At 36.4% G+C, this 119,186-nt stretch overlaps 12 protein-coding genes and 2 non-coding genes across 28 annotated transcripts; 4 read left to right on the forward strand and 10 right to left on the reverse strand.

Moving 5' to 3' along the window:
- Nucleotides 1-644: 644 nt before the first annotated feature.
- LOC149005784 (metal tolerance protein 9-like) lies at nt 645-3,622 on the reverse strand. The gene is made up of 6 exons (XM_089168162.1): nt 3,420-3,622; nt 3,203-3,324; nt 2,885-3,130; nt 2,042-2,122; nt 1,563-1,793; nt 645-1,487 (listed from the first exon to the last, which is right to left on the reverse strand). The coding sequence occupies exons 1-6, from the start codon at nt 3,589-3,591 to the stop codon at nt 1,143-1,145; spliced, it is 1,197 nt and encodes a 398-aa protein (XP_089024288.1). The 5' UTR covers nt 3,592-3,622; the 3' UTR covers nt 645-1,142.
- A 10,878-nt stretch (nt 3,623-14,500) lies between these two features.
- On the reverse strand, nt 14,501-14,574 carry TRNAV-CAC (transfer RNA valine (anticodon CAC)). Its single transcript has one exon. It is a non-coding gene; the product is annotated as a tRNA-Val (tRNA).
- A 4,652-nt stretch (nt 14,575-19,226) lies between these two features.
- LOC149005786 (ras-related protein RABB1b-like) lies at nt 19,227-24,958 on the reverse strand. Its single transcript, XM_089169199.1, has 6 exons — nt 24,824-24,958; nt 24,535-24,674; nt 20,869-20,951; nt 20,564-20,768; nt 20,356-20,424; nt 19,227-19,789 (listed from the first exon to the last, which is right to left on the reverse strand). The coding sequence occupies exons 1-6, from the start codon at nt 24,867-24,869 to the stop codon at nt 19,697-19,699; spliced, it is 636 nt and encodes a 211-aa protein (XP_089025325.1). The 5' UTR covers nt 24,870-24,958; the 3' UTR covers nt 19,227-19,696.
- A 1,448-nt stretch (nt 24,959-26,406) lies between these two features.
- On the reverse strand, nt 26,407-35,776 carry LOC149005787 (copper-transporting ATPase RAN1-like). Its single transcript, XM_089168256.1, has 9 exons — nt 35,350-35,776; nt 31,646-32,260; nt 31,112-31,541; nt 30,613-30,938; nt 28,792-28,850; nt 28,374-28,716; nt 28,046-28,246; nt 27,675-27,932; nt 26,407-27,424 (listed from the first exon to the last, which is right to left on the reverse strand). Exons 1-9 carry the CDS (start codon nt 35,668-35,670, stop codon nt 26,948-26,950), a joined length of 3,030 nt encoding a protein of 1,009 aa, XP_089024382.1. The 5' UTR covers nt 35,671-35,776; the 3' UTR covers nt 26,407-26,947.
- Nucleotides 35,777-41,457: 5,681 nt separating this feature from the next.
- On the forward strand, nt 41,458-47,107 carry LOC149005788 (thioredoxin O2, mitochondrial-like). 3 transcript variants are annotated; one of them, XM_089169470.1, is made up of 7 exons: nt 41,458-41,738; nt 41,825-41,890; nt 41,976-42,026; nt 42,198-42,277; nt 42,878-42,922; nt 46,203-46,297; nt 46,887-47,107. In XM_089169470.1, exons 1-7 carry the CDS (start codon nt 41,513-41,515, stop codon nt 46,894-46,896), a joined length of 573 nt encoding a protein of 190 aa, XP_089025596.1. In that variant the 5' UTR covers nt 41,458-41,512; the 3' UTR covers nt 46,897-47,107. The 3 variants fall into 3 exon arrangements, with proteins under 3 accessions (XP_089025596.1, XP_089025599.1, XP_089025597.1); XM_089169473.1 differs by lacking the exon at nt 42,878-42,922; XM_089169471.1 differs by lacking the exon at nt 46,887-47,107 and having other exon boundaries at nt 46,203-46,301.
- Nucleotides 47,108-47,540: 433 nt separating this feature from the next.
- On the reverse strand, nt 47,541-47,613 carry TRNAE-CUC (transfer RNA glutamic acid (anticodon CUC)). Its single transcript has one exon. It is a non-coding gene; the product is annotated as a tRNA-Glu (tRNA).
- A 562-nt stretch (nt 47,614-48,175) lies between these two features.
- Nucleotides 48,176-61,027, reverse strand: LOC149005790 (GHMP kinase family protein). The gene is made up of 10 exons (XM_089168408.1): nt 60,676-61,027; nt 60,390-60,540; nt 57,188-57,285; nt 56,840-56,952; nt 56,697-56,749; nt 52,763-53,149; nt 51,555-51,659; nt 51,203-51,430; nt 50,257-50,379; nt 48,176-48,881 (listed from the first exon to the last, which is right to left on the reverse strand). The coding sequence occupies exons 1-10, from the start codon at nt 60,681-60,683 to the stop codon at nt 48,615-48,617; spliced, it is 1,533 nt and encodes a 510-aa protein (XP_089024534.1). The 5' UTR covers nt 60,684-61,027; the 3' UTR covers nt 48,176-48,614.
- Nucleotides 61,028-68,776: 7,749 nt separating this feature from the next.
- On the reverse strand, nt 68,777-71,866 carry LOC149005791 (protein RGF1 INDUCIBLE TRANSCRIPTION FACTOR 1-like). Its single transcript, XM_089168875.1, has 4 exons — nt 71,305-71,866; nt 69,845-69,919; nt 69,582-69,722; nt 68,777-69,348 (listed from the first exon to the last, which is right to left on the reverse strand). The coding sequence occupies exons 1-4, from the start codon at nt 71,503-71,505 to the stop codon at nt 69,022-69,024; spliced, it is 744 nt and encodes a 247-aa protein (XP_089025001.1). The 5' UTR covers nt 71,506-71,866; the 3' UTR covers nt 68,777-69,021.
- A 5,028-nt stretch (nt 71,867-76,894) lies between these two features.
- LOC149005792 (germin-like protein subfamily 1 member 7) lies at nt 76,895-78,080 on the reverse strand. The gene is made up of 2 exons (XM_089168766.1): nt 77,903-78,080; nt 76,895-77,638 (listed from the first exon to the last, which is right to left on the reverse strand). Exons 1-2 carry the CDS (start codon nt 78,039-78,041, stop codon nt 77,091-77,093), a joined length of 687 nt encoding a protein of 228 aa, XP_089024892.1. The 5' UTR covers nt 78,042-78,080; the 3' UTR covers nt 76,895-77,090.
- A 2,174-nt stretch (nt 78,081-80,254) lies between these two features.
- Nucleotides 80,255-87,974, forward strand: EIF4A-III (eukaryotic initiation factor 4A-III). Of its 3 annotated transcripts, none has more exons than XM_089168760.1 (9): nt 80,255-80,384; nt 80,778-81,169; nt 84,147-84,387; nt 84,487-84,567; nt 84,908-85,015; nt 85,159-85,278; nt 85,803-85,970; nt 86,501-86,587; nt 87,452-87,974. In XM_089168760.1, exons 2-9 carry the CDS (start codon nt 80,844-80,846, stop codon nt 87,563-87,565), a joined length of 1,245 nt encoding a protein of 414 aa, XP_089024886.1. In that variant the 5' UTR covers nt 80,255-80,384; nt 80,778-80,843; the 3' UTR covers nt 87,566-87,974. The 3 variants fall into 3 exon arrangements, with proteins under 3 accessions (XP_089024886.1, XP_089024885.1, XP_089024887.1); XM_089168759.1 differs by having other exon boundaries at nt 80,801-81,169; XM_089168761.1 differs by having other exon boundaries at nt 80,255-80,372; nt 80,801-81,169.
- A 1,596-nt stretch (nt 87,975-89,570) lies between these two features.
- LOC149005794 (glutamyl-tRNA(Gln) amidotransferase subunit C) lies at nt 89,571-94,110 on the reverse strand. 4 transcript variants are annotated; one of them, XM_089168770.1, is made up of 8 exons: nt 94,030-94,110; nt 93,656-93,847; nt 92,399-92,569; nt 92,273-92,313; nt 91,435-91,490; nt 90,497-90,548; nt 90,304-90,383; nt 89,571-90,082 (listed from the first exon to the last, which is right to left on the reverse strand). In XM_089168770.1, exons 3-7 carry the CDS (start codon nt 92,561-92,563, stop codon nt 90,308-90,310), a joined length of 390 nt encoding a protein of 129 aa, XP_089024896.1. In that variant the 5' UTR covers nt 92,564-92,569; nt 93,656-93,847; nt 94,030-94,110; the 3' UTR covers nt 89,571-90,082; nt 90,304-90,307. The 4 variants fall into 4 exon arrangements, with proteins under 4 accessions (XP_089024896.1, XP_089024897.1, XP_089024894.1 ...); XM_089168771.1 differs by having other exon boundaries at nt 89,571-90,383; nt 92,399-92,566; XM_089168768.1 differs by having other exon boundaries at nt 89,571-90,383.
- LOC149005795 (eukaryotic initiation factor 4A-3-like) lies at nt 94,084-102,424 on the forward strand. Of its 4 annotated transcripts, none has more exons than XM_089168762.1 (10): nt 94,084-94,171; nt 94,449-94,784; nt 94,877-95,225; nt 97,447-97,687; nt 97,782-97,862; nt 98,632-98,739; nt 98,865-98,984; nt 99,522-99,689; nt 100,271-100,357; nt 101,237-102,424. In XM_089168762.1, the coding sequence occupies exons 3-10, from the start codon at nt 94,921-94,923 to the stop codon at nt 101,348-101,350; spliced, it is 1,224 nt and encodes a 407-aa protein (XP_089024888.1). In that variant the 5' UTR covers nt 94,084-94,171; nt 94,449-94,784; nt 94,877-94,920; the 3' UTR covers nt 101,351-102,424. The 4 variants fall into 4 exon arrangements, with proteins under 4 accessions (XP_089024888.1, XP_089024890.1, XP_089024891.1 ...); XM_089168764.1 differs by having other exon boundaries at nt 94,086-94,171; nt 94,485-94,784; XM_089168765.1 differs by having other exon boundaries at nt 94,091-94,171; nt 94,482-94,784.
- Nucleotides 102,425-104,981: 2,557 nt separating this feature from the next.
- LOC149005796 (uncharacterized) lies at nt 104,982-106,055 on the forward strand. The gene has a single exon (XM_089135992.1). The coding sequence runs from the start codon at nt 104,982-104,984 to the stop codon at nt 106,053-106,055; it is 1,074 nt and encodes a 357-aa protein (XP_088992118.1).
- A 908-nt stretch (nt 106,056-106,963) lies between these two features.
- LOC149005797 (xylose isomerase family protein) lies at nt 106,964-115,636 on the reverse strand. 5 transcript variants are annotated; one of them, XM_089168097.1, is made up of 22 exons: nt 115,436-115,636; nt 115,173-115,243; nt 114,584-114,677; nt 114,378-114,491; nt 114,135-114,209; nt 113,893-114,022; nt 113,704-113,795; nt 113,359-113,409; nt 112,548-112,624; nt 112,405-112,459; nt 112,226-112,327; nt 111,950-112,001; nt 111,660-111,705; nt 111,501-111,556; nt 110,809-110,860; nt 108,711-108,790; nt 108,540-108,610; nt 108,403-108,443; nt 108,175-108,274; nt 107,998-108,069; nt 107,831-107,908; nt 106,964-107,198 (listed from the first exon to the last, which is right to left on the reverse strand). In XM_089168097.1, the coding sequence occupies exons 3-22, from the start codon at nt 114,641-114,643 to the stop codon at nt 107,163-107,165; spliced, it is 1,440 nt and encodes a 479-aa protein (XP_089024223.1). In that variant the 5' UTR covers nt 114,644-114,677; nt 115,173-115,243; nt 115,436-115,636; the 3' UTR covers nt 106,964-107,162. The 5 variants fall into 5 exon arrangements, with proteins under 5 accessions (XP_089024223.1, XP_089024221.1, XP_089024224.1 ...); XM_089168095.1 differs by having other exon boundaries at nt 115,173-115,248; XM_089168098.1 differs by having other exon boundaries at nt 115,111-115,248.
- Nucleotides 115,637-119,186: the final 3,550 nt, after the last annotated feature.

Here is a 119,186-nt window from a genome sequence, read left to right on the forward strand (position 1 = left end):
ACGTCTGACTCCATGAGTTATTCCTGTTTTATGGAACGAAATCTTGATTAAAAAATTATAATTTTTTTTAATTTTCTTATGTTTAGGTTGGCTTTCACATTTTCACGGTTTTCATTACTTAGGGTTTGGGTTACAATCTTCTAAACCCAAATCGACGGTCAGTTCTAGTCTGGTTTGTGTATGAAAATATAAGCTGGAACAGTAAATAAGGCTATATACGGTGATGAATTTATTTTTCGTTTTTTCTCACGTTTTTTAAGTTTGGGCAGAAGATTAGGAATCTAACCCAATTTGCGGGTAGGAACCCTAGATAGATTATCATTTAATTTGATAATATTTCCTAGTTTAAGGAAATTGAGTTGTATCATTTTTTTTCATGAAATCCTCTCGCATGCAGACATTTACTAGCACTATAAAGCTTTTCTTGTTCTACAGTTCACTATCCTGGGTTCAGAGGAACCTGCATATATATATATATATATATATATATATATATATATATATATATATATATATATATATATATATATATATATATATATATATATATATATATATTTATTTATTTATTTTATAACTGGTCATAAGAAATATGATCCCAATATCGGCCATTGTATGGGTGCCTTTCACCTGGAAGATAAATCAGTCAGATTTAGTAGGTAAGCAAATTACTCCCTCTCCTGTAAACCAGCCGTATGGTTCACACCAATGTCTTTTAGTAGAGAAGAAACTGAAGATGGTTGGGAGCAATTCTTGAGATGAAAGTGCCTGATTTGTCTTTAGGTTAATTGACATAATTTCTGTTCTTGAGTACTTAATTGTGGCTTATTTTCTTTTACTTTAAGTAATGCAACTTGTCATAAATGGAGTGCTTTCCAGATTTCACATCATTCATGTAATTGAAGATCCCTGACATGAAGAACCATTTGATATGCAGTCAAAGATCTCCACAAACCATTACATACGTTGAGTACAGAACTATTTAATCTCTATAAAGAGAAACTTAACAAAGGGTCTGTACAGCACAAATCATGTAAGAGGCCCTCTGATGATGTAATCAACTTGTGATTCACCTGGTTGAGATTTCTCTTCTTAAAATCTCAAAACAGTGAGACCCACTAAATGTGTAAGCAATGGCATTATCATACCATGGTTTTGTGTTCTGGCTTGTGAGAATATTCAAAATCTATATGAACAAAAGCTCGTTCGATCTCCGGAAGTTGCTCGAGCTTCTCTTGCAGTGTCTCACCTATGTTATGTGCTTGACTTAGAGGCATGTCTGCTGGAAGAACTATGTCTACCTCTACAAAGTAATGAGAACCGAATGTATAGGCCCTAACTGTGTCTATGTGCTTGATCTCTTCATGATGGTTCCATATCAAAAATGTTAGTTTTGACAAGTATTCTGGAGGTGCTGTTCTACCGATTAATGACCAGACATTCTCCCTCACTGTCTTTGCCCATGTACCAATTGTGTATAATGCTATCTGCATTTCAATGTATCAAATGTCATTAGCCTCAAAAACAATCACATTATAAGCCACCAAGTTAAACTAACTTACAAGTATAGCTCCAACTGGATCAATCCACCAATAGTATCGAGTAGCAAGAACAGCTGCTACTAGACCTGTTGAGTTGGTGATGACATCAAAGAAATGATCTTGAGCATAGGCTTGAACAATTTCATTCTTAAATCTTCGGCAGAGCATCATCAAGCCAAATTTTACTATTGTAACAGAAACCATTATCCCTATCATCCATTTTTCCTTTGCCCGGTCCAATTCCGTGTGAGACTGCAACAATCAGTGAAAGATTAGTCAAGCAATAAACTAACCCATACATATAAACTACTGTTGTGGAAACAAGTTTGAGATGGCAAGCATTAATGGTGCTCATGGGTAGCTCATGGTGATTTCAGATTAACTGCTCTATAATACCCTCTGATTTTTTGGGGAGGACCTTCTGTTTGGTCTTCAAGCAAAATCACTAGAAAGCATTATATATGTTGGATTTTGAAGAGTTATGCTCAAAATCTGAATACCTGTGAAACAAGGTCCCGACCAGATTCAAACAATATTTGGAACCCAAGAGTCGCCATTACTGAGGCAAAAACAATGATTCCCTGTAACATGAAGAAACATAAAAATAATCACGAATACAGTAAATCACAGAGATCAATAAACCAGTTGATTTTTGTTACCATATTAAAACATTATTGAGAGCTTCTTTTTTCCCCAAACTATACAGAGCATGTTAAGATTCAATTCAGGATGAGAGTTGTTGAGTTCTGTGAAGAACCCAATCATGATTCAATCTCTATTTTTAAAAGAACTTGTAGGAACCCACCTAGTTCATTTTCAAAGGCAAGAACAGATCCGACCTACCCCACACACAGCACCAACCCCCTCTTCCTCCCCCCACCTAACCCTCCAATTTCGAATAGAAAGGAACTACTTCAAGCCCAGAAGGGGTTTCTGCTAAACAGGTCTTTGCATCTGCTAGTCAAGCCTCTACAACAACCTCATCCTTGATACCATTATGGTTATTGTAGGATACCATTAGCCTCCAACAAAGAGCTAGCTAAACTAGCTTAGCACCTTCTGTGTCTATCAGAGACTCACTGACACTCACAACCAATATTGTGAAGCTCCTTATTCTTAATCAAGAAACTGGTTTTCAGAATAGCCTAGAAATAATACTGGATTAAAGGGCTTACCACTGTTACAGACATGGTTGTGAAGTTAGCCTTTGCAACTACTGTTTACCAAGTCTGGTGGGAGAGAAATCTTCTGAAGTGGGTAGGGAAATCTAGGACACTTTGACAAGATTTGGGTTTGAGACTATTTCTTCTGAAATAATTAGACATGCAAAGACAAGGGCTTACCACAGGTTGCATTCGCCTCTTGCCAATCGGATAACCATAATGATTGGGTTTTCTCATAGCATGATCGGTGAACCACAGTATGAAACCTGATAAAAGATCCAGAAGAGAGTCTAATGTGGATGCAATCACAGCTAAGGATCTGCTCTCCACAGATGCATACACCTTCGCTATGAAAAGTACCAAATTTGCTACATTAGATACATATATCGCTATCTTCTCGCTCTTGGCAAGCTCCTTCAGTTCACCCTGTCAAGACCCAGAGTGAGATAAGTTATTTATTTTCTGTGAAAGAGACAAGAAACTCATGCAATCACTAACCTCTGTGAGGCTTCCAGGCACACAGCCCGATTCATTCACTGTTTCCATCTCATTAAAACCTTTCAGAAGTTCCTCCTGCCTCTTGTAATATTTTGCAATCTTTCCATTCTTTCCTTTCTTTCCTGAGAATCAAAGAAATACCCATGAACCATCTCATCAAGTAAAACCCAGATGGGTAAGAAGGAGAAGATGAAGTTGGGAGAGAGAGAGAACTTACGCAGAGACAGAAAGTCCCCAAAACCAAACTTAGAGTGGGTTGGTTTCTCCGGCAAGCGAAACTCCCCAACGTTGAGCCTCCATGACTGCTCACTGCTCTCAGTAGCCTCTCTTTCTGGATACAGAAGCTCCATTCTATAATCGGTGGAATCAACTCCAAGTTCTCCGGCCATTTTCTCTCAAAAACCAGTCACTTTTTCTCTCTTTTTCTTCCCAAAGAAGAAGTAAGAAGCTCCTGTTTATATACAGAAAAGAAAGGCGGTCCCTATCGTTTCAAAACAATATTTTATTTGGCTAGCCTTCCTTCTTTTAGTACTCATCTTTTTAAATCTCTTAAAACAAAATTTTATAATCCATGCGCTGATGCCATGTTCATATATACGATTAGTATATTAAAATTTTCTTCTATATTGAATGTGTTAAAAAAAATTTCATTGATTCGAAATTGCAAATTTTCTTCTTTCAACTTGTTCCCATTTAAAGCTATTGAGAGTTTGGTGGATCTAAGGCTCTAAAGCCCTTCTTTGTTTGGGTAATCAAATTTTCAGAGTTTCAAACAAAAAAAAAAACAAAAATGAATGTATGTTATTTTTTTATAATATCATTTTACATTTACAAGAGAGGATTAATCAAGATGTGATCCTGATCCAACCGACCAATATCAACTGATGTGATCTAAGATTACCGATTGAAATTAGTTTAATCTCTTAGATTTCAAACAAAGCATCTATCTTAACTTGTAAGGTTGATTATTTTTACATTGAATTTAAGTTATAATACAAAAACATTAACTTTTACATGAAAGAAAATTATCGCAAGAAAAATAAATAATGCTGATAAACTTGAACATCCATCTTAATTTCTTTAATTCTTAGAAAAAGAGTCAAATTCATTTGGATCAGCTAATAGTAGGTATTGATATTGTCTACGGTACTAATAAAAATAATATTGTTTACCAAAATATGTAAAATATATATTTTTTAATTTTAGTTTATAGTACCCAAGTATTAAAATTTTTACACATAAGAACAATTTTCATATAAGACATTATCAACATTGAAAAATGTACCCTCAAACAAAAGTGAGCCAGAAAAGAAAATAATTCTACAAGTCAACTATTTTTGGTTAAAAATTATAAAGAAATAAGTGATGCTGACAGATTTGAAAACAAATCTTGCTAAATTTGACAAAATGCACATGAAGTTACATGAAACTCAAAATTAAGCTTCTCTATGTATATTCAAATATGTTAATCTCATTTTTCCTTCATTCATTTTAAAAATATGTTTACCTCTACATCTTATTTATATTTTTTTCATAAACTATTTCAACAGGTCTATTTTTCATTCATCTTATTTCGGAGGATTCTCTTTTCTTCAACAATGAAGGAAAACCTTGTCATTTTTCTTTCATCGATCAATCATGCTTGTATTGTGTTGAAAAATAAATATTCAAAAGAGATACGACTATGAAGGATCATTTCTACTCACATATGTAAAACACGTATTGAAGCTTATTTTGATACATTCACATGTATTTCAACTTGTTCAGACCCCATGTAGAGGTCATATGCTCCCTAGAAGAAACACTTACCAGACTTTTATAGGAATATCCGAACTATATTACCCTTCCTTGTGCATTGAACCATGTTTGTAATACATAGTCAAACAAATACATCCCATCAATCGTATTCATTCAACTCATTTTTTGGATCATTACTTACATAAAAGATTTATATGCACGGGTGGACCATCAGTGTTCGTTGGAAACATTACAAAGAAACGTGTCACAGCACTCTTTGCACCACATCAAACCTTAACCGAAGAATAATTGTAAACATGACTATACATAAAAATTGGGTCCTCGCCTTTAGGAATCAATACAAACATATAGATTATAGATAAGAAACTAGAAATTTCCCACCACCTTCTTCCCCAAAGAGAATTGCAATCTCACATCAGGTAGGGATAGGTTGTCCAGCCTTTGAATAGTTAAGCCAAAGTGAAGGAGGAATAAAAAAACAAAAAAAAACTTTCCCTTTATAGAATTTTAAACTCCCAAACTAACAAAATCCTAATCTTTGGTGCTAGACGAATTAATGGATGCACCTTTCATAATATAAAGTAACACCTTTATCAATATATCAAATACAAACAAGAAAAATATCTAAGTTTTACCTAGATAACGGTTCACATGTCATCATCACTAAATATATTATATTACGGTTATGATATAGCCATGGTTTTTGTGAATAATCACATCCGCATATTGATCACCTACAAAACCAATACGATATTGATATGATTTACATGAATTTTATCATATTGGATCCTTACCCTTGTGAATCAAGTATTAGACGTAGAAGAATATGCTAAAGAGAACTGCAAATCTAACACCTTTATAGGTGGGATAAGTTGTCGTTGAATACCTAAGCCACAGTGTCATAAGATTTTTGGATGCACCTTCCGTAATCTAAATTAACACATTTACTAATTCATTAGATACAAACAAGAAAAGACTTTAACTTCTATCTCGATAATGGTTCATGCATCATCCTAACTAAATATATTTTATTATGTTTATAAAACCATATATTAATCATCTATAAAACCAGTACAATATTGATATTAATTAATCATATTATACAAAATTTTCCCTAATTTTCACTAAAAGAAATATGAGTGTTATTTATTTTATGTTTTTGTCGAAAGAATAGCATTTTATTCAAATAGATCATTAGAAGACCTCCTAGCCCAAAGAAGGAAGATATCAACGAGGAATTTCACAATACTTTGAACAGCTTCAAACGAGAAGATAAATAAAGCAATACCTACCTAATGCTACTTATGATAGCCAGATGATAAGCTTAACGCGTTAGATCCAATAAAAATGATTCTCTGCGCAGTAAATATATATATATATTGAGTGGAATCAAATATTTAATTTTTTTAGTGCATGATTTTGTTCTACCGAAAGGGGAAGAAATTATATTTTTTGTCACTAAAAGTGGAAAAAATGTCGTGATTGTGTTATACCAAAGGGGAAATTACATGCTCATGTACAAAAATAATGGGACTGTTTAATGCTTTCTTTGCCATTGCTTTATGTCTTGTTCATTTTATATTCTTCTCTTTATTATTTGGAGTACAGAATAGGCAAGATATACAAAAAACATTTTGTTTTATTCTTTCACATTCCACTTATAGAAGAAAAATAAAAAATTATAAAACTTTCCCACTTAATCTTTCTTTAGTGATTATTTATTATTCTCTAATTTTAAATGTATCAAATTTATGAAAATTTATTTATTTTTCTTTAGAAGAATATGGATGTGATTTCTGTTATGAAGAATATTTAGAATATTCTCTTATATACAATTTTATTGTAAAAATTAAATTATAATTTTACAAAAGATGGATAGATAAGATAAGATTCCAAATATTGGATTCTTTCTCCTTCATCTTCTCATTTTTGTGGTTTCTTTTGCTTTTTGAATCCAAATCTCAACTGTTTATTTTTTTAAGTAAAAGTTTGTGTGGCCTTCTATGAACGATCTAATGTATGGAATTCTTCCTAAGCTCCTACGATGTCGACATTTCATGAAACTCATTCTATGATGTCGGCATGAGAAACCTCTTTAGAATATATATACCTTTAGAAGATTGCTTTAAGTTAGGTATGAGTAATGCAGTGTCTCATGCTTATACAACCAAAAGAGTAGTATATCAAAAATGAAATTATTATGGCTGGTAAGGAATTCACAACAACGCTATTCTTGCTTGGAAACAAAGAAATTAAATTTATCTTTTTCAAAACTTAAATCTTGAGATCCCAAGGAGGTTGGTCTAAAACTGGTTTGTGGGGGTTGCCAATCGTTACAGAGAAGAACTGCTCCATTTATTTGTATATACATTCTTTTTTTTTTCAATGGTTAAAGGGAAGATGATTCAACATAATAAGATCTATAAAACCTCAAACGATTGATTTAGTTAGTAAGATCAATGTCTTCAAATGATTATATAAAACAACCACTAAATATGTAGTTAAGGTATGTGTAAACTGACTTGAAAGAACTTCAATTCTAAAAAAAGACAAAATAAGATTAATCAGAGAAAAATTTGTCACAAGGGTGTTAATTCATACTTCTTATTGTTTATTATAGTTAATATTAAGGATAATAACTATTTCCTCCCCCTCTGTTGTAGCTTAATTACTACTTTATCTCTTATATATTTTTTTTAAATTACTATACTTATTATTGCCCTCCACCATTAAATGGAAAAAATCCTTTGTTGTGCACAACAATATACATACGCTAAATAACAGGTTGAGATTTAAAGTTTGATTTCAAACTTTAAAATTTTAAAATAGACTTGTAATTTCTTTGCTTTCTCAAGCAATTATTTGACATATATGTACATTGTTGTGTATACAAATGGGCTTTATTAAGCCGAGGGATGGAAACATTAATATGCCTCAAAGAGAGTCAAACCGACAACCTCTTCACTAAGAGTTGTTGGTTTCACCACTAGAACAATTTTGGGTTGGCAATAATCTAAGGTTTTATTCGACTTATTTATATGTTATATTAAATTATATTATTACGTATTTAGAAGGGAAAAAAATTAACCCTAATTTGATAGCTCGTTATTTTTTTATATTTATTTTAGGGTAAATATCATTTACCTCCCCTCTTAGCTGGACAAATTGCACTTACACCCCCTCTTAGTTGGATAATATCACTTATCACCACTTTTACCTAGCAAATATATCACACCTCCCTTCTGTTAACTTTCTCGATTAAATTTAACTTTTACCGTTAAGTATTTTTCTAAAACTCCAAACTACCCTTGGTTAAAAATATTTTTTTATTTTAAACCCTAAATTACTGTAATCACCCTAACAGTTAAAATACTAAATTATCCTCAATTAAAATAGGGTAATTTTCATCTGGACCCCCTTAGGTTTGGTTGAGGTCACTTTTAGTCCCGTTTAAGTTTCTTTTTGCATATGATTCCCCTGTGGTTTAAAGAAATACCTAAATAAGGACAAGCTTAACAGAAACTGTTAGTTTAATAAATTTTGTGACAAAAATACCCTTATGTTTTTGAATTTTTTATTTTATTTTAGTTTTAATCTACTAAAAAATACTACAAAATAAATAATTACCAAACTATTTCTCGCAAAAACAGCAGAGTTTTTATTTCGATAAATGCCTAGATCTCCACAAATGGCTTTCACCGTCGCGGTTGAAGCACTTGACCGGGTCTTGCGCCGATGGTGATGGCTGGACTAAGAGAGGACATCAACCCTTTCCTTCATCGATTGGTTATTCCTCTCCGTTCGTATCTCCTTATTTCCAAAGAGCTTACTGCACTGATATTGAGAGGGCTTACCTTCACGCAGAGGCGAATATTGAGAGGGCACTGGTCACTGAACAAGGTTGGATGGCGAATCAGGAAGAGAGGTCTCGTTACCACTCAGTTCTACTTCGCAAAGTTGGTCGAGGCTATACCTGCTACTTGAATAACCCACGGATGATGCGCGAACACAGAAAGAGAGAGTTTGGCTGTTGAGTTGATTTTCTACTGCTAATCTTGCTCTAAGGGTTTGACGCCGACGCCACACTATATATCAGTGCTATTAATCCTAGAGTTTCTTCACATCACACTTCTTTTTGTCTTTTTGGAGGCTTCTCAAGTACCCTTTCTGTCAAGGTCTCAAAACCAATCTCTCTCTGAACGAGCACAACGAATCAATCTTGAAAAGATTCAACTTCACTAATGGTTTCTCTCATCAAGCACAAATTTCTCTACTCTGCCTCTTGTGATCGTTTTTGGAAAGGGTTGATGTTCCTCTTTTAGTCCAATCAGCTGTGCAGTTTCACATAGACGCCGGTGTCAAGCGCTTCCGACTTCGTCGACGGTGAAAGCCGGTGTAGATTTAGGGGTAAATGAAAACTCTATTGTTTTTGCGAGAAATAGTTTGGTAATTATTTATTTATTTGGTAGTATCTATTTTAACAAGTTAAAACTAATATATGAAAAAAAAATCTAAAAGACACAAGGGTATTTTTGTCACAAAATTTATTAAACTAACAATTTCTGTTAAGTTTGTCTTTATTTAATCATTTCTTAAACCACAGGGGAGCCATATGCCAAAAAAAACTTAAATCGGACTAAAAGTGACTTGAACCAAACCTCAGGGAGTCCAGATGAAAATTACCCATTAAAATAATTATTAAAAACCAAAACACCATAAAAAAAACCTAAATTATCTTTAATTTTTAAAAGCCCAACATACCCTTTTTAAAAAAAAAATTCAAACAATTAAAAAAACACGTACTACTATCAAGTAAAATTAAAAATGCAATTAAAAAAAAAATAAAATGTATGTTGATAAAATTAAACACGTATTACTATTTTGGGTTTTTTTAATTGTTTGATAATTTTTAAAAAAAAAGGAGAGGGTATGATGGGCTTTTAATAATTAAAGATAATTTGGGTTTTAACTATGGTGTTTTGATTTTTAACAATTATTTTAATTGAGGGTAATTTAGTATTTTAACTGTTAGGGTGATTACGATAATTTACGATTTAAAATAAAAAATATTTTTAGCCAAGGGTAGTTTGGGGTTTAAAAAAATATTTAACGGTAAAAATTAAATTTAACCGAGAAAGTTAATAGAAGGGAGGTGTTTGATATATTTGCTAAGTAAGAGGGAAGTGATATTATCCAACTAAGAGGGGGTGTAAGTGCTATTTGTCCAACTAAGAGGGAGGTACGTGATATTAACCCTTTATTTTATAATTTGGTATTATTTTTTAGTTTTTGTTATGTACTTTTCAATTTTATGTTAATAATTTTAGAAAGTTCTTTTCTTAATTGAAAAAAACAATAATTTAAGTTTTTTTTTTTTTTTTTTTTTTAATTCAAATGATAAGAATACAAGTTCAAAATTGGTACTTGATATGGTTTTTTTTTGAATGATGATAGTATTGTGTTTTAACTACTGACTAAATAGACATTAAACATTCAAATATATCGGTCTCTTAACATTGTTAGAATTGAAGAGGACAACAATAATTTCATAAAGAATAGATACTTTTTAGTAATTAAACTATAATAAAAGGGCAATAATAATTATCCCTTAATACTATTTAACATATAATTTTTTGTAGGATTATGCTCTGTATGCTTCTTCTTCCTTTTTTTTTTTTTTTTGTTTGATGGGCAAGATTAGACTTGTTCCCAACGAGCATGATTGTCATATTAGGATTGGCATGCTGTCAAGCATCCTCAAGCCATGCAGCTCTTAGATGATTAAAAGTCTCCCTCCTAGATGACAAAGAAACATCATCTAAATGCCAACCAATTTGACACTCCAAATTTGACATCCTCAAGGAAGGTGTAGGGATCAATAGCCGACAGGGTGCTCTGTGAAATTAAACAAATTTTAAAGATCCTCAAAAATATTAAGTAATTATTAAGGTAATTAATTAAAAAATGAAAATATGTATTAAGGTCAAGAATAAATAAGTATTCTTAAAACTTCTTTTACTAGACTAGACTAGATAAGCGGTTCAAATATTCAGCTAGGAGGGTAATAAGAAATTAATTGGATTGTTATTAGAAATATGGTCACAAAATGGATTAATCCAAATTGGGAAGATCATGTTAGTTCTTTCTTGTGAAAATAAATAATTGTCATAAATTTAAATTAATATAAACTAGTCTAAATTCATCATATACGCCCTGAGAGAATTCATTTTAATCCTAACCGTTGAATAAAAATCCTCGAGATCGAGATTTGAAGAACATCCTGGATCTGAAGAACCGTTCCGCCTTTCTTCTTCTTTTTTTTTTAATAAATAGGGACTCTCTACTCAAACTCAATCACAACTCAATCACTCTCACTCTGTTCACTCAGTTCGCTCATTCACACACTAATGGTTGTTGTCCCTATCACGTATGAGAAAGTGGAGAGAGGCTTTGACAAATTTAGGCACGGATTGAGCTACAATCAATGTTCAATGTGTCTTCAGGTTTTCAGCTCGGAGTCAACTCTTCGCCATCTGGTTCAACTTTTTTAAAAAAAAGTAATGATACTATATACTTTATGATATTATGTAAGCAGAATTGGAAATCAATTCACAAGAACACTAATTAGGTCACCCGAATCACCAAATCACTGACTCTGATACCAATTGTAATATCAAGTGGTGAACAGTCTTCAATCTGAAGATCAGTCTTCGTTGCCATCTGAATAAAAAGCACAGAGCGGCAATCCAGAGAACGTTGCATGTACGCAGCGAGCGCCGGTGACGTCGATGCCGTCGGCTTCAAATCCGTAGGTGCCAGAGCACCGAGGGAGTTTGATCGTAACTACATTCAATCCAGATCTAGGGAATTCAAACCTTAATCAAATGTTCTACAGCAGAATATATGAAAAAAAATATTTTTAAAAATAATGATACTATATACCTTATGAGATTATGAAAGCAGAATTGGAAATCAATTCACAAGAACCCTAATTAGGTCACCAAAATCACCAAATCAATGGCTCTGATACTAATTGTAATCCCAGGTGGTGATCGACCTATGAGATTCTATCAAATGAAACAAGAAGGAGACAAAGAATGATGATGGAGTTCATGAGGCGATCTGCAGAACTGTGTGTGTTCTCCGTGAGCGCCAGCAACACCGTCGGCTCCATGTCCGTAGGCGCCAGAGCACCGAGGGAGTTTGATTGTAACTCCATTCAATCCATATCTTCCGCTCCCTTCAATCTAGATCTAGGGAATTCAAACCCCAATCAAATGTTCTACAGCAGCATATATGAAAAAAAAAATTAAAAAAGTAATGATATTATATACCTTATGAGATTATGAAAGCAGAATTGGAAATCAATTCACAAGAACCCTAATTAGGTTACCCGAATCACTAAATCACTGGCTCTGATACAAATTGTAACTCCATTCAATCCATTTTAGCTTTTTGGCTCTTGCATTAATTTTGAAGTTTTCTTCTTATTAGCCATATTTGATGAGTGGGACTTGCCTTTGTGTTATGTCCATTTGAGGTAATTTACCTTTATGCTATGTTTATGCCTAACGATCTGTAATGGAATTATTATTTTTTAAAAAAAAATTATAATTCATTAGATGAAGCCATGAAATGGCCTTAAATAATACATCCAAGCGTCAAATCATTAGCAAATTGGAAGAAATATTCCAACTTTTGTTGTTAACTAAGAAAGGAACCGATCCCAATTGTCATTTACATCAAATAATTTGACACACAGAAGGCCCCAATATTCAAAAACACAAAAATGATCAAAGTTCCAGGAAAATAACAGAGATAATCCGAGAAGCCAGGAAGTGGCCTTAAATGATACATCCAAGCGTTAATCATTAGCAAATTGCAAGACATAATTCAATTTTGTCATTAACTAAGAAAATGACCCACCCCAAATGCCGATTACATGAAATAAGTAAGACACAGAGAAAGCCCCAATATTCAAAAACACAAAAAATGATCATAGAATTTGTGGCTTGCCAGATGCTCCAACATATGGTACTCCAGTGTACATCTACCATGTTGATATCCACAGAACCCTTAAACTTGTTGTGAATGAAGGATATCCAATCAAAAATTGAAGAGCCATCTAAAGTATTGACTCTTAGGTGAGAAAGTTCACAAACAATTTGTGCACATTTTTAAGTTACCAAGCTAGGAACTTTTGAGTCAAACCAGAATAACATAACTTTTTCAGTAAGCTTCACCCAGCAATGCCTTCCCTACATAATATGGATCAGCAACATAAGAGCAAATCCACCCCCCCCCAAAAAAAAAAAAAAAAAAAGCGGAAAAAAAAAAAAAAAGAGGAACAAATCAAAATATCAGGCCTATTCCATTCCGGCAAAAACAAGTCCTAGCTTGCCATTTTCTAGCTCAACCGAAACCTTCTCTTGTTTCATGATCTCAACAGATTTCTCAATCTTGGTCTTTTTAATGTGCACAACTTCCTTGTTTTTGGTTTTCAGATCAATTGATTCATCCACAGTCTTTTCATTTTCAACAACTTTATGCTCCGCCTGCTTCAATCCATTGGCTTCTCCATTTTGCACTTTGAATTCCTTGTCTGAAACATCATTGCTTTGGACAATCTCACTGGTCCAATCTTTTAGCTTCTCGATAGCCTCTTCATCTGCATAAGTTAACATTAGATGGCATTCATAATACACTTCAAATCTGTAATCAAAACAGAGCAAAAGCACAAGTACAAGATAAGATTTACGTGATTCACCCGAAGATTACTCCAAAGCTGAGCAGAGATGGTTTTTACTATGAATAAGAAGAACAAATACAACCTTTTGCCCTTTTCTATAAATATAAATACTAGTAACACATTCTACTTTCAGAAAAACACTAAAATGACCGTGCATGCAAAAAACACCAAAATCAGCAAAGCAAGATCTCATAAACAATCAATTCGAAGAGTTCAAAATCTTAAACATGACCCATTGCTTACTAGGCAATGGAAACATCAAAAACTAAACAAGGGCAAAGCCAGGATTCAACATCGAGAGGGGCCACAATGATTTTTTTGTAGGTTTAGGGTTTTTTTCTCTTGGGAGAGACGTGGGCTCATTTTGGTAAATTTAATGCTTGAGCCTTGAGGGTGTATGATTGTGGTACTTAAACTTCATAAATACAGAAACCAAAGGATAATGTCTCCAAAAAAAAAAAAAATGTCGAGGCTCTGTATTTTAAGGAAATATCGTACTTATCCATTCACACACACACACACATCACCCTTTTTAAGGAAATATCGTACTTATCCATTCACACACACACACATCACCCTAACCCTATGGGGCCCTTTGTTATTCATGGTCAACGGCGGAGTACAGAGTGCTCTCCGTCGGAGGAGACAATCCAGACTCACAAAAGAGGGGGACAAGAAAAAAAAAAGAAAAAAAAGAAAAAAGAATAAAGAGAAAAAAAATGTCTAGACTCACAAAAGAGGGGGACAAGAAAAAAAAAAAAAAAAAAGAAAAAGAATAAAGAGAAAAAAAATGTCTGAGCCCGGGTTCGAACCGGGGACCTCTAGTGTGTGAGACTAGCGTGATAACCGACTACACCACCCAGACGACATTTGAAAAATCTCTTGAATTTTTCTAAATAAAAGAATAATATACAAAGTTAAATCTATCAAAGATGATCAACAATTAAATCCTTCACTCATTCATCAAAATTTTCCTTTTCCCCCTTTTTCTTGACATCCAAATGTAACCTAGAGTGATGTATGATGATATGAGAGTGATAATGGATCTTGTCCACCCAACAGTCCCAAACTCCCAACCCCGAGTCCTCTCTTCCTCCACACCCTAGAATATAATTCTAATTTCTACAATATTTAAAGCTATTCTATTGCTATATCATGGGAGATTAAAATTTAGCTAAACATGGAGAACCATTATAGGTGCCCACCCAAATGGAAAAAAGCAAAAAGCTAAGAACATGAATTAATGTATAAGAATGGCTTATGTGGATGTGGGACTTATTGGACCTTATAGCTCACCTTATGTTTTCTTTTACAAAAACACTCTCCAGCTGACAGGAATGCAAGAGTTGTCAACTCTTTCCCCAACCCTTATAGTGCTCTAGTAAAGCCAACTTCCTTTGTCTTAGCTTCTTTGTTCTAATGGATTCGTCTTATAGAGAGAGCCTTCTAAAGACATATGTATATAGGACCTTTCCAGCTTCAAATGTCATCCTCAACTAGAAAGAGAAATGCATATATGCTTGTACAGATTACTGAAATTAGAGGGCGAGCCTTGGTGCAACAAGTAAGATCACTTTATTTTAATGAAGTACATGATCATAGGTTTATTGTATTTTTTCCTTTTAGGTACATAAATGAGTCTAAAGACTCAAACAAAAGGAAAAACTACTGAAAAGAAAGTCCTAATCATGAGTTTACTTCAAGGATCTCTTTCAACTCAGGGTGGAAGCTTTGGAAAGAACACTAAAGACCCCATTATACAAGCTTAGGGGACCATAAGTTGACTATCATCATCATGGAAATCATATGAATCCTGAAAAGATAGTTCATTTCCCTTAAATGAGTTTACTTTCTCTCTTCTATGACCATAAGACAATATTGTTTTCCATGCTACTATTGGTGTTGTACGAAAGATTCTTACAACACTCTTGTTTCCCACTTATTAGTGAATTTCTTAGAGCAAGTGCAAAAGCCCCCACTAGATTCCTGTGAGATTCATTACAAAGTGAATAGAAGGGAAAGTAAACTAGTACAAAATTCCTGGCCTACTAATGAATAGAGCTTCATTTGATGTGTAGCCACCAATAGCCTCATATGTAGTTCAAAATTGATGGTCACTCATTATGAGGCTTCCCTTTTCATACCTTAAAGAAAAGAAAGAGGCCATGGAGGTGTGGAACTCATTGGACCTCTTAGATCACCAACCTACAAAACCTGCAACTGACAAGAAAGAACCCTCATAATGTTCTGGGTACTGGGTAGGTCCAACCTTTCTTGTCTTTGTCCTCTCAATAGAAGTGTTTAATGGTTCCTTCAGATTAGTGTTTAGTTACTTCTCTTATCTCTCTTTCTCTCTCTCTCAATCAATTACAAATATCCTTCTGAGTGATAGTATTTAGTGTTTAAGCTGGTTTAAACCAAGGTGATGCTTCGGTGGGCTAAGTGGTTTAGTTTTTGAAATGGGGCGAGTGGTAGTATTTAGTGGGATGGGCTTTAACAAATTTTTTAAGTGGTAGTATTTAGCGGTGCATGGAATCACCAAATCACTAGCTCTAATACCAATTGTAATCTCAGGTGGTGAACAGTCTTCAGCTTGAAGAACAGTCTTCGTCGCCATCTGAATAAAGAGCACAGAGCGGCAATCCAGAGAGCGGTGCATGGAAACACCAAATCATTGGCTTTGATACCAATTGTAATCTCAGGTGGTGAACAGTCTTCAGCCTGAAGAAGAGTCTCCGTCGCCATCTGAATAAAGAGCACAGAGTGGCAATTCAGAGAGCGGTGCATGTACGCCGCGAGCGCCGGCAACGCCGTCGGCTTCAAATCCGTAGGCGCCAGAGCACCGAGGGAGTTTGATCGTAACTCCTTTCAATCTAGTCTTCCTTCCCAGCATTATATGAAGTTTAGCTACCAATTGTTACAGTGATCGATAAGTAAACCATCAATGGAAACCACTAAACTATCGTCAATCACCAAAGTTGTCACAACTCCCTTTTGTAGATAAAAATGCAATGCGATAACATAATTCAGTTACATAGCTTTGTGATGATCCGAAGTTCAAACGTATTGAATCAATGGTCTCGATGCCGTTCATCAATCCACCGCAGTAAACGAATTACTAACCACCTTATCAACCAGTCAATTTAACATTGACCATCCATTGGTCTCCTACACTAAAATTTGCAAAAACAGGTGTAAATATGTTTGTTATACTTTGAATTCCTAAATTTGATCGGCAACATATGATTATTCCTTTCTTTTTTTTCCCGATGAATTGTACTTTTGTGTTTTCTTATTTTTTTGGTGAATTTAACTCATACCGAAAACAATGTAGGTGAAACACCCTAAAACTTTCATTTTTTTTTTATAAAAAGTACAAAACTTTCCCACCTAATCTTTCTTTAGTTGATTATTTATTATTCTCTAATTTTAAATGTATCAAATTTATGAAAATTGATTTTTTTTTTTAGAAGACTATGGATGTGATTTTTGTTATGAAGAATCATCTTTCTATATCAAAGTATATAAAACTTGATACGTTTAAGTATGTAGAATATTCTCTTATCTACAATTTTATTATAAAAATTAAATTATAATTTTACAAAAGATGGATAGATGAGATAAGATTTCAAACATTGGATTCTTTCTCCTTCATCTTCTCATTTTTGTGGTCTCTTTTGCTTTTTGAATCCAAATCTCAACTGTTTCTTTTTTAAGTAAAAGTTTGTGTGGCCTTCTATGAATGATCTAACGTATGGAATTCTTCTTAAGCTCCTATGATGTTGACGTATCTCATGAAACTCATTCTATGATGTCGGCATGGGAAACCTCTTTAGGATATATGCCCTTAGAAAATTGCTTTAAATTAGGTATGAGTAATGCAATGTCTCATGCTTATACGATGAAAGAGTAGTATATCAAAAAATGAAAGAGTTGACCTTATGGCTGTAAAAATATAAGAGGTCGCATTTATTTTCAGAAAATGAAATAATAGTCAAATAATCATATAAAACGACCACTGAAGATGTCGTTGAGATATGTTTAAACTGACTTGAAAAAACCTCAATTCTCAAAAAAAAAAAAAAAAAAAAAAAAGAGACTTGGTTCCGGAGAAAGATTTGTCACAAGGGTGTTAATTCATACTTTTTTCGTTTATTATAGTTAATACTATGCTTTGTAGGAAATGTATAGAAAGTGTAAGAAAGACTTTCATATGGTAGTTATTGACCTAGAAAAAGTTTATGATAGAATTCTTAAAGAAAAGAAGTATTGCAAGTGTAAGAACAGTGGGAAGACAAAGTAATGATTTCCCAATTACAGTTAGGTTACATTAATAATCAACTTTAAGCCCATATCTATTTGCACTTGTAATGGATGAATTAACCAAAGACATTCAGGAAGAGGTCCCTTAGTGTATGTTTTTTGCTGATGAGATAATGTTGATAGATGAAATTCAAGTGGGGATTAATACCAAATTAGGATCATGGAGAGCAGCTTTGGAATCAAAAAGCTTTAAATTAAGTAGAACGAAGATAAAACATCTAGTTTATAACTTTAGTCATGATTGGGCAGACGATGAGGTGTTGATACTTGAAGAGAAGGAAATTCCTTAGAGTAATTGTTTTAGGTACCTAGGTTCAATCACAAATAAAAGATGTGATATAGAAGATGATGTTTCCCAAAAAATTAAAATATGGTGGATGAAGTGGAGAGGTGCACCCGGTGTCTTGTGTGATTGGCGTATTTCATTAAAGCTTAAAGATAAATTTTTATTGGACCGTTGTTCAACTATGATGTACGATGCAAAGTATTGGACTGTTAAAAATAATCATACAAATAAACTTAGTGTAGAAGAAATTAAGGATGCTAAGATGGATGAATGGCAAAACTAGAAAGGATAAGATAAGGAATGATCATATTAGAGTTGGTTTGAGAATTGCTCCCATAATTGATAAGCTTCAAGAAAGTCGTTTAAGGTGGCACAACCACGTTCAACGGAGACCTATAAATGCCCTTGTACGAGAGAGCTAGGAGTAGACCTAAGATAAACTTAAGAGAAGTGGTGAGAAATGATGTACACATTTTATGTCTTTATCTGGCATAGCCTCAAAATAGAAAAGATTAGAAGGCAAGAATCCATTGCGCCCACACTATTTAGTTGAGACAAAACCTATTGTTGTTGTTGTATGTTTTATATACTATTTTGGCAGAACCATGCTATATATGTTAAATCAGGTACAATATTGTTTGGTACCTGATACGATCTTAGTATAAACAAAATAATACAAATTAACTATACCATTTTAATATCATATCAAACACCAATACTATCAAAATACGTATACCTATACCCTTCATTGGGAACTTGGCATTAATTGTGTGGTGCAAACCAATTCAAGGATGGTTGTTTCCTTGAAGAAAGAAACACACGAAGTCCTACAAAAAAATAAATGAAACACACGAAGCCTTGTTCAATTAAGTCAGCCTTATAACGTGACGTGTGGATTCCCCCTGGCGTATCGGGTACTTAAATTTAAACTTTCAAAGGAAGATTAAGAAACTTGTATTGGCTTTTAGAAAACAATTGCAATTTCATACTATAAAACTTTCTTAAATGTGAAGGAAATGCAAACCATCGGCAGTGGTTGTAAAGGATAAGAAACAGAAGGGCAATTCAAGAGAAACAGAAGACGTTGATCTTCTAACTTACTTCTCTTCTTACTAGGATAAGAAACAGAGGGGCAATTCAAGAGAGTGACACCATCCTTGACTACAATCCAATTCATGGACGATATATTTTCAGAGAAAAGAAAAAAAAAAAGAATGTAAAACAGATACTGTAATCAACACTTCTTCAAAGAAAGCCTATACATTTCATGTAACTGAAGACTACATGACTTTGCAAGAAGAGAGAGAGAGTAGATTCTCTTCTCTTTACAGGATAGCCAGAGATCAATTTCACAAAAATAATCAGGAACAAATTCCTATCAGCTGCAACATGCTCCCCTTTGAGAAACAGTTCCATCTCGACCTCCTGCTGGCCCTTGTGGACGTCCATAGCCAATCTTGATGCCAGATGACTATCATCACAACCATAGGATCAGATACCAAGCCTTGTCCTTTCTTTTCTTTTCTTTTTTAATGCAAAAAAAAAAAAAAAAAATGTTTTCTCAAGGGAGGAGAACCTGCCATCCTTGCATTTTGACTGGAGACATTCAGAAGGGTGTATCTGAACCAAACATCTCCTGGTTCCTAACTGGGGTAAAACTTTACCTGATCAAATCCTGAATACATACATTCTTGTTTGGCTGGTAACCTCTGATGATTGACTTAGATGTCCCAAAATGAGCTTTTAATATGGAATACTGGATGGCAGGTTTCACTCCTCCATGGTCCATAGATGCAAATTTAGACATTTACATGTAAAAAGTAATTGTGCATCCTGAGACTTGTTTGCATTCATGCATGTGGTGTTAAGAATGTGTGTGTGTGTGTGTGTGTGTGTGTGTGTGTGTTACATTTTCTCTATTCTGGATGTGCATGTTCCCTACAGAGAGAATCAAGAGTAGTAGAAAATTTTCAAAAATGCAATGCATACCAGGATCAGTCAGAATTCCTAATTTGAAATTAAAGAATATCTTATTACCTCATTTGAAACATCAAACACACCTTCTTGTATCTTCTGAAGTATCTTTGCAGCAGTGCTTATGAAAGTCTGAAAATTTGTTTTCCCTTCATCAGTATTAAAAGATCAGGGCACAGGAGTCAAAATGCAGAAAAGTTTACAATTGTCACAAAAGACTCGACCCACTGAGGCAACAATAACAGGATTGACTAGGGCTCAGGTACATTACCTCCTCAACATTTTGTGCTGTTCTTGCTGATGCCTCTATGAATATAAGCCCATTCTCCTTTGCAAATTCTTCCCCTTCCTCTTTGCTGACGGCCCTCCGATGGGCAAGATCAGACTTGTTCCCAACGAGCATGATGGTCATATTAGGATTGGCATGCTGTCGAGCATCCTCAAGCCAGCTCATTAGATGATTAAAAGTCTCCCTCCTAGATGACAAAGAATCAAAAACACCCTGTTTCAGTTGGAGACATCATCTAAATGCCAACCAATTTGACACTCCAAACAAACCATCACATCTATGCAAACCTGGTTATATCATAAACCAATAGTGCTCCAGCTGCTCCCCTGTAGTAGGATCGAGTGATGGATCTAAAAGATTCCTGACCAGCCTGTGAAAGATCCAGGTTCTTGATTTAGATTTCCATCATATCAGAGAAGTTTCTTGCCCAAACCTAATATACTACTGACATCCAATATGCAGAAGAAACATGCATATTTAATAAAAAGCAGAAACAACAGATCATCACATCCAGCTCCCATAACTTCTGATCATATATGTAGAATAAGAAGGATGAATTTCAAAGCAATATAGTAAAACATTTCTCTCCATGTTAGCCAAAAGCTAATTACAGCATCTTGTAGCCAACCTTTCCACACCAGCTCAAATATCAGTTAGATCTACCATGCAGATGTCCTCCCCATATCCTTCCTCTTAACTGCACTACTTGGAAAGCACGGATGTCTTTGGCATCTCAACAAAGTAATATACCTCATTTCAATTCTTATTCCTCAATAAAATCAACACCAGACCAAATATCCACATTTTAATTCAAAAAAGCACCCAAATTAGCCTTTAAACTTCTTCCTTTCGAGGAGTTTTTTCTTTTCTTTTCTTTTCTTTTCGGTTGGGGGGGGGGGGACTGGCAGAGAAATGTGGGATTAGATGTGTACCATTATTTGTGCATAATATACATGTGTGGCGTTGTTGCTTGAAATTGAGCTTTTGTAGGCAAAGTGGCAGATAAATTATTTCAAGAAGATAATTGTCATGATAGTGGCATTTGCTTAATATGCGTCCAGAAAATCATGGATTACCTAACTAGACAAAAGGCGGCTTTTCTTTAAGATATCCAGCAGAAAATATTCAGGGAGGCTGATTAGAGATTTAAAGAGGGATGCCATTCTCAAATATTGAACAAAAGAAATAATTGGATGCCATGTTTCATGATGAAAAGTGGGATTTTCGTAAGCACACATAAAACAAGAGGCAGATTAGCAACTTTAAAATGGGGATCGATTCAGTTAAGACAGTCCAACAGGGTCAATAGAGCTTTAGGGCCTGTTTGGTTACATGAATCCAGAGATTTCAAATATCTGGATTCATGAATCTAAATTATCCCGTTGTAAAAATTTAGATTCTGATCTGGTTACCTTTACCTAAACGTGTTTGTGATTTTGGGTAATGGGTGAGACTGTATTTCAAAAAGCTTACATTTGCCTTCCAATCCGTCGTCATGTTTTTGGATGCCGTTTCATTCCACAACCAAACATCTAATTTTTATTTACTCCATAGATTTGAATCTATGTTTGATCTCTGATTTTGATCTCCCTCTGTCCCGGCCCTAGAAGACTTTATATGGCCCACTCATCCATTAGAGTTGATTTGAATGATGAATTATCTTTTTTCTAAGAGTTCTGGCGCTGCTGAGCAATATATACAGAATTGACATCCAAAACCTGGTCTCTTGCCTTGTCTCTACTCTCTCCTTCTCTTTTCTTCCTCCCAATAACATTTCAACCAATCAAGCTGCTGTTCAAGAAAAATCTACAACGACAGTAATTTGGATTATCTTCAACCCCAATTATTCTTCTTCTAATCCTCTACAACCCCAATCTCTGACTTCCTATTTGCTTTATTCAAACTTTCAAGAACTAACCATTCCAGCCATCAAAAAGAACTCCTTTTGATCAAACACTCCCCTGTCCTTGTAGGAAACTTGATCCTGATTTTAGCTCCCATCTCTTAAATAAGGGCGAACCAGGATCTGAAAGCTCCTGCCCAGGCAGAGTCCACTCTTGCCCTGGGGGGGGGGGGAGAATTTTCTGACCAGCCCCCATCTCCTACTGAAACCCTAAAATACTCCATTTTTAGTTTTCCCCCCTACAAAGCCTTAATTCACCCAGACCAAACCAACTGTCTGAATCGACTCCAATACTGATTGATTACTCTCCCTCCTCTCCAAACAAAACCATTCGAGTTTGGTAGCATTCTGACCAGCAGAAAACATATATACCCTCATTCATCCCTGTCCAGCAACCTGAACCGTAACTCCAAATTTGCTGGAACTTCAAATCCAGCACTACTCCACCATTAGGGAAACCCTGAACCTTCATTGATTGACTCTCCAACATTCAGTTGAGATAAACGTTCCATCAAACCATTGGTCATACCAATCCTAGCCAATGGTCTTGACCTAAAACCCCCCAAATTGACCAATTTGAGTTGCTTCCTCATTGAAGATCCAGATCATGGGCTCCCAGTTGACCTCCGACTCTCCCAGTTATCTAAGACTACAACAAGGGGGATTTTCATTTCATATTAAACAGGGGATATAACCAAAACATGGTGTGCTTTTACAAGGAAAGCTAGTGCAAAATAGAAGATGAAACAATAATAAGCAGTACTCACAAAAGATGAACATACAAATTAATAAACTCATGAAAGCAATGCTTTAAATATGCTTTGAAAAAACACGATAAAAGCTAGAAATAAGTGTATGGAAAACTACATAATAAAAGAAAGCCCTCGCCAACGCAGAGCTGTTCTAGTGGTTGAAACCAACACCTCTAAGTGAAGAGGTCGTGGGTTCGACTCTCGCTGAGGCATATTAATATCCTTATCTCCTAGCTAAATAAAGCCCCTTTGTACCAAAAAAAGAAAGAAAAAAAGAAAGCCCTCACATGATCAATGGAGTTGCCTCCAAGTAAAAGTCCATTTTCCAACAATATTTAGTTGGTACAAAGATGACTTTGATTGAATATTAAAGCACTCAATGTCATATTTGATAACATATACCTGTTACCAAATGTTTTAGTTTTTAAGTACCTTTGTCAACAACCTTCATCAGTACTTGGAAATTGCATAAAACTGTTACATATAGTGAATTGATATGCTCTCTCCATATAAAACAAGTTCCATATCATATGATTTACTTTAATAGTTACACAGCTCTGACACATAGATGCACACCCATACATGTTACTCAAATAGAATACCTATATCAATATTTTCAATACAATATATCATTAGTTTGAATAGATTCTTTTAATTTAAACACAGTTTCATGAAAAAGGAAAACTAAACCTGTAGAAAAACTGAGAAGAATCCAGTTCCATTCAAACCAATGAATGCCAAGGGAAACAATATATAATTTCTCTCGCAAACATATAAAGATCAGGTTCAAGGATGTCCATGCCTTAACCATAAAGAGAAATTAAATCCACATTTGTAGCCTACAACTTGATATGGGATCAAATTATATTATCATGGTTGATATGCATTAAAGTTTAAAAGAAATCAAAGAAAGTCCAACATACAAAATTGGATTTTAGATCTAACATAATGAAAGAAAGAACAAAAAATCCTAATTCAGAAAAATTAGAATTACCCAAATTAAGGGGGAATGGCCCATTCATTGAAACCAAATTTTCGGCATTTCCTTTCAACCCGTCAGTGATTTTCTTTTGGCCATAATAAAAACAGAAGCATTCAGGTACGCCTAATCTATCAAGTCCAAACACTGAATTACAACACATGGGAGATGCAGCAAATCGAATTCCTCTTAGGAAACTAGTCCTGCAAATAATGATTTCTAGTTTGCTATTCTAGCCTATAACTCATGCTCATCCCAAAGCAACAAACAAGATATGAATGAAACCAGCAACCATCGAAGAGACAGAATAGATACAGACCGTGTCCCAAATCTGAAGCTTGATGGGTCTGTTGTCGATTGTGACCATCCGAGCACCAAACTCGACACCAATTGTGAGATCATGGACAGGCTGGAATCTCTTGTCCGTGAATTGCAACAAGAGGCAAGATTTTCCCACACCTGCAACTCCAAATTAACCGAAGAAAACATCAAGGGTTGTCTCAAAACAGGGCAAGTGCTTCCAATTTGAGTAATGGAGGCTTCATAATAGCAAAAAAAAAAAAAAAGGGAACACAACCGCAAAAGATTACAAGGAAAGAAGTCTTTACCTGTATCTCCAATGATTATGTATTTGAAGAGGTAATCGTAAGACATGTCGATCAAAGAAAGAAATGGAAAACCTGAAAGATCTGAAAGTTAGCGATCCCGGTGAAGATGGTAAGGAAGGTGTAGGGATCACTAGCCGACAGAGAGCTCTGTTAAATTAAACAAACATTAAAGACTCAAAAATATTAAATAATTATTAAGGTAATTAAAAAATGAAAATGTGTATTAATTAAATTAAATAAGTATTCTTAAAACTTCTTTTACTAGACTCGATAAGCGGTTCAAATATTCAGCTAGGAGGGTAATAAGGTCATTTTCCACTAGGAGAAAGAGAAATTAATTGGATTGTTGTTAGAATATCGTCACAAAATCCGCATGGCAAGGGAGTGGGGGAGAATTCCCATTGCAAGATTCCAGTTTTGATTTTTGTTGAGGACCCAACGCATAAAGCATGGTCTCTTACTGATTGGTTTTTCAAATTTCAGTTTGCAGAGAATACATTTTGCATGAAGGAAGAAACAGTATTTTGCAGAATTATCTGGGAATACTTGAATGTTATCTCTATAAATAGAACTTTGATTTATGCCTTCAACAAAGAAAATGATTCTTGAATTGGAGAAAAACTGATGAACTCTTTCATCAATTCCCCTTGTAGGTTTTTCGTTCTGAGGAAAATGAACACGGGAATTGAAAGTGAGAACTGGAGGATTCTAAACTGTGAAATTCGATGAAAATTGTGCAAAGAACCAGTTTAGTTTCCTCCAGTATCTCACCTTCAATTGTTTGTGACAATACCACTCTTTTCTTTATCTCACCTTCTTCTGATTCACCAGGATCAACATGGGAATTGAGCATAAGAATTGGAGGGAACCAAACTGCTTGCGCTCAATACCCATGTTGAAGCTTCTGTAAATCAGTTTTTCACAGATCATTCAGCATAAGAATCGGAGGGAACTAAAATGCTCGCGGATTACAGTGAACAATTTGATTTCCTCCAATCTCTTATGCTGAATGATCTGTAAAGCTGGTTTACCGGAGGCATCAACATGGATATTGAACTTGAGAATTGGAAGGAACCAAACTGCTTGCAGTTTGTAAAGAACAGATTGGAAGTCAGTAATCCATATTTGCAACCCAGGCTCCCTGGTTGATGCAAATGATAAAGCTTAGTAGCCCCAGTATCCAACTCATCTCCTTGCCATCCCAGTAGCAACCATTGTTGATGTTTGTGTTTCCAAACGGGGGTTGTCATCCATGGATAACCAGAGGTTGAGATAATGGTTGCTGTTGCTTTGGCAAGTGATGCCTCAAAGGATTTATTACACTCTGTTTGTTACATAATTCTTAGCGACATGGTTTAGTTGAGAACATTTTGGAGATTGACGACTTACAGAGTACTGCCTAAGATCCCCTGCCCAAGTAAAAGTCATCTGTGATCAGTCTTCGCTAAAGCTTTACAATGAGACTATTTGTGTTTTCTTTTGCTCATCTTGTGGATTTCCAATTCCCCCCTCTCCAAGAGGGCTGTATGGTGCCACAGATCAATGAAAAAAAACTTTTTAACTACTATAATTGCTCAACAGCAGGAATAACTTCAATTCCAGAATTGTCCGTGATGTCCACATCTTTATGCACTGCAACTTGTTCACTGAAACTGCAAAGTGGTCTGCACTTCTTTCCTCATAGCTGAGATAATATCTTAGAGGGCGGTCTCACCGATTACATGAAAGGACAGAGTCTCAATGCCAAACCATCACAAACTGGACAATTTTATATACACCACAAACTATTGAAAGGTTGTAATATCAGTGTTCTTGGATGGAACCTTTTAAACCAGGGTCTGACAGTACTCCAAGGAGACATTAAACTGCTTCACTTTAAATGGCTGTATCACTATCTTTAAAAGGAAAGCCAAATCATGGAACACAGCGTAATTCTTTCATTAAAGTAGTAACTGTTCATGTTATATCATACAGAATGATGGTGCAGGCTCAAACCTAGCCAATGCTAATGTGACAAGATTATAAAAAATGAAGCTCAAAACTTTCCATGACATTCAGATCATTTTCCTTCTCTACAATTTCCTTTCTCCTTTTTCTCCCCCCTTCCTATTGATGCTACTATTTTCATTCTACAGTTATCCCAAGTAAAGTCGTAAGTCTAGGTTTTTTGTATCTTCTCAAAAGCAAAGAAGAACATACAACACTTACAGATGAAAGGGCCATGCATGCCCCAGCTACCCAAGGTGGCAACCTGAACCTCAGTAAAGGGAAGAAAACCCCTGCAGCAGCTGGGATGGCAACCACATTGTATCCCATGGCGAATATATAATTCAATCGAATACGGGAAAAAGTTTTTCTTGAGAGATCAATGGCTGTAATGACATCTTCCAAATTATTCCTCATTAAAACATAATCAGCAGCTTCAATAGCAATATCTGTCCCTGCTCCAATCGCTATCCCAACATCTGCAGCCGCAAGAGCTGGTGAATCATTGATACCATCACCCACCATGGCAACTATGCTTCCATCTTTCTGATATGAATGTATAGCATCAACTTTTCCAGATGGCATCACCTCTGCTCTCACATCTTGAATGCCAACCTACAGCCATGAGTATATATGTTCCCATCTCAGTACAGATCATAGAAGGTGATAATAGGTAAGCAACTATTCATGAAACAAGCAATTCCTTGTCAGAATTTGGTGATTGGAGAAAGAGGACCAGGGTGAAATAAATCAGTGCTTCCGGGAAAGAGAAACAAATAATTCAACACGCAATTATCAAGCGACATGATTTGACTTCATGCTTGACTACTGAAAGTCTGAAACTCTAAACAGAAAGGAAACAAACCTCTTTAGCTACAGACCGTGCTGTCCTCCAATTGTCCCCCGTTACCATGACTGGTTGAACACCCATTTTCTTCAATCCTTCTACAACAACAGCAGCTTCTCTTTTAAGAGGATCTGCTAGTCCTAATATGCCAATTAAAGTAACATCACATGCCACAAGTATCCCTGTCTTTCCACTTTCCTCCAATTCCACTAAAAATTTCTCAGCTTCATCTGGTATGGTAACCCCATTTTCAAGCAATAGATTCCGGTTCCCAACCTGTTCATAAAAGAATACAAATAAGAAAGAAATCGACAAAGCAAAATTCATTTCTCTATGATATCTATGAGTATATCATTGTAATTGGATGAAATATAAAGTCAAAAACTTACCAAAACCCTTTTCCCGTTTATGAAGCACTTGACACCTTTCCCAGGCAAAGCAGAGAAGTCCAAGGCATCAAAAAGCCATCCAGAGGTATTAGACTCTTTGTGTTCATGACTGGAATCTTTAGCAGCAGATGGTTCATCGAAGAAATGGAAATGACGAGCATAATTCACCAATGCTCTTGCCAATGGGTGTTCGCTGCTAGTCTACATTAGTGGACAAAAAGCAGCACCGACAATTGTTAGTAGAATGTTTAGCTGGATTGCATATTGCAATATCATACCAAGTGAAACCGAAATAACAATCTCGAAACCAATGGAGATCTGGACTAACCTCGGCAGAAGCCACCAAAGTTAGGAAGTCTCCACGATTCATTTCTGTAAAAATTTTCACTGTTGTGACCGTCGGTTTTCCCTGTGTAAGGGTACCCGTTTTATCAAACACCACATACTTCACCTTCTGAGCCCTTTCCAGAGCATCTCCTCCTTTAATTAGGACACCGTTATTAGCACCAATGCCTGTTGCAACCATGACAGCAGTTGGTGTTGCTAATCCAAGAGCACAAGGACATGCAATGACTACAACTGATATTGCAAACATAAGGGAAAAAACAAAACAGCTGCTGTTTTCAGGCAGCCACTCCATGGGGTACATCCCAAATGCTCCACAAATATACCTGCATTGGATTAACTTATCAAAATAAGATACAGAATGGAGTATACGGTGAATAACCGAAGCCTATGAAACTTACCATCCCAAGAGTGTCAGCAATGCCATTGTAACCACTGTGGGGACAAAAATGCTTGCAACCTGAAAGCATGGCAGCCGAGTTAGGAACAGGTTCATGATCCCCATCTATCTGTTTGTGTACCAGAGAGCTAAGAAGCCAAATAACACATGGTGTCACTGTGTCAGCTACTCAGGCTTTAATATGAAGCCTGAGACTAAAACCGATCAATGATGCAATCAGTCCTCAAAGCCATATCCAAGGCTGGTAAATAAATTGATCAGTCAGCTTGGCGTTTAATCAGCTTTAGCTAACTTGTCGGTCTAGTCATTTGGGATTGCGTTGGTATTGGTCATTGAACAGACAATCTATCAGGTAGGACAGAGATCCACCCCTTACATTAGAAATGTACAAACTCAAAACTGAAACTGTACAATTTTTATACTTGGTTTAATTTTGGTCTAATTAGGTTAAGCTTGGTCAGGCCTGGGTTTGAGACCCCCTAAGTTAAATGAGTACTTGAGCCAGGAAAAAGAAGAATACAAACATGATGACTAAATTTTAGGAGCATTAACATAACAAATTTAGTTTCTCACAAGCTGAAAGCTAAAACCGAAAGACCACAATCAGATGTTTTTCTTTACTTTCCTTCCTAATCTGGGTGACAAAAAGACTGCAACCTCCTTAAAGTAGGATACACCATTCAGGTCAGTACTACTGTATTTGGGAGACTACATTCAACATGTGACAATGGAACTTTCCTGCTAATGCCCATCCCATGCATTTGATCCACAAGCTATTTCATATCTCTATTGGTTATCTCAGCCTTAAAGTAGGATACACCATTCAGATCAGGAATACAGGAATCTGTAGAAAAAACTACCTACAGAAGAAAAAGGGAGAGGTCTTTCCGGATGACACCATACAGAAGGGCAAAGAAAGAGTAGAAGTAGGAAGGAAGAGGTATTTCCGGATGACAGGGCAGGAACAGTTAGTTTTTCCCCATGGACGAAGGATAATTTTGCAAGTCTGATGTTAGATACATTGGATGTTATCTGGATTAGGTACATGTAGCATTTCATATCCAAATTCAATCATTTACCCTCCCCCCGGGGGGGTGTCCAAGTATCCCCTCATACTTTTTGCACCCTATTGGTAGTCCTGAATCTTCGGTGCTCAAGCTCCATTTAAGATGAAACTTCAGGAGGCTTGAGCAGGGGACTTTGGGTTTCTACTTGTCCCGCAAAAAAAAAATTAAATAAATAAAATTCAGCCCTATAGAGAATTGCTACACAGAAAACACCAAGTACCCATCCAGAAAAAGCAGCTCATAAAAGCAGGCAGTTTCTGCATGGAAACTAAAAGTTTTTCTTTATCATTTGAAGCCCAGGAAAGGCAAGATCCTAGGAGGGAAATCATCAAGAAAAGGGGCTCTCATGACTAAGTCAAAAAAGGGGACAGTTCTACCCGAGTTCAATTCATTAGGAAGAAAATTATTTCATTATTAACACAGTTTCACTGTAAGAGAAACATTTAGATTCTTCATAGTGTACTGGTAAATATCAAAAGTTTGGTCGAACCATCTCCGACGAAGAATGAACACACATATTATAGTTTGTAGGATAGGAAGAAACTAGAAACCAACAAGGGAAAGGGAAGAACAATACTTCATATGTGTGAAATAAATCCTACTCACCATCTGTGCATTGTACAAAATTCAATTGCAGTAGACTCTCCCACCCTACCCCCATAACCTTTTCTTTTATTTTTTAGTAAGCCAATCAGCTATGCAGTTAAAAATTAACTAGCTCATTTATTAGATGGGATTGAACCACAGGTACTTACAAAATCAGCAAACTTTTGAATGGGAGCTTTTGACATCTGTGCTGTCTCAACCAAGGAGATTATCTGGCTCAAAACTGTGTTAGACCCTACTTTAGTGGCTTGTATGTGGAGGGCACCATGAAAATTAATTGTACCACCAATAACCAATGAATTGATCTCCTTCAGAACTGGTTTAGATTCACCAGTTACCATGCTCTCATCAACATAACTTGAACCCCATACAACCACACCATCAGCAGGAACCTTGGAACCGGGAAGAACTTTTAGTATGTCGCCAGGTTGAATTAGCAAAGCATCAATCTCCCTTTCTTGAACACACTTTCCTCCTGCAATGCAAAATTCAATGATCAAACCACAAAATCATTGTGTATCAATATATGCGTACAACAAAGAAAGGATGGTTCATTCTTTTGCCACAGAGAGACTAAAGTGAGGAATTATTGTGTGAGAATTCTGCTAGTACAACTTAAAAGATAGTTATATGTCAGTAAAGGCACACCTGGATCTTTGACAAGCAGGATAGCTGTTGCAGGTGCGAGTTCTACCAATTTCTTGATAGCATCTGATGTTTTTCCCTTAGCAAGAGTCTCCAAATACTTCCCCAGAAGTACAAATGTTATTAGCATTGTACTAGTTTCAAAAAATGTTGGAGACCAGACCCCGGTGATGGCACCATACAGAAGGGCAAAGACAGAGTAGAAGTAAGAGGCTGAAGTTCCCAGCGCAACCAAAACGTCCATGTTTGATGACCCATTCCTTAGTGCTCTGGCAGCTGCTACATAAAAGCGCTTGGCAATAACAAATTGAACAATACTCACCAATAAAAATTGCAACCAATCACTCATAATGAAGGGCCCACATCGCCAAAGCAGTAGAGAATAGAAAACGTGTATGCGGGGACAAACTACCCGTATCAGGAATACAGGAATCTGTAGAAATGTCTTGAGTATCAAAAATAAATTGAAAAGATCAAGAAGAAAAGTAACCACAAAATGACGGTAGTAAGCACAGTAGTTCATTATATCATACTCACACTGAGAAGCAGACTAGAAATGAAAAGTTTGAACATATTTGAAGACTCTGCTGTATGGTTTGAAGTCATTCTCGAATAAGGGCTCTGGACACTAACTTTAAATTTTCCATCGCTCCCTCCTTCAATCACATCAACTATAGATCTGGCACCTATGAGTTCAGGATCAAAGAGAACTTCTAGTTCATTCTGAGTCTTGTTGTAATTAAAATGCCTCACCCCTTTCAAGTCCCTAAGTATGCCATCTAAAAGTAGTAGATCCAACTCAGTAGACAAGCCAGCTACAACCAAGAAAATCTTATCCTGTTCACCACTCTGTACAACTGCAGCCTCAAAACCAGCATCTTCTATCGCATTGACTATATCGTCCTTATTAATTACAGCAGGATCATACTCAACTTCTCCTAATGAAGTAGCCAAGGCAACAGTTGCTCGTTTGATGCCAGGGAGCTTTTTTAAAATACCTTCAACAGAATTTACACAAGCTGCACATGTCATACCTCCTATCCTGAACTGCCCCAACAAAGTTTTCTGTGATTTAGTTCCAAATGTGTTGGAATCTGGTAAAATCTCAGCATCAAAACCAGCATCTTCAATTGCAGTCTTGATATCTTCATCCTGTCCACAACATATGCAGTCATAGGTGAGAACATACTGTCAGAGTTTCAGTAAACTATGAACCTACCAATTCTTAGAAACTCAGCAACAGTCAAGCAAACACAGAGCTAGTCTGCAAGCATAATGGAATCTCAGTATGACTAACTTTACGGCAGGAAGGATAAAGAGGAGGGAATTATACAGACAAGGCTTAATCTAGTGGCTCATCACCTTGGCTCCAAACAAAAGTTCTTACAGACACAGAGGACTCCTCTCCAATACTCAAAAGGTAAGAAAGAAACCATATGTGCTGAATGCAGCAGTTGAAAGTTGAAAAGACAAATAAATAACCCTAAATATCAAGCACTAGTTTCATTCTTCTTACCAAGCAAAAAGTTCTCAGTACAATAAGATGCATGGGAATACAAAGGAATAAACAGGGAGAAGACTTCAAGGCTATAGCCTACGCTATTAGAGAGAGAACAGAAAATCATTGACTTAATCACATGCTTTAGCCTACGCTATTAGAGAGAGAACAGCAAATCATTGACTTAATCACATGCTTTCGCAATGACTATGTAAAGGCATATGAACTACTGGGGAATTGACTGGTAAGAGCCATTACAATAAGACACTGCAAATTCAGGGCATGGTAATGAGAAATGGAAGAATTTGTAAGATTTTTCCATGATAAATCCAATCAGCCAATTAGACCAAAGAAACACGAGTACAGGAATTTACTCATCAATGGAACTCATCACCTGAAGTGACTTGCTGATGTGTAGGCAAAGAGAAAAAATATGAAACGACCAGCAGGAGCAAGTCTTATGAATTGAGAAGGCAAATTCCCCATACCTACTTTTGATTAAAAAGATGCCACAGCACTTTGAAGACATAATGGATGAAGACATTGGAGCAAACCCTCTTTTATTTAAACATTCTCTAGATACACTACGGAAAACATTGCATGAGCATGCCTTGCTAAGTTAGTTGCTCCAGAAGATTATTAGAACAAGGACATGCATCCCTCCCATTGACTTGGTGTTCTATTTACATGAGGTTGAAATAGGAATCTGCATTTAATGTCATTAACACGATTCCCTATGTTTACCCTCAAAAGAGAAAGGAAATGAAAATATACGCAAGGTTTGATAACATTGACCAAACAAGAGGCAAGGATTCCAGTCAAGGAGGTAGAAGTAATGAGAGGACTTGCCATTTTACAGAAGACAGGACCAAGATAGAGAAGAGTAGTGAAATAGGAATAGCAAGGATGGCTGAAAAATAATATTAATAACAATAAAGTAGGTTTTGTTACACGGAGCCTAAATTAACAAGTCTCATTAAATTTCAAGTGAGTTCATACTCTTAATGTAATTATAAGTTCAACTGTAACAAGAAAAAGTAAGGTTCATCTAATGGATATGCATGTATCTGTATTAGAGTAACCCATAATGCCCTATGTGTGTATTGTCATTCGATGGAAATTTTTCCTTTTTATTATCCCCCTACTTCACTAACTATGCAAATTAAACATTTAAATTTTTCCACAAACCAGGATCCCATAAAAAAAATGTAAAGTTCTTTTAGATCAAGATAAATAGACCTAATTAGCATTCCGGTACAAGGAATGCTATAACTTGCGTCTAAAGGTACGAGTCAAAGAGACGGAGAGAGCATCATTTTATTGACACTGGAAGCCAGCCATTCATGTCTTGGGAGGAGTCATCTGAGATGATGGAGGGATGATTCTTAGAGGTTTGCCTGGCTATGCCTAAAGGGATTTCAACCAGGGAATATGTGCTGGCTTTGCAAACTCGCCTGGACATCACTTTTTTTTTCAATGGACTTACGAATAGAAGAAGATTACTTAATCTCCAGTGATTTATACCTCACTTTCTGCACAAATGTCCATTGGAGACGGTCAGCAAATGACATCACTGGAGATTCAGTAATCAGAAAGCAAGAAGTAATTAGGCAAAAGTAATCAGTGTAATGATTTGCCTTTGGGATTTATAGTGTTAGTTTTTGTGCTGACTGCTATCCCAAACTCTTGCTGTCAGATAAATCAAGATTTATTACCCATAACCCCAACCCCCCCCCCCCAAAAAAAAAAAAAAAGAAGAAGGAATCTACTATGTAAATTTTGATCATCAACTGCAAATTAAATTTGGTTAATCAAAATGATTAATGAAAAGTAGTTCTCACTTCTAGAAGACTTCTCTAGAGAAGTAAACTTATGCTCCTTATTTTTACTCTAATGCTATAAATTTGTCTGCTTAATAATCATTCTTTTGGAAGATGAGTGTTTCAACTCCCAGGATCACAGGAAAATGCTCAACAGATAAGATAAAATTAGGCATAGTTGGCATTATAATTCCAATGGAACGAGGAGTTTTTATTTCATAGGAGTCAAAACATCCACATGTTCAGTTGGAGGTTACAATTTATCAATGGTGAGAAGTGAATAAGGGTATAACCATAACTCCCCTGATGATTATCCATATGATCATATCACCCAAGTCTAGAACAAAGCAGCAATTGGGTGATGTCATCAAACTCACAATAGAAAATTTCCTTGGTATCTAAAACTGCCTGCGATAAAGCTACACCAATCTAGCATTGGTTGGTGATAATTGATCTATGGCACATTGGGTCCATCAGTATAACTCAAACCTAAACAAAAAACAATGTCAAACAGCTAAAGCGAATAAACTCATAACATGATACCAAGTTACCAACATCCAACCCCCCCCCCCCCAACCAAAAAACATAAACTGAAAATTAAATTTTTTTGAAGTTAAGGGTACAGAATTGGGGGACAAAGAAAGAAGTTTATAAAAACTACATATATAGCTCTTGATCACAGACAACAAATAAATATTCTGGAAATGATAAACTCAAAAGGAAGACCAGAGGATCCCTGAATTTTAGACAAATCCTAAAATCTCATAATTCAAAGATAAGAAAATCATCTGAACCAGTTCTGTTAAAAGCAGAACGAACTCAAATACTCGAACACGAAACAATGACAACAAAATTGAAAATTCTAAAGAATTATAACCAACCCATAAACCAAAATAGGTTGTCGTGGGGGAAAAAGCACAAACCTTAACCAGCTTGGGATCAAACACGACATCTGCCTTGTTCTGAAGCAACGCCACAGACGCCCTTAAAACCCCAGGAATTCCAGCAAGGGCTGCCTCTACAGAATTGGAACAAGCAGCACAAGTCATACCCATGACACTAACCTGAATTCTCTTCATACTCTCAACCTCACATCCCAAATTCTCCCTCTCCTCTCTCTCATAAGAATCCAAAAGCCTCTCATCTTCAAAGTCGTCGGCATCATCCGTCAGAACAAACGTTCCTGTTTGTCTTCCGGAACCAGAAATCGAAGTGAGTTGTAGGTCTCTCATGCTCGACGCCATTAGAGGGTCGAGAGAGAGAGAAAGAGCTTAATTCCTTCTTCTTTTTATGTTTTGTGAATGTGAATATGAATTCAATGTACAGACATCACAACCCCGGCCCGGAGGAGGTGGGGTTGTTCGATTATGAGAAGAAGACCAATTAGTAGACTTCTAGAGGGACGTTTTTTGTTTGACCAAAATACCCCTAAATCATCATTTTCATTACATACATGTCCCTTGTACTACATTTTAGCATTTGTACTACAAACACCTTAAACTAACTCTTGTTGGCCCAACTTTCCTCTTAATTAACAAATCTTCTGAAGAGGGCTCAGGGATTAACCACTACTAGTCTTTGCATTTACTATTCTAAGTAATATTAATTTTTTTTTAATCAAAAAAATTTACCATCTAAAATAAAATCTTTGTGGGGCATCATTCCCCACAATTCAGAAAAAATGTTTAGGTACAAACTCATGTTGGTATGACATTTTTCGGCTCATGTAAAATGCAGACTGCCTACCTTAATTTCAGACAACCACTAAAATCAAAAAAGTGGATCTTATTCAATAGGATTCGTTCACCTAACTATGTCTTTTTCTTGACACAGGATTAGTCGAAGATGAATCAGTGTACATGGAACTTATTTGAGATCGAGACAAAACTACTTCATTTTTAATCGAAAGTAAAATTATATTAATTAAAATAAAAAATAAAAAATAAAAAAACATTCCTAAAGGCATTGAGAAGAAGAGGATTTACACTGAAAGAAAGTGGGGACCACCCGATTAGGTTCCATTATTGGAAAATGATGTCCAAATGTTTTAACTAACATAAGTAGAAAAAAAAGGAAATTAGTGCGATTTCCACTTAGTTTTTTTTTTTTTTTTTTTTGGTGAAAATTTCCACTTAGTTTAACATGACCCTTTAATGGGGTCCGTTTGTTACAAATACCGTTTTGGGTAATTATGGAAACTAACAAATAAACAGATGAGATGCACGTCCTTTGGAATCTTGTTGGTGCTGAGTAGACATGGCATGAGTCAAAAGTTGAAAAAAAAAAGAAAGAAAGAAGAAGCAAACCCAAAACTGTCTTCCTATCAAGATTGGATTGGATCAAATACATTTTCAGTCTGAATTAAATATGATCTCCTTTTCAATTGCTTCTCTATTATTGTAGATGTATGCAATGGTGCCATTCTGAAAGATCAGTAATTATTATATAAAATCATTTCATATATTTATGGGGAGATACTGTGTTAAGAACACAAAATTATAGAATTTTGAATTTATGAATGAGCTAAAAAGATGAGAATATTTAGGTTAGAATTTTCTCAGGACTCTCGAAGTCTTATCTTGCATTTAAGTTATACCTAAAAGTTGTTTTCTGGGAATATATTTTGGTGTTTGAGGTTCATCAGGGCCAACTCTCGCGTACCTCGATTATATCCTCAAAAGAGAACTTTATCGCCCACAAGGGTCAAACACATGACTTCTCCACTAAGAAATATGGATCTTACTATTTTATCAACTCTTCATTATGAGAATATAGTCAAAGTGCACATAAGCTAGTCATAACGAACCCAAATTTTATTTTTTTTTAAAAAGTAATGATAATTATATTATAGATCGTTAAGCATAAACAGGTAAATTACCTCAAATGGACACAAGTGCAAGTCCCACTCATTAAATATGACTAAGAAGAAGAAAACTTCAAAACTAATGCAAGAGCCAAAAAGCTAAAAAAATGAAAAATCGACTCACCCCACTATGTATTTTTTTTTCTCCAACTAAGAAACCACTTCTTATCCATTATAGCATCGGCTCAATAAGTGGAATCCAAGTCAAGAATGTTAGAATTTTTCTTATTATTTTAAAAATATAACATGATTAAACTTGTTATATAATCTAATGTACCTCACCTAGCAACTAAATCTCCCTATAGTTTAAATTTTGTGATCAAGTTGTACCTTATAAATCCTTCCAGTGACTGCTATTAGAATATTTAACCCTAACACTAACCCAAATCACCTTAGCTCAACTTAAAATTTCTTAAAATAATCTTTAATGTTGACTCGAATCAAATACTTAATCTTAACTTAGCCTTGATCAATATGTTTTCAAGTTTCAAGGTCAAAATTTTGAGTCCAAATTCTGTTTAGGCTCAACGGGGACGCTTAATGGTCAAACTTGCACATATAGGTAAAACCACTGTGAATAATTGGATTATTAATTATGAGAATGAATAATTCTCTGATTGCATGTTTGCTCTGTAAAATGATAATGTGAAAAATTGAAAGCTAGTTCATAGTGGAAACAACAGCAAGTCCCACGAATTATATACCCATCAGATCCACCAAATGTAATAGAAGGAGAACTCGAAAAGCTTAATAGATAAATAAAATGGGGAACTGACTCACCCAAAGCAATTACTTCTCACAAAATTTAAAACACTGGTCTCTAAGTGGGGGAAAAAGGGAGAGGACCCAAAAAAGGAATATTTCAACTTTTTGTACTTTGAAAATAATTAGTTGAACTTCTTGTAAATTAAACTACTGAACTAATTAATGTTTTGAACTCTTTAATTTTTATAATTAAAAATATTTGTTTTCATTAAAGATAACTCAAATTTAAATACATCATTTACTTTAGGGCTTATTTGGTTACTTGAATCAAAAGATTTCAAATCTATGAAGTTATGATTCATAAATTTAATTGTTTAGTTAACCTGAATCTGTGGAATGAAAACCCTAGAGAGCTCTTCGTTCTCGTTCGAAAGTCAAATTCATAAAGTTCTGTCAAAATGTTTAGCCCTTTTATAGTAAGAGTGAAATTTCTAAATTTCATCCCATACCCATAAATCTACATATTCTTCATGTTTTTAATATAAGAAGATGAATCTCTAGAATTCATAAATCTAGAGATTTTTACAACTAAACGGTATAAATCTCACATTCATGAATCCAGAGATTTCAAATCTCTAGATTCATAAATCTATGAATTCATGTAATCAAACATGCCCTTAAAGAAATATAACTAAAAATAGTAGTGGACTATTACAATAGTTTTAAAGGAAAAAGATTTGTTTCCTCCTTTGGCGATTGACAGTTATGGAATGATTAATGAGTTGAAAAATGAAGCTAGCAAACCTAGAACCTCCCTTCCATTAGTTTTCCAGACTAATTTGGTCAAGATACCTTTTTCAATTGCTTCTCTATTACAAGAAAATAAGTTCAATTCGTTTTAAAATGGATCATTATGGATCATTATGGATCATTATGTATATTAGTATAGAATAATATACAAAGAAATTTCAGAGATTACAACCGATAGTATCATCTTCAGTCTTCCATTAGCATCGTCTCACACAAAGTCGTGGAAAGCATTAAGAAGGTTGGTATAGTTTAACTCGATTTCTCCCCAAGAAGCCAAAAAGCTTAATAGTAATCATGCGTGAAATATATAGAGTTTCCTTTACATCCAGGATAATCAAGTGTTGAAATAGATAAACCAATACTTGTTCGGCTAATAAATAGCATTTTTGATCACCCAAGTTGCTCACATTTACCCATAAACTATCCTTTAAATCTATCTTGAGCATCTTGAACTGAAAACTCAGGCAGCAAACATCAAATTCATATTTCACAACCAATAACAACTTTCCAAGAGATTCTATGAAATGATCAGAAGAGTTAGTCCAGAAATTATGAGGCCAACACAAAGAACTCATGAGATCCTCTGGAAGTTTAATATCACAACTTGTTCCAGTTGTATCTGGACCAAAATGCTCCACCATTAATATAAGATCAAATCTTTCAGTGATGGCATACAATTTATCATTGTAAGAGATGATCGATGTCTCTAATGTCTCTAAGGCTCTTCTTATGGCACCCTCTAATGATGATCCACATCTCATCTCTGGGTCTGGAGAAGGTGAAAAATGGACCATAGAACCCTATTAGAATAGCATCCTCAATTTTGATTGAGTTCACCACCAAAAACTTCTCCATGAATCTGTGACCTAAGCTTCCACCAGAGCTTTGCATTGGTCAATGGATTCAAAAGAAAATAATCATTCTGACTTGCCATTAGCAACCATCCCCTAGTAGAGCCACGACAGAGACCACTTATTGATAGTTTAGACAATTCAAACCTGAGAACTTTCTTATGGGAAAACTGAAAAAATATGTATTAGTATATCCTGAAGAAAGCAAAACCCATGGGAGTGGTTGAGATTGCAATAACTGGAGTTGTCATACCTTTCTTGGCAGCAATGGCAATCCATTGCCAGGATTTGCAAGTTGCAGTAAAGCGATGGAAGCTCACCAAGTCTAACTTGGTTAGGATCAAACCAAATATGTCTTCTGGAAGGGAATCCATTAGTTCTTTAATCGAGCTTCTTCATCTTCTTCTTCTTGTGCTTCACCAAATCCTGGTTGATTCCTTTCTAAACTTGACTTTCTCTTTGATTGTGATTGTGATTGTGATAAAAGCTCATCGCATGCAGCCTCCATCACAGTTTCAGTCATCATACAACTCTATGATCACATCACTCCACCCTCATGACATGTGTTAAGTGGTGAAAGACTTCATTGTTGTTTGTGTTAATACATTAGCTAGACGTTTGAACTTCAACCATTGACTTTATCAGATATAATTATAATCATTGAATTTTTTTTTCCACTTAACTTATAAAAATAGATTTCTTTTACATCTTTAGTTAATGGACTTCAAACTTACCTATTCTCCTACAATTTATCCCCTTCCTTCTTTTTTTCTTTCTTTTTTATCTCTTGAATGTGTTCTCTTATTTTTTCTTCTTCTTTTCTTGTTTTTTTTTTGGTTTTTTCTCCTTTGTTTGCTATTCTTTGTCTTTGTCTTTGTTATTCGTTTTCTTTATTTATATTTTTTATTTTTTTTTTTTTTTTTTTTTTTTTTTTTTTTTTTTTTTTTTTTTTTTTTTTTTTTTTTTTTATATTTATACATAACGGGTAATCTAAATCATTAGTCGGCACGATCCACCTTAGCTTTGAATCTTTATTTCTTGTTTTGTGTTCCTACCAACAAATTCATGCTCTATCAAATCCTATGAACAACCAACCACACAACAAACTCCCAAGGGAAAGAAATCCAAAATTTCAACGGTCAAAAAATCAGTTACAAAGATAGTAGAGTTATATATTTACATCAAAATCTCGATGCAGAGATATAATCACAATGTACATCTCTCAATGTAATTTGGGCTATTGGATAAGGAATTCAAATGCAATTTGGGCTTCACTAAAATAATGTTGTGTAAGCTCAGTTCCCTATGAGAGGCTACCGTCTCTTGCCACCCCCCTTTAGTCATGAAAAATCAGACCCACATACATAACACCTATCATGAACACGCCCACCATACATCCTCTATAAGATTCTCCAAAAGAGTAATATTACTATTTGTTTTAAGATGACTGTTATCCACATTTTCACTAATCTTCAGGGAAGGTTTACGTACATTATGCCCAAGGAATTTGATTTATTTTGCCCAAAAACTACCAATTATGTCCAAGGAATTTGAACTCTCAAGTCTCAACATCTTACTTATGAAGTTCATTACCCAAAAAAAAATCATCTTATGAGTTGTGAATCGGTGTTTCGAGATCGTGAAATGATTAAGAATCGGCCGGTTCCAACGATCCCAATCGATGACTACAACTCGGCAGGCGCGCTGGTCCGCCACTTCCCATTCGCGCAGTGGTAACTGGTAAGCAGAGACACATATAAGCAAGAAACTCAGGCTCTCCCCCTGAAGGCCGTGTAAGAACATTTGCAGGAGCTTTTTGCTTTGATTTTAAGAGCCAGAAACAGAAATTACAGAAGAATGGCCAGAGACTTGCTTCTCCGCCCTTCCCTCCTTCGTTCTCTCCTACGCCATCAAAGGCGGTCGTTAACCCTAGCTTTTAATTCAAACCCCTCTTTTCATTCCTTCCCTACAACCCCAGACTCAGGTTCTCCTCCATTGTTCACCAAGTCCTCTTCACCCATCGACACCTCTCGCCAATTCTCAAACTTGTATTTCCCTTGCCGATCCTTCTGTTCATCCACCGGTATGCAAACATTACATTCTGCTTCTCTTCCAGGTGAAATTTCACCACATGTTTTATTCTTTACTTATCCCATGTAGTAATTTCAGGTCCGTCGAACATTGTTGTTGTCAAATCCCCGGAAGAGTTCAACAATTCATTTCAGAAGGTTCAAGGTAAATGTTTTCTCTGGTTGTTTAGTTTCATTTATGAGGCATTTTATGATTCTCATCTCATTTTTAATTCTCATTTTGGTCATAGATGACGGCTTGCCTGCAATTCTCTACTTCACGGCGACGTGGTGTGGTCCTTGTAAGATTTTTAAACATTTTTACCATCGACTTACTTTAGATACCGTTTCCTCCTTTGGATTTTTGCTGATTATCGAAGTTATTAGTATTGTGGTATGGACGGGTTTGTTATTCTCCGATGGCATTTGAAAATTAGGTACTGTTTCATTTGATGCAAAATTTTCTTTTGTAGGCCAATTCATATATCCTATCATCCAAGAGCTGAGCAAAAAATTCCCTCATGTCACAACGTATAAGATTGATATTGATCTGGTGAGAAAGAAGGATAGTTATTTCACAGAGTAGATTAAAATAATTTTACCTGAATTTGGCCCAATATTGGAACTTTTGTTGAAATTGGTGAAATATACAAGGATTAAATTAGGAAAGATGATTTATATCTTGGATGTTGAAACGAAGAAATATCTTTATTTGGTATTTGGAGTCTGATGCTTTTTGTTACATACGTTGGGAACTGACAGTTTTAAATTTGTTGTCATAGTAAAAGATATGCATGTAGTTGTATACATTAGAGCTAGAAATATCATAGTTAAATGTACCTCTTGTCTGCCATTAGATTGTTGCAGCCCCTGACATACCCATAATGATACGGACAGGAAAAGGGGCTGGGGGAGGGAGCAAAGTATAAACATGTGTCAAGTTTTGTTCCTTTTATTGACTTAAGGTAGAATGCTTATCGATTAAGCTGATCATTAGGGGGAGAAAATGATTATCCATATGAATCTTGGGACATTCACTTATCATTGCCTTGCATCCCGTTGCATTTATTTCAATATGTTCTGTTTGCATTAGGATGGAAATCTTCTTATATTGGAAGTTTATTTGGAAGTTAATGCAAGTGATATTTCACAGGAGGGCCTTGGGGATGCATTAAGCAAGTTGAAGATTTACTCTGTGGTAAATAACTTGATCTTGACTTGCTTTCAGTTCGTCAAGTCAGATTATTTCTTATTTTATCAATGTTGAAATGAAAACCTATATCCATTGCTTAAGTAAGCTTTCAAATTTTATCACATGTTATTATATTTTATTGTTGTAATACATCAGCAGGCTAAATTGACAATTGTTTCAAAATAATAAGACTTTCAGCGATACAACCTGATAATTAGAGATATATTTCTCTCCACTTGTGTAACTATTAGCTCTGGTTCCATCGGATGGAGTTCATGCTTTCAAGATTTAGATAATTGAAACAAGTGAACTAAAAGAGTGCAGGATATAGTTATTCCATTGTATTCATACATTAAGTACTTATTCATGAAGTATGAGAAATAACTGAAAGCCTAAAGGCACAAAAAGCTGACCTGTAAGACCTTTATTTGGTTTCTGTTATCGAGTGAATATATGATGCTCCTCTCCCACCCAAAAGTTTAACGATTCCCACTATCATGTATGTGGTTGTACTTTCTAGTTGATGGATGTTACTTGTTTCACCCTTCGTTTTTATATGCTGGAAAATGTAGTCGTTTGACTTGCCCAGACATTATATTAGATTTAAGAGGCTTAGAACAGTCTCTTGTCAGAGCCTTGGTCTTGGATTAGTTTCAGCTATTAATTAAATACAATTTTAGGGTAATGAATACTTGTTACATGATATTTTTAATGTCCACTTTAGGTTCTCTTAGTTTTTAGATGATTGATGATTTGAATTTCCAATATTCAAGTGAGTATGGATTTGGATGATCATGTCTTGAACAAATAATCTTTGAATTGGTTGAGGACCAGGTTTTTACCATTTGATACTAAACCCATAATGCCATCCTTGAACAAGTTTTTTTTTCCATATGAGATGTTGAACTCAACTGTGGAGCAACTAACAAGAAAGAATAATCGGTCAGAGTATCTTGCAGTCAATGATCTTGCATAACACAAATTGCTAAGACTTTGGATGGTTAGTACACTATTGACAATGACAACACATTGTATGGTAGCTGATTTTTTTACTTTTTGAATCTCTTAAGACTTGGCTGCTAAAAGATATAATAGTGATGCAACAATGAAATAAATTTCTGAGTACGCTTTGTCTACCAAGGAGTTTCTTAAGCTTCGGTTTCTCCAACAGTAGTTTGGAACATTTTGGCTAGCTATCATATGGAAATCAAATAAATAATGTGTAGATTAATGGTGTTGCATAGGCTTTAATTATTGTTCTGTTTCGTTTTTCTCCCTTCCCCCCAACAAGTAAGCTACAAAATAAATGACATTAACTAATTAACAGTTTTTTTTTTAATTATCATCTAAAAAAAGAAATGATGAGGTTTAATGGGTAAAGTAAACATGTAGAAAAAGGAGTGGCAAAAGACTTTGGTTGATATGAGAAACAGCAATCAATGTTTCGAAAATAAGACCAGAACCAGAATATTCATGTTAAAAAAAAAAAAATTCACAAACAACACCAAGAAGTTAACCAGAAACCAATTGAAGATTATTTTATGAGTGTCAACAGTAGAATACCAGAAAAAGGGAATGCCCAAAATACTCTAAATAACTCTTAAAAGCTACTCAAGCTGACATGTCTAATACAGCATTCCTTGGTTGGTCCTTTTCGCCATCCGCATCTATTCTCTACAACTATAAACCACAATCCCAGTCTTACAGTGTTTTACCTTTTACAGTAAGGGGTGATCTAATTCAGATTGAATGAATTAAGAAGAAATCATGGTGCGAACCTAAGATGACCTTAGGAGAAGTGGTGAGAAAAGGTGTGCATAGCTTAGGCCTTGTATCAAGTTTGACCTAAAATGGAGGAGTGATCGGAGAGTAAGGATCCATGTAGCTTTATTTAAGGGTGAATTCATTGTTGTGTTCCATATTATATAAGAAAAACAGTTCCTAAAAAGCATGAAGGCCAGCCCATGGAACCAGGAGCTAAGGTTTACTTGATACCTGCCATGTGATCATCCAGGTGGCTACCAACTTTTGTATGCATGTGCCATGTGAACCCACCATACTTCTGTACCTACAAAATTCTGGCCAGTCCAAATGATATTTGGGGGGGGGGGGGGGGAACCCAACAGGGGGGGGACAAATTGTTGTAATGTCAAGCTAAGAGTTACAAATATGGCCTGTTGAAAATTACCAGGAATATTCCATTATAAGGTGGTCATTTGATTTTGACCTCCAATTTATACCCGTAGCTTGTAACATAGACTCAACCTATCTCTATCAATGGAATTTCCACAGAAAATATCATGTTTACGAAATTGCCTTGCAGCCCCATAGGACAGAGATATAACCAGAGCAATGTCTTATTCAGCAGTAGCATTAGAGATCCCCCCCTTTCTTCTTCTCCTCCCTTTTAAAAATCAGTGTCCCACCACTACTTAACTCTTGGTCAACGTTAACCAAAAAGAAGTAATGCTGACTATGATGAACTGAAAGCAAGTCAACGATCCACTTAGCCTTTACCAATGTTTCACATGAAATCCCAAAATGGTAGATTTTGCATCACAAGTGTTGGGAAAGCGGATATGAGATGTAATGGAAGGGAAGGGATAGGCAAGAGAAAGAGAAAAAATTCATTCAACGTCGACAAAGGTAATAGATCAACGTGAGATGTGTTTGCCTATGCCTTTTGACTGTTCATTGTTAGGGTGGAATCATCACGCATCCTGCATCTAAGATTTGAAATTGCAAGGCTCATACATGATCTAGAATCTACCTGAATAAGAGGTCAAATTTGTTTGCTAAAATTCCAGATTGTATATCTTACCTTCCATTTGGCATCCAAAAGACATTTTTTAAAATTTTTTATTTCTTGGTGGAGCAAATGACAGATTTTTTTTTTCTTTTTTGATGGAGCAAATGACAGATGTTTTTCTTTTTTGATGGAGCAAACAACAGATTCAGGTTATGATGATTTAAAATCTGTGTCCTGAATCAAGTCATGCATCTAAATGTGCATTTGTTCTAGATGTGCCATATGTTTAAGTTCAGTTCACGATGTTATTCAACTTCCATATACCAAAGAAAGAGGGAAAAAGATCATATTACAGCATGTTTAGTGCATAGCACTTTTTTTTCTTCTTTTGTTATTTTGTGAGTTTGGATTAGTTATGCTTTTAATACTAGCTGGAGGGCAACCTAAAGAAGTTTGGTTGTGCCCAAAAATGGCTCAGGTTTCATTGTTCGGATATTTTATAGTTTGTTTACAGTGCCTTAACTTGGAATTTTGCAGCCTACATTTCACTTCTTCCAGAATGGTACAAAGGCTACTGAAGTTGTTGGTGCTGATGCTGCACGTTTGAAGGCTACTATGGAAGATCTCTACAAGTAATCATTTAGCCATCTCTTTTGAATCTTATAACTACAACCTGAAAATGCTAGTCATTTTTATCTATAGCTTTTGCATTTGGCATATGTACAACGTGAAAGCATGTAAATGTAGATGAAAAAGCACGAAAATTTCTTTCTTTTTTCGTTTGGGAAGAAACGGTGTGTGTTGGGGGAGGGGGGGGGGGGGGGGGGGAGGAGGAGTTTGATCAATGGCTGCTGAACAAAAGTTAAATGCATGACATTTGGGTTGTTCTCTAGACCTACCAATCCCCCAAGGCCTGCCCCAGGTTAGGCAGGGATCAATGTCAGCCCCAGTTGATGCCGTGCCAATCTGGCCAATCCAACATAATACCACATTGCATGGAAGGGATCCGTAGATGATAACTATTGTTTAATTCGTATTCACACGTGATGGAAGGGACTTTAAGAAAAATAACAAAGAAAACAAAAGCTTCTCTAAGCCGTCTATGCAGGTTTAACTGGAGTTCTCGCTGCAACCACAATCCTGTAAATTTACAAACTGATAGTTAAAAAGTTTGCTTGGTGGGATAAATATTCATCTGACTGTTTATGGTCTGTTTTGCAGGAAGGAGTAGGCCAAGGCTGAGGAGACTGGAGAACACGTACTTTGGATAACAGAATATGCCCATGAAAGATGAATCATTGTGAGGACAACCTGGTATATGGACAAACGATTTGAAAGTTACTACAGTGTTGGTTTACATGAAGTGCTCTGTGATAGTTTTCTGGAAAACATAGACATTTATATGGTTGTGTGGGAAAAAAGAGATTGTTTCCGAGAGTGTAGCTCCTGGGCCTTTGCTAGTGCTTGTTTGCTCCTATTGACCCTGCACTGAGAAATTTTTCCCTAGCTATTTTCTACGGAGAAGTTGCTTAGTTGGTTGGGACTAATAAATTTTTCCAGAAAATTACTTTGGCATAAAAAATTTTCATGTCTGGCGTTCTAAATAGAATTCCAAAAGGCGCTGAAACATCAGCTTTGGCGTTATCTCGTTTATTGATTGGTTTAGGGGCGAATTTAGTAGGGCATGGTTGGCGATTGCTTCTTAAAGGTAAAAGTGGAATCAGGTGGTTGGTTCTCAAAGTAAAAGTGGAATACGGTGGTTGGTTCTCAAAGTAAAAGTGGAATAGGGTAGAACCCGATTGAAATTTGAATCAGGTGATACAATAAGAAGATGTATTTTTAGAAAGATAAAAAAATTAAAAAAAAAAGTTGTATTTCCGTTGCCGGGACTTGAACCCGGGTCTCTCGGGTGAGAGCCGAGTATCCTGACCAACTAGACTACAACGGATTGTTGATTTCAAGGTTGAAGTATAAATTTAAAATACAGATAGATATATCTGTTAGAAGTCCCATCTCCATCTGCACGGTTGCCAAATATTTTACAGAAATAAAAATAATGAGACAAATTACGTGATTAGATGTTTCTACGTTTCATTTTACAAAAGTAATCACTCAATATTTTAGTTAACAAAATTAACTAAAACTAAGTTTTGGTTTACAAAACTAACAAAAAAAAGGGGACATTTTTAACCTTAAATTAACCACATCGAAGAGGAAAATTTACTATTCTGTCAAGAGAAAAATTCACTAATTTTTCATACCTTCATATTTTGACTCCCATTTTATATGGCCAACTTTAAAGGTAAAAATATCCAAAGGGATAAAAATTTATTATTTTAATTAATTTTGTAAATACAAACTCAATTTTAACTAGTTTTGTTAAATGAAACATTGAATTGTTACTTTTGTAAAAAGAAACTTTAAAGTAGATAATCACAAAATAATTCAACAGAATGGGGCACTTTGTACTTTCTATTTGGGTAACGAGGCTTCGCTGTCCCAATACAACCCCAAAGTCCCAAACCCAAGATGGTAAGATTTAAAACCAGTGTGTTGTAGAGAGACCTGCAGCTCACAAGTATTACAATTTGCAACAGCAACTACGCCATTTCATGCAATTGCATGGAGTGGAACACAAGGGAAACAAATACAAAATATGATTTTACGTAAGTTGTTGGCCTTAGAACGTAGGCTGGAAGAATAAAGTGGTCCACTGGCCATGGTCTGGTTAACAAGTTAAAAACATATCTAACGGTCTAACCATGTATTGCACATTGCAAAAATCACTTCAACCAGACAGCTTCTGTGTCATCTTAATTTCACCCATTAAATCATTTTCATTATTGTGATCTTGTTTGAGCAGGGAGAGAAAAGAAGAAAAAAAAATCAAAAAGCACTTCTGTTTTGACTCTCAGGTTTTATCTGATGCAAGAAAGAGGCAAAAATATCCTATGCAATATTAATAGAAGAAATGCCTGATGAGATATCCTTGGCTCGGGGATCTTCGCTCTCTATGCAGACACCACGAGGATCTTCTCTAACTAGCAGCGATAGAACACCAAGCGAAGTCCACAATTTGGTGACAAAGCTGCTGGAGTCGCCTAAAGTTACAGCAAAAATTGCATCAAATCCACCTGCTCCAGGAACTCCAGCAAACAGAACCCCTTCCATATTCATGGTGGTATCCAGAAGCTGAGTTTGTGACTTGGGCTCTATCTGTAGGAAGAACAAAGCAAGTTAATTACAATGTAAACCACTGGATGTGCACATACATTTATGTATTTAAACAAATTAGACTTCTGTAATGTGGAACATAGAGAGATTCCTATCTCAAACATAGAAAATCAGAATTAGGAAACCATTTTGTCAGGCTAAAAATAGACAATCCAAACAATGATGCAAGTATCAAACACTACAGTGGCACCAATATGAGCAAAATCAGAATAATAGGATGGACCTCAGGTTTATCCTTCCAGATGGTTGACCAATTCTTTTAATTTTGGCTTTTGATGAAAAAGATGACATATATCAATCGACACCTTCAGATAATACGAAAAATACAGATGAAGCATCATGCTCGGATGTTCGAAGGACCCAAATCCATATCATAAGCATTTTGTAGGTTAAAATAATTCCCGCTCCACCATTTTCACAGAAAATTTAAGCCTTTCCTGAACCAACCAACTGGAAGTCAAGTAGCAAATACATCCTGCCTGTTATACAGATAGTATACATGAATCTACATGATAATGTCTCAAGACTCTCACCAACAAGATGACATGGCAACCAGCTCCATTGATTTAGATCATAATCCAAAACTAGTTGAGATCTTGGAAGTCTCAACCTTCTCAGGACAAGATCACATATGAGACACAAACGTTCACAGTTTTGAATAACTCAGAAAAAAAGTTTCAATATTTCAAGAAATCTGAGTGAAATCTCAAATTATTTCGAGAATCTCAACCTCCCTAGTAGGTATGTACATACTCGTAGTATTGCCCTGTTGGATCCTAGTTGAGATGTGGAACATGAGGGTGATAAAGTGTTTATGATTTGTGTATCTGGATTGGATGTCTATGCAATAAATATTTTGAACCACTTCACTGTACCTGTGATTTGTAGTAGAAATTGTATGTCATCTAACTATTTCTCAAGTAGTTAAGTTTTATATGTTTATTGCAGAATTATGTCTCATAGGACTCATTAAAAGTGTAAAAGAGGCAAAGAAATACTAAGGATCCAAAACCAAGACCCCGTTCAGGCCAGAAAAGAAAAGAAAAAAGCCAAGACAGCCAAATTATGTGGTTTTATTGTCCAATTTGAATATTCCAATAAGCCTAAAACAAGCTTCCCATAAAGTTTTGCAGCCAACCATGGTCCCCTGCCAAAACATCATTCTGAAGCCCCCAAAGAAAAGCACAAATTTGCTGAGAACTTGAGATTCAAGGAACTCAATTTGATTGGATATTTTTTCAGATTGATGTTCTACTGGTCCAAACTTAACAAAAATAATTATCCAATCAACCCTTTGTTTATTTTTGTTCCCAATAATGATACACCCATTCTTTTAGAGAGGGAAGGAAATACCTACCGGAACACCAGCAGCCTCACCCATTTGACGCATATGTAATCTGATATCAAGAACAGCATCTCTTGCTCCTAACAAAGCATTAACAATTGCTTGTCCGCATGGATCGGTGGCTTGCTCCATCCACTGTACAATGGAGGAGTTTGTTAGATCTTAAAAAGCATAAAACTACAAAATAGAGAAAAGATATGAAGGATGTCAAAATCCACTGAATGGAGAAGATCAGACATTAATCCTTCTTTTTCTAATCACCAAAAGGAAAGAGGAACACCATCATATTCCGCTCTCAACCTCAACATGCGATGAGCAGAAACTGACCCCAAGCTTAGAAGCATGTGCAACCAAGACAGTCTCAAGCCATAGACAACCCAAGTCTGGGCATGCCCGGTTTCCATTTATCATTGGTATCATAGAATAACTAGTCACATCATGCAAATGTTTTTGGTTGAACAAAATGGACAGCAATCCCACCATAGAATTCACAAGCCTAAGCAATGGGGAGACTGAGAAACATCTAACATTTATCACAAGCAAAAAGAGAGTTTAATTAGCCCCGATAAAGCAGAACAAGCCCCTGTCAAATTTCTTGGAACTTGATTTGTACTATATTCATGATTTAGCCAACAAAATGAACCCTACTGGAGCTACCTAGTTGAGCTGTTGCAATACCAAAAAAACAAAGAACAAAAGAGGGCCAATTTCCTTGGCCTTATCTTTCAATTTCCTTGGCCTTATCTTTCTTTTAGCAGTGCGCTGCCAAACCTCTTCCTCTACTTAGAATGAATCTACATCTGTCTCAATTAGTTGTTTGTGATTTGTGCTGTAATAAGAAAGATGTTGCTATTCAACAATGTGGCAAATCATCTGTTTTAGGAAGACTCACTTGACACTTTCTCATTCACATTGACCAGCTACAGCTAGTGCTTGTATTTGATTTATACGTATTTACCTGGCCGCATTTATGCTCACTGCACTTGTTGATAACATATCTGTAGGTATCCCATTGCTTTTCTGCGAATTTGCTCAGCGTACTGAGTTGTAGTTCGAGTTCCGCGTTCCCCTCCGCTAACCTTTTCCATGTATCTTGTGCATTTTGAGGTTCAGATATTTGCCATTTCTTAACAGCACCTACCATTGATGGCGTTGATGATCCTCCTGTTCCAGGCTCACCTAAGAGCTGCAAAAAATCCCAATCGATACATTATAACTTGCACAAAACATATATCCCTGGTAAAAAGAATTCTTTAACAAGGAAAAACAGTGTAAGCCATGCATGCAATGGAAAGTTATGGTATACCCACAAGATTCATCAATGGTGGCAAGGAGAACTTAGTCTTCTCGTGATCCCAGTTTCCTTTTATAACATCAGTAATGACCTCTTGCAATGGCTTTCCTGTGACAGCATCCTGCAATTCCAAAAATGAGCATGTAAATTGCAATGATAAACTACCAAATAAATGGATTGTTATCATTTACTCAGATTAAAGTGTTTTGTCTTTACGTTATTGTTCAAAGGGAGAATCATCAATCGATGTTCGCTGGAAAAAATTTGCCCATTAGTTGGCACTGATTGCAGGCACACATACACAACCAGAACCATGGTTGGATGCAACCCTTTTTAAGGGACCAAACAGGGATGGGGAAGCTCATTTATTGCAATGAAGTTGAATAAGTTATTAGTTTCATTAGACTATTAGTTTTTACAACAGTTTGCTAATACTGTGTAATTTGAAACTGCTAGTATTGGGTGATACATGGAGAAATTCACACCCAAAGCCATATATCCTTCTTTTCTTTCTTTCTTTTTTTCATGTAAAAGTAAGATGATTCAGAGCTTCTCTTTAAAAAGAGAAGATTAATAAAAATACACAGCATGGGACATGATATTAATTGCTACGGCAGGTTAATAGTCAACAACTTGTCAAATTTAGTTAGTTAACTAGAAAATAACACCCATCACCCAACCATCAATTACATCATTAAAAGGGCGGAAGGCTAAAGCCAATGCCCAAGGCTTCCGCACAAGCAGAGTCTGAGGGGCAATTTTCTTACGCAGCCTTACTCCAGCAATTTTTGCTGAGAGGCTGTTTCAAAACCTTGACCTCAGGCTACAACTGTGGTCCACCGACCATTGTGCCAAGTACATCAATAATTATATAAAAATCATTATAGGAATATTCTCACTAAATCAGTAAATCCACACAAAGTTCTTGAGACACTAATATAAGAATGATAGTTCAGATTCAAGAAACCAGGTTGCGCCTATAGTCTCTATGTTAGGAGGTTCATCAAATAACATGGTCACACTAACCCAACTACACATTTTTATATGTTTCAGTATGCTTTTGTCATACTGGACACTCTAGCTATAGGTCATCTTCAATCTCCCACATTCACTCCATGTAAATCTCCCCCACCCAAATATACACACACAAAAACCCACAGAAAGAACAAAAACAGTACCATCCACACATATATCTCTGAGAGAGAGGAAGAGAAAGAAGAGAACCTGAGCAGAAGAGAGCACTCCTGGTGAAAAACGAACATAGCGTTGACTGCCATAGACTGCAGCGCTGACATCAAACCCACTGCCAACCTTCCCTTGAGCAATACAATGAGCAGTCTGGGCTACCATATGCACCAAATCAAGATCCACACTTTCAATCTTTCCTTGGTCTAGAATATTAGCTGAAGGGGGAAGATTAACAACTCCAAGGTATTGAAGCAAAGCAGCAACCACTGCAGTTGTCATTGCTGCAGATGATCCCAACCCAGTTTTCGCAACTTCAGGTTTAAAATTCCCTCCATTTAAACCCTCTACATTAGAAGTAATTGCTGAAAAAGGTGGAAGGGAGGCCAATGATTCAGGTGTCAAATGGAGCCCTTGTGCCTCAATCTAACAAGAAAAAGTGAAGGATATGAAAGTAATTTAATTTTCAGCATTCAATCACAACAGATGTGTAACTGAAAAGTCAATTAAGAGGGTGAAGAATACAATACTAAAGCAACTATGGCAAATCATATTTCTAACTTATTCATAGAGCGAGATTAAAGTGATGATGATCATACTTTCTTTTGGTCCAAACAATCAGTAGATCATATTCAAGAAAGTAAAAACCATCAGATAAAGCTCATAAAATCAACAAACTACCATAAATTAGAATCTTATTTTTTTTGTCAATAGATTTGATCTTAAGCAATAGGCACAGGAAAATCTACGACTGAAAACACATTTCTGTTAAGTGAGAAACGCAATCAAGTCTAATAACACCTCCATAACACATTGAATGGGAAAACAAAATAACAGCAAAAAATAATTAAGGGAAATATTGAATACTAAAACTAAATGCGCAGGTGTACACTGAAGTCCCAATAAGTGCAGTAGCATTCTACAGACCAATACTTTAATGCAGTTAAACACCTAAATGAGCTTATTTTGTTAGAAATAAGAATAGGGTTGGTAGCCAGTATGCATGTCTTGACTTGATCCCATGTGTTTTCACTGCAATGTACAATTCTAATGGGCTATGATATGGTTACATGCCTATGGGGTTATTTTAAGTAACAGTTTTTCTTCAAAACTATTTTGTTATTAATTTCATCTAGGCTACATAAGGATTTTGTAAGTTCAGTCCAGTTTCTAGGCAGTTTCTTTTATTATTGTAGTTTCTTCTGTCACCTACTTAGTTGAAGACTGCGTTGGGTCTTCTTTCCTTTGGGTTTGAGTCTTCCGTATAAGGTTGTAAGTAGCAAATGAGGTCATGATTGATTAAGGAACAGTCGGAGTACACTATGCATGAACCATTCACCACACCTGATGCTAGGAGAATTTATTTTGTGAACCCACCGAAATACTTTAAAGAGAAAACTCCCAGGGCTGTCAGACTTATTTCTAATGCCTCTACACAGAACCAGAGGATTGTTTGGAATAGTCAAAACTACTACTCACATGTTATTTCCCCTTCATCATTAAAATCTCTAAAAAAAATTATTTTTATTTTTATTTTCACTTTACCAGTCAATTTATGTTACCTGCTTAGTTAAGGATTGGGTTAGGCCTTCCTTGTTAGTGTCTGAGCTTGTCCTTTACTCTTCTATACAACTTTGTCAGGGGGTCCAGCATTTTACACAAACTTTGATTAATGAAAAGCTTGCCTTTGCTGCCTGTCATGGTTTGATCAGTATGTATCCAGTAAACATCTTGCAGTAGAGGAAGCCCAAGTTCCACGGCTCTTGCTCTATTCTACTTTATGGTACTCTTTTGGAATTTCATAGTCTATTATTCTGCTCAGATTAGGTTCCTGCCATATAGCCAGGGCTACCCCCTGTAGAATTGTTAATCTGCAGGTGTACTAGTGTATAAATTTCAGTTCCAATTTCATAAACCTTCCATCATAATGTACATTGGACTCTTTCAAAATCTGTTTTCAGTTTCAACGATGCTAGATTCCACAAAGTCCTACTCCACATTGGATCAAACCTCGTGACCTATAAAGGCTGATATTAACATAGACTTTACTATTCTGTTGGTAATGAAAGTAATAACACATCCTGATATTCTGCTACCCTATAATAATCTGCAATCTAACTTTAGTTTGACAGTTTTACCCATCCTAGTAGTTCTAGGAGTCTCCTGTAATTTTAGATCTGTCCACTGATCAAGCCAAACTTTTCCCCAATTTTTATACCCCTTTAAAGAGAACTACACTGGTCCAACTATCCAATTTGAATCTACCAATTTTCTTCCTGACCAGGAATTTGATCTCTCTGTTTCTTATACTGTATTAGTACTGTTTGAACTCTTTAAATCAGTAGTACATTACCCTCCCCCTTCATTACTGTATTGGTACATTAATTGTTGATCTCTTCCCCTTGACACAAGACGACCACCCATAGCCTCCCCCATCTGGGCCAGCCCTGCCCCCCAAGGAAGTAAATAGGACATCTCATATCATAGTAAGCTGAATTAAAAAATAAAAAAAGGTGTACCCAGTTGAAAAGGCTACCACCACTGCAGGAGTCTGAGGAGGTTCATGTTGTAAGCAGCCTTACCCTGCTTTTCACAGAGAGGCTGTTCCCGGACTAAAAACCTGTGACCACCAGGTTACAACGGAGCAATCTTTACTATTGCACTGTGGCCTACCCTCCACCAATTACCAAATATAATCAAGTTGAAGTTTTAGTTTTGAGCCTATGTTAAGTTTCATTTTCAAGCCTAATAGAACAGTGAAATTTCGACTGAAACCTGATAAGTTTCAACAGCAGAATTTGACTGTTGGATTTAATGCTCCAAGTGCAAAATTAGGTTTCAGAACATCTGAGGAAATCTTATCTTAGACCCTCTAAATGTAGCGGAAACCTCGATTGAATTATGTCTCATCTCATACCAACTTTTGGTAGAAAATATTATATTAGAGAAAGTGTATAACATACAACAAATGAATTAACAAAATAACTTAGAAACCATTTGATAATATCAATACTGGCAAAAGATACAGAGATTGAGGTTTTTTTTCAGAATCAAAACTGCCAAAAACTACAGAAAAAATATTGAAACCTGAATCATGCCAGAAATTTCAATTTTGATCAAAACCATGCATTTTATACAAAGGCTCGTGACTAAAGCCTGAAATATGGTTAAACTCTATAGAAACAGCAAAAGCTTTGACCAAAACTTGGCAAGACTCAGATATTAGACATGGTTTAACTTCCACCTTTGTTGAAACCAAAGAATTGCACAAAATTCCGGTCCATTCAAAATTGTCCATGACACAATTCATAAACTAATAAAACATGAAGTAATTTAGCGTGACTTGGGTGCAAAGGATATCCAACTCCTGCACTAAGACTTTCACTTGCATCTTGACCAAAGTGGCCTTCTAATTGCATTTCCTTCTGGTTGCAAGAATGCAAGTGTGGATTCATGGGAAATGAGAGGAAGCAAATTATTTTGAAAAAGAAAATACAAACCAAGTTAAAATCTTTTCGTATATGGTAATTAAACTTTTAAGCAGATTCATCCAAAAGTTATTTATTAAAAATAAAATAAAATAAAAAATTTAAGCAGATTCTTTATATTCCTATCCAACTCCTAAAAAATTCCACTGTTAAGTATTCAAAGTCAATTAAGAGATATAGAAGTTTTCAAGTAATCTACAACATCATTGTCGGTAAACATAGAAAAGTTCCTGCTATAATTTTGTCTTAATTCATTTTCTTTCCTTTCGTTTCCCTTCTCTTCCCTTCACTTTAACCATATACTTGGGCTCAGGGATTTAGTAATCCATAAAATTAAGTAGAATGAGTAGAAAAATAAAATGCTACCGTATTCGAACTTAAATGTTATTTCTGAGAAGGGGGGGGGGGGACAGAATACAGGGGAAGTGGGAACCATAAAGCCAACAAGATATTAGCAAACAACATCAACAATATGAGAAGAATACCTGACTACGGTAGGAATAGAAATCATTGCAACCTAAGATTGTAATGTCAAGACCTGTAGCACTAAGTCAATTAAGAGTTAGAACCATGGAGTCCCATTGCTATATAAAGTAGGCAAGATGAGTGCATAAATCACAAACTTCACCTTGCAAGAGTAGTTTGCATAGCACATCCTTCTTACTTTTGTCAGCAAATATTGCATGTGCAGTTGCCACAGTATATTGTAATGCTTGTTCCACAAAAGGGTTGCTCAATTGCCTGAGATCTTAAATCAATTAACTATTAGTCTTATGAACAATAATCAGTTTCCATTTCAAACTAGATCCCTTTACAATTACATAGTTCGCAAGCAGGAAGGTTACGGTAATTTCAAGTCCATTGGTTGTCATGATTGATCCGCAATCAGTTTTAAGCCATGCGTATAATAATTTTCCACAGATACAAGCAGATGTTGCACTTCTCATGGTATAAACCAAAAATGTTACAAACTTGCCTTGTAGAGACACCCTGAAGGGTCAAATGCTTTAAAGACAGTTTGTACATGGTTTCTCTACAAAGTTGAGGAGACGTCACCTTCACATCTATCCATGCCTGGAAGACGTAAAAAAACCAACAAAAAAAGGAAGAATTCAAATAAAGCTATTCACACTTAATAATGTTATTATTGCTTCCATATTTAAAATTAGCTATAAGAAACACAAGCAAATACTCCAATTCATTTACAACCACCATAACCTTTGATGTAGATTGAAGAAGAAAAAAGGGTCAAAGAGTCCAGTCTGTAGGCCACAAAGTGCCAATCTTAGAGCCAGCCAAGAAGCCCCATCAAGCACAACAGTCTCAGTCACATATGATTTATTACTAGGCCCAACTGATTAAATGGGCCCCACTTCATGACTTGCATATAAGACTACTATATGATCTTTATTTATTGGTATATATTTCGATTTTCAGAAGTTTAACATAAACAGGATCCACCACATGTGTGGACCTTTTGTTTAGAAGTTTCTCCCCCCCCCCTTCCTCGCTCACTTCTTTTGATGCTCAATAATCTTGTAAAAGCCTTAGTGTTCATATATATGAATGAAAAGAATCTAGTTCTACAACTATTGCTGTGAAATGCAGTAAAGTGTGGTCAGTATCTGAGAACAAGTCAGACTCTTTTCCAGCTTTCCTTAGAATTAAGCTGTTGATTCGGAAGAGGGTTGCTCTATTATTTTTCCATCAGATTCTGGTAGAAGACCCAAGGCCATAGCTCACAGATTCAGTGTCTTGGTGCTTCAGCAGCAAGATTTTAAGTCCAAGATATCAGAGATCTAATCTTTAGATCCAACCCCACATTTGACATTTAATACCAATAATAAGAGCCGTGTCAACATTAACTAGTGCTTGATCCAATTGGCTGGGTCTGTTGTTGACAATAAGTTGCTATTTCTGGGTTTAGTTTTTATTCTGAATATCCATCATATATCAACATCTAGCCATCAGAACAGTGCTGGATTCTGAGGAGTTATTTCAACCTAGATGACCTACCTCGACTGGGAGTTCATCCCATCAGAGTTGTCAGGTTACTAATTTTAGTTCAGATACTATTTCTGTTGTCAGTTGATTTTTCTTAACAGCCACAAATCTGCTGATTCATCAGTTTACTCACACGTTGTTTTCTCAGTTGAGAAACCAAACAAGTTTTCTATTCAACCTGCTCCAACAATGTAACAATTCCCATATCCCCAAGTCTACCCCCCTTTCCTCTTTCATCTCTAATGGCTCTTGGTCCCCTTCTCCCTACCCCTATCTCACACATATCTGGAGCTCCCTCCCTCCCCTCTCCCCCTCTACGTCCAACATTACCTTGTGGACCCCGTCCCATACCAAAACCTTCACCATCGCCTCCGCTTGGAATCTCCTCCGTGCCCCTTGGCCCTTGTCCCTTGTCCCTTGGCCCCCCTAGTTTGGTTCAAAGGCCACATCCCCCTCCACTCCCTTACCCTTTGGAGATCCCTCAACTTGGCCCTTCCCACGCAAGCTTTTCTTATCAGTCACCACATCCCTGCCAACCCCAATTGTATCCTCTGTTGGAGTAGTATTGAGGACCTCAACCACCTTTTCTTCACTTGTCCCTTCTCCAGTTCCATCTAGAGTTTAGCCAATGCTTCCATTTGGCCTAGATCAAGACGGTCTTTTGGTTTTCCTCGAGATTGGACGTGGATCCTTAGACTGTTCTCTAGCTTCTCGATTTGCTATCTAGTAGGTAAGCATGTCTTTGCTGCTACTGTTCACCACTTATGGTGGGAGCATAACATAAGAAGATGGACTTCCAAATCCCGCTCCCATAGTCGATTTGGAAAGTCATCTATTTTGATGTTTCTTCTAGACTTATCTCTATGCCACATCCCCTTGTTTCTGATTCTCCGAGGAATAGGTTGATTGTTAGTTCTTGGATTCTCAATTCTTCTCTCCAATCGCCTTCTTGACTGGTTGTTTCTACCCACCCTTTGTTTCCCCTTATTTCTGTCTTTGTAGCTCTCTTTTGCCTTGGTTTTTAATACATTATTTATTCATCCAAAAAAAAAAAACAATGTAACAGTGCAAATGCTTGCATAATATAACAAGCCTCCTATTCTAACCCTGATATTGAAAATAACTTGCAATGTGAACTCTATCTAACTCCTACTTATTCAACCTAAAACAAATGAAAGCCTTCAAATAAACTACTAATACATAAATAAACTAGTTTCCAACCCTTGGACTAAATACAACTAGCGTTGTTCACTTGGCTTTCGACTGTAAAGCTAATTATGCAGGTCCAGCCAATCAAGTGATACTGCATCAGAGACACATTGCAATGTTGATAATGTTGGAAGATCCAATTGTAGGTTAGGTTAATACTAGCCAAACTAACACCGAGCCTTTACATTACCCTACAGTAAGAATGAAACAGAACTCAAGAGGAATGCAAATTTATGTATTTTGTTACAGAGAAGTGAAGTATCTCTAGTTACTGGAACAATAAGCATTAGAAAATTCCTAAACATCCTTCCAGGATAAGAAATTGTTTATGGTAATAGAATTAGAATCCATTAGTATTAGCTAGTGCAAATTTATGGAATCTCAATTATAATGCAATAGTAGTAGCTCATACACATATCAAGGTATGCTTCAAAGTTTTCTCCCTCCAGTTAGATTAGAAGTAATGACCTCAAAACCAGCAGTGAAAAAATAAAGGAGGTAGTAATAATCAGGAAACAAAGGAAAGTATTGTAGTTAAGTACCAGAATTTAAAGAAACTATGTATCCGAACATCAACGGTAGAACCCACGAAGCATAATTTCAGGTTTAAAAAATTCTAATTTTGTGTTATTATGCTAGTGAAGACTGATTTGGGATTCTCAAAAACAATTCTAACTGGTTTTCAAGATTCTAGCATTGGATAAAAGATCAAGAGCAAACTTATAACGATATTTTCAAACACTAGAAGCACATTAGGCTAATTGAAGATCCCCATTCATTTTGGATTGTACTGAAGTGTCTAACTTGTGTTTCGGAGTGCATAGCTTATGAGGTAGGAAAACTAAATTCAATTCACTTGCTTTTTAAACATTCTTCAGACGCTCAGAAAGTTACACGAACTAAAAACCCAAATATGAAACTAAGGCAAATATTCGAAATAGAGACGAATTAGAAGAAGGACGCACCCACGACCAGCTATCAGGACCGACAGCCTCATAAATAGGCTTCACGATCGCATAGAAACGAGCATTTGTGCTGAGAACAAGGCCAGCATTTGGTTTCTCCAGGATAAGGTAACCCCCAGTCATCAAAACCTTCCCAGGAGCAGATGCAACTCTGGAAAAACAGCAACAATAATACAAACAACTCAATTCAAATGCTAAGGTCTTATATTTAAATAATCAAACAGAAACAAACCAGAGAGACCAAAATCCATCAGACAAAGCAAAGCACAAGAGAGATGGAGCTTACACTGCCATCGCTCTCCACTAATTTGCTCCACTCGTGTGAAATCCTACCCACTTCAGCAATCCCCCAGAAACAAGTGAAAAAACTACTGCAAACAATTCGACGAAGAATACAGAAGCAACAAATTAGATCTGTTAGATCACAAAAAGGTGAAGTTTTTCCAATATCTTGTCTTAAAATTAGACAGAAATTTGGTTTTAATTGTTCTTTGCAGATTTTAGTTTTCGCAACCCGCTCCAATTCATTCAAAACCCGTTCTCTGTAATTTTGTTTTTTATCAAATCTCTGAAAAGATGCCAGAGCATCCAAACAATGGCAATTACCTCGAAAAATATAAACTATTCGTTCAACTATTACACTAAATCAATATCAGATTCTAAAATTTATCCAATTAAAAGAGCCTAAAGAGAATATTCGATGAATTATTTTGAGAAATAGATAGTTGCTTTTTTCTTAAATTTTATTCAGGAACTTAAATAAATAGTGCTAATCTAGGGTTTGAAAGACGACTGCATGGAAAATTCCCTGTATACTTCACAAACCAGAAAATTTTCTGACAAAAATAAGGTCTGCTACCATATGTGTTCTTTGGATTTATTTATTTATTTATTTTAGGGGGCTTGGATTCCTTTGATACTTCTATTTCATTTACAGCTTGACACAAAGAATTGAAGAAGTTTAGATAGTATAAGAACTCACCGCATGAAATAGCATCTCCGACGAGTCCCTCAGTTCATGATGATGAAGTTATGGGTGTTGACTTGATTGGCTCCCGTAGACCAATGGTAAGTAAATAAATTCAAATTCGAAATTACCAACTTCAACGGCTTGGTCTCATACTACTACTCTCACGCGATCGGTTTTGTAACTTCCACTTCAATTGTCCCAAATTGCAAATGTGTTTGGTGAGTGGCAATGGAATTTAAAATGACTCTTTAGTTTGTTTGCCTTTTTTTTTGTGTGGGGGTTGTGGGGGGAGTTCGGATCATCTACCCCACGGATATGGACCCCAAATTACATTGGCACATAGGATTAGGGTGATAGTCTTTATATAAGAAAATATTATATTGCTATTTTTTACTTGTGGGCCCTATATAGTTTGTGATTGTAAACCTGTCAAGAGAGCATAGAGTGCTCCCAGTCAGGAAAGATGATCCACACTCGGGGGAGGGCCGGGCACCAAACCGACTCCTTAGTTCCATCTATGATAATATTTTATTTACCCAAAGAAAAAAGAAAAAGAAAATAGCCTCGCCATCATATGGGCTTACTAATGTTGTCTAAAATTGTGGATTGGATTGACACCCAAGTTTACAAATATTTAGGCCCAGGAATGGGCCCAATTTATTTTCCTTGCTATTAGAATGCAAGCACTGAAAAAGGAAACAAAACAAATAAGAAGCCTTACCTCTTCGAGGATTGTGATCCCAAAAGAATTGACAAGATAACATTTCAATCCATCCATTGGAAATGATAAGAGTATCATGATTCTTTTTTATGTTCCCAAGGCACTTATGCACCCTAGAGAGGTAGCAGAGACCTAGCCTACATATGAACCCTAAGAGTCAAAGGAGAGGATATTGACAAAAAGCCCTTTGGTCAAAGTAATAGGACAATGATCATCAAGACTGAAATACCTGATGTTGGGTCGTTCTCCTGTGTGGAAGAAGACACAGAGAGTGACAAATTTGTCTATTTACTTTGATACAGTAGGAAAACAAATGGGGCCAAGAGATCTTTAAACCCCTTTCCTTTTTTTTCTTCTTCTTCAACTTAAATCTATCCTTCCTTGTCCTTTTTCATCATGCACTGCTGAGCATTAGTTACTGGTTAATGGCTACTGTGTGAATTGAGTGAACAAAGGTAAATGTAGTGTTGCCACAACATTACAATGCTAAGGAGGAGGGAAAAGGTAACTGGCCCTTGCAATGGTCAAAAAGGGGTGGATGAGAGAATCCTTTTAAAAACTGGTATAAATGAAAGAGGAGAGAAGGTTGGTTTTGCCATTGTTATCATTTAGGGCAACCACTTGCAAAGCCTGACATGGGAAGAGTAGGATAGGGATGGATGCTGTGAGAGAACTGAGGACTGAGAAGGGTTTGATGAGACTAAACCCTGGCAACCTTATCTTCCCTAAGGAGAGAGACCCCATTACCCAGATTTTTGCAGGTCTTCATAGTAGTCTTGCTTTCCAGCCTTAAAGACCATATCAATCATTGGCAACTTTAGATCTGGCCTTCCTACTTTGGATATGGGATGTCTTTCCCATACTTTACCTCCTTAAATTTCTACCTTCTCTTGCCAAATGCCATCTAAATTTCCGACACCCATAATTGAAGCTTTTGGAATTTTGACAAATACTCCCGACAGTTGGTAGCTAGCTAGCTATGAATGAATTTTGAATAATTTCATTTTGAGATGTTCATGACTATTGATGGGGTATCATATACGAGTATAGGGTAAGGTTTGTACTCCTTATATAACTCTTCACCATATTAATAGAGGGTTTACCTTTGAATAACAAGATTTTGTTTTTTTTGGGTCAATTTTGACAAAGATGAATTAAAGGTGAGGATTTTCAGTGGACCTCTTCCTAATGTACAGTGAAAAAGTATAAGAAGAGCACAAATATATATCTACCTTAATAGGTAGAAGAATGGAACTCCTGGTATATCAGTTCTCAGTATAATAATATTGGTACGAAACAGATGCTAGTTGTTGTGGATATTTTTTTAGGGTAAACTGAAAAATAAAAAGATAAGAACATAAGAAGGGAAGATGTAGACACAATGATCTAATATCAAAAGGTAAATTATGAGTTGGGTTTGGGTGTCTTGTATTCTGTGGGTCCATGTAATTATGGTTTTGGTTGTATTTATAATTAAAACAGGGTTTGGGTCAATTACTAATACTGAAGTAAAATTTAATTACATTGAGATTAGGGTTTTAGGTTTCCCTATAAATAATCTCTGTGGGATAATCTCTATCATGATAATATTATTTCTACACTTCTTTACCACCCTTCCTAATGTGTGGTGGACGAGTGTGTCTCAGACTCCGTGGATTATAGCCATGCATCTCATCATGTAAATACAAACTGTCACTCTTAGGCTTTATATCTCAGCTGCCACTGAAGACCAACCTCCCTTCTGGCATAGAGAGAAAATCTGGAGGAGAATCTATAGAATGGTAGGTTTTTTGTACTATAATTTGTTTGATCCATTAATTTGGATGTTTCTATTTCTAAATTTTCTGGCAATCGTCTTGATATGAGACATTCTGTGATTGTCATTAAAAGATTGTACCCGAGACTGGGTACCATTATCTGATGACTTGGAGTTTGTAATTGTATTGTATGAAACCAAAGGATTTTTAAAGATGAAAACAGTTTTTAGTCCATACATTAGGGCCCCCTCAAAATCAGAATGCTAGAAGATCATACTTTAAAGGAACAAACATGTTTTTTGGGGGTCCAGAAGATAAGGCTCTCAAGTATATATAATGACACCTGATGAGGATTTTGATAATGCTCTTTGTCAAATCAAGTAATTATGGTTTGCAATGAAATAAAGATTCCAGAAGAGAAAAACATGTAGAAACTTAATTTAGAAAGCAATATGTCTCTTGCAGTAGAGAAACTCCATTCTCTCCTCAAGCTTTGATCTGATACAAGTTTATGCTGTGACTCGTGAGCAAGCTGGTGCTGGAATTCTTTAACAAAAGGTGTTAAGCCCGTTTGTATAGGACCGGTTCAATCCCGGTCTAGTAGTGGTTCTCGAACCCGTTGGATAAATCACCAGTTGGAATCAAAATGTATACATTCTGATCACCCATGATCGGTGTGAAGCCCGTTTGTACCGAACCCGGTTCAATCCTGATATAGTGTGGTTCATCACATCATGCCTTTTCAAGTCATCAAGCTTTATACTACGTGGACGTGAAATCTAGAACTATGCCTCGCTGACTAGGACCCATGCATGGAACTGTTCCCTCATCACAAGAAGTATAAATACCCCTCGATCTCCATATGTAAATTAGGTTCTATCTTCTCTAAGGTCAAGTTCTTTTCCTTACTCTTTGAGCTCTTTAAGCTTGAATCCTATAACTGGGGTTCTGTGATTGTTACAGAATATAACTTTGAGCATCAGAGATGGTTGCCCAATCTATGGTGGTCAGCCTGACTCGGACAATTCAAGCATGGTTGATCCAATCTATATATATATATATATATAGTTGTTTCAAGTTTCTCTTTCACGAGATGGAAATAGGGATATAGGGTGGGAGAAGAAGGAGCTTAGAGTTGGGTAAGTCTACAATTTCGATGAACCAATAATCCTGCAGTAAATACTGGAAAGAAGTGCCAACCAATGCATACCCACGTTAGGGAATCTTGTCTGATCGAAGCTATGTAGTTTTTATGAGTTTCGAGGTTTGACTAATGAAAAATAAAAGCAATGGGAAGGAAACACGATGGAAAGTTTTTACAAGTTACAAAGCTGGTTGACGTAGGAAACACCTTTTTCAAGGGATGACAGAAACTAATATCAAACCCTAATCAGTACTATCTCTAATTAACAATCATAAACCTCCATTTTCAGACTTCTTGAAGCTCGAGTTCTGCTACTGCTCTTCCTCTCTCTTATTCCTTCTTGGAGGGAGAGGTCTTTCAGACTTCTGTCTCTCTCTCTGAGCTCTCTGAGTCTTTTTGCTACATGGGAAGACTCATTCAACCCCATAATATGCTACTGCAACTCCTGCATGGGGCTTTCTATGGAGCCCATGATGGGAAATGGGAACATTGCCATTAATCTTTCTCCATCTGTCTCTGTCTTTCTAAATTTGAGCTATATATTGCTTTGATCAGCCACTTGTTGACAAAGTATAGTGCATGACACATTCAATCCTACCAGGTTTGACAATTTTTTTGGTCTCAAAATCTCAGTTGAAGAGGTGAAAGTGGGGTTGGTAGGGTATATTATGTATGTGATTATCCATGTGAAAAGATCTGACTCACCTGGTCTATTGGGTCCCTGATCACATGACATGAAAATATAGCCATGCATGCACCAGATGGCACCCAAGGAAAGGTCCTTTTACAGGGCGCCCTAAACAATGCTCCTTTTATACTGTTCCTTACAGACCGAGATATATGATTCACTTCTTGGGTTCCACTCAAAAAAAATTAAAAACAAATACAAGCAATAGTTGTATTTCTAATTCCTAGGGTTGTGCTTCATGTAAAGCTGCGAAAATATTTAAGGAACACCAAAGGCATTCCCATTTCCTGGCCATGGAAAGATCTGAGTTCTTTTTCTTATTATATCTTTCATATGCAGAGACTAGAGTAGAAAGTTTTCTTCCTGCACTTCTCTTTCACGAGGACAGTTTGTAGAAAACAGTAGAGAAGCCTCCAATGAAATAGGGTCCAAAGACTAGGTACAGTACACTTGAGCTTCCATGTGTATGAACCCTAGTTGTATAACCCTAGTTTTCCTGTATGCAGAAGACCTGGTTGGTGAAAAGAAATTATGTCGATGTAATCACAGTGCTTATCTTTTCTGCTATTGTATCCTTTTTTGCTATAGAAGTTACAGCAAAGTAATAAGCAGTGACCCAACTAATGAAACAAAGACAAATAATAGTTTTCATAGTTCTTGAGAGGTGTGCTGTTTTTGCTGAGTGATATTTAAATAATGACTTCGAAAGATACTTTTTCATTTGGAACAAAATCCATCTAAAATGAGAATATATTGTCGGGTACAACTGACATTAAAGAATATAATCCTACTTATTTTTATTTATTGAGTTTGTTTTAATTTAAAATTCTTTTACTCTTATATAAAGGTATTTTACCAATATTCTCAAATTTTGGTAAGCAGAAACTGTCAAATCCACTATTTATAATTTCTTACTGTAATTTATACCAAATCTGATTGTTGGAAATCAAAATCTTAACTAAAAATTAAATGGGTTTAAAAAACGAATTGGGTCTGAAATTTTCTATGCTGACATCTTAGAGGACTTCCTTGTGATTCCATGGAGATCATTGCTCATAAATTATACTACAGTGCTACCCTACACCGTCAAGAGCTTCTAACTCTATCTAATATGTACCATGATATACAGAATTTCTGGAAGAGGAAAAATAAAAAGAGAAGCAATTTAACAACCTCGATAGAATTGCAGAGTTTGTGTTTTGCTGTTGTCATGTTTTGGGTATCTCGAGAAGACTCTTTCAGACCATTACCTAGTTTGGGGAATTGAATATTTGTTGTTTTCTATCAATTTGCCAAGATAATAACTCCATTTTAATGTTATGGAATATATGGCTCTTCTTCCTGTAAGACCAGAAATCCTTTTTAAACTCCATCCAAATTGTCCATTCTAATATTAGGGTTGTCGGTGATCGGATTTTTTATCCTCTAACATTAGAATAGTGTGTTTTTTCACACCTTTCCACCAAATGTTTGAGTAGAAGATCATCTTTTCAGTCTCTAAAAATTGATTTTTCTCTTAAATGTATGAAAGAGAGAAGTATCAACAACACATAATTTTCTATTCTTTGAGGTAGAGGATATGGATTCCACGATTATGCTTTCCTCACTCTCTTTTACTATACTCACATTTAGTAAAAAAATCTACCTGTATAATTTACCTCTAAATACTCATAAGACAAGTTAAAGATGATTTTTTTTTCATAAATGTACAGTGAAGCAAGATAAGAGGAGCACAATTTTTTACCCAACCCTGATTTTTATAATTGACCGATCAATACTGAGTCCAAATCCTTTATGTGTCGAGATAAAGTCCCGTGCTCCTCTCCTACTATTTTTACCACACTTTAGGAGGAAAAGTCGAGCTTTGGTCGTGCATTTTGCGGATTTGGAGTTTTTACGCCAGATTTTGGTCGTCTTCTGCTACTGGTGGTCTCTGTGTCTGCGGCTTCGACAAATGGCAGTTCAGACCTGAGATCCAGTGCCGTTTGGCCTGAATGGACTTATCCTCTTTCAGATCCACTGGAGCGACAACCTTCTCCGCAATATTGTGCTACCACCGTGACAACCAACTTTTCGCCCTTGTGGAGTGTTTTGTCTCCAATCTTGTGGAGTGTTTTGTTTCGCCTTTGTGGCATGTTGTATCTCCACCCTTGTGACGTTTCTGTCTCTGCAGGCGTTGGTGGTAGATATGTATATCATATCCATTGTACTTAATTTGTACTGTGGTTATTATAGCCATTATTCCAAGGGTTTATTAGGCTCGACCCATCTCTTAGCCTAGATGACCCTGTCTATTGCATATACGACAACTTAGTCAATTTCTACTCATTGGTTCGAATTGAACCTTATGATTTCATGCATCTATCTTTTATATTTCTTTCTTTTGTTGATGTGTGTTTGTATTTTTTTTAAAGATTATGAATGAATTCATCAACTTCATAAAAAAATAAAATAAATACCCATGAAAACTCATTTATGATTCATTTTATCAAAATTCAGAATTGTATCTCCCCCTCTCCCCCTCCATTTGTGCTGAAGGAAGTGTAAGGAGAGGACAGAGGTTCCAAACTCACACTTTAGTCTTAATTATAATTAGGGTTAATTGAAGTCGTTCTTATAGTTATAGAAACCACAAGCTTGTTGACTGCTGTCAAATCATCAATCATTCACTTCAAAATTTTACCCAAAGGCTGATCATTGTACTTATCAGGTCCCACCAGTGATTCCAAATCTAAATCTGACAATTTAAAGGGATGGGGCTTCAGCCCCTGTGATTGTGAACCCATCTCACACTCACACCCCCACCCCCACCCCCACCCTCACTGTCAACAACAAAAACCATCCAAATCTATTGTAATCTCACCGACCTGTGAGGCTCTGACCTCAAAAGTGAGAAGGACCAAACAAGCCCATACATGAAATATTGCAAAGCTTCAGAGTGATTTAGTCAAAATCACTTTTCTCTTTAAACCTAAAGTCCCATTGTTTTAACCAAAGTGTATTATGCTTAGCCTCAGATGCTACAGAACAACAATAAAAGGATTCAGATTACCTCAAACCTGTCTCTAAAAATTTAATCCAAACAGAGGTATATTATATATATTTACTTGCAAATTCCATTACATTCATACAAAATTGATGGCTGCCTCGACGCCGGGCCGGCCACCGGCGGTCCCTGTAACAGAATTGCACCGAGAAGAACGACTTGACGTAAATATATATTGATCACCACCATCATCATCATCATCATTATCATCATAAAAGATAAACCTAACAGCAATAGTAACATATAGTTCATATATAATACTAGGAGCTTCTCAAGTTTATTTTTGACTTTCCAGACTGTTTTTAACTAAGAAAGAGGTGATCTATGAGGAGCACCCTTTCTCCTACTCAATGAGAGAACAATGCCAGGAAGGAAACCACTCCCTTTCTTCTTCTTCTTCACCACCTCAGAGTTCTGTGAGATGCCTGAACTGCCTATAGTGCCATTTGAGCAAGAAGAGCCCTTCAATTGTATTGAGTCTTCTAGAATGAAGTTGGGGGTGATTTGGCCATCATCAATAAGATCAGAGCCGTCCATCGGTAAACCTTCGAATTGAGACGCCGCAAAATCGGACTCATCGAACCGGTATATGATGCTTGAAAGATCTCCACCCTGAAACACCATGTGATCCACCTGCATCAACGATTCCATTTTCCAGATTAAGTACATCATTAACATGAAACTCCATTGTTAACATTTTATCAAAATTAATTAAATCCTTCCTAAGAAATAAATGTCTACTAAGTCAGGCTTCATAGAGTGGTGCTGATGATAAATTTTGAAGCCAAAAACACCAGAACATCTCATCTCAGTCTTCTAGTCTCCTTAAAGAAGTAATGAATGAGGAATGGAAATTTTAAGTGGACCTTGCATGAAAGAGAACAGAAGTGGAATGGCTCTTGGAGTATTCTGTCACAGGTGAGGCAGATATTGGCAGAACCCTTGCAAGGCCTTGACTGAGGCCTCTGATTCAAGAATATTACTTTGGCACTGTTTATGGTGTAAGGCTGTCACATACACAGAGTCATCAAATTAACAATGAGTGATATAACTAATTACATCTTTCCCTAATTGATCTTAATTAATAACAATACATTCATTATGTGAAGGAAATTTTCAAAAAAATGACCTGAATATAAGAGCAATCAATCAGCTTCTCAAGATCATCCAATCGGACGACATCGTGGTAAACATATCGCCTCACCTGCCATGAAATGATTCAATTATCACCATCTGATACTTGGAGTTGTCAAAGAAACTAGCTATATATGCTTAATAAAGATCATTACATTAAGAACTTACATAAATTTTCTAAGGAAATGAAACTTATTTTTGTAAACCCACAACTGTTACAGCTATGATTATCATAATTTTGGGTAATTTGATAATTTCAATATCTAGTGAAGGATACACATTACTCATTCTTCAACTGAAAGTAAACTGAATTAAAAAGGCAAAAGAAAAAAAAAATCATTAACACCATCCTTTTGCCTGTAAGAAAAAGAAAAAGGGAACAGTTTTTTTTTTTTTTGGGGGGGGGGGGAAATTGGGTCAAACTTTCACTTTTCTTGAAAGCTACAGCTCATGAAGCAGAAAAAATGCGAAAGGAAATTTTCTAAAAAGGGAATGAAAGTAAGAAACCAAACTATGAACAGAAGGAATCAAGGAAGCAGAAGAGGAGACCAGTAAATAAAAGAGGGAGCAAGTCTGCTTGGGTTGTTTAAATAGTTTTAAAATACTGTAGAATCATAAAGGGAAGTTAACAAGAACCACCAAGAACTGAATAAGATAGTTCGATCAAAAGCTAGAGACCAGAAAGTCAGACGAGAAAAATGAAAAACAATGAAGTGAGCAAATTCTACAAAGGGGTATGAATAATCCAATAAGAAAAGCAATCATGATAAACAGATAACAGGATCCCGCAGAAGAGTGTTAAATTTGCATGGGTATTTAGAACATGAGTCTAACACAGAACTAAGAACAGACATGAAACAAAAGAGAGGAGAGATGTCACAGGGTTGATAATTGTTCCATTAAACCACAAGGAACTCAAAAGTATTCCGCAGAAAGAAAGGACTTTAAAGTTGAAAAGAAACAACAAATAGAATCATGGGTAATAATTTTAAGGAATATGAAGATATGGAGAACCAAGTCGTGTAGATGCTGCTTAGCATAGCAAATTTTACAAAACAATCTGAAAATAGAGATGTCTAACGCAGAATTCTTCTGAAACGCAAAGAATCAAACACAACTACCTGCTATAACCACCAGAGAAATTCAAAGTCGGTCTGCATAAAAATTCTGGACCAAATCCAAGGAATCAAAACCTAAAGACTGATTACACAGTTGTTGAAGGAAAACTCCATAAAACCCAAAACAGAAAACGAGCAGAATAAACTGACGAAAAGGACAGAATTTACATGAAATTTGGTAGATAAGTGAAGAGAATTAAAACCAAGTATATCAGACAAAAACCCACCAGAGAAGTTGGAACAAAGCAGCTTCAGAAGACAAAAAGGATCACAACCCAGAAGCATAAGTCAATCTTAGTGCTTCTCTAAGGCAAATTCGGAATTATTTTCAAGTTACCTGCAGGAGAGGGTGAGAACGATGGGATGGAACACAGTGAGGGCAAATACTTCGACAACACTCCAAGCAAAAGATGTTCCTCTCGTTCTTCCTGCGACTGTCGTGGGCCCCACAAGCAGCAAAGAATGTTTCAGCAATTAACCCTTCAAGCCACGCCGGCTTCATCACTATCTCTCCTCCACCACCTGATACTCTCACCATTATTTTCTTCTTCTTTCTTCTTCTCAGAAAAGAAAAGATGTTGGTTCAAAGCTTGAGAAAAGAAAACCCTACCCAAAGAACCCAAGAACCTCCTCTATTTATAGCAGAAGTTCTAGAAATAGAGGGAAGCTTTCAAGCTCTTCCTTTATCTTTGATATTAATTTTGAAGAAAATAGACAAAACCCAGCTTACCCAATTGAAGAAAAAGATTTAAAAAAAAAAACAAAAACGAAAAAAAGAAAACCGAAAAACAGATTTTGAGGAGAGACCAAGAGAGTGATTTGGTGGGGAGGTGAGGTGGAGTAGTGTGGTGTGGTGTTGGTGTTAATGGCGGGAAGACAGCCAACCCACCAGTGTTGTACTTTTCTCTGCAAAATCAAAACACCTTTTCTTTCTCCAAACAATTTACCTTTCTTCAGCTGTTTTTTGTTTTTTATGGGCTGCAAGCAAATCTCTGTATAATTACTTGATCTCAGTTTAAGCATCTATCAAAGTATCAGTTATCATCGAATTACTAAACTAGCTAGATATTTAATTAAATTGATGCTTTTGCTGTCTGTGTTGAATGACTCAAAACACCGGTTCTGTAGTCTCGTTCATAGTTAATGATCTGACTTTATTTCATAATTAAATTCCTTAAATAACGTTATGTCCGTACAATTTTGTACTCTTCTTGTGCTAATTCTGCGCCAAATACTGTAAACATGCAACTTCACAGTGATTGCAGACGCGACAAACAATGCGTGCTTTGGTTCTCTCTAATGGGATGGAATTTTTAGTTTACAGTTTTCCACCAAGCGTGAATTAAATCATCGTTTGGATTAACAGAAATGAAGGGAATGGCTTTTAGCTGTGTCACAGAGTGCCTTAATGGAAAATTTCTTTCATATTGAATTTTTCATTATTTTTTTGAAAATTTTTAGCCCCACCCTAGAGTTCCTTCCTAATATTAATACGAGTTATCTTAATTAATTTTTATTTATTTATTTTCAATTTTAAGAGAAGAAGATGGCAAAGGTGAGGGAAAAAAATATATTCATGCAAGAATCAGAAAATATGAGTATTATAGATAACAAAAGAAGACAAAGATGAGTCAAGGTGGGGTTTTTCGTTCAAAGATATTTGTGTCATTTGAAAAGTTTAACTTGTTTATATTTAGACATGTAAATGGATAGTCTAAATCCATCTCTGGATTCGCATTCGTATTCGTTTAAGGGTATCGTATCCGAAATTTTTCTTATCGAAAAATATCCGTATCCGTCCGCTAAGCAACCGGATTTGATTCGGATAATTGCTTATCGGATCGGATAATATCGGATAAATTTTTATCCGGATAGAATAAAATATTTAATATTTTTTGTTTAAAAATAAATGATAATTGGATTCGGATAGCGGTATTCGGTAATCGGAAATTAGAAATTTATAATAAACATGTAAAAAAGTGACAATTATCAATCAATAATCGGATATTTTATCGAATCGGATTATTATCGGATATCCGATAAAGTTTCGATTCGATTCGGATGCCTTCTCTAAGTTTTTGCCGGATTCGGATAGCGGATTTGCTAATCGAATTCGGATTCGGATACTGGTGTATCTGAGCCGAATCCGGTCCGTTTATAGGTCTACTTATATCAACACTTAACTTGATTTCTTAGTAGTAAGACGTATCATTGATATATTTTTCTCCTATAAGGGGCTTCAATGTTCGTTGGGTGAGATAAGGAGTATTATCAAAGTGGTTTGGTCATTGATTGACCTCTTCTTATCCATTCTATAGGGTGGGGTTGTGGCCCTGCAAGCGTTAATAATTCATGGGTGGCATTGAAAATTTTCATAATCTTTTTTAGTTATGAGATGGACAGTCTTTCATATATATGAGAGATGTCCAGGCCTTAAGAAGATTTGAACTCTTAAACTTCAGAGATCAACTTTAAAGATCAAAATTTCATTTCCAATAGACTTATGATGCTCTATTTCAGGGTCCTCCATTTGATTTGTTGGAGGTCCTTCAAGTGAGTCTCATCAAAGTGTAATACCTCCCAGTGTTGCTGTATCACCAGTTTATGTGGAATAAAAGCAGAAGAGAGCAAGCTATTACTCATAAGAAATAGTGTCCTTAAATTTTAGAAGCATGAAATAGGGGAAAGGGTGATGGTTTGCCAAAACTCAAAAAAAGCTTGAACATTCTCTAGGATATAGGACTTAGGAGCCGTTGGAGATCTCCATGAAATCCAACCAGAGTCACTTCAATAGATTCCATTTCCAATGCTACTACTCACATCTACTTTACTGTTCAGGAAGACAAGGGACACACTCATTATTAATGGATGTACGTAGTTGACACTTGTCAATTTGTTTTTGACAATTCAATAACATCTCCTAATTACCTCTCTTCTGCTATTCCCAAGACGGCTAGTCAATCACTATTCATTTTCATCACCATGCCATTTCTCAGCCAGCATTAACCATTCTACAAATCTTCCATTGGTAAAAGTTGAATTCACACAAACTGAGAAGGTAGGTTTTTAATCATTCTATTAATCTTTCATTGACCTTAATTTTATCTTTGATATTCAATCTCAATAAATTTGGAATAAGGAGAAGAATAAGGCCAATTAAGATTAGGGTCAAGTATATTGCCAATCAATATGAAAACCAAGGATATGGGCCAATCAGGGTTAGAGATAGAGCCAATCAGAGTTAGGGACATGGTCAATTAAGGGTGAAAAGTGGGTTTGACTTGACCCTGTAGAACTTAGGGTTAGGGACAATAATCCTTGACTCTAAATTAAGGTCAGGGCGAGAAGGGCTTAGATTATAATATATAGGACTGGACTTGAGATTGCAAAAGCCCGGCCCTATACAGACTCTGGTAACTCTGTGTATACCAAGAGTGAGAGATAGAGAGAGGAAATGTGGAGAATGTTAATTAAATTAAGCGTCCCCCACCCAAATCCCCCACAAGTAGCATCTCTTAATTAACTTCTCTAATATCTGAAGTTGGACACATGAAGGAATTAATTGCCTCTAAGGTACAGGTTTCTTCGGAGAAATAGAAGTTTATTTATGTTCTCTGAAGTATCATTTCTTCTTTCTTTCTGCTACCATGTATCCATCCATTCGATGAGTTTCTTGGTGTTCTCATATGGGTAATTGTATTGTGTAGATGGGATTATGGTTGTATGTGTTGTTCTGGAATACAATTGAACCAATTTCTTTGAGATTTAGAATAATACTGTGTACATATAGCCATCTATTAAACATATGAGTTTGTATGTTACACCTTTGTAATGTCATATTTTTATTCATCACATTTGGTCACTTGTTCCATCTTCAATTCTATCATGGATTTGTATTATAAATTTGTGTATAGGATCTTGTAAGAAATAGAAAAACCTAAAAGCTTTCATGCATTCAAAGTCATATATTTTACATGATACGTGCTAACCCATCTAAAGGTTCAAACGTCGTTTTGAAATATAAAATTAAAATAAGAAAAAGACCAATGGCACCATCAAAGGGTTTTTTTTTTTTTTTTTTTTTGTATGAGGTTCATCTAGGCCAGGTTTACTAGGCCACTTCGATTTCATCTTCGATGAAGCTTTGTCGTCCACAAGGTTAAACCCATGACCTCTTCATTAAAAAGTATCGTTCTCATCATTCTACTAACCCTGCATTGACCATCAAAGGATTGTTTAGCTGCCAACAATCAAGGCCTTTTAGTGAAAAATATCATGAGTACTTTCCTCCATGAAATGTATACAAAACTATTAGTTCATGTATAAAAAAATTATCAATTCTTAATAATAATAATCCCAACAGTTCCAATAATTCTTGGACTTACACAGGCCCATTTTAGGGTTATAGGCCTTTTTGGTGTTGGACGAGAGATTTTCTACCCCCAGTGCTAAATTGATCAAATTTTGGTTGATTGGTAAAATAGACAGTTGGATTTTGAAAATATACATGATTGATTCGTTCACTGGTTCAATTAATAAGTTTCAACTAATTAATGTGAATCGGTTCAATGCGAAAGAAAGATATAGGTTGGGTTTAAATTCGAAGGATAACTTGGGCTTTAAAAATACTAGCGGAGAGAATGAGAGGTGAAGTTTGGAATTTTAGCATACCAAAAAAACAAAAAAAAGTTTGGAATTTTAGGGAAATGTTAAAGTTTGAATAGGAAAGTTTTAATAAATAGACCCTAAGTATAGGCTCTTTTTTGTATCAATTCTCATTCTCTATTGTGCCTATTTAAAAGAAATAAATATAAGAATTCATTATTGGTCAAGAATGAAAAATGGTTTGAGTGAATTTTGTCAAAAAATAAATTATGGAATTAAAAATAAGTTTGGTGTCAAAAAAAAAAATTGTTAGTAAATAATAATAAGTAAGTGATAAAAGAGGGGGAAAAAAAGTTTTTTATAAACAAATGTGTATCGAGTATTTTACCCTGATCTTAACCATCAAATTTAAGTAAACTTGTGCACAAATGAAGAGAATGAAAATTCTCACCATAATTCATAATAGACAAAAAGTTCATTATGAATTTTGCAAGTTTTTTTATTATTTTAAATAAAAATAAAACTGATAATGGATGCCAAATAACTTAAAATAATGAAAAAAAACCTCATAATAGATAATGATAATTGATACAAAAAAAGAGCCCTAATGGATTTATAGAAATTTACTCAAAAAATAATTGAAATATCGATAAATCTCAGGAAATTAAGCCCAGAAGCATGTGATTGCTCTAAGAAGATTTAGTATGCGTTTGGTAACGTTTTTGTTCTAGGAGACCAATTCTTATGCAAAACTATCTTTTAATATTTTTGTACTAAAAGACAGCTTTTTACTAATGAGTGTTTGATAAATCCGTTATGAAAATATTTCCTGAACACTATTATAATAGATTGGTGTTTGATAAATTCGTTATAAGGATTCAATCGAGACTAATTTTATCACTCTCATTTACGTTCTTTGTAGAAACATCTTTTTCATGTTCTGCAAAAGGCGTTCTTTAGACCATTTTTCTAATTGGTCTGTTCTTAAAAAACAAAAGAATGAACTGTTTTAACAAACACTTCTAACTTGTTCTTCCATTCCAAAAAAACAGAAGAACGCCAAAAATGTTTTCTGAGAACATTACCAAATGCACCCTTATATTCTCAGCTGCAGTTGTTCCGATAGGTATTTCGTTCTCTCTCTAAAAAAAATGGGTGTATCAAGATTGGGAACAGATGAGTTTGTATGTTAAACCTTTGGAATGTCATATTTTCAATTATGGTGGTTGTCCCAGCTTTGGATTATACCGATATTTAAAACATAATTGGGATATATATCGGGTGTATGACTCATATCGGCCGTTGCAGTGTTATATCGGGAGTAAATTGATTAAAGATACTAGTATCACCAAACACTTTTATTTCTCATAGAAATACCCTGAAACAGCAGAAACAGAAACAGAAAAACAAAGTACCTCAACCCCAGAATTACATATTTCAGAATAGGGGAGTTACCAAAGATGGGTTTCTTCATTACTTCTCCTTTCATAGCAGTTGTTTGGTGCTACTCTAGCTATTCTACTTACCGGTTGCAAATTTGGCTTGAATCTCATCAATCACCTTCTTGTTAGTTTGGAAAGCTTTGGCAAGGATTTCATCTGATATAGGAGGCTTAGACCCAAAGACTGCATTACCAATAACGATGAGGCCAGGACTTTGGCTTCCAAATCCAGAAAGTGCAACTGCACTAATGTGTCCTACATTTTGTTGGAAGTGAATGAGTCCTATAGGAAACACAAACACATCTCCTGGCTTAAGGACCTTTGAGATTAGCCGGTTATCCGGGTCGGAGGTGACGAACCCCACAAGGAGATTGCCCTCCAAGACTGTGAGGATCTCTGTAGCTCTATGGTGAGTGTGAGGAGGATTGAGACCAAAGGGTGCAAAATCTATACGTGCCAAGGCAACGCCGAGGGTGTTAAGCCCCGGTAGTTGATTCACGAACACTGGAGTGACCTTAGAACCAACTGCATTTGCTGTGTTTCCCGGCACATTAAGCCCTGAGAAGAAAAAATCATTGGCAATTGCAAGTTTGGGGTCTTTGCAAAACTTCCCATTCACGAACACTGCAAGGAAAACCATCATCAAATTGTCAATATATAACCATTGAAGGGTTGTTCAATTGGTAATTAATGACTGGCACCTCTTCGTGAAGAGGTCTCTAAAAGCGAAAAAAAAAGAAAGAATATGAATATATAAGAAGACGGAGTTCACATTGTGGCAGAAGCCAGAAAGCCCATGTTTTATATAAGAACTTGATCAAGGCTTCTCTAGCTACTCTTATTGGTCTTGGATCCAAAGACATAAAGTAAGAGTGAGCAAAAACGTACCACCAGATTTTAGGTCTTTAATGGCAACACAGACGTCCTGAAGAGGGCTGGGATCAGAGGCACTTGAAAGGGTGGAAGCCAAAGCAACAAAGATAACTAAAGTTGCAAGGCACTGAAAGCCCATCTTGCTACCTCTCATTCTCTATCTCACTCAACTAAGTCTCTAGCTGGGATGGTTTTCTTCACTAGTCAGCTTGATCACAAACCCATATGGCAATGCCAATTTATATATAGTGTCTAAGGGAGAGAAGCTTCTGTTATTAACTTATTACCTGGGTTCCATCTGCTAACGGCAGGTAAATTCATGTACTTAAATATATGGATTAGGTTTTTTTGAGAAAAACTATGACAGTTGGTATGGTTTGTCATTTGGTGGTTGTTAAATAAAGCATCAATAATGGCTGATTAACTTTTTAGGAATAGGAAAGATGGTTACCAAACCTTAACCTGTGTCATGGAAAAAAGAGGCATGGTTGAATTATCTTATCCTACTCACAGTAAAAAATGGTTTAGTTACACCAACTAGAAGCATAAAATTATTCCAAGCTTCAACAGAAACAACAAATGTGAGAGATACATGCCTGGGTATTTGACATGTTCATGCCCATAAATCATGAATAGGTGTTTACATTTTACATGGTATGAAGAAGTGACTTAATCCAAGTTGAAGGAATTAGAATAACTAAAATAAAAATCTAAGATAACCTTAAAAGAAGTGGTGATAAAAATATGCATAGTTTAGGCATTGTATCTAATATAATCAATCAATAGCAAGAGTCCATATGGTCAACCCCATTTAGTTAGGACAAGATGGGTTGTTTTTGATTCTAAGTTTGAGCGGCATTAATTACATCCTTACTACTTCTCTGATGGCAATTTTACATGTCTCTACTTCTTTTAGCTCTACTAAATTAAATTCGGTTACTCTTCCTTATTGTTGTTCTCATGTTATTTATATTGCTTTTCTTAAGTACCTGGTATTCCATTCATAAGTTATAGCTTGGTCTCATTGGTGTTTTGTAGATTTGTCCCTTTAGTTTGATTAATGGTATACACTTAGTCACATAAGTTTCTTGTTGCACCTCTTTAGATCACTCAGTCTTACTTTGATTTTATGAGAAATATTGCTTTTTATCTCACTCTGTTTATTAAGGGTCGCCTAAAGTATCTTAGTATGCGTTTGATAAAGTTTTCGTCCTAAGAGACTAGTTCTTGTGCAAAACCATTTTTTAGTGCTTCTGTGCTAAAAGACCGTTATTTGATTATAAATGGGCATTGTTTGGAAAATATTTTTACAATACTATTAGAATAAGTTGGTGCTTGATAAACTCATTCCAACGTTTCAATGGGGACCAATTTATCTTTTTGATCGGTTTGTGACCACTTTTTGATTAGTTCGTTCTTAAAGAATAGAAGAACATACCGTTTTAACAAACACCTCTAAGTCGTTCTTCCGTTCCCAAAAAACATAAGAACATACAAAACGTTTTTTAAGAACATTACCAAACACGCCTTAAGATTTCACTTTGTAGTGGGCCTTGCTCCTCAAGCTTTACCAGATCCTTGGCCCATCAAGGTTTCTCTGAAGCTACACCTCATATATTTTGTCTTTGTTTTAAACTTCTCAATTCCAAACTTGATCTCTATACTTCCAGCTTCGCATTTATTCTTTCTATGGTTTCATCTATTAGAACAATATCATCAGAAAAAAATCATATATCATGAGATTTTATCTCGATTTGCTTGTTAAATTATCCATGATGAGTGCAAAGAAAAATGGGCTTAGAATTGAGCCTTGGTGTAATCCAACTTTAATTGAAAAATAACTTGATTTTTACTTTTGACACTTGTAAGTGTCCATACATGTCCTGAATGATGTGAACATAACTACTTGGTCTCCTTCTCTTATTACTTAAGCAACCTAGTTAGAATATTCCTAAGTTGTAAATTGACCTCAAAATTGGATTTTTATTGGATATATTTGTTAAATTTATCATCAAAAATCTTTTAACCATTGTTTATTATAGAGATAGTTTTGAAAATAAACAGTGATTTAACTATTTTTAGTGTTAAATTTGACAAATATATCCAATAAAAATCCAATTTTAGGGTTTCTGTGCTTTTCAAATGTAAAGTGGGGTGTGAGTGTTTTAAGGCTTCCATTTTGAGGTGCCAGCATTTGCTCTCGTTTTTTTTGGGCCTTCATCAGGTAGAATTGGCGGTTTGCGAACGCCAAATCCATGAGTTAATTAAAACGGGTTCAAGGATTGGAACCGGTCCACCCATTTATTGACGTTACGGCGCCAGATAAAATGTTTGATCCGATTATAATCCCACCCTGGCGCACCGCGCACCCGAAACCCATATTAACGCGAACTTTGAGGTCTCCTTTCTCGACTCTCAGACTCGAACCCTAATTTCAATTCCTCCGTTGTTACTTTTTCTGCCGGCGACGACTAGAGATTTGCAGGTTGGCACTCAGGTTTGTTATTCGGTTTCAATTTTTTACAGTGATTCTTCCCCATTTTCTTGGCTTTTCATGGTTCTGTTAATTTTGGCCCCTAACGGGTTAGGATTCTATTTGGTTTTTCCTTCTAGCTCTTCGTAAAATCGTCGGAATCGATTAGCTATAGAGACTGATAAAACCCTAGCCTTGCATTATCTAATGCGCGTTGCTCTTAGAATTTGACAAATTGTTCTCATAATAGGTCTCTATAAATATTAAACATCGAGTGCCCTTAGCAGTTGTCTCCGATTAGGTCTTAAACTCTAAATTGTATTTGGGTGAAGTCTCATTCTTATAAATTGAACCTTATTTGTTCTTACTTTGATATTCTCTCACTTGTCTATTGCCTTTTGGTTTTGAACCTAAAAGTCTTTTTGCTTGGGCGGGAATAGGATCAAGTAAGGAGAGGAATTCTTCAGCTTCATAGTTGCAAAAATGGCAGCTGCAACAGCCTCCGGTGCTCCAGTTAACCGTCCCGGTCGGCGAAACGGTCCGGGGCCCATTGCCGAAGACGATAACCTAGTATTCGAAACTAGTCATGGCGTTGAGGCTATTACTTCATTCGATCAGATGGGTATCAAAGATGATCTTCTCCGAGGGATTTATCAGTATGGGTTCGAGAAGCCTTCTGCGATACAGCAGAGAGCAGTTTTGCCCATCATCCGAGGTCGAGATGTGATTGCTCAGGCACAATCTGGTACTGGAAAGACCTCTATGATTGCCCTCACTGTGTGCCAGATGGTCGATACAGCAACGAGAGAGTACGTCTTTTCCTCTTCATCTTCGTGGTTTTCTTTCCGATGTTTCGTTTTTAGCTTTTTTTTTTTTTGGCCTACCTTATTGTGCACAATTTTGTTTTCGGTTACTTCTATACGGTGGGAGAGATATGTTGCCGACTATGAAGGTTGAGAGAGGGAGATGGGTACCCCTCTCCCAGGACCCAGTATATTTTATGTTTATAAAGTATGTTCGCGTAGTTTGGTTTATAGTCTCTTGAGTGGTTGTTGTAGATGCTGGATGACCAGTAGTGATGGTTTTTCTTCCTTTCTCTCTTTTTGCAACTGATATCACAGATAGTAAAAGTAAAATAGTCTTAACTTCCTTAATGTCTTTTTTGAATGGGTGCTAGTAAAATTCATTACTTGGATTATTAGGCTCTCTTGTGGCATAGTATATTTTTATGTTTATGAACTATTCATGAATAATCAATTATGTTGACAATTTATGTATAATAAACAATAATTATTAGAAGAAAAAAAAAATATAATATATCTCACATATATGGCATGGTAATTAATTTGTTTTCAGATTTATGTACAAAATTACTAATAAATTTCTTAATACTCTGTCTATAGAGTTTGGTCTTTTGGTACAGCTCTCAACTAGCTAAACTCATCCCAAATAATACTTATAGGTGACCATTAGTTATAAGGTTGTTGGATGTATTATGAAAGCAAATAATATTTTGAACTATATAATGTGAAGTAGTGAATACAAGTGAATTAGATGAATGCAAAGAAATGTTTAAAATTGTGATGTTCATTATAAATGTTAATTACATGAAGTATTTTAGGAGTACTTCATTTCTTTTTTCTTTTATTTATTGGTGACAAGGTGGAGGTTGGAAAGAAAGAAAAGCAATGACCTATCCTATTGTTTTGTAACTTTACCATTTAAACCCTACTTATGTAGTATTTCTGCACATGTTCATTAATGGTAGTTCATGACGATAAATCATAAACAGCTCTTGATCTATTTATGAATTTATGTTCAAATCAAGTTATCTTAATGAGAAATAAGGATCGTAAATTATACCATACACATCTATGTACACATCTATGTATGTTTATATGTTGAATAATCGAAAATTTAAATCATACCAAAGAGAGCCTTAGTGTTGAGGCCTTGTGATTGCCTACTACGTTTCAGTTGGTCTAATTTGAACCATAATTAATTGATGGGCTTGTCATTTTTACATATAGGAGGTGTATAATATTTTATATGTGCAAAGGAAGAAGATTTAAGAAAAACTATTTTGAGAATTTTTTTTTTTTGAAAAATTGGAAAATTGAAATCAGTTCGTGCATTCCTTGGATGTAAATGAGAAGAGAAGAGGAAAGAAGAAAAGAGTCTGTATGGCTGGAGCTAGAATAACCATTAAAGTGTCATTTATTTAGAATTTAAGTTTTGCATAATCCCTGATTGGGAAAGCACAGTAATAATACATTACGATACTTTATGCTCTACCTCCCCCGTCCCCCCAAGCAAAGCGTAGAGTATATTTATTTGAGGCTCCAGCTTGCAATAGCAGACACACATAACCTACAGAATCCAACTTGGACATATATAACCATAGAAGCCAGTAGTTTGTAAAAATGCCTTTGAGTCCCTATATAATTGTAGTAACATTGGCCATCAATAACAAAGATGGATGAGATAATGGCTAACCTGTGATTAATTCATGCAATCCGAGGTTTCCAAACTTATTCCTTAGGATTACTGGTCCCACCTGAAGGAGTGAAGAACTCAATTATTAGAATTGTGAAGTCTGGTAATTGACCATATTTTCAGAGGCTTCTGGCTATATAAAAGGAAGGGATGAGAGGAATTACAAATTAAAGAAGATTAGCAAGCTTATAATGGCAATAAAGACTATAGGTAGGTCAAGGGAAAAAAAGGGAAGGGTAATCTTGGGAAAAAGGGACTTACAGTGATACATCAACAGGTGGACTTCTCCCTCCTACTATAAGAAAAGAAAGGCAGCAGTAGTGTTCAACCCTCTTCAAGTGAGAGAAGTCACTTCATGGGAGTTGGATCCCCTAGGAACTTTATGGGGAGTTCATAATGTAATATCATATACAGGCAGACCTGTTGATTCTACAGAAGGACTCAAGTTAGAAGATAGAAAAGTCAATATATTGTAAATGCTGTTAGACAATAGTTCGAGAACCGGTCTCATTTGTGGTATTGGTTCTCAAAGTAGAAGAGGCTCCGAGTCTGCGGTTCTGGGTTTTGATTTACTTATTAATGAATAACTATGCCCCAAATAATGAGGTGCACAGAAAATAAACAAGGTAGGTTGAAAACTCCCTGTACAGCCCACATTAGTGCCATAACAAGCATGGGATAAAGGTTATAGAGGTACAGAAATACAAGGAACATGAGAATAGCGGAAAAAGTATGGTACCTGCAGGTAGTGGATGTGGGAAGAATCACTTATGAGCAATAAAGCAAGAAAAAAGAAATGGCCTGCCAGAAACAGGGGGAAGGTCTGTGAACAATGTGTGATAGGGAGATCATCTCAAAATTGCAGCTGGATTTCAAGGTGCACTATGATCAAACAAAGTAGGAAGTGTAGTAAGCCCAAAACAAGGTATCACAGATTAGAAACCATCAGTGGTTTAGTGGTTTTTGAGCTTTTCAGGGGTGTTTTAGAGGCTGTCATGGGAACACAAGCTGGTCTGGTTGAGTGGCTCTGTCATGTTGGTTTTGTTTGCAAGCTTATTTTTCCTGCCTTGTGATTTTCTTTCCATGCCGGTGTTCTACAATCTTTACCAAATAGTTTGTGCAGTTTCTGTTTTACGTATCTTTGTTCAATTTCCTTGTGTCATGATTAGTAGGCTTATTCGAGGGTCCTTTGATCTTTGCCTGCATCAATGAGTTAAAGCACTTGCTGCGTATTAATTTTCAGTTTGGTCTTTCTGCAATGCCTAATACAATACGTCTCATGTCTTTCAGGGTCCAAGCTTTGATATTGTCTCCAACCAGAGAACTTGCTGCTCAGACTGAGAAAGTAATACTAGCCGTTGGTAATTTCATAAACATACAAGCCCATGCTTGTATTGGAGGCAAAAGTGTAGGTGAAGATATAAGGAAGCTTGAGTATGGAGTCCATGTAGTGTCTGGGACGCCAGGCAGGGTCTGTGATATGATCAAGAGAAGAACCTTGCGTACAAGGGCGATCAAATTATTAGTCCTTGTTAGTTAATCACTCCTTTCTTGTAAATATTGTTTCTTTTTGATGACTTTGCATTTTTAAATTGGATAAAACCTAATTTATATTCCATGACATTGACAGGATGAATCTGATGAGATGTTGAGCAGAGGGTTTAAGGATCAAATTTATGACGTATATAGATATCTTCCACCAGAGCTTCAGGTATGCTCAAAAATTGATTTAAGTTAGGGAAAATTCGGTCTGAATCTTGAGGGTGGTTGTCAGTTTGTGCTAAAATGTTGAAAGTTAGAATGGACTCCCAACCAATCCTTCTCAGTACCCCCACACAGGTGGGACCAGCACTGGGCAATGGTCCTGTACTGGGTCATGGGGTCAGCAGAACTGTCTAAACCTTGAGTTGGATGTCTGCCAGTTCATTTGCAATTTAGGCATGCACTTCATACTAACTAGGCTACTAAGCTTTATTTTATTCCTGGGCACCATTTTTTGTTTTTCTTCTGTTGGGTGAAGTTTTTGATGTGTGAATGATTGTTATTTGTAGGTTGTATTGATTTCTGCCACTCTTCCGCACGAGATATTGGAAATCACCAGTAAATTTATGACTGATCCTGTTAGGATCCTTGTGAAGCGTGATGAATTGACTTTAGAGGTATGCAATTCATGGTGGCTTTTTCTTTTTGGGGGGGGGGGGGTGGTTTTGACATGGTAGGATCAATAGATGAGGTGTTGTCTGACCAACACATTTTTTGTTTTGTTGCTTTGTTTATTTATTTATTATTTACTTTGTCACAGGGCATCAAACAATTCTTTGTTGCTGTTGAAAGAGAAGAGTGGAAGTTTGATACTTTATGTGATCTTTATGATACTCTCACCATTACTCAGGCTGTCATTTTCTGCAATACAAAGCGTAAGGTAATGAAATAGCTAAATTTTTGTTTTCATTTCTGTGTATGCCTTTTTTGGTTGTTTTTGTTCTTTAAGTGGTTAAAATGAAATAGAAGGTGAGACTGGGTCAAATGGTTAGTTTGACTATCTGGCTGAAATTATGTAGTCTGGTTACTTGTAAAATTGCTGCTATGTACTTTTGTGACCTTTATGGTACTCTTAGCATCAATCCTGACCTCTAGTTGGCCTCACATCCTTTTTTTAACCTAACCAACTTGGCTGATTCATACAAGATCCTGGAAGAACTTGCTCGTTGGTGATCTCCTATCAATCTAGGGCTGCGCCATTGGGGTATCTATAGAAGGGTACTTCTGTAAGGTGCAGCCAGCACTTCCTATAGAGTTGGAATTTGTATTTCCACATATATCTCTTATTAGGTGTATGTTTTTATTAGAATGTGCCCAATAAAATCTTGTTTACTTATTAAAGAAAAACTGTCCATGATTTGTCTTGCAGTGTTTATAAAACCCCTTTATAAATTTGTTGTGCAGGTGGATTGGCTGACAGAGAAGATGCGCAGCAATAACTTCACGGTCTCCTCAATGCATGGAGATATGCCTCAAAAGGAGCGGGATGCTATAATGGCAGAGTTCAGGTCCGGAACAACCCGTGTGCTCATCACCACTGATGTTTGGGCTCGGGGGCTTGATGTTCAACAGGCATGTATTTCAGCTCTCATGATAACATAGTTAACACCCTTCCCTAATACTTGGTAGTATCATTTGATATTGCTAAAAATGTAATTAGTTATTGCTAAATTTTCAAAAGAAATTGATAGGTGGAATTTGATCATTCTTTAAATAAGTGCATTTATGATTTAGAAAATACAAAAGAAGTATTTAAAATCTCAAGTTGTCAAATGAATACTCACTATTTAAGCCAATGATAATGAACCTGATAAATGGTGTTCTTTTGGGAGGGGGGTACATGGGAAAAGGAGGATAGTTCTTTCCTTGGGAAGATAATTGCTGAACTAGATGTTGGGTTCTGGGGAAGCAGCTGAGTGGCTTTTGTGGGAATTGTTTCTACTTTCTGAATAGTAAGATTGTAGCACTACCATAAACTGTATCTAGTTCTGTGGTCCTACCATAATTTGAGATCAGTCATGTATTTCAATAATATGGATCATAATCTCAGCATGCATTTCTTATTTAACATTGTGTTAAATGTTTTCTTCTTGCCTAATCAGGTGTCTTTGGTGATAAATTATGACTTGCCCAACAACCGTGAGCTCTACATTCACAGGATAGGTCGATCTGGCCGTTTTGGACGGAAGGTAACTTTGCTGATTCTGTCTTGTGTTAAAAGTTTGATTAATTGGAAATAACAAGGCTAGGAACTGGCAGTATTTTTCGTGGGCCCTTTTTCTTAGTTTAATTTTACATTGGTTATATTTATCCCCATGTGTTTGATATTATCATGTATGTGGTAGCTTTTGAGGTCATTAATTGGATTTTCATGGTGGATTTACTGTGTTGGATATTTTGGGATCTCTCTGTGGTGTGTTGGATAATACCATCCCCTGTTTTAAAGTCTCAAGAGATGTTTTTGACCGAAAAAAGTCTCATGGATGTCTCAAGACATTCAGTTCCTATATCATGTTATTTAATAACACAGGAGACAGCCTCTCTGAAAGCGGCAAAGCTGTGTATATTATGACCCTCGCCAGTCCATGCACATGGTTGTGCGTGTGTTTTTTCTTTTATTATTTTTTCAGTTGCTTGAATTTAGGATGGTACGATCAGTAATGGGTAACTGTTAAATAAATCTTTTGTTAATGGTGACTTGTGTCCGTTGCTCAGCTCCGTGGGGCTTTGAAGCAGCATGTGAAACATGGAATTTTTGGCTGCCCATGGAGGCATATACACCAGCTTTATGAGGTTGTAGCGCAAACTCAAGTTGCTACAATCCCAAGCTGGTGGTTACCATGAAATTAGTATATGTTTCTATATATTTCTCTTAATGCCAAGATGGCTATCACATTATATAGATGCATTTAACTAGTTTTGGTTGTAATACCTCTGACTCAAACATGGTTGGCTGTTGTGTGAGACCAACCCAATTTTTTCTCTCTCTATGAGCTGTCTTATCACAAACAATATTAACTGTTATTATATAATGGATGTTTCTCTATTCTCAGGGTGTTGCGATAAACTTTGTCCGCAACGATGACATAAGGATTCTCAGGGATATAGAACAGTATTACAGCACACAGATTGATGAGATGCCAATGAATGTAGCTGATCTAATTTGAGGTCAAACTGGATGTTTGTTTGTTTGGCGTGGAGTGGTGGAATGAAGCAAATGGTTCAGTGAGGAAGAAGATGTGATCGACTCATCAACCTCTCCATAAAAGGTTTTATTTTGAAGGTTTGCTGAGTTTTTGTTCTGGAAAGGAATGCTGTCAGGAAGTGGGTTTTGCATTCTGGAGATTCTGGGTTAACTGGTTTCTATTGACAGTTTTCAGGATTGTATTTACTGCAGCCTTTGAACATGCTTAATTTGTTTATTGGGCATCAAATCTTGGGCATGGTGGTTAAGGATGATGTAGGTTCCATTTGTACTTATTTTGGAGTTACGCCCTTGCTTCTGATGCTACTGTCAACAAATATTGTATATTAGACCAAAATCTTCAGTGCTGTGCTGGTTTTTGAATGTTTGCATGATAACTGGCTGCATTCCGTTTGATCCTACCCTATGTGCTTGTTAGCATCTAGTCCCTTATAAGGTGTTATGGTGCTAGATCTATCTGCTTGTTCTTTGTTAGACCTTCAGCTGTCTGGTAGGGCTGTAATTTGCCCAAGGTGGCCTTTATCTTTTTGTCCTCAGAAGCTTTTAGTGGTTTTCCAGTATTACTGTTGATTCGCCTGACAGGCCTTCTCTTCTTTGTATCTGACAATATTAAATCCATACGTGTACAACTCGTGACAAATTGTTTATGCATGCGAGTAGCATACGAATTTTAACTCAAAAAAGAAGGAAAGAGTGGCATATGAATATACCAATATTGATTCTCATTAACCAACCAAAGTACAGCTCATGATTTAACAAAATTTAGTTCTACTAAAATAAATGGTAGATTGTTCACATATGGTAAACGCGCTCTTCACAGATGGAAAGAGATTTGGCACGAGGGCTTGCATCAATTTTACCATATAGCAGGGTAGTTAAAAATCTGCATCAATCTCAATTATGTTCTGCCTCTGCAAAGGCAATAGGACTGGAACGAAATCCCCTCATGTCTCTTATTCAATACTAGCGCAGCAAAGGAGAAAGGAAGGGAAAATCACCTCAATCACCTTAATGTTGGAGGATCAAGAGGACCAGATCCAAGTGATTGTAAAGCAACAACACCTATTTGTCAGTCATCAGAGAAGACCTGCAACGCCGTGGCACAATTCAATCCAAGGATGAGATTCTTGCTTGAGACCAGATAAATCATTATTGGTCGCAATGTGGATGGAATCTTTGTTCAACGCCAGTGGACGAAAAAGATGGATTAAATTTCAGGTGTCCAAGGGGTGAACGATGAGGAAAGAAGAACTAAACTTTTTCATCCAACTAGTTATTTCTAACATCATATATGATTCCTCTCTCTCTCGACCTCTCATCAGCCATGAACAAAATTTCCTGTTTTCCAAAACGGCTAAGGTGAGAAAAAGCCATCCAATCCATAATGGACCCAGCAAACATGAGCCATGAGGCTCTACTTTGATAACAGCTACTTAAGAGAACGGGCAGAGAAGCAATGGTGTTTTTCTTGACCTTCACATGGCTCTGTTGCTTCTCTATGGCATATGTTAACTTTAAGAATAAAGCCTGCAAATTGCAACAGCTTCACAATTCATCGAAAATCCTATTGATTACAAGCGATAGACAAAATCCTACAGATAGCAAGCAATTTTCAATAACCAAAGGGCATGAATATGGTTGAAACTTGAAACAGCATCACAAATCATCAAAGGAAAAATCTTTCCCAAACATCTTGGTAGAAAATCTTCTTTATTCTATGGGTCACAGATAGAGCCACTCTAAGATGACCATCAGTGTGCATGGAATTCCAAATATAATGACTTATGAAGATCCAGCTCCAAGAGTGCCATAAAAGTACCATGACCTGGGATGATTTATGTACTCGCTAATCCTTAGTTTTCCTCTTGCATCCTTCCTAATGAATAATAGTTATAATACTTGGGAATAGTTCAACACAATTGTTTTTGTCCAGAGTCTACACCCTCTTAGGTTTTCTGGTGTCTTCTCAGCTTATAGGTTTATTTAGGTGGTCAATGGTATAGTCCCACACATAAAAATCAATTTAAAGCTTATTATCCAACAAAATAGGCACAGTTCCTGCATTGTCAAACCAACTACCTACCAAGAAAGAGATTCAACTTTATGAAAGAAAAATAAACCAAACCATGATTGGGCACAAAGTATCATATGACTGAAAATTCACATTGCTTAATGATTTGATTTTTGGCCCATTAATTGGATCAAAGGATGAACTGACCAATCACATTTACAAATATCAAATGATGATAACTGCCAGCTACCCTTGTAAAGCCCGATGCATGACGATGATGAAGTTCCCCCACTACCAACCAGAAATTTCACCAGTTCAGAGTCCAGACACAGACCGTAGCCAGAGGATTACCAGGGTGACCCTCTTACCGCCATCTTTCACATGGAATTGACCAACCAATGTGTAGAGATGCATTATAAGACTAGTGGAATAACTTGAACCTAACACGTTCGATGTACACTGCTAGATCTAGAAAGTACAATATAAGGTAAGAATCAACAAGCTCTCTACTCTGTCCAGATTATATGTAACTCAAATATTTGTGTTATTGTAATCCCAGGAAGCTGAGACCAAAATCTGTAGGCATGGCCAACTAAAACCATAGGTATTACATGAATTGATGCCATCATAACTAGCAAGAGCAAAACATATTTGGCAAGGAGTAATTACAGAGAATAGTTAACACAAACCCCATCACTCCTTGTTCAAAACTCTGGGGACTTTGATGTATGGCTCCTCATAGCTTGGAACAGATGCTAACATGGCCTCCCTGTTTATAGTAAAAGTTACATCAGATTTAATTTAATCAGAGTAATATAATGCAAACTAAGTTCAGAAAAGTTGAGGAAACAGAACAAGGATAAGAAGATGAGTCTCCAATACCGATTCTCAAATGATTCAGGCACATCAGCACGAAAATTGTCACTTTCAGTCTCTGTGCCCAAAAATTAAAAAAGAAGTTAAAGAATAAACATTACAGGAACAAAAGCAAGGCCTTAATGGACAAGTAACCGCTATGTCCACGGATAAATGTAGAGATGATCCATGGCAATGCACAAGGGGAAAAGATAAAGGAACTATAGCCAAGTTGTGTCAGGTTCATGTGCAACAAAACATCACATAATACAAATGTGGGTATGAATATTTGGAAACACATTCATAGATCAAATGATAAGCTACAAAAAAGTTGATTGGGGTGGCATAGCCATGTTTGATGGAGGCATTTAAATACCCCCGTGTGGAGAAGCAATTTACTCAAGATCAAAGAAATTAGAAGAACTAGAGGCAAACCTAAAACAACCTTAAGGGAAATGGTGAGAAAGGATATGCATAGCTGGTATGCTTTCAAATAGAACTGTTTGGAAGGTAAGGATCCACGTAACCGACCCCCTTTTGTTGGGAACAAGCTTGTTTTTGTTGTATGCATACAGGGATCAAATGTTATCAACCTTGCAGACTGCAGAGTTACATCAGAATGGAGAGCAGCAGAAAACATAAACATCCACCCACAAACATTTTCGTTCATGAACGTATATGTGATAAAAAATAGGTACTAGGTTTCAAATAAAAAGAATAATCACATATTTTATTTAATCCTAGAAAACTAAGACACAATCTTATTTTCTTATTCAGTAACATAGTAGGAATTTAGGAAAGTTTGTCTTTCTTTCAATTATTCAACTATATCAGTGCTGCCTAGACATGGTGATTTTAAATGAAAAGAATATATTCTGAGTCTGACAGGAGGCACCATCACAAGAGGACAGTTTAACATAACTTGAAGTCATCATGTATATAATATATGGAAGGCTGCTCCATACCTGCCCTAAGTGCAGGCTCTATACTCTGAAGATCAACAGCCTGAAGTTGTCCAAACCTGTAATGAGAAGCAAGAGCAATAAAAAACCATTAGAATAAAAATCACGACAATATCATGAAAACATGGACACATCGAATATCATATGAACCGAAAAAACCTGACACTGATGACAATGGGAAAACCGAAAAAGTAAATTTTTTTCCCTTCCCGTGAATGCCTATATTGCTGGGAGTATGTCAATTACAGAAGAGAAACTATGCATTGTAGCGGCTAGGTGATCCAAGGCACTGGAGAGATGTACAGGCTATAAGACATCCACCGAGGCATGCAACATATGTAATATAGTAATAATCATTTGTATTAGTACACTTAAACACAACATGGAAGCCATAGAAATGCAATATTTTTAAATTAAGTTAATAATGACTTAATATAGGAAAACCAACTTACGATAATCCTATCAAAGGATTTAATAAAGTAATATTAACAAAAAACAAAGCAATAAACATAAATCAACACAAGCTCATGAAGTGTAGAAAACCTGTAAAATGTGTCACGAGGGCACAAGGTGTGTTTCTCACCTTGGACCCAAAAAAGTGCCTTGATGCCTAGCGATGCCTTGACAACTACGAAACTTCGATGATCCTACTCATAATGGAGTATGAGAGAACGGACAAGATAAGGATATTTTTGGGTAATATACATTACTTTATTGGACTTGTGTTTAAAAGATAAATAAAACAGCACAACTGTAATGAAGTATATTATCCATGACCTACCAGAATAAATTCAACCAACTACTCAAGAAGATCTTATAAAGAGTCTATTTGCATACATACCAGTCAATCACTTGGCCAATTTTGGGAGCGAATTCTTCAACCTACAATTAGTTCACATGGCTTGAATTAAACATTAAAACTCAGTGAGTGAATATAGTTTCTGTATGCATTTGTTTGTTGTATTACCTCCTTAGAGGTGAGAGTGATCCGAGCTGTCTTCGATAGATTTTGAACGTCTAGGGGAAGAAGAGAAGATCGAGCTGTGAAGTTGCGAGCTTCCAAACCAAGACGCGGCTTCAACAGAGTGGATACTGATAGTCCCCCAAATGCAAATAAAGCTCTGCTCCCCATTGCCTTCTGTATGAAAGAGAACATTGACAGCGATAAAAGTTAGGGGAGCATTCCAACCTATGTCTTCCTATGGTTAGTGACAGATAAATATGGGTATTAAATTGATGTGACAGTAATAGTACTCTTCAAAAAATCAGGTGTAGTAAAATGTATACAACAATGATATATTATGAACTCGTTTTGCTTTGAAACAACACAAGCAGTTCTTAGTGCTTCTAGAAGCAAAAACACTTCTTGATGAAACTTGCTTCTGCAAGCATTTTCAGCAACAGTAGGCATTCAATAAAAGCTGTTTCTTCAAGCAGATTTGAAAATTGTAATCAAATTTACAAAAATTGCCATTGTAGATTTTAAATCAACATTTTTCATGTTATAAACATAGTTGTCAAAGAGATGAGGCAATTTAGGTCACTTGAGGCTGTGAAGCGACGAGGCCCCAAAAGGCGGTCAAGGCATTTAAATGACATTTTCAGTTTACATCCCGTACACCCTTGTTCATCATAAATATATCATATCTGAACAAAAAATTAACCTAATAACTGAATGAAAGACATATAAACTTACACAGTACAGTATCTGAAACTAAAAAGAAAATTATACGATTGACAAATACACATGCCATCACAAATGAAATAAAATGAAAGGCATAGCAAAACTGAATTAACAAATGACAGCAAATAGTAAACCAGCCTAATATTATTTATGTTATTCGTATTAATGTATATGAATTATATATGATCATCATACAATGATACAATCAGCCCAACATACTTCAATTGGCAGAACAACTACAGGAACTAAATGAATCAGGAAAAAAAAAAAAAACTATATTCCACATGATGAAGTGCAGAACACAGAGAGGAGGAATTGATGGAAAAAAGGTTGATGAAGCTGCTGGAGGGAGGAGGAGTTGTATTGGAAGGGGGAAGGACCCCAATAGAAGCCTGAGATTCTGAGAATAAACAACCTACAATAATTTTCAAATATATATATATTTTTAATTTTAAAAAGCCATGAATGAAGAGAAAGCATTGGATGAAGAAAACAAGTACTGAAAATAAGAAAAATTGAAAAGAAATACCACATCCTCACCTGAGAAGAACCCTTGCCGGAGACTGATAATGCTTGTATGCCTCACAGCAGCAACAAATAAAAAAACAAGGTTTCCAGCAAAGATCCTCGGTGGAATATGTCTTCTGCTGAGAGAAGCCCTTGCCGAGGTGGTTGTACGGACCTTAACAGCCTTTCGGAAGGTGCTAGGGTTGCCGAAGTGCTGGAGTGGAGCTGCAAAGAAAGAACTTAAATAAATTAATCAATAAAGTACGGGAGTATATACGTAAATAAAATTTTACATTTAAAGGTTTGAAAATTTTGAAATTACATCCTGCCTCTACCCGACTAATCCTAAATTTCCATTAACCGGACTGAACCCTAGAAAACCTCTCACAGATGTCCTGTTTCGATACCTTACGGTCCTTAGCTGTTTTCAAAGAAATCCAATGCCCTGGGCTTGGGAGTCTCCTGACCAGAACAAGAGTACATTGGCTTCAGAGATGAACAGAAGGAACGGAAGCAGCTGAAGACCCTCCGTTGATCTAATCAAAATCGGTAAGTAATTTATATCCAACCCAGAATGTTAAATCTTCTCCTGATCGGAAAGACTGTGCGAGCTTCAACGGCTCAATCGGGTTGTCTTCGAAACCCTTTATTTGTATTCACATATATACTTCCGCACTTTAGAACTTTAGGTTTACAACTGTTTTGATTAATTTTTGCTTATGTGACCTAATCCCAACCACTGCATGCCTAGGCTTGACAAAGTATCGTAGAGCTGCTACTGCAATTAGGATTTATTCTAATCTAATCTTCTGATTCCGATTCCTAGTGTTGGGAATCTATTTATGTAATCTCTCCTTAGCAGTTCCCCTTTACTTGAAAGAACGGATGGGCAAGTGCTTCGGCGGCAGTGACTTTCCCGGGGTAAACAGTGAGAGGAAAGCAGAACTCGTCACGACTTGCATATTATTCCACCGTTGCCGGAAGAGAAGACCTCCTGGTGTCCTCTGCACATTACGGCTTCCCTTTCCAAGGCAAGCAAACATGAAGAACACTGATGCATATGTGCGTCCCTTCCCTTTCATTGAGAACTTGGAAACCAGAACTTGAGCGCCAGTGTACTTGACATCCCAACCAAACTCGTTCATAGACCAACCGGTTCCAGGTTCCACCCAATTGGAACCTTGTTTGTTCCTGATTTTCTGTCACTTATCTATTGCTTTCTGGTTTTATACCTAAAAATCTTTGCTTGGGCAGGAGATAAAGGAAAAAGGGGAATTCTTCAGCTCCTTAGTTTCAAAATGTCTCCAGTTAAACGTCCCAGTCGGCGAAACGGTCAGGGATCCATTGCCGAAGATGATGACCGAGTTTTCGAAACTAGTCCTGGCGTTGAGGCTATTACATCATTTGATCAAATGGGTATTAAAGATGATCTTCTCAAAGGGATTTATCAATATGGGTTCAAGAAACCTTCTGCTATACAACAAAGAGCGGTTGTGCCCATTATCCGAGGTCGCGATGTGATTGCTCAGGCACAATCTGGTACTGGCAAGACCTCTATGATTGCCGTCACTGTTTGCCAGATGGTTGATGTATCATCCAGAGAGTATGTTTGTTTCTCTTTGTCTTTGTGATTTTCTTTCTATCTCCTAGTTTTGTTTTTGGGTCCCCTCCCCCACCTTATTGTGCACAATTTTGTTTTTCGGTTTCTTCTATATGGGTACCCCTCTGCCAATATATAGGAAAGGATGTTCGCATAGTTTGGTTTAGAGTCTAGGGTTTTTATTTCTACTCTTGAGTGATTGTTTTAGATGCTGGATGACCTGTTTTGATGGTTTTTCTTTATTTCTTTCTTTTTGCAATTGAAATCACAGATGGTAAAAGAAAAGAACTAACTTCTTTCATGTCTTTTTGAACGGCTGCTAGTAAAATTCATTACTTGGAGTGGCTTAGTGTTGAGGCTTTGTAATTGCCTACTAAGTTTCAGTTTAGTCTAGACCATAATTAATTGATGAGCTTGTCTTTGTTACATGCAGGAGGTGTACAATATTTTGTATGTGCAAAGGAAGAAGATTTAAGTAAAACTATATTTGAAAAAAAACATTGTGAAAAATTGGAGAACTGAAATCAGTGCGTAAGATTCCTTGGATGTAAATGAGAAGAGGAAAGAAGAAAAGAGTTTGTATAGCTAGAGTACTAGAATAACCATTGAAGTCTAATATATTATTTAGAATGTAAGTTTTGCATAATTACAGGGAAAATAACCATCGCGGTAACTAAAGGCAACAAACAAAGAATATCACATAACCCTGATTGGAAAAGCACCATGGTAATACATTATGATATTTATTCTAGGCTTCAGCTTGGAACAGCAAAGGCCAACATAACCAACAGAATCTAACTTGAACACATATAACCATAGAAGCCAGTAGTTAGCAGAAATGCTCCTATATAATTGTAATAACATTGACTATCAATAACAAAGATGGATGAGATAATGGCTAACCTGTGATTAATTCATGCAGTCCCAGGTTTCAAAACTCTACCCTAGGATTACTGGGCCCAGCTAAAGGAGTTAATAACCAAATTATAATGAATTGTGAAAATCTGGTAATTGACCACATTTTTCAAGGGCTTTTTGAGTATATAAAAGGGAAAGGTTGAGAGGAATTACAAATTAAAGCAGATGAGCAACCTTGTAATGGGCATTAAAATGAAGACAAGAGTAGGTCAAGGGAAAAAAGGGAGTGGTAATCTTGGCAAAAAGGGGACTTATGGTGATACATCAACAAATCGTCTTCTTCCTCCTACTATAAGCAAAGACTCCCTCCTACTATAAGAAAAGAAAGGCAGCAGTGGTGTTCAACGCTTGTCAAGTTAGAGAACTCTCTCCACAAGAGATGGATCCACTGGGAATTTTATGGGGAGGTCATAATGTAATGTCATACACTGGCAGACCTGTTGATTCTACAGAAGCACTGAAATTAGAAGGTAGATAAGTCAATAAATTGTAAGTGCTGTTAGACAATAGTTCAGGAACCAGTCTCCTTTGTGGTTTTGGTTCTCAAAGTAGAAGGGGTTCCGAGTCTGAGGTTCTGGTTTTGATTTACTTATTAATGAATAACCTAAGTCCCAACAAATAAGGTGCAGGGAAAATAAACAAGATGGGTTGCAAACTCCCTGTATGGCTCACATTAAAGCCATAACAGGCATGGGATAAAGACTATAGAGGAACAAAAATAGAACAAACAGGATAATAGAGGAAAAAGTATGGTACCTGCAGGTAGTGGAAGTGGAAGGAATCACTTATGAGCAATACAGCAAGAAAAAAATAAATGTCCTGCCAGAAACAGGGGAAAGGTCTGTGAACAATATGTGATAGGGAGAGATCATATCAAAATGGCAGCTGGATTACAAGGTGAATTATGATCAATCAGACAAGGACACGTAGTAACCCAAAACAAGATATCACAGATAAGAAAACGTCAGCAGTAAGTTGCATTTGAGCTTTTCAGGGGTGTTTTAGAGCCTGTCATGGGAACACAAGCTGGTCTGGTTGAGTGGCTTTGTCATGCTGGTTTTGTTTTCAAGCTTATTTCCTGCATTGGGATTTTCTTTCCATGCTGGTGTTCTACAATCTTCACCATATAGTTTTTGTAGTTTCTGTTTTAGGTGGCTCAATTGAATTTCCTTGGGGCATGATCAGTTGGCTTATTTGAGGGTCTTTTGATCCCTGCCTGCATCAATGAGTTAAAGCACTTGCTGCATATTAATTTTAAGTTCGATCATTCTGTAATGCCTAATATAATACGTGTCCTGTCTATCAGGGTCCAAGCTCTGATCTTGTCTCCAACCAGAGAACTTGCTGCTCAGACTGAGAAAGTAATATTAGCAATTGGTGATTTCATAAACATACAAGCCCATGCTTGTATTGGAGGCAAAAGTGTAGGTGAAGATATAAAGAAGCTTGAGTATGGAGTCCATGTAGTGTCTGGGACACCAGGCAGGGTCTATGATATGATCAAGAGAAGAACCTTGCGGACAAAGGCCATCAAATTATTAGTCCTTGTTAGTTATCACTTCTTTCTCGTAAATATTTCTTTTTGATAGCTTTGCTTTTTAAATTGGATGAAGCCTAATTTTTATTCCATGACATTGACAGGATGAATCTGATGAGATGTTGAGCAAGGGGTTTAAGGATAAAATTTATGATGTTTATAGATATCTTCCAGTTGAGCTTCAGGTATGTAATATATAAAATTTCACTACTAATGCTGGCTTGAGCCAGCTGAGAGTAGGTTTCTGTCATGGTAGTTTTTTTTTCCCCCATCCTTCCAAATTGAGGCCCTTATGTAGCCAAGTATAGGATAGCTGATGCAGTTCCCTGCTCTGATCATGAAGGAAGCTTCCTATTCATGTGGTTAGTTTCAGCCACAATGAGTTTTGCAATCTTGGAAAGAATGTTTTTTTAAATGGTTCTTTGATCAATTTTTTAAGAGGTTTGCTGGCCGAAAATTTTGGGGGCCTGGGACCTGGCTGGCATTTCTTTATGTGGACTGTGTTCTGGTTTGCAACTCTACAACATGTTAGATATCTTTTAAGATGTGTGTCTAAAAACGTCAGCGAATTTTTTGTTTTCATTTTTACCTTGTGTGCATGTTCCAAAATTGATTTAAGTTAGGGAAGATTAAGGTCCGAATCTTGAGGGTGGTCAGTTTGTTCTAAAATGCTGAAAATTAGAATGGACACTGAACTAACCCCTCTCAGTACCCCCACACAGGTGGGATCAGCACTAGGCAGTGGTCCTGTACTGCAGAACTGTCTAAACCTTGAGTTGGATGACTGCTAGTCGATTTGCAACCTAGGCATGCACTTAAAATGAGTCATACTGACTAGGCTACTAAGCTTCACAGTCTGTTTCATCTTGCTAGTTAATATGTTATTCCGGTCACTATTTGTTTTTTTCTTCTGTTGGGAAAAGTTTTTGACATGTGAATTATTGTTATCTGTAGGTTGTATTGATTTCTGCCACTCTTCCGCACGAGATATTGGAAATCACAAACAAATTTATGACTGATCCTATTAGGATCCTTGTGAAGCGTGATGAATTGACTTTAGAGGTATGCAACTCATGGTTGATTTTTCTTTGGGGGGTGATTTGACAGGGTAGGATCAATAGATTAGCTGTTATCTGACTTATGCATTTTTCATTTTTGTTGCTTTAATTATATATTTTTTGTGACAGGGCATCAAACAATTCTTTGTTGCCGTTGAAAGAGAAGAGTGGAAGTTTGATACTTTATGTGATCTTTATGAGACTTTTACCGTTATCCAGACTGTCATTTTCTGCAATACAAAGCGTAAGGTAATGAAATCACTAATTTTTTAAAATTTTTTTTCATTTCTTTGTTTGCTGCTTTTTTTTTTCTTTTTTTCTTCTTGTTCTTTTAAGTGGTAAAATGGAAATAGAGAAGGTGAGTGTGGTTCAAGTGGTTCATTTGATTATCTGGCGTGGAATTATGTGGTTTGGTTAGTCAGAAAATTGCTCATGTACTTTTGTGATCTTCATGGTACTCTTAGCATCAATCCTGACCTCTAGTTGGCCTCACACCCCTTTTTTAACCAAACCAAATTAGTTCATACAAGTTCCTGGAAGAACTTGCTTGTTGTTGATTTCCTATCAATCTTAGGCTACGTCATCGGGATATCCGTAAAAGAGTGTTTTTGTAAGGTGTAGCCAGCACTTCCTATAGAGTTGGAATTTGTATTTTCAAATATATATTTTATTATGGGTACATTTTTATTAGGATGTGCCCAACAAAATCTTGTTTATCCATTAAAGAAAGATTGTCTGTGATTTGTCTTGCATTGTTTATGAAACCCCAAATTTTGTTGTGACCAGGTGGATTGGCTGACAAAGGAGATGCGCAGCAATAAGTTCCGAGTCTCCTCAATGCATGGGGATATGCCTCAAAAGGAGCGGGATGCTATAATGGCAGAGTTCAGGTCGGGCAAAACCCGTGTGCTCATCACCACAGATATTTGGGCTCGGGGGCTTGATGTCCAACAGGCATGTATTTCAGCTCCCACAATAACATGGTCAACAACCCTTCCAGATAGATATTTCTACAAAAGAGTATTAATTATTTATCACTAAATTTTCACCAGAAAACAGAAAAAGAAAGAAAAGGGATAGGTGGAACTTAATCATATTTATAGTGCATTTGTGATTGAGAAAATAGAAACAGTCTATGCTCAATCCTTGTTTGCTTTCTAGAATTTTGGAAACAAATAAGTATTGGAAATCTCAGGTTGTCAAATGAATATTTATTATTTAGTCCAATGATAATGCATCTGATAAATGGTGTTCTTTGGAGGTACTTAGGAAAAGGACAATAGTTCTTTACTTGGGAAGATAATTGCTGAACTATGATATGTTGGGTTCTGGTGAGGTCAGCTGAGTGGCTTTTGTGGGGATTTGTTTCTACTTTCTGAATAGTAAGACTGTAGCATTACCATTAAAACTTCATTTATCTCTGTGGTCCTACCATAATTTGAGATCAGTCATTTATTTCTAAAAAATCTAGACTATAATCTCTGTGTGGATTTCTTATTCAACAATATGTTAATGTTTGCTTCTTGCCTAATCAGGTGTCTTTGGTGATCAATTATGACTTGCCCAACAACCGTGAGCTCTACATTCACAGGATAGGTCGATCCGGCCGTTTTGGACGGAAGGTAACTTTGCTGATTCCATCTTATGTTAAAAGTTTGATTAATTGGGAATGATCAGGCTGGCAACTGGTAGTGTTTTCCTTGGGTTCATTGCTGATTCATATTTATTTTATTGTTTATGTTTAATCATTTTCTTCGTTTAATTTTATATCTGTTATATTTTTCGCCATGTGTTTGATATTATCATATATGTAGTAGCTTTTGATGTCATCATAATTGGGTTTTGATGGTGATTTTTCACCCTAAAATTTACTGTGTTGAATGTTTCGGAATCTCTCTGACGGGTTGGATGGTGTTATCCCCTGTTTTAAAGTCTCGTATCTGTCTTAAGACATTCAGTTCCTATATCATGTTATTTAATAAAACAGGAGACAGCCTCTCTGAAAGTGGTAAGGCTGTGTGTGTTGTGACCTTCCCCAGTCCATGCACATGGTTGTGTATGTGTTTTCTTTTATTATTTTTTTAGTTGCTTGAAATTAGGATGGTACAATTGGTCATAGGTAATTGGTAACTGTGAAATAAATCTTTAGTTAATGGTGGTGACTTGTGTCCTTCGCTCAGCTCTGTGGGGCTTTAAAGCAGGATGTGAAACATGGAATTATTGGCTACCTGCACAGGCATGTACCCTAGCTTTCAGAGTTTGTAGCATAAACTCAAGTTGCTACAATCCAAAGTTGGTGGTTACCATGAAATTAATGTATGTTTCTATATATTTTCTCTTTAACGCCAAGATGCTCATCGCATCATGTGGAGGCATATAACTAGGTCCAGTTTATCTTTCTGGTTGGCTGTTGTGTAAGACTGACCTTGCTTTTTCTCCCTCTGAGCTTATTACTAACAATTTGAACTATTATTATATGATGGATGTTTCTCTTATCTCAGGGTGTCGCAATAAACTTTGTCCGCAACGAAGACACAAGGACTCTCAGGGATATAGAACAGTATTACAGTACAAAGATTGATGAGATGCCAAAGAATGTAGATGATCTAATTTGAGGTCAAGCTGGTGTTGTTTGTTTGGCGTGGAGTGGTGGAATGAAGCAAATGGTTCAGTGAGGAAGATGATGTGGTCGACTGCTTGATGGTGTAGCCAACCTCTCCATGAAAGGTTTTATTTTTGAAGGTTTGCTGAGTTCCTGTTCTGAAAAGAAATGTTAACAGGAAGTGGGTTTTGCGTTCTGGAGATTTTGGGTTAGACGGGAAAACCTTACTGACAGCTTTCAGGGTAGTATTTACTGCAGCCTGTGAACATGCTTAATTTGTATCATGGGCATTAAACCTAGGGCATTGTAGTTAAGGACGATGTAGATTCCATTTGTAATTATTTTGGTGTTTGCTCTTGGTTCTGATGCTATGAAACAAAAGTTCTACGTAAGACCTCTACCTTCAGTGCTGTGCTTGTTTTTGAATATTTGCATTAAAACTGGCTACATTCCAGTTGTTCCTCACGTCTGTGCTTGTTAGTAGCATCTAGTCCCTTATAAGGTGCTATGGTGCTAGTTTCTTCTGCTTGCACAAGGTGGTCATAGTCTTTTTACCGTCAGAAGATTTAAGTAGTGTTCCAGTTGTTGCCATTGCTGTTGATTTGCTTGACAGTCCAATCTCTTCTTGTATTTGACAAAATCAAGTGCTTCTACCTACCAAGAAAGAGATTCAATTTAATGAATGAATGATAAACCACACCATGATTGGGCACACTGTTTCAAATGACTGAAAATTCATTTTGCTGTGAATGATTTGATTTTTGGCCCATTAATTGGATCAAAGGATGAACTCACATGTACAAATATCAAAAGATGGTAACTGCCACCTACCCTTGTGAAGCTAGATGCATGACAATGATGAAGTTCCTCCACCACCAACAAGAAATTTCACCAGTTCAGAATCCAGACACAGATCAACTGCACAGTATCAATTAACTTAATACCTTGTAGCCAGAGGACTACCATGTGACCCTCTTACAACCACCTTTCATATAGAATTAACCATCAAACATGTGGAGATGTATGGTAAGAGTAGACTAATTGGAATACTAGAACATAACATGTTCCCGGTAAACTATCAGATCTAAACAGTACAGTATAGGGTAAGAACCAACAAGCTCCATCAACTGTCCAGATTATATATAACTCAAATATTTGTGTTATTGTAATGCCAGGAAGCTGAGATCATGATCTGTAAGCATGGCCAGCTAAAACCATAGTATTACATCAACTAATGCCATGACATAACCTACAAGAGCAAAACATACTTTGGCAAGTAGGGACAAATACAGAAAATAGTTACCTAAACCCGATCACTTCTTGTTCCAAACGCTGGGGACTTTGGAGCATATATTATACATGACCTACCAGAACAATACGACCAATTACTGATGTAGGGTGCCAGTGGTGCCTACTGTATTACGTTTTTCTTTAAATGAACCGAACCATATTTTGAGCAGCTAAGATTGAATAAGTGCATCTAACAGTTGATTGAGGATCGCTTACCTGTTGCCGGGGGCTCTTTTACCATAGAAATGGTGGGGCACACATTTGAACATAATAATAAAAATTAAAACGTTAATAATAAAATTGCTGGTGGGTCCCACATGGCCCCGCCCTATTTCATGGCGGAAGTAGCATTTGCTCCCTTGATAGGGTGACGAATCTGAATTGTCCAGAGTTTGGATCGTCTCCTTTGATGAGGAGCACTTTGTGCTCTCCTGACCGCTGTTGACCTCAAATTATAAAGCCCATAGAATTAGGTGATGAATTATTTTTTATTTAAATATTTTATTATTTTTACTTGTGAGCCCATGTAATTTGTGATTATAGAGTCCTCGTCAGGGGAGATGAACCAAACTCAATTGTCCAACCGTGAGAACTATAGCCTAGAGGCACACCACGTCAAACCCAACTAGCCACGTTATTCAAAACCCAACAAAACCCTGAACCAAAATGGTCTGGTCTACTTCAGACCGATTTTGGGCTCGTCAGACCAATAGTTTCCTGGCAAAAGAACCAAATAAATGTTGTCTCAAGAGTGTGCTCTGCATCGACACGGCAAATGAAGCAAGCAAGAAAGGAAAGGAAATTATGATCCGTCTAGGACTTCACACATTTCTGGTGTGGATTCTTCTCTCTTTTTCGTTTTCTTATCTCTCTTACTGGTTTGATTTTGTTTTCGTTTTGCTTGTTATTGTTCATTTTATGAGTGGAAGAACCTGCTCAATTGACTAGGTTATGGTATAAGTTGGAAATCAAGATTTATGAAGGAAGTTGACCTTGTAAATCAAAGAATTGAATCATTAGTTTGAATTGTGGCAGTGTTATCTGCTGCTTTTAGTTTCAGGTTCGAATCTCTGTACTACAAGGAACGTAAAACAGTCTGAAATTGTCTGGAAAATCCCTGAGTTCTTGCTGGTTTTGTGGATATGTTATTCATCCTTGGTTCTGAATGCATAGTGATTGGAAACTTTTGAGTATACAAGTTTCCCGGCAACATATTTGAATCAACCAACTGTTGTCTGTTATAGTTCTTGAATAAGGTTTCTTTTTTTTGGGTAATGGTTCTTGAATAAGGTTTCACCAAATTGTAAAGTTCTATTGTAACTGGGTTGGTACTGAAATAGTGAAATTACTGGGAAAGCTGTGGTTCTTGTATTTGTTATTTGGCTAGCTGTTTTTTACATTAAATGCTTGATAGTATCATCAACTTTCACTTATAGAACCTTCTAGGTTCTTACTGCAATATTTTTCTTTTGGCTATTTTCAAATCAATGTTATATGATAGTTTGTAAGTTTCCATTGGATGTTGTCACTTAATTACCCTGATGAAGCACCATAGCCAGTTTGATTCCTTGTTCAAAATAATCTCTCTCAACAGGCGGCAGGTCAGTATTCAGTCATTCTTCTTAGTCTGCTAGTGCAAATTCAATCAATTAGTAATGTAGCTTGGAAGATATTGTACTGTGTAAACCTAATGGATATAACAGCTTCCTGGTCCTTGTGTGCTGCAGTTATTTAGGTGCATATCCTACAAATTTCATCTTTCAAGTTTCAGTATGTATTTTACATATTTGGCTTCTGCATATAGTTATTATGATTTTTATTTCGGTGAAACTGCATAACACTATTTAGATGCTGGGAATTGATCAAGTCTAAAATCTTTCCATCTCTAGTTCTTCTATGGTCACTTATCATTATTCCTAACATTTTCTTCTGTGCAGCACACGTCAGTCTTTTAATATGCAAAAATAAAATTTCTGTTTGGATCTGTGGAAATGCTCATTTTGATGAACATTCACACGCTCCAAGTTCCATAGAGTTGTAGGGATACATCTGAGAGACGATAGAGATTTCCAATGCACAATTCCACCAGCTAATAGTGGACATAAGAGTGCCAGAAAGTACAGGAGGAGGGAATGGACCACCTCCAATAAAATCAACAACTTCCCCCTTTTCGAGAGCTACAGGTTTGAGTGGAAAGAGCAGTTACTATCCATCTTTATTAGCCAACTCCCTGTTTCCATCTTTCAGAGTTGCTTAGCTTTCAACTGAGCAGTGAACAGTCCAGAAGCTGTCTTCTTATGATGGGCTGCTGGAGCCTCTTGTTCTTCTCAATCTCCTGCAGTCCCTTGCGGATGATGCCTAAAGCCCATACTTTCGTCAGGTCCAGTTTACGTTGGTCCTGCTCTACCACGTCTTTCTCTGATAAAAACCTTGAGCAATCAGTACTTGGAGATCCATTAAACAACACTCCATCTGCCGAAATCCTTCGGAAGTTGGGCTGCAGTGATACTGAAATATCAAGGATCTTCATGAATCGACCTTCGCTTTGCAAAGCTAAGCCTGAAATTCTTCAACTAAAGCTCAATATCCTTCGTGGCTTGGGTTTCATCAGCTCTGATGTAGTTAAGCTTATTCATCGCCGGCCACGATTGCTTTGTTGTCGCACATACTCAGGATTTGATGAGCGCATCAACTTCCTTGAGAATTTCTTTGGGTCAAGGGAGATGGTCTTCAAGGCCATCCTCAGGAATCCAGCCCTCCTTAATGAGACTTCTGTTGATCATGTTAAACGCTCCACTGCCATTTATGAAGGACTTGGCATTTCTAGGAAGGACTTAATCCCTCTGTTTGTTTCACGTCCCGCCTTGTTTACCAGAACCAAGCTTGATGAGGAGAAGCTCGAATACATACACAGAACTGGCGTATCCCAAGACTCAAAAATGTACAAGTATATTGTTTCCCACATTGCTGGTTTTCGAATTGAGACAATTCAGGAAAAGTTTGCCAACCTTGCCAAATTTGGTTTTTCGGAAGATGAGGTTATGGGTCTTTTTGGTCGGTCTCCGGTAGTGCTTAGTTTGTCTGTCGATAAGGTCCAGAGGAACATGACTTTCATACTGGGGACGATGAAGCTTGATGCTAGCATTGTTCTTCGTAAATCATTTCTATTATTCACCAACCTTGAAACTGTTTTGAAGCCTCGAGTACTTTTGTTGAAGAGAATAAATGCAATGGGTTTGGTTCCACAGATTAAAGGGCCTGCCATGATGGGAGCATTGAGAATTACAGAACTGAGATTCCTCAAGAAATTCGTTGATTGCCATGATAAGGAATTTTCTGAGACTCTATTGGCATTCTATGAGCAGATCAAGCGTGCTAAGCGGCTAGCAGAAGGCTCAAAGCAGGTTAAGATCAAACGATACTTCTGAACTTCAGTTTGTTTTTGCTACAACCAGGTTATCATTCTTTACCTAATTCGTTAAGATGATTCTAGTACGTGGTTGTTACAAAAATTGACGATCAATGGATAATGCTCCTAAGGAATGTTTTGGGAGCTGAAATTTTGTCTGTAAAAATGTATATAATGAAAGCTGTAGCCAGTCAAAAGAAATTATGGTGTAAATTGTGGCAAATATGTCTGTATGTGATTCACTTGTGTATGATGCCATTGCTTGACTTTTCTCAAGCTCAAACTGTATAGTTGATTTCATTGAAGAGGTTGATCAGAAGATCTTGAAGGTACACATTAGATCTGACTGAAGCACTACTTAGTGGTCTATGGGGAATTAAAATAGACTATTTGAGGTTTCCACAGTTGTTTTATTTTAGAAAATCGATGATTTCTTCTACTAATGGGGTGCTTCCGCTAATGGATCAAAGATCCTGTACTCAGTGAACACGATTGATGAACAAAGGAGGCTAATTATGAGACATTTTGTATGAAGATCCTTCCCTGACATCAGTATTAACAATGGTTGGTCTGAAAATTATAGGTGCAGGTATAAGATCAGGGTCAAACAAGGAGATTCATTCCGATTTAGAAATAGGGGACAAGAGAAAAACGTTTGGCCATTAGCCTGGTTCAATAACCAAATGTACAGTTTGATTTAATCTCAACTCTGCCGTGTGAAGGTATAGACAAAAATCCATTAAATTAGCATCAACATATTATTACTGCTTTGTGTGAAAATTCTCTGGATGTGGTTTATGTTAATAGTTGCAAATTAATGGGTCAGGAACCTAAGATCATGAGGTCTCACCCCGAGGTATTATATATGCAGGTAAGAATTGATACTGGTTATTAAAGCAATTACCAATTGAGAAGCATATTTCAAAATTCATTGAAGATACCAACAAAAGTTAGCATTGCTTTGGAATTGGTAAAAACCCCATACATGTTTATAAGCTAACTGGTGGTATCGATTATCACTAAAAGAGTGCTTAAACATCTTTCTTTTCACTTTCTATTGCTATTGCTATTATTATGATAATCCTAAACTGATAAAAACAAAGCATTTCTCCACATGTCGCTCAACTTATAATGCAGATTGGAAGAACATCTCCGCTAGTTCCTGCAATACAAGAAAAGAAACTATATTTAGATTCTCAAAAACATGTGCCAAAGTTAGTTATAATCATGGGCGTCCCAAGAAAATATGGGCAAGGAATTCAAACAGAGAGAGCTAAGTAAATGAATCACATTTGCAATCCATCCTTTAGTAACCAATTCCATGCCTACACCATCACCTAGGTGTGTTGCTTTGTAACTGATGGACCATCAGATTAGATATACACCAAAACATAGTCAAGGGACTGCATATTCTCTCAGCCTCAGTTTTAATCAACATCCAAACCTTAAGAAATACAAGTAGCCTCAGCTTGCACCACTTGATTCTCCCTTACCCCATGGGGCATGACAAACCAACATTATTATCTTGTTCATGTTTGAACAAAATCCATCTTTACACAGTCTAATGATAGCCAGAGGATTAATGTGGCCAATCTAATCTAATGAATACCATCAAAAGAAAATGGAATATGCAGATTTACTGAAATGGTACTGAACTGTACAAGACAATGGGACCTTGTATATACAAATGCTTCCTAAACTGGATGCCTGGTACTCTATATATGTTAACAGAACCCAAAAAAGAAAAAAAAAAAAAACTATGGAAAGAGTCCAGTATGAAGTTCCCCTTATTACCTGCTTGCCAGAAGGAACCGTTGGCTCTCCCCATTCCATGGCTTTCTTCTCAAGATATTCGAAGTCAGCCTTGCCAGCCTGTTAGGAGTAGCATAACATTTCATTTGCAAAAGATGGAAAGCAACTTGAGATATATAGGGGCTACTCAGATTTTGAGATGCACAAACCTCTATTAGGGCTCCAACTTCAGTATCAAAGCTCTCATACCGCTTGCGGACAAGCTCAGACAAAGACCCATCCTTCAAAACCCATTAAATGTCAAAAATCAACAAGTCAAGTAAAAGAGAGAAAAAATATATATGAAAGAGATACCAGAAAGAGCACGTGAGAGAGGGATTCCTAACCTCAATTAGCTTGGCAACATTTCGAAGTCCACGTGCCAGGGTATCCATTCCAGATATATGAGCAATAAATAAGTCTTCAACATCTGTACTCTCCCTCCGTCTGTAATCCACATTGTGAAGTCAGCAAGGTCCAATCTAATCTGGTACCAGCAAAATGATGGCAAAACTTGGGGAAAAGATGGGAAAGGAACAAAAAGGGAAATAAAGATCGAGAGAAGCAAGGCTAACAATTTTGCATCAAAGTTAAATCCTCCTGGTGCAATCCCACCCTGGACAAAAATAAGAAAAAAGACAAAGAAGTCTAGTTAATGAAAAGTCACCTAGTGATATTCACATACACCAAATGGCAAACTCCATCAACTTACATTTCTAACCACACTAAGCATCACCAAGGTTGCCTCTCCTATATCTGTAAGGAACTGATCTGTATCCCAACCTGCAGAAGAAAATGGAAATTAATTGAAATAATAATATTCTTTTTACCATATTTCGGAAAAGCAGATTTTTTTTCCTGGTAAACTAACATAATACAATACCTATCTGGGGATCACCAGTGTTTGCATCAATATTTCCTAGTAACCCATTGATTCTTGCAGTTTCAAGCTCATGGTGGCAACTGCAAAGCAGAGAAATATTTAGGGTTAGTTAAAAACCAATCCATTTACGCTCAGACAACGTTCAAAACTCAAAATAGTATCTTAAATTATACAGGGAAAAGTTATTTTGAAACAGATTGTAACTTTTACTTTTGGTGATATGATTTTTTAAACTTGGATAGAGTCCCAAGAAAATTAAGAAGAAAACCAAAAAAATAAAAAGTAGGAAAACGACTTTCTCCATTTCTTATACCTTCTATCAAATGAAAGTTTAATTTGAGCTTTCATACATATGGATGGTAGGAAGGGCGGGCCTGGCGCAATGGTGGAGTCTCTCCATTGTGCGCTGGAGGTCGCGGGTTCGAATCAGCCTCTCTGCAAAGCAGGGGTAAGGCTGCCTAGAAAGTCCCTTCCCCAGACCCCACAGTGTGGGAGCTTCGGCACACTGGGTACGCCCTTTATACATATGGATGGTAGATGATATGATCATCTGTGGTCAATTACCAAATCTAATGCAATCCTGGGTCATGAAACATTTTCTTGGGATCACTTTAGCCCACAAGAATGATAAATATCTTAGCAATGGTTGAGTGGCAATATCCCCAAATAGATGCAAGTTCTGAATTTCCTTTTGGTAAGTAACAAAACAAAAGAATCAAAGATAAGTAAATTAATAAATAAGTGGCAATTGCTTAGAAAACCTCATAAATATCTTAGGTCATCTTGCTTTGATGTTTTTAGCAGCCACAGCATTAGGTCTCATTAGGGCCTTCATTCTGTATTAGTTTCATCTCCATCAGATGTTGGGTTTGTTAGATCTAAATCTATTTAGATTCTGCCCAAATTCTTAGCCAATCAGTCACTTCAGCCTTCCAAACCTCATAAATAGTTAACAGACCTGTGATTTGTGGTTAGCCAGAGCCTCCTCAACTGCTTCGCATTGCTATAGAGTTGAACTACACAGTGGAATTTTGAGTCAACTGGATGATTGGCTCAGCAAAGTTGGGAAATAGAATTTCTAAATATGGCAACAACGACCCAAGGAGTAACTGATGAATCTTTAAAGAACAATGGCTCCAAGATTATAAAACCAGGCTAGCCTCACAAGCTGTAGAATGTAGTGGTGGAAGGCGTTGGGAATGTCTAACACCAGAAAATCTTTGTATTTGTGACTTTTAGTTTGTCTAAAGTTTGTTTTTTATCAACAAAGAAAAGGTTGGGAAATAGAGAAAAACCCTTTATTGTACATACTGATCTCAACTTTGTACCTCCGATAGGAAGAGAGGAGCACCAACCAAAGAATGAGAACCTAAAGCAAGGTTAAAGAGGAAAGATTCCAACAACTGGTACAAAAAGGGACAGTCTTTGATTTTCCTAATGTAGGTCTATATTTAAGAGGTTGAAGCAAAGTTGGGACACTGGGTGGAAAAGTCATGATTAGAGAACTTGGCAAAACATTGAAGTTGAGGCTGATGATGCCATTCCAAAGACTGCTTAGGATGCACTTTGAAACTGGAAAGTTTAGCTCAAATTCCAACTCTTAAGGTAACTAACATTAGCTAATTTGATAAAATAACATAAAATTTTCCTATATTTGTGTAATTGCACCAATGCCTTTTTAACTCTTAACAGAACATCAGTTTTATTTGGATAAACTTTTGAAAAAAAAAATCTAATAAACAACTTTGACTTAGAATGAATAGTTGTCACACCGTCTAGGTGGATCCCATGCATTAGAGGAAGGGAAAAATCAAAATGACATCAATAATGTGTCAAAAGTTCACCTACTATGCTAGAGTAGAGAAGATGTTGGCACTTTGGGTTTTTGCCTCTAAATCTAGAATTCTTCTTAACAGGTAGGCCCAAAAGAAGAATTGAACTCATGGCTCTAATCTATGAGGTGTTACTTGTTAGTTCTTTCCAACAAAGCTATCCCTTGGGATTTCTAACCTAGATTTCATTAACAAGACATAGAAAACTTAGTACAAATTTATCAGCATATTAACTTGAGTACAACACAAGAAAACCAAAGACATACCTGTGACCAGAAAGGGTGGCATGGTTGCACTCAATGTTGAGCTTAAATTCTCCTACAACAAAAGTAACTACATCAGCTCCAGTGAAGCATTGAACATGCATTCCCCCCCCCCCCCTTTATGCCTCCATACATTGTATAGAATGATATTCATAAAATTCAACAAAACTAGCCATAAGGGTGAGTTTTTTTGAAAGTCAATTGAAATCTTGGTGATCTTTTTCCCAGGGTCTCTTTGGTTATAATCCTGCATCTATGAGATTAGTTACTGAACTTAGTGACATGGTTTTCGGCTGGCAAAAACATGACTTTCGGCTGGCCAAAACATGGTTTAACAACTCTTTTATCACTAATAGTCTACATCAAAACCAATAAGTCCCTCCAAAAACTTCATTTGACTTCCTTTAACCCAAATCCAAGTTTATCTTCCTCATCACAGACATACACTAGGTTTGAGAGCAAATTTATTTGGAAATAAAAAGTAGAAGAACATGGTTATAAATAACATAAACTGCTTCACGTGGACATTAACTTTCCAGCTTCAATATGTTTGTTTTGACGGCCTAAAATTACAAGAAGATGGAAATAAAAGTTGAAGTGCAGTTCATCAAGAGCCTAGAAGAAATTTTAGATGCAAAATATAGTTCAACAACAAGAAGATGACTACAACCTGGTAGAGTAGGTTTGGGGCTCACCTATGAGGCCATATTTTCGCAGAAAATTAGCTGCAGTAGCAGCATCCCAGTCATACCTGAGATAACACCATCAGCTTTGAATGCTAGGACATTATCCCAAATAAAAGAATAAATAAGTAAAAACAAAAAAACATCTTGATGAGAAAGGAGAAACCATACTGGTGTTTAGTAGGTTCTTGAGGTTTGGGTTCAATCAGTAGAGTTCCTGAAAAGGAAATATTTCATTTAAACATCAATAGATGCAAGGAGGAAAAACTGCATATAAGAATTGAGTAAATAAACTAAAATCACCAAGACATTTGGGAAAAAGCAAACCATAAAATACATATCAAACACATGATTGGCTGACTGTCTCTACACCTTTTTTTAATCTAGTTTCCTTTATGAATTATATAGTTACTCTATATATCTGCGGTAACAAGTAAAATTTGTCTTAGAAAAAATGGTACCATTGAAGCCGATCTTCTTCTTATATGCGACGGCAGCTTCAAGAAACCTTGCCTGTGAAGGGGGAAAAAGAAAACGAAAACTCACATTCAATAGGTGGAATGGAAAACTTAGACATTGTCTCACAGAAAAACGTATCCTATGAGTAAGACAAAAGGAGAAATAATTGAGCAGACATTGCATTCTGAGGCACCACAAAGAAGATCTACTGTAATATGTTGCCTGACAAAATTATATTTATTGTGGCAGTTAGTTCTCTATGAAATAAGCAAACATACCAAGTGATTAATTTCTCTTTCCATATCTGTGTTCAATAGAGTCTGATAACCCTCCCGACCACCCCAGAAAACATAATTTTCTCCTCCAAGATAATGTGTAACCTGTACAGAAGATTATGGGCATTTTAAAAGGAAAAATCAGGGACCATCAGAATAAAGCCCATATACTAAGCACTCACCTCCATGGTTTTCTTGACTTGAGCTGCAGCGTATGCGTAAACACCTACTTCAGAGCTGCAATCAAAAATATCCAAAATTAAATACTGTCTGCACTTAGAGACATATAAATATTGTGAAAAATGAAGTCGAGACCATCTACAACCTAGTGGCAGCTCCATGCATATAGCGTGGATGGACAAACAACTGAGATGTGCCCCACAAAAGGCGGATTTTGGATCCCTGTAAAGCCATGCACATATTAAATGAAAGAAGCATTAATAAAATTAGCCAATGAAACCTCATTCTAAATAAAATCATAAGAATTCAAAATTTTTATTAATAAAATATTTATAACGGCAGAGAAAGGTCGTGGTTGGTGCATCAGTCAAGTGCTAACTTGCTGAACGCTTGGTCAGGTTCGAGTCCTGCAAACAGCCACCCTGGAAACAGGGGTAAGACTGTACATCTGACCCTCCCCAGACCCTGGTAATTGCAGGTGACTTGAGCACTAGGTAGAACCCTTTTTTCAAAAAAAATGCCAGAGCCAGTTTATGCATTTCATCCGAATCCAATCCTCATCCTTCTAGAAGGCCATCTACATGGGGCTTTATCAGGTTACACCTTAGGAAGAAGTTCATAAACAAAAGGCCTTCCAGATTAACCACAACATGGAATGATTCTTCATTCAAAAAATAAATAATAATTTAGTCCAGGATCATTATTACAACAATGAATTAAAAATAATATGTAAGATGATTTATATGCACCAAATTAAAGCAAAAGATAATCTGCATTTTCAAGATCTTTGGCGTGGTAGAAGAGCCCATAGCATCCAAAAAGAGATATGCTCCTGATAACATGACTTGATGACGGAGGGACAAAGAAAAGCTTGGAGTTTCATTTTGACAACATATGATGGCAATACATATATCCATAAGACAAGGATATTGACTAAGCTATCATCAAACCCTTACCTGGAGCTCTTTTGCAACGGCTACCACTTCATCCAAATTTGCATTACTTTCCTGTACCAAATCGTGAACAAGACGAATTAGACTAATTTAGTATAACCAGTACTCTAGAGTAGACAAACTCAATGATACCGAAGGAAATAGGAGACTAAAAAAAATCATGTCTATACAAAATTTTCATTTTTTTCATATTTACTGCTAAGAATTGGCACATTTGAGCTTTCTCCAAAATTTAATCACAGAAATAGTGTGTGGCCATGCTCAATTGAAAAAAGAAGCATAGACCAGCCATAATTGAATAAAGACCTTTCCATAGAATTGTTAATGTTACGTCTGTGATTGACTCACCTCAATGGTTTTACCATCTGGTGCAATATCCCTATCATGGAAACACCAAAATTTAACTCCAAGCTTTTCTAGAAACTCAAAGTTGGCTCTCACTGTATCATCACAAAAAAGAAAAAAAAAAATTAATAATATCAGTATAGCCCTCAGTGATTATCACATAGACGGGTGGACAAAGATTTTCCATCTCACTTCTTCTTTTGGCCATTGCTAACGAATTGGTACCATCTTCCCATGGCCAATATTTTGTGGGAGCACCAAATGGATCACCTCCTGATCCACGGAATGTGTGCCAGAAGGCAACACTGAATCTCAGCCAATCCTATCATTATAAGATTATTATCCAATTTGAATTAAAAGGTTATACCAAAAAATTTGACAAAATAAAAGTTGAAATTCTTGCAAATCTGGATAATTGAGAAACTGAAACCGACCTTCATTCTCTTTCCCAGAATCACTTCTTCTGCATTATACCATTTATATGCCAGATGATTCTTGCTAGAAGGACCCTAACAAATAAAAGAAATATGTGCAAATTAAAAAGTCAAATTTCTAAAGAAAATAAACTCAATGTTCAAGCACGGGAAAGGGCAGTCAAATTGTTGAATGATTTCAAACAAATTTAACATACCCTGATCCTTGATTTATTCTTAACAAGGCGCATCAGCACCTCTTACCTCATACTTAATTTTGGGAATCCCAGGAAAGAACTCCCCTTTCCATTCATCAGAGGCACCGTCACTGCATTCACTTCCAAGATGAGCAGGGCAAGTTGGTGGAGCAGAAGAAAACTGTGAGCAACAAAGGTTGATGAATAAGATCCATTAAGGGCTAATAGAGAGCTCAAAAAAGAAAAGGCAACATTTAGCTGTTCATTTCTTACTGCTAAAAAGCAAAACACTTCCAAGCAAAGAAGCAGCAATATAATCTTCGTAGACTTCATTGTTTGTTATTCTTTTCTCACACACAAAGCAACCCTGGAAAAAATTATTCAACAGAAACCATCAGAACAGATTCTATCTTTATCCATGCATCCCCCACCCCAAAAACAGTAGAGTGTGTAGACATAGGTCTAAGAATGATAACACGCAGTCGCTCCACTCAGCACCTAAATAGACAATACCCCTTAAATCCTGACCAAACAAGTAAGCTAATGTTTCATTCAAACATGGTTGACAACAGAAATACAAACCCAGAGGAATATTTGATCAGAAATTCTAACAAATTCTATGGAGATCGGATCAAAGAAATTTCAGGGATAACTTCTTAGTCCAAGGCCTTCTCAAGGAAAGCAAGTAAGAGATGAAACTATCTTTAGGATAAATATCAACAGTATCAAGATATTAACAAAATCAAAATTTTCTCCCAATTTTATGTCCGTATCTGAACACAATGAACAATGAAAAATACCAGTTTCGCTTTTAATAGCGAATTTCCACCCTAGCAATATATTAAGAACACGAAACCCTTACTGCCAGAAGGGAAGCAACATGTAGACACTGATTTCACTCCCAGTCCTCACTCTACACTCCCTCCATTTACACTGCTCTGCACAAAAGGGCATTTTTCTAAGGCATAAAATGGAAGACCCATCTTAAAATTTAGCAGAAAATAAAAGAAAGGTCATCAACTAGAATCAACAAAGAACGATCAAATAGCCACAAACAAAAGAAACCCAAAATCAAAGTTTGATCATTCCAATGGATTCCAGAAAACAGATCAGAAATGGACGAACCTACGTGAGCAGAAGAATCGAAATACCTACGAACTTGGTGGAGTTTCGAAACAAATATATAGAAATCATAAACCAACCAAATGGATAGCTTCAGACTGATTCTGTTAGTAAGATTAGCATTTGCCGGTCGATCGTTGTAGTGTTAATCAAATCATACGTGGCACTGATTAAGAAGCGCCAAATGAACGGATAATATCACGAGGCATGCCTTCTGGCATATATTTCCAAAAAGGAAAATCTTAAAAATTGGATAACCATGGAATCACAATTTCACATTCTCAACAATTCCCACAAGTAACAATTACCAGTAATTTCTATCCAGGATTGTGACATGAGACAGTTGATTATCCAATTTCACAATTAAAATTCAATTAAGAATTGAATTCAATAAATCTACATGTTACAATTCTATAAAAGAATTACATGGGGTGAGAACGATAGAGGATGTGAACCTTGTTTACACTTTTTTTTTTTTTGTGTGTGAAAGACGATAGGGATTTATTTAAATTTAACATCTTTCAAGTTTACAACTTAAGTTATCAAACAAAAGATACCAAACCAGAAGGGGGAGGGGTGTAGCATAACAGAACTGAATGCTAGACGATGTGCTATGCTATTACCTTCTCGTCTTGTATATTGGAAGACAAAAAAATCAAGTTGAAGGGCGATATGACGATAATCTTGGATGATAGTTTTAATTTCCAACAAGGATCTCTATCTGTGTGAATCATGAGATCAATAACATCCCAATTATATCCTTCGATTATCAAGTTAGTTAGCCCCAAGTCTCTTGCCCAACTTAGAGCTTTCTTCTTTTTCATGACCTTTGCTATTGTAAAAGATTGATGTGCACAACCTTCATGGAAATAGAACAACATCCTTCTTTTATGATCACGAATCACACCTCCATATCCAGCTCTAATGACGTCGTGATTATCTTTGAAGCTTGCTCCATCTATGTTTATTCTGAGCAAGCCTTCGTTTGGTGATTCCATCTAATGAGGTATGATTCCTTGTTTTGTTGGAGGCTTGATTTATGAGGAGCCGAAGTAGCCTTCCATCAGTCTCCATGAGTGTCTGACTAGGTCACAAGATGTGCTGCCTTTCCGGTGGTGAAGCACATTATTGTAGTTTTCCCATAAGAGCCATAGAGCCATGAGATGTACATTAAGAGCTCTTTATAGTGAAGAAGTTTTACTATGTGTAAGAATAATTTCTTCCACTTGGAGATGAAGATATAAAAGCTTGTCCCAGAGTTGCGAACCAAGTTGATTCCAAATTTCCTTGCTAAATCTGCATTGAGGAGCATGTGTTCTATATCAAGTTTTGAGAGGCCGCAGAGTGCACAGTCTTGTGGTAGATAGTATCCATTCCTGCGAAGTAGATCTGCAGTAGGTAATTTGTGATGGAAAAGTTTCTAGATAAAAATATGAACTTTAGGAGCCAGACATAGGTGCCAAAGTTTCATCCAAACGCTATTTCAGGCGTTGGTTGGGGTTTCCATACCTAGTCTATAAGCTGAAGAGACCAAAAATTTTACTGATGAGGTAGGTGACCAGATATTTTCATCCTCTTTTGGAAATGAAGGCAATGTGATTTGGGTGATTGCTTGTACCATCTTTGGCGACTACCATTCATTTAACAACTCCAGATTCCAAGTATTGGATTCTGGATTAATGAACGTTGAAACTTTGCTTGGTGGATCTGAGGATGTGGCAAGAGGGCCAACAATTTTGTTGGTACCTGGAATCTAGTTGTCAGACCATGGCTAAATATTTTGTCCATTCCCAATTAAATGGAAGAGACTCAGTTTCACAAATTCTCGTGCCTGAATGATAGACTTCCATCCCCAGGAAGAAGTTGGGGGAGCTTTAGCCTACAAGAAGCGTAAATCTCAAAAATACTTTTGTTTCATGAGTTTTCCCCAAAGTGAGGTATTGGCATTGAGGAGTTCCCAAGCCTTGAGGGCCAGAAAGGCTAAGTTTATAATTTCAAAGTTTTTGATGTTCAATCCTCCGGTTCGCTTTGATTGGCAAATTGTTTCCCAAATGATGGTGTGCATAAGACTTTTTTCACCATTAGACTAGAGTTGCTTTGGAAATTTGAAGCATGACTTATAGTATGAAGGCATGGCAGAAGAACTTCTATCAGTCGGATCGCTTGTTGGATCTAAGAATGTCTTGTAAGAAGCTGATCATATCCGATCACATGAGACACTCCTTCACTCTCTTGTTTTCCACTACCTTTCAGAGGAGGTTGCTCAACCCATCGCTTCCTAGCATTAATTTATGCTATGCTAAGTTCGATCAGCTACTGTACTAACCATATGGAACAAATCCCTACTCTTCAACTTTACTGGAACAAATCCCTCTAGTTCTTCCTATTGTCTCTCGTTTTTCCCAGAAGAAAGATTACTCGTCTTCTTTTGGCTGATGGTTGTTAGGTTTAGGGTTTCTTTTTAGGTTGCAATGAGAGATATAAAGAGAAGCCAAGATAAAAAATCTCAGATTTTCTATCAGTTCTGCGCTCTTATATTCAGTATATCTGAGTTTGATTCGATCTACAACACTATTCAGTATAGTAGAACCCAAACTGTGCTTGCACTAACCATTGCTGATGACACCAACCTAGATGGAACCCATCGTCGCCGGAAAACTTAAGGCTGTGATGAGAAGAATAAGAAAATCCATGTTTTTCATGCGCCTCTAAGTCTTCGCAGATCCTTCTCATGCTTGTTTTACAACACAAGATTCTAAAACACGGAACCACTCTTGTTGAGTACTTCACTCTCGATCTCGTGTCTTTGTGCTCTCTCTCTCAATAAAAACACTCGATCTTGTGTCTTTGCTCTCTTTCTCAACAAAAACCTTTCTTCACAGGATCAATTGTTTTCTTCAGATGCAAAGCATAATAAGAAAAAGGAAGTTCAGCTCGAAGAAGAAAAAGAATCTGAGTGCAGTGAAAGCACATAGCCTTCGGGCCTGTTTGGTTACATGAATCCAGAGATTTCAAATCTCTAGATTCATGAATCCGAGAATTATACCCGTTTGGTTGTAAAATTCTCTAGATTCATGAATTCTATAGATTTACCTTTTTACACTAAAAACGTGAATCTGTAGATTTATGGGTAAGGGGTGAAATCCAGAGATTTCAAAAAAGCTATACATTTGCACATTCACAAAAATCACGTCGATCAAATAGTTTTTTAGGATGAATCCACAAATTTCATTCCACAACCAAACACTTAATTTTATAAATTATGACTCCATAGGTTTGAAGTCTATAGATTTGAATTCTTTAAATATTTAAAATCTCTAGACTCATGTAACCAAACAGGCCCTTAAAGTATTTGGATAACTATATATTGTAAGGTTCAAAGGTTTTAAAGTATCCCATGATACAAGATGATACTAGCCGATAAGTATCCATGTTAGGGGTAATAGGTATGATATATCTATCTATTGGAATGCATTGAAGTACATTAAATAGTACGATATAATACTTGATACTAGACGACTCTTAAAATCCCCAAGTTGTCCTTGTTAGGTGTAATCGATATGATACATATCGATATATCTATCTATTGGAATGCATTAAAGTACATTGGATAGCACGATAAAATATTTAATACTGGACGATACGTCTCTTAAAATCCCCAAGATGATATAATCCTTGATACTAATACTTTAAACCTTGATTAGGTTTCTCTTTACAAATTAGCCACTCAACGTTTTCAAATTTCAATTAACAA

The sequence above is a fragment of the Hakea prostrata genome, chromosome 9 (assembly GCF_041222555.1).
Source record: "Hakea prostrata isolate BN-2017 chromosome 9, UWA_Hpros_2, whole genome shotgun sequence".
NCBI lineage: Eukaryota > Viridiplantae > Streptophyta > Magnoliopsida > Proteales > Proteaceae > Hakea > Hakea prostrata.

Excerpts from the sequence above, each read along its gene's own strand:
- LOC149005784 (XM_089168162.1), bottom strand. The coding sequence starts at position 3,591 with ATGGCCGGAGAACTTGGAGTTGATTCCACCGATTATAGAATGGAGCTT. Across the intron at positions 1,794-2,041 it reads GTCGGGACCTTGTTTCACAG|TCTCACACGGAATTGGACCG; the intron begins GTATTCAGATTT and ends TGATTGTTGCAG. Across the intron at positions 1,488-1,562 it reads ATCCAGTTGGAGCTATACTT|ATAGCATTATACACAATTGG; the intron begins GTAAGTTAGTTT and ends ATTGAAATGCAG.
- LOC149005786 (XM_089169199.1), bottom strand. The coding sequence starts at position 24,869 with ATGTCTTACGATTACCTCTTCAAATACATAATCATTGGAGATACAG. Across the intron at positions 20,952-24,534 it reads AGCTTCAGATTTGGGACACG|GCTGGTCAGGAATCTTTTAG; the intron begins GTCTGTATCTAT and ends GATCTTTCACAG. Across the intron at positions 19,790-20,355 it reads TGTTTGATGTTTCAAATGAG|TCATCTGGCATCAAGATTGG; the intron begins GTAATAAGATAT and ends TTGTGATGATAG.
- LOC149005787 (XM_089168256.1), bottom strand. The coding sequence starts at position 35,670 with ATGGCGTCGAGCATGAGAGACCTACAACTCACTTCGATTTCTGGTTCC. Across the intron at positions 30,939-31,111 it reads CCTGCTTGTCAAAGATCCAG|GAGGAAAGTGTGTTCAAGAA; the intron begins GTGTGCCTTTAC and ends TTTGCATTGCAG. Across the intron at positions 27,933-28,045 it reads TAAACGGGAAAAGGGTTTTG|GTTGGGAACCGGAATCTATT; the intron begins GTAAGTTTTTGA and ends TTTTATGAACAG.
- LOC149005788 (XM_089169470.1), top strand. The coding sequence starts at position 41,513 with ATGGCCAGAGACTTGCTTCTCCGCCCTTCCCTCCTTCGTTCTCTCCTA. Across the intron at positions 41,739-41,824 it reads ATCCTTCTGTTCATCCACCG|GTCCGTCGAACATTGTTGTT; the intron begins GTATGCAAACAT and ends TAGTAATTTCAG. Across the intron at positions 42,923-46,202 it reads AGTTGAAGATTTACTCTGTG|CCTACATTTCACTTCTTCCA; the intron begins GTAAATAACTTG and ends GGAATTTTGCAG.
- LOC149005790 (XM_089168408.1), bottom strand. Across the intron at positions 51,660-52,762 it reads GAGTGCTCTCTTCTGCTCAG|GATGCTGTCACAGGAAAGCC; the intron begins GTTCTCTTCTTT and ends TTGGAATTGCAG. Across the intron at positions 50,380-51,202 it reads GTGAGCATAAATGCGGCCAG|TGGATGGAGCAAGCCACCGA; the intron begins GTAAATACGTAT and ends TCCATTGTACAG.
- LOC149005791 (XM_089168875.1), bottom strand. The coding sequence starts at position 71,505 with ATGGTGAGAGTATCAGGTGGTGGAGGAGAGATAGTGATGAAGCCGGCG. Across the intron at positions 69,920-71,304 it reads GTTCTCACCCTCTCCTGCAG|GTGAGGCGATATGTTTACCA; the intron begins GTAACTTGAAAA and ends ATTTCATGGCAG. Across the intron at positions 69,723-69,844 it reads TTGATTGCTCTTATATTCAG|CCTTACACCATAAACAGTGC; the intron begins GTCATTTTTTTG and ends TGTATGTGACAG.
- LOC149005792 (XM_089168766.1), bottom strand. The coding sequence starts at position 78,041 with ATGAGAGGTAGCAAGATGGGCTTTCAGTGCCTTGCAACTTTAGTTATC. Across the intron at positions 77,639-77,902 it reads TAAAGACCTAAAATCTGGTG|TGTTCGTGAATGGGAAGTTT; the intron begins GTACGTTTTTGC and ends TTTTCCTTGCAG.
- EIF4A-III (XM_089168760.1), top strand. The coding sequence starts at position 80,844 with ATGGCAGCTGCAACAGCCTCCGGTGCTCCAGTTAACCGTCCCGGTCGG. Across the intron at positions 85,971-86,500 it reads GGGGGCTTGATGTTCAACAG|GTGTCTTTGGTGATAAATTA; the intron begins GCATGTATTTCA and ends TTGCCTAATCAG. Across the intron at positions 86,588-87,451 it reads CTGGCCGTTTTGGACGGAAG|GGTGTTGCGATAAACTTTGT; the intron begins GTAACTTTGCTG and ends CTCTATTCTCAG.
- LOC149005794 (XM_089168771.1), bottom strand. The coding sequence starts at position 92,563 with ATGGGGAGCAGAGCTTTATTTGCATTTGGGGGACTATCAGTATCCACT. Across the intron at positions 90,549-91,434 it reads AGAGCCTGCACTTAGGGCAG|AGACTGAAAGTGACAATTTT; the intron begins GTATGGAGCAGC and ends TTTTGGGCACAG. Across the intron at positions 90,384-90,496 it reads CCTGAATCATTTGAGAATCG|GGAGGCCATGTTAGCATCTG; the intron begins GTATTGGAGACT and ends TACTATAAACAG.
- LOC149005795 (XM_089168762.1), top strand. The coding sequence starts at position 94,921 with ATGTCTCCAGTTAAACGTCCCAGTCGGCGAAACGGTCAGGGATCCATT. Across the intron at positions 95,226-97,446 it reads GTTGATGTATCATCCAGAGA|GGTCCAAGCTCTGATCTTGT; the intron begins GTATGTTTGTTT and ends CCTGTCTATCAG. Across the intron at positions 98,985-99,521 it reads TCTGCAATACAAAGCGTAAG|GTGGATTGGCTGACAAAGGA; the intron begins GTAATGAAATCA and ends TGTTGTGACCAG.
- LOC149005796 (XM_089135992.1), top strand. The coding sequence starts at position 104,982 with ATGCCTAAAGCCCATACTTTCGTCAGGTCCAGTTTACGTTGGTCCTGC.
- LOC149005797 (XM_089168099.1), bottom strand. The coding sequence starts at position 114,643 with ATGAAGTCTACGAAGATTATATTGCTGCTTCTTTGCTTGGAAGTGTTT. Across the intron at positions 111,706-111,949 it reads GAAGAAGATCGGCTTCAATG|GAACTCTACTGATTGAACCC; the intron begins GTACCATTTTTT and ends TTTCCTTTTCAG. Across the intron at positions 108,444-108,539 it reads TGCTTAGTGTGGTTAGAAAT|GGTGGGATTGCACCAGGAGG; the intron begins GTAAGTTGATGG and ends ATTTTTGTCCAG.